At 35.0% G+C, this 144,179-nt stretch overlaps 13 protein-coding genes and 1 long non-coding RNA gene across 15 annotated transcripts; 2 read left to right on the forward strand and 12 right to left on the reverse strand.

Moving 5' to 3' along the window:
* The first annotated feature begins 7,681 nt into the window (after positions 1-7,681).
* Positions 7,682-62,703, forward strand: rst (roughest). The gene is made up of 9 exons (XM_036371648.2): positions 7,682-8,801; positions 18,813-18,862; positions 45,484-46,372; positions 47,472-47,672; positions 49,960-50,136; positions 53,082-53,184; positions 53,395-53,522; positions 53,765-54,185; positions 55,515-62,703. The coding sequence occupies exons 3-9, from the start codon at positions 45,644-45,646 to the stop codon at positions 56,213-56,215; spliced, it is 2,460 nt and encodes an 819-aa protein (XP_036227541.2). The 5' UTR covers positions 7,682-8,801; positions 18,813-18,862; positions 45,484-45,643; the 3' UTR covers positions 56,216-62,703.
* Positions 62,704-65,202: 2,499 nt separating this feature from the next.
* On the reverse strand, positions 65,203-65,824 carry LOC118682574 (uncharacterized). The gene is made up of 2 exons (XR_004978384.2): positions 65,733-65,824; positions 65,203-65,666 (listed from the first exon to the last, which is right to left on the reverse strand). It is a non-coding gene; the product is annotated as an uncharacterized lncRNA (long non-coding RNA).
* Positions 65,825-69,830: 4,006 nt separating this feature from the next.
* LOC106615742 ((3R)-3-hydroxyacyl-CoA dehydrogenase) lies at positions 69,831-71,499 on the reverse strand. The gene is made up of 3 exons (XM_014232072.3): positions 71,056-71,499; positions 70,705-70,824; positions 69,831-70,642 (listed from the first exon to the last, which is right to left on the reverse strand). The coding sequence occupies exons 1-3, from the start codon at positions 71,087-71,089 to the stop codon at positions 70,056-70,058; spliced, it is 741 nt and encodes a 246-aa protein (XP_014087547.1). The 5' UTR covers positions 71,090-71,499; the 3' UTR covers positions 69,831-70,055.
* Positions 71,500-73,349: 1,850 nt separating this feature from the next.
* Positions 73,350-74,029, reverse strand: LOC106615743 (uncharacterized). The gene is made up of 2 exons (XM_014232073.3): positions 73,907-74,029; positions 73,350-73,848 (listed from the first exon to the last, which is right to left on the reverse strand). Exons 1-2 carry the CDS (start codon positions 73,968-73,970, stop codon positions 73,370-73,372), a joined length of 543 nt encoding a protein of 180 aa, XP_014087548.3. The 5' UTR covers positions 73,971-74,029; the 3' UTR covers positions 73,350-73,369.
* A 3,353-nt stretch (positions 74,030-77,382) lies between these two features.
* LOC106615737 (uncharacterized) lies at positions 77,383-78,539 on the reverse strand. Its single transcript, XM_014232066.3, has 2 exons — positions 78,373-78,539; positions 77,383-78,315 (listed from the first exon to the last, which is right to left on the reverse strand). Exons 1-2 carry the CDS (start codon positions 78,473-78,475, stop codon positions 77,579-77,581), a joined length of 840 nt encoding a protein of 279 aa, XP_014087541.1. The 5' UTR covers positions 78,476-78,539; the 3' UTR covers positions 77,383-77,578.
* A 3,949-nt stretch (positions 78,540-82,488) lies between these two features.
* LOC118682573 (origin recognition complex subunit 5) lies at positions 82,489-83,290 on the reverse strand. The gene is made up of 2 exons (XM_036371647.2): positions 83,104-83,290; positions 82,489-83,034 (listed from the first exon to the last, which is right to left on the reverse strand). Exons 1-2 carry the CDS (start codon positions 83,159-83,161, stop codon positions 82,646-82,648), a joined length of 447 nt encoding a protein of 148 aa, XP_036227540.1. The 5' UTR covers positions 83,162-83,290; the 3' UTR covers positions 82,489-82,645.
* Positions 83,291-90,685: 7,395 nt separating this feature from the next.
* On the reverse strand, positions 90,686-91,732 carry LOC118682639 (uncharacterized). Its single transcript, XM_036371985.2, has 2 exons — positions 91,634-91,732; positions 90,686-91,572 (listed from the first exon to the last, which is right to left on the reverse strand). Exons 1-2 carry the CDS (start codon positions 91,701-91,703, stop codon positions 90,686-90,688), a joined length of 957 nt encoding a protein of 318 aa, XP_036227878.1. The 5' UTR covers positions 91,704-91,732.
* Positions 91,733-93,565: 1,833 nt separating this feature from the next.
* On the reverse strand, positions 93,566-94,767 carry LOC118682572 (coiled-coil domain-containing protein 80). Its single transcript, XM_036371646.2, has 2 exons — positions 94,551-94,767; positions 93,566-94,463 (listed from the first exon to the last, which is right to left on the reverse strand). The coding sequence occupies exons 1-2, from the start codon at positions 94,612-94,614 to the stop codon at positions 93,634-93,636; spliced, it is 894 nt and encodes a 297-aa protein (XP_036227539.2). The 5' UTR covers positions 94,615-94,767; the 3' UTR covers positions 93,566-93,633.
* Positions 94,768-101,887: 7,120 nt separating this feature from the next.
* LOC118682571 (micronuclear linker histone polyprotein) lies at positions 101,888-103,182 on the reverse strand. Its single transcript, XM_036371645.2, has 3 exons — positions 103,014-103,182; positions 102,642-102,940; positions 101,888-102,570 (listed from the first exon to the last, which is right to left on the reverse strand). The coding sequence occupies exons 1-3, from the start codon at positions 103,084-103,086 to the stop codon at positions 101,983-101,985; spliced, it is 960 nt and encodes a 319-aa protein (XP_036227538.2). The 5' UTR covers positions 103,087-103,182; the 3' UTR covers positions 101,888-101,982.
* Positions 103,183-103,899: 717 nt separating this feature from the next.
* LOC106615738 (uncharacterized protein DDB_G0287625) lies at positions 103,900-105,822 on the reverse strand. The gene is made up of 2 exons (XM_036371643.2): positions 105,540-105,822; positions 103,900-104,999 (listed from the first exon to the last, which is right to left on the reverse strand). Exons 1-2 carry the CDS (start codon positions 105,598-105,600, stop codon positions 104,038-104,040), a joined length of 1,023 nt encoding a protein of 340 aa, XP_036227536.2. The 5' UTR covers positions 105,601-105,822; the 3' UTR covers positions 103,900-104,037.
* Positions 105,823-113,858: 8,036 nt separating this feature from the next.
* On the reverse strand, positions 113,859-116,656 carry LOC106615739 (uncharacterized). Of its 2 annotated transcripts, XM_036371642.2 has the most exons (3): positions 116,571-116,655; positions 116,309-116,513; positions 113,859-116,245 (listed from the first exon to the last, which is right to left on the reverse strand). In XM_036371642.2, exons 2-3 carry the CDS (start codon positions 116,439-116,441, stop codon positions 113,985-113,987), a joined length of 2,394 nt encoding a protein of 797 aa, XP_036227535.2. In that variant the 5' UTR covers positions 116,442-116,513; positions 116,571-116,655; the 3' UTR covers positions 113,859-113,984. The 2 variants fall into 2 exon arrangements, with proteins under 2 accessions (XP_036227535.2, XP_036227534.2); XM_036371641.2 differs by having other exon boundaries at positions 116,309-116,656.
* Positions 116,657-122,328: 5,672 nt separating this feature from the next.
* Positions 122,329-124,626, forward strand: LOC106615752 (uncharacterized). The gene is made up of 2 exons (XM_014232083.3): positions 122,329-122,473; positions 123,737-124,626. Exons 1-2 carry the CDS (start codon positions 122,410-122,412, stop codon positions 124,519-124,521), a joined length of 849 nt encoding a protein of 282 aa, XP_014087558.2. The 5' UTR covers positions 122,329-122,409; the 3' UTR covers positions 124,522-124,626.
* Positions 124,627-126,098: 1,472 nt separating this feature from the next.
* Positions 126,099-127,181, reverse strand: LOC118682569 (formin-B). The gene has a single exon (XM_036371639.2). It carries the CDS (start codon positions 127,141-127,143, stop codon positions 126,250-126,252), a length of 894 nt encoding a protein of 297 aa, XP_036227532.1. The 5' UTR covers positions 127,144-127,181; the 3' UTR covers positions 126,099-126,249.
* A 3,093-nt stretch (positions 127,182-130,274) lies between these two features.
* Positions 130,275-136,122, reverse strand: LOC106615745 (uncharacterized transmembrane protein DDB_G0289901). The gene is made up of 2 exons (XM_014232077.3): positions 135,748-136,122; positions 130,275-132,028 (listed from the first exon to the last, which is right to left on the reverse strand). Exons 1-2 carry the CDS (start codon positions 135,818-135,820, stop codon positions 130,392-130,394), a joined length of 1,710 nt encoding a protein of 569 aa, XP_014087552.2. The 5' UTR covers positions 135,821-136,122; the 3' UTR covers positions 130,275-130,391.
* Between the last annotated feature and the right edge of the window lie 8,057 nt (positions 136,123-144,179).

Consider the following 144,179-nt stretch of genomic DNA (forward strand, 5'->3'; position numbering starts at 1 on the left):
AGACCGTCATGTAACATACCTTCAGATAGAGGCATGCCTATGCGTTTCTCCCACCAGCATACATTCGATATTGCATGAACACCTGGCCGTAAAAAAGGTTTGTTCTCGTTGGATCCCGCACAATTTGACAATCGCTCCTGTGGATTGGTGTATAGAAATTCTGAAAAAATACGATCGCGGTGCTTCAAAAGACGTTTATAAGATCGTCACAGGTGACGAATGATGGATCTATGCGTATGAAAAAAAGGAAGCAAAAAAAAACATTTTCGTTGATAAATATTCGTATTTTCATTATTAGGCCAGAAATATATATAGCAGCCCTCGTATAGGTGATAGTATGTGAGGTACCTTAAAGAAATTCAAAGAGGATATTTTTCTCTTAAAATTTTCATATATCTGCTCGCCTTTATACCGTATGTATTGGTAAATACGTGTACGTAAGGTACGTTACAGTTTAATGCCGAAAATATGTGAAGTTTTGCATACACCTGAAGGTATTTCCCTTGCTTGGATCCGCTTTGATCGCAAGTTACAAGAGTGTGAAATGTTCAGAACCGAACATAGCCCTTCCTTAATTGTTTAATTTAAAATGTGTGTCAAGAATGTACCACACATTAAAGGGTTTATACCGATGGGGGATTTTTACCGAGAAACTGATCTATTAGTATTGTAAACAGCTTATGTAAAAGCTAAGGATAAATTTAATAAATTAAAAATACCTGGATATAAACAGTCAATTTGTCTTTTGTGACGCTGCTTTGATTAGATCTATTAACATCACATATAGAGAATTGAATAATCAATATTATACATTTGATTCTGCACCTTTATTGGATCAAATTATCCTCTGGGATATATATAACTGAAAACGTCTTTTAGTAGTCACATTTAATAGTGTTCAAGTAAAATGATAGAGAGATAGTCTAAATACTAATATAATATGTCATAAGATCAATGACGAGTAGAAATTGATCCGTCTGAAGCTCCTTCTCCAAATTATGACACCAATGATAGTTGATATTAAAACTAATGAAACTTATTTAGTACATTCAAAAGTTGAGAAAGCTTAAAGCCCTCTTGAAAGTCTATTTCAGACAATTGATTCTGGAGTAAAGAAAAAATAATCCGGTTTATTCCCTGCTTGCTTTATTAAATTTGCATTTAAGGATATAAGAAAAAGGTTGTATTAACTTGTTGATAGAGAGTAGTGGCTACTGGACCAATGTTCGGAATCACGTTTTTCAGAAGTAACTCCACTATAGGTGGTGTACGTTTTTAGCGAGTACCAACCAACCAACATCGATTTCTTTAATCTCTTCCACTGTCCTAAATACTCCAATCAAATTGAATTATCACGTCTTCATCCGGGCTTTCTTATAATTTTAAATAAATAATTTGTAAGAATAATAATTGTAAATATTGTAATTTCCAAACATCGACATATATAAATTTCTGGCTACTAAAGCTTTTTCGCGTTATAACATCTTGTGTAAACTCATATTATATGTTGGTACTATTATCCTCACATATGACTAGCAGATATCTTAAGGAGCATAACAAACTGTGTTTTGAATTATATATTGCAGTGCTTTTGGGTAGTAAATATTATCATATTAATTCAGAGAAATTTCAGTGAGATGTTATAGATGAAGATGTATATGAGTATTCACTCTTGTGTTATATTTGATTTGTGTGCAAGCATTTAAATTTTCCTATCAGCGTGCTGCCTAATGCTAGATTAGAGTGTACAGAATTAGTTATTGTTCTTTATTTCTACTCTTTAGCTTTTCATATTACTCCTTATAGAAAACTTGAGGCAAAACAACACACGCCTGTCGGTAAAACTGATAATATTTAATTTATTTATGGCGTTTATAGTCATAGGTGGAGCAGGCAAATAGTATTTTACTTTTTATACTCTGAACAGGGCACGAGTATATTAAGTTTACCACGAAGTTTGTAACACCCAGAAGTAAACGTCAGACACCCTATAAAATATATACATAAATGATAAGCATGAGGACCTGAGTTGATTTAGCCATGTCCGTCTGTTTGTCCGTCTGTCTGTTTGTATATAAGTGAACTAGTCCCTTAGCTTTTAAGCTATCGATCTGAAATTTTGCACACGTCCTTTTTTCACCAAGAAACTGGGCATTTGTCAAACGGCCGATATCGGCCCACTATAGCATATAGCTACCTTACACAGTGTCCGATCAACGTTTTCGTAAAGAATCTTTTGTATTTTTAAAGGGTATTATAGCTTCAGTGCAACCGAAGTTTACATTTTTTCTCGTTATAATTTATCGTATACTATTTCAAAAATTCCAATTCCTCTTAAATTTCAACAGAAATTTTTTAGTTTTTTAATACAATCTTTTCACGTATTTTAAATACACTATGTGCCCTATTAGCACTTATACGGTATGTCATTGATTTGGCTTGGCATTTGAACAACAGTCAGTCAAGAGCAATGAGAGGTTTCAGCCAATTCAATACAAAATGTAAATATTTGCAAAGCATGTTGAAGATTCCGCATTTACATTTGGCTGTGAAATGAAAAAAAAAATTCATTAAAGCCGATAAGCCGCCATATTTTTCTACGCCTCTTTACAACACCACCCTCGCCCCACAAAAATAACAAATTCTTAAACAACAACAATAATTTGCCTAGCAAGCTCACACACTTACCGCTTACCCTCTTAATCGCCTACATGCAAGTAAGTATATAACATACATATGTATCTCTCACTGCTATCATTAACGCCCGCGTGTTTATCCTTTTGCTCTGTTTATCCGCGTAGATTTAAATGTTGAAGTGTTGAAGTGCAGGCGCGCAATCGCATTGGAAATTTACATTCACAAACTGTTGCATTGGCACTTATCAAACAGTTGATGATTTACCTTCTAATCATATACATACATTCATACATTTGCCTTTGTGTGTGTGTGTGCAAATGTTTGTGCAGTAAATGAGAAGTGAGAAAATTATGAAAATGTTTTGTGGTTTGGGGAATCTCTATTTCTGCTTTTGTTTACAGCCATATTCTGTGTTGCTAAATAAATATTTTCAATGAAAATGTGAGTACATGTGGCATGCCCCAACACATATTGAGCAAATACCAGTGCAGATGCGCTTATAAATGTGCTTGTGTATACCATATATGCATGTGTATTCACTCAGTTGAACTTGCACGCTGATTGCTGCGCGTCGAAATGTTGAAATGCCTGATAAACAAATGACACGCTTCGAGTCGTTGCCACTTTAAGTGCATACTCTCAATTCATTGGGGTCATGAACTATTTTTACTATTTACATATATACATATATATGTATTTATGTATAATAATATCAGTAGTTGTGTGTATAGCACTACATAGTCAAATATTTATTTAAGTATTTTTTCAAAACATTCGAAAATTGCTCTTGTTTCGAATTTATCCTTCTAATTAAAATTTTTTTTTTGAAATCCCGAAACAAATATAAATGTTTATGTAAAAAAATCATAAAATGAATAGTATATGTTCCATTGATTTTTAATTATATCAGCATTATTTCGGCATAGCAATCCCTTTAAGGGGTTATAACCACTTCCAAACTTGAAAAAACGCGTTTTTTAGTAAATATTTTTTTAAAGCATTTTATTTGATAACTAAAAAAAGCGCATTTAAAGAATTAAATGTTATTTTATAATCGGCGATTCCATTTGAAAAATTTGGGATCCTCTTGATCTCGTAACTGGTCTCCGGAAGGCCCCCAAAACAAGGTGTTTGCCAGTGAGAAAAATTTCTCTGCTTAAAATTATCTCAAATCCAAAAACAAAAACAAAAAGTTATTACAACAGACGAATTCAGATAAGGATCGAGGGCTAGTAACGTGCATGCAGAAAGTCGTGTGATAATTTCGAGCCGTTCGATTTAGTCGTATCGGAGAAATTTTGCTATCCGAATATAAATATCATAATAATTTTCTATTAGCGGATTTATAAAAATATGTCTTAAAATAATTAAACTTTAACTTTTAATAACTATTGCATGGTGAGGATAAGGAAAAAGTAGGGGACTGAAAAGCGGAAGACTTTCCTAATTTATAGAAACCTCGTAACTGGTTTTCCAACCAATTTTTCAGAGCATAAGTGAAAGTTTATACCCCCCTTCCATAAAGATTTCAAAATAGTTCTTAACATATTCAAGTAATTCAAGTAATGCCCCCATTATATACGATAATGGTATAAGTATATGTATGTATGGTCCTGCTGTGACTGATGGATGCTTTGACAGCTAGCCGGCTACAAAAACACAAAAAATAAAATAAAATAAATTCGCATGCTATAAATGCTGAAATGGCGAGTGCCAACACAGTGAACACCATAGCAATCCGGCAAGCCGAGGGTGGTGCGGGCAGCAATGCGCTTGAAAAAACAAAACTCTAAAAAATGTACTACCCTCTGCTACTTCAAAAAAAAAAACGCTCGAACTTTGATTTCGTACCATTTGGGATGACATTTGGTGCAATGCGCGAGGCATTGGTTAGCTGGGCACAGACCAACGAAGAAATGCGGCCGAAAAAAGTTGTCAAGCAAAAGAGACGACAGCTGTTGTTGTTGTGGTACTTGCAAATGCAGCAAATTGGGCTTCGCCAACTTTGCGGTTGCTCCGGGCGCATGCTTTGTGTCTGCCAAAATGATCTCAGGCTGAGCTCAATTTCATCACAGTACACACTGACAATGTTGCTGTTTGGCCATTTTTTTGTTGTAATTTTTGATAAATACACATTATCTTTTGGATGCTGCAAGCAACTGTTGCTGAAATTATATGCTCACAGCACAGAGGCCAACAGATGCCAAAACAAAAAAAAAAAAATACATCATAGGCGGACTTAAGTACATGTTACGAGAATTTTTGTGAAATACAGTTAAATGAAACCCTTATATTCGAAGTCTATAGAGAATAAGCATATACATAATTGTACGTTGGTGGTCGTTTTACCGATGCTAATAATAATCATTGTTGCTGCTAATATGGCAAGTGTTTCAATCAAATAAAGTGTGAAGGAAAGAGGGAAGATGCGTTAATAATTTGATCGAGAATAAAAATTCAAACAAACACTCTTACAATTAAGCCCACATATGAATTTTAAGCGTCGAGCCACTGCATAGGCTCTCAACGTCTTCATTAGTGGTGACAGCAAGCAAACAAGTGCAACAACTTAGTGCCGCACAGTGTGTCATGTTCACAAAAAAATGTACATATAATATAAAATATAAATTTTGGTATTTTTATCGCATTTTACTTTATATTTCAGAATTGGGAAATTAGTTCAACTAGGTATGTTTCGATAGAGTTCGATTATATAATCACCTAATAATGATCAATTTCGAGTGATAGAAATTTTAAAAACAAACGCTTATTTTCACTTGGAAGACTTTTTACCCAAATATTAAATACTATTTTTTACAGCACAGTAGTATCTTAAAGACAAATTTCGAAAAACAGATACTTTTTAATTTATGACAAGGACAAATAATGCGTTAAAAAAAATTTAATTAACGTTTGGTTTTTTCTTTATTTTGTAATCCGAAATACTGGATTAAAAAAGAAATCCCAAATACCGGATTGAAAAAAAATTGTATCTCAAATACTGGATTAAAAATAAAAAAGAAATAATTTTATTTCCAAGTTCAGGTATAATTAAGAATTAAAAAAAAAAAAATTGTTTTAGGATTAACATTTTTTTTCGTTGTTCTACCATTATGAAGTGGAGGTCGCCCAAAGCCAACATCTTTAATATTCTAGAGCTCTTGTCGACAACCTTACACATTCAAATGATGTATATTTTATTAATTTTTAATTCTTATTCTGCGTTTAACAATAAAAGTTTCAATTTTTATCCCGAACATATTAAGCTAAAAATAAAATCGGATTTAAAAAACTAAAGTATAATTTTTTAATCCCAACAACACGGATTCCGATGCTGGGATTAAAAAGTAATTTTTTCATTTTGTTTCGAAATTTTTGAATAAAAAAATATTAAACCCTGCTTATATCAGATGATTAATTTTGAGTAAGTGACTTCGAGTGCTATATTGTATATACTATATGTTATCTGGTCTCAATAAATTTATGCATGAATAGAACTCATATTGAATTGGGTCTAGAAATATTGTTTTTTTCGTAATATCCATCAATCCATCAATTGTTTAGTCGACGTGAAAAATCGTCTTACCAAAATCCATTAGCCATTCAAGAGTGACTTGAAGAATATAGGATCCTCGATTTTTTGGAAAATATACACCATAAGTAATGGAATATACAAAGCAGTCTTGTTGTAAATGACAAACTTTTGATAGAAATCGTGATAACCTTTCCGGAACAATTTCCTTAAGTTTCAATTTTATTTCTTTGAAGCTGAACATTAGTTCTTACCACAGTGGTCAACGCAGCAGTCGCAGCAAATTTACCATAAGGTCGCCTAGCGAGTCACATTAATAGCATTCGTCGCGCTCATCAAAAATCCAAGAGACCACAAACAAACAACCTAAAGTAAAGTAAAGGATACAAGAAGTAAAGAAGTTAGAAATGTATAATATATTGGAAGCTTAACTAAAAATTTAAATCCACTAGTGTAGAAACTCAACAAACCCAGAGGAAGAAATTAACAAAGAGTAGCCAAAAGAACACCAACGCGCAATATGACGTAGTCTTGCAGGCAACCACCAACACAAGCATACCAAAACCAACAAGTTCTCGTAATTCACTGCAACAAAGCATATGGTGCGGCATATAGCAGTTGTTTTCGATGGTTTTTAATATTTTCTTGTTGTTTTTGTTTGGTACTATAAACAGAGAACACATGAGAGCGAGTCAAATGCATTTGGTGGTGAAAAGGCAAAACCAGTTTCAAAAAGGCAAAAAAATTATCAAACAACCGCTGTTTGAATTAAATGTGAGCGCTCTCTTTCATGCAATATGTTCTCTTAGCTCCAGCGCTTGGCGCTCTTTACATATTGGCCTTGCGCTCTTTTGAAATTTCATACCTTGAAAAATCTTAAAAAATCCAAACAAGTATTATTGACGCAATATATGAGCATATGTGTGTGATATTCGATTGTGAGCCTGGTCTATGACTCGCTGGCATGGCTTTGGAGCTTACTCAGTGACTCGCTTGCATGCCATTGTATTATGTTTGTTGTTTGTTTTTGATGCCAACCATTTGTATGCACTCTCGCATTGTTATGGCTTATTTTGTATTGACGCTGAGCTGTCGTTGGATTGAAGGCGGCTCACGTGAGCGCGTGTGTGGTGTATTTTTTCATATATTTACCATATTTGGGTGAATTTCCAACTGCCAACATACGACATTAGCCTGTTTGGTTGGCCTCTGGCGCCTCATCGGTGGGCTGTATTGCTACCACACCGCATCTACCATCACACCTATACATTCGTACATGTGGGTTTATTTCGTCGTGTGTGTGTTGGCGGCGTCTTGTTTGCTCGTGCGCTCGTTGTTTTCGTTTGTTGGGTGGATTAATATTGTTCGTATGCTATGCTAGCGGCTGTTGTTGTGGCTTCTTCGATTGCCTTCTGCCTGTGCGGCACTGTTGTGGTGTTGCTGCTGTTGCTGCTGCTCATATATGCTTTGGCTCCAGTTATATCCATCGTTTGGGTTGTTGTGCTCGCACGTCTGGAGTGAGCGCTCATTACGTGTTTGACTCTGGTGGTGTACGTTTCGTTTTTACACGTTCAGGCGCGCGTCAGTAGCGGTTCGACTCGATTCGTTTATTCGTCAATTAATAAACCAATGCACAAGAAAATTTGGTGCGGCTTTGCATTTTCGTTCATTGCGTTTATTTGTGTGAAACTTTAATTGAAAGTTTAGAAAAGCTTTTTCTGTGTACCTTATGGGAAAAAAATGTTACATATGAAATGCGAAGTGGAATTTGTGTTTTGAAGAAAAACATATTAAAAGTGATATTTGGTAAGCTGGCTTTTAGGGTTGAAGGAATAGTAGACAAATAGAATTCAGTATCCCAACAATGAAAGTGGAAAACTACATTTGTATGGCCGATTGTAATGTTTGAAGAAATTTTAACACAAATAAACAATAAATTAAAAATTAGCAACATTACAACAAATACCAAACATATAAAACGTGCATTTTCTGTTGCTGATTTATCAATAAATTCGTTGAGAACTGCAGTAAACAGCTGACAAAATAGTCGTATTAGTGAAAAATGCTGACGATACAGCTGTGGCATTGAGCAGTGACGACAATTTACTCAAAACGAAAATAAAACAAAAAGTGATTTTTTCGTAAAATACAAAAACATAAAACAATTGCCATCACGTCTGGATTTATTCAAAAAAATATACTTGGTGGCAAGAAATTTTTAAAATTTTAGAGAAAATAGAAAGATAATAAAAACATATTGTAAAATATTTTTTAAATAATAAAAGTGAGTGAAGTTCAAACTAAAAATATAACACTATAAAATTATTTTTAAAAATTTAACCAAATGTGTTAGTCAAATTGGGCGTCTAATTCAATAAAATATAAAATTTAATAACAAAGTGCATACAAAATTGAGTGCTTACTTAAGGGGCAGTGAGAATAAAGTTGCTAACAGTTATCAGCAAAACAATTAGCGCTTTTATTTCTTTTGTAACGCCCATAAACTAATAAGTAATAAATATTGTGGCAAGTGAGAAAATTTTACAAAGGATATTTTACACAATGGAGTATGTGGCACATACATAAGAATCGATATGCTTCCTGCTTACGGATAGCCTAGCATTAAGTGTCAGTAAGTAGAACTCAAATGAAAACATTAACAAGAAAGAAAATTTTTCAAACTACAATAGTTAGACAAAAAGAACAAAAAATAACTTTTTTAAAAAGTGAAAGGCACCAAAAACATAATTTTTTTCGAGAGAAGGAAAAAGGTATACAAACACTTCAAACTCTGCAACACTAAAAAGTTTTAAGTGGGCGCCGGCCCTCGTCCAATATCAGTGCATGAGTTTTAGGGTGCCTAAAACAGCGTTTTAGAGCAGAACATATTTTTAGTAGCAAGCACTTACGCGTCTTGCAACATGAGTACATACTTCAAAAAACTCCATGTCATAAGTATGCAATAAGAGCCGCTGAAAGAGGCGAGTGCAACACAACAACACAATAATTTATGTACATACCCACACAGCAACAAGCACTTGTAATTAAATATGAGCATATGCACATGTCCACAATGTTGCTGATAAATACGCCGGGTCAGCGTGCATATCTGACCTGCATTAAGGCGAGTGCGAGCAATGTGGCAACAACAAACATAAATGCCATATATGCACATGCGTACATATGTATGCATACATGCTGTTGCAGGTTGTACGTCAGTATAATAGATGAATATAATATTCTACAAAAACAATAATAATACGAAAGTAATCGAATTTTCTCATGCTGCGTTTAATAACAAAACGCCTCAGATTTTTGTTTGCGAGCAAAATGTGTTCAACTGCAATACAAAGAAATTCGAACTCGAAATTAATTTCAAAGCATTAAAAATCAATGCTTTATAGTAACCGTAAACACAAGCATATACATGCAGTCATTAAAATGTCTGCAACACTTTGCTCATCTGCTGTCAGACAAGCAGACAAAGAGCTGCCAACGCTTGTGGCAGCAAACAGCTTCTTGCCACGTTTATAACGGGCTGTTTGAAAAACAGTTTTGTGCCAAATATTGCATGCCACAAATTGGCCCTTACCGTTGTCAATTTACAAAATACACTAAACACTTTGCTTTTTTTTCTTTTTTGCGATTATGCTAACACAGCAACATATGTTAGCCCTATCTTGCCCAAAAGAGAAAATTGAAAGTACAATTGTATGCAATTATATTGGCATGTTGTTGTTGTCGCCACTGCTGTCAATGACCATCATTTAAGCCTTTACCGCCCATTCCATTATACATTATTGTTTTCTATGCTTTTTTTGTCAGTTTATTTGAGTCAACACTATTGCGTCCTTTCATCAATTTTTGCTGTGTTTTTGGCTTTGCATTTTAGCACGTCTAGATTCTCCGTTCATCTTTTAACTATATTTTCGCACTTTTTCTTTGCATCATTGTTATTGCTGTTATTGACAGCAATCAGCAGCATCCAAAATGTGTCGCATTGCTTGTTGTAATTTGTTTTTTTCTTTGCTCCTCTCACAGTTATTATGTTTTTTGGCTTACATTCTGTTTTATTTCAAGTAGTGCCTCCTTAACTCGTGCTTCTAACTTTCAATATTTGCGTGCTTTCAACATTCATCACTTATCTTTGTTTCGCTACATCCAGTTTATAAAAGATTGAGTAAAATGTTCAAAATAATTGCTTTAATTTATTAATAATTTCTATATAAAAATATATTTTAATATCATTATTTTACGGTAAAATTAATAGCAGCTATTATATATCTTTGTTTTTTTTTGATATATAATAGATTTGTTTTTTAAACACATTCATCAATCATATTTTTCGTAAAATTTAAAATTTTAGGTTTTTGAATACCACTTTAAAAAGTTTGAGCAACTCGGTTCTTATAATACTAATGCTGTTTTTATATTAACAACTCAATATCGTTATCTCCTATGATTCGAAATCAAAATCTATGATTAGGAGCTCACAAGATGCTTGTAACGAAAATTGTAAGTCGAAACCTCTGTCTAGAGTTTTGCTGCCATACACGTTTATTTTTAAACTCCAATAGATCGTAATATATAACATGCTTTCTTTAAGAAAGTTGAAGGCTACGAAGAAGGTTGGAATGTAAACTTAAACTATTTTCAAATATTAAAATTTAATTTTACAAGATAGAACGATTACTTTGGCTGCACCGAAGCTTTTATTCTCACAGGTGAAATTCTTAAAGCATAAAAGGTTAAAAAAAATCTTTATCTTGATTTCGGTCAGTCAGTTGGTATAGTAGCTATATGCTGTAGTGGTCTGATATGGGCGATTCCCACAAATAACCAAGTTCTTGTTTAAAAAAGTAGATGTGATAAATTGCATGTCGATGAGGATTATGGCATCTGTCATAGATTAACTGCTTGGTTAAGTTGAAAAATATTCCGACTTTTGCTACTAATTTTTACCAGCAAGCTTTATTTATTTAAGTAGATTACCGAAAATTCAAACAAAGATCGATAAAAATTATTAAAAATAATAGACAGATATTATAGTTTGAAAGGAAAATATTAAAATACATAAAAAAAGGCCAAGAAATAGTCAGTATTATTTATATATGATATAAATTTTAATTTTTATCGATATAAGATCTTCGAGCAGTCATAAAATACATACCATACATTAAAATATACATAAATTTTTCAAATAATCGCAATTATGCTTTGTATACCTCTCATTCGTACACTTTCAAAAAAGCATACTGTAAAGTGTGAATCCCTTACAATCGCCGTAGTGCTTACTTTTAATGCTTAGTTATTAAATTTTATATCAGAAAAGGTATCAGAAATCTATAAAAATTTTACACTTCACACTGCATGAGCTACTGTTGCAACATACTTACCACATATTATTATTTGAGCACATACTACAAATACTTTTATATTCATGATAACAATATTAAATTTACTTACTTGTGTCTATATGTACACATTGGCTCAAGGATTGATGGTCACATGCCAGCTATTGAACACTGGACAATCATTATTTAAGCCTCTGCAAATGTTGGTCTGCAAGTATCTTAAATTGGCACAAGTCACTGGCATAATTAATTTTTATCTTGCTGGCAAATGAAAGAAACGCAGACACACTGGGACAGGCGCGTAAATAGTTTGTAGTCACAGCAAATCGGCCGAACGCCAACGACAATTAATTAATATGCGTGGCAATGGGCTGTGAGTGAAATGGGCCAACTGCCACAATAAATTCAAATGAATTGGAATGATGCTATACAAATACCAAATTGGAATTGTGAATTAACGGTACTACTTTTCAGAATATTTTTCTTCTTTTTAATTTTTTTTTATTGAGTTTTGTGTCTTTTGATACTGTTATAGCGGAGGGGTGAATGTGTGTGTGTTTCGTTTCTAAATACAAAGAAAAAATGTAAATGAAAATGGATTGTATTGGATCACTTAATAAAATGGAATGGTGGGGAGTAAACATTATGTATATACAAAAATGCTAATGTCTTTAAGGCAATCGCTGTACCATTTGTGTTCGATTGCTATAATGATATTGTTGTTGTTGCGATTTTTAATGATTTTGACTTTCAACAACAGCGAGCGTTGCGTTAAAAAGTCAAATTTGATGACTTCTATATGGTATTTGTATTTGTATGAAAGTATTGTGTACATTAACTACATTGTATTTGTTGCTTTAGTTTTATTTGTTGCTGTCACTGCTGACAGTTGATCAAGCACATTGAATATCATCAATAAGACATAATATATGTATTTCACTTTATAAACATATAATATTTTTGTTTCAGATAAACACACACTCACAATTTTACGCGTTTGTGCCACAATATCGTCAGCATTGCCAGTTAAAGCTGAGCTTTACATTGCCCTTGCATGAAAATTGAAATATTCCTCCTCCTCATTATAGATATTTTCCGAACGTGTAATAAGCACTTAACCAGTTACTCACACAAACACACGATTGGCTTGTGCTGTTATCCTTTGCTTTCACTCCTTTATGCCCTACCACCGCATTTACAAGCCATCAGCTGTCATAATCAGTTGTGATCTGCTCATTTCCACTTTTGATTACTTTGTTTACGCTCACTAAAATTAATGCGGAAAAAGTTTATGACTGCGCAAACACACTTTTACATATACATACATAAGGCAGTGTATACACATGCATATGTACAGGCGGGATGCCAAGTTTCATAGCCTGTCATTCGGCGCTGTTTTTGTCACATTTTATAATCCTCTAGCACAAACTCTCGCGAAGTTACTGCTCTTCATCAGTTAATATATGGTATGTTTTTACATTGCATAAACTTAATTTTTAACATATGTATGTATGGACGTATTATATGCATATATGTACGTATATATATTGTATGTGTTTATAAGTACTTGATAAGTTGGCTGTGTCGCCAATGCGGTTGGCCTGTGGACAGCGGTGGTATTATGGTGCTAGTTTTGCAAAATGTCACTTCATGGCATTTTAGCACTTGCTTTCCAACAACTACAACAACAATAACTATTATTTACTACCTCAAAGCTGGCCTTCGTGTATCATTTGCCACTTTTAATGCGCCCAACATTATTACAAAATTACTTGGGTAGTGCAATATACTGTGTCCTTTATGAATCAATATGAGATTGTGTGTGGGTGTGCGTGCATCAATTTTTCAACACTATTCTTGTATATCAGTGACTTAGGGAATTATGAGACAAAAGTTTAGAAATGATGTGAGGATTGCTAAAAATTGCATAACTATATTATGCAATATCCAAAATATATTAATCTTTTTTTAAATCGATATATTCCTGTAGATATTTGCAAATTTTAAAGACGATATAAACATTTTATAAATAAAATTAGGTATACTTAAATATAGCTTTCCACTTTAGTGTAGATATAATATGTTTTATATTTGAAAAATTTATACGTTTAATATTTTTTAAATATTTATAATGCCTAGAAGCTGAACTTTCTAAATAACTTTTAGTGGAGTAGACTTTGGTAGGGTTTTGAAAATATTTTTATAAAATATAAACACAAATTGTATATTTGGTTAGTTTATTGTGCCAATACTAGAAGACCCCAGCCACGCCTTCCTGTGACTAAGGTATAACTAAATTATATTTGAGTAAGCTGTTTTACAGAGCCAGTTTTGATTTAATTAATTATTTTGTTTGTCTGTGAAAATGCTTCCAATTAATTATTATTTTCCGTACACAATAGTGCTGAAATTATCTGGCAATTAGCCTTATCCGATTGTAAATAGAATTTTGTTCATCTGTTAGTAATGGCTCACTCTTTGCAATAATTTTAGTTAAATTACATGGTCTTATTGCTTATACTTAAATATCATTTATTATACTTTAATTTACTTCAATATGTTTAATTAAATGACATAAATATGAATGAGGATAGCATAATCGTCTTCTTCATGAAAAAATACATATACATACCAATTTTCATAATGATCGGTCAAATGGTTTCTTTGTCTATCGATTTCACATCCTTCTTTATACATATATATACAGATTAGGAAGAAAATTCGTCTGCTGAACAAAGATGTTTCACGGAATTTGATGAAATCGACGCGAACGATCTCAATTTCCAACAAGACGGTACGCCGCCTCTTGATTCACGTCCAAACAGGGACACATTGCGTGCAAAGTATTTTCGAAAAATTGCCCATAATTCCAGCCAAAAAGCTGCATCGGGTCATCAAAATTTGGCATAAATGGATAATTTTGTTCTAATCATAAACAGTTCTCTACTCTCTGCAGTTTATAGGGTCCCGCCGCTTCCTTTTGAGTGTTACAAACATAGTGGTAACTTAATATACCCTGTTCAGGATATAAAGATAATAATAAGATAATTGGCCATATGAAGTGGAAACTACAAATATACAAACATTTTTATATACAGCAACGCAGCTTTCATACCAACACCAACTCATAAAAATATCCAGACTTGAAGAAATTCAAAATATTGTATCGAAATTTACTTCCGACTACATGTCCGTTACATTGTGGCGAATCACTTTATGAATACAAGTGCATACTAATATATATTTACATACACACACACACACACATAAACATATGTGCGTATGTGTTTTCATATGCCGGTCGTTGAAGCGCAAAATTTGTTATGTAAGCTGACAACTCGCTCAAGACCGGATGTAATATGCTGCCTGGCATCAGTGTTTATCTTGACTTTCTTAAGACTGCTCAGCTATTGATGGTGCTGGTGGTGGTCTTTTGCAGATTGCTGTTGACACTTCGTCTTGCACACTTGTGTTGTCGCCCAACGCTTGCTCAAAGACATTTAGCCACAAAGCATCTTTCGCGGTGACTCTCTCACACCGCTGCTGCCTCGGCCGAAAAGCTGACAATGTTCAGCAGACCTGAAGGGTTGGTCGCGCTAAGACTCGCTTTGTGGGGTAACTGTAAGTTTGCCTTCATCAGTGGCGCGTGCAATTGTGTCATGGCAACAACAATAACAACACCAACACTAACTACAATTATACATCAGGCTGCTGGGTCCATGCTGCAGTATCTTTGTAAAAAGCTCAGTGTCGCCTCGTCTGCTTGTCGCTCAGACTTCTTTTGACAAAGCTGGCGACAAGCGTGGCTGTTGACGACCAGCCGAAGAAAGTCGTCAACACCACCACAGTCTTGTATCCGCTCGAGTAATAACATAATAAGGATATTGTAGAACATTTTCCATAAGCAAGTGGTTGGCCGTCATGTAGAGTCGTCGCGTTGGAGGGTGCGAAATCGCTGCCATGTATTTTATCCGGAAGATGCATGCATATATTATTTACAGTATGTACTGCATATATAAGAGCATGTGTGTGTGTACAGTTAATATGAATACTTGAACACACATTCGCCTCTGCTAGTTGATTGCCAATTCGTTTTATCTCTTACAAAAAGTTTGAAATAGTTTAACATATATAATTTTTCGTTGGGGTTGTTCTATTCTATCAGCAAGACGGGAAATGTTAGGAGTTAAGTCAATTTAGAACTTTTCAAAATCGAGTATTTTTAACTGAAAGTACACCTTGGGGTCCTAAAAATATTATTTAATATAGAGTAGTGTAACAAATTAATAATTTTAATACACTATACTGTCGGATCGCTTGGGTCATTTAGCTTCAACAAGTAAAAATATAAACTAATTTTTCTCAAAACTGGGGAAATTTTAATGGTTAGTTGACTAGTATACTATTTATGATTTTTTGTTGTTATTGCAATTTTATTTGTAAACAATTTTCTGCTTAGTTTAAGTAAACAGTTTAACTGTTTCACAAATCCGCCATTTTGCAAAAACAGATATAAAGCCGAAAACACATAATTTACCAGCAAATCTTATGCAGACTAGGAGACAGTTTTATATTTAGTTTCAGTTAGCACCAGTTTCTAGAAACACAGCTCGCTGCATAGGCCTGCTAGAAAAAGAAGATTCCAAAGGTTGGACAAGTAGTCGTCATGTTGTAAAAAAATTTTTGAATAAATTTTTGTTTAAACCCAAATATATGTCTAATAAAGCATGATAGAGAAAAATTACAATCTTTTTTCTATACAAGTGTCTCAGAATTGTCAAAGTTACGCCGTAAATAGGCCTATCTTATAGTAGTTTTTATGTGGTTTACCTTTGAAGATCTAAAAAATATTAATAATACGATACGTATTTCAATATGAGATGAATTTGTTTAAAGCTGAAATTTAATAAGCATTTCTTGATTTTAGTATATTTTTCGAATTTTTTATTGAGAAAATCTAAAAAAAATATTTAAGACTAAATATAATATATTGGCGTACTTTTTTGTACATTAATATATGCCAGCGAGTAATAGCTTTTATTATAGCAATTCTTATTTATTCTATGAAGATGTAATTTTATTATTTTATTTTACAAGTTTTTTGAGCTGATGGCTAAAGGTCTGAAGCATAAAAATTGCACAGAAAAATATCAAAGACTATTTCATATTATCTCTTACATAAAATATTGCAAAACAACAAACTTGTTTAAAACTTCAATTGTTTCTGTCATCCGTTCCCCAATTTTTTTTTTTTTTTCTTGGCAGCTTACTGGCTTTGAGTATTGAACGCGCATGTGCTGCATTGTATTGCTCAACCAACAGCTTACTAATCCGCTCTATATTTTGTTATATCACTTTGCTTATTTAATTTCCATTGTATTTGTTTTGAAGACAGTACAGCACACATATTTACTCAATCAACTTTATTTTTAATTTACCTAAAATGGTTTTAATATTACAAATTGAACGCAGCTGACAACCGAGTGCGCCACTTCCGGCATTCAAACATCCCCCCAACCATAATCTAATTCCTAAAACATTTACCATCACTCCATAGCATTACATATTTTTAAGGCTGTATGTACAACAGCTACAACGCAACACCACCCACCACATTTTGGATTTAAAAGAATATGCAACCCTCATCACAGCGCCTGCTAAACTTTGTAACATTTTGAACACTTCTGTTAAACCCACACTCTTTTTCCATTTTGCTAGTTCGGTATGCTGAATTATTTTCGTATTTTTAGTTTATCCATTTTCTCGGCGACCACTTAAGCAATGTCCTTGCAGCCCTTTCCCTGTGTATTTATGTACATACATTGTGTGCATTTATCCAGCCATCTTTGTATTGTGCTTTGTTTCACTTTTCACCACCCCCCTCACACTCAGAACTACCCTCACCCATACGCACTCATTTGCCCGTTTGTCCGTGCACTTGTATTTTATATCCACAAAATGAGTCATGCAAAGTATCGAAACAATGTTGCCGGCGCTTAGCTTTACACTTGCAACACACACATAGTATATATTATATATTTACATACATACATACATAATATATCTACTCAATTTATACCCTCATACGGTCATGTACACTTGTAATTCGGTCTGTACTTGTTGTTGTCGGCATTTTTGTTTATTCTCTTTTAGTTTATTTGTTTTGTTATTTCGTGTTATTCGAAAGCTTAGCGTGTAAACACACAGCGCAGAGCGTTTTTTCTTCACCTTCTCCAGCTGCTAACACCCCAAGCACCTTATGAGGGTTGGGGAGCGTTTTGCGGACTTCGTAGCTGTTCTGCGTTATTTGTGCACCATTTTGTGGCAAGTTAGTTGGCAAGAAAGTAATTTCACATTTTTTACTACTTTTCCATGCACTTTCGTTGGCGTTCGTTCGGTGTTTCTTTATTCAATAAAATACGAAATCAATAAAGTAAGGCGAGCACTGTTGTTTATTTTAATTTGTAAATACTCCTCACTTACATTAACTTGCGTATATTTTACTTTATGTGAGCAAGTAAGGAGGAGTATAAATCATTAGAAAGCTTTGCTTACTTTTTATTGCTATGTGTGAAGATGGTAGTTGAGCGTGCAGCTATTCCTGATGTACAAACCATAGATTGCAATTAAGTCACAAAACTTAATAGATGCACTACACTTAAGTAAATAGTAACCATTTTAGACTTCATCTTCGTTTTGTATAATTTTCCAAAGTTAAAACGCAAGCGCTTGAAGTTTGCTTAGAGCTAAGCTAAGTGCGAAAGTTTGCGGGACGAAAGAGCCGAAAATGTTATTGATTTTTTTTTCAAGAAATTATGTAAAATTTGCTAAGCTAAGTCCTGTATAAATAAACCGCCGTAAGATTTCTTCGATTCGCCATTCACTATCTCTGGTCGCTGATCTCTTGGCAAAAAATTTACATGTAAAAGCAACATCAAAGTTAGCGAGCTCGGCCTAGAGCCAAGTGTTTTTTTTTTATTTAAGGCGGAATTAAGAGTGCTACAAAATTGCTTAAATACATATTAGTGGACATATAAGCTTGCAACATAAGTAAACAGCTGGTATAGTTCATTCGATATGCTACTCCCTAGCGTTTGACGAATCACAAAGCCATAATCATTTTTTTAATGCGATGAGTTCACTATAAAAGATATCTAAAAATATAGAGTGTATTTCTATAATTAAGAAGTTTCTCGTAAATCTTCAATTTTCAATGTCTATCAATCATCTATCTATCAATATTCAATATCTAACATTATTTTATTTATTTTATTTTTATTTCTTCGCAGTACTTCCATCTTGCATAACATTATGTGGCAGTTAAGTTGTTTTTAACAAGGTGAGTTTTGAAAGGAAATATTACTATAACTTTTCTCTTTAAACTTAAAAAAAAAAAAACGATATACCATATACCGTATTCTAAACAATATCTGGAAAATGTTTGTAGTAATGAAGAGCCGAAGAACATAAGTCAAATACAGATAGAAATTTTACACTGTCCTTTCTCAGAACACCAATTCGCTTATACCATATAAGGTCCATTTTAAAATAATATTTTTATACAGTCTCTCAGTTATTGAGATATCAATCTCATTTGTCGGATCTGCCGATATCGGACCGCCATAGCATATAGCTGCCATACAAATTAATCAATAAAAATTAAGGTATTGTCCTAGACTACGGTACAATCTACGAACAAATAAATTCTGATCAGACTATTATCGTAGGAGTATCGCTGGCATACAAACTGACTGACTCCGTTCTTGTATGGTATAGAAAAGTTTTTAATTTGACAATATATCTTTCCATAATTTGGCATGTATTATTACCCAAGGCATCGCATGTGCATATGCATGTATGTGCAATTTAAAGTTCATGTCTAACAGTATTACGTAACTGTATTAAATATTGCGTAATATGTGATGCTCTTCTTTTTATTCCTTGCTTAGAGACCTTTAAGTCCTGTTATACCTTTATTGAATATTTCGTGCCGAGTGAGTTACAATTACTCTAATTGCATTTTCTCTCATCCTTGAGGTAATACTGCTTTGTCGCATATGTGTATATGTGTATGTCTGTATGTTTAAATTGTCTGCGAAGCCATAATAATTAGTTATAATCGGCTTACGAATACTCCAATTCCCTTTCAACCATAGAGATACTTATGTAATCGAATCACTTAACAAACTATAAATTACATTCGAGAAATGCCCTCTATTGCATATGTATGTATATACTATATATTATGAATATTTAAAAACCACTCTGGCAGCTTATGTGCAGCGCACACCACATTTTGACTACTTAACTTCAATTGTTACAGTGGCAAGTTTAAATGTATTTTGTTGCACATAAGTGCAGCATAAATACAAATTTATGGTAAGTGCATGCGAAGTTAGTCACATATTCATCTGTATATATAGGTGCATTACAGGTTATATATAATACAAACAGTTTTAAACTCCTTACTTATACGTAACAATGTAAAGAGGTGTCAGTGGGTGCCAATTTTTTATATATACGTAGCTAGGAACTAACGCATATAGTTATATTCTTTATGTAATGATATTTCACATTTATGTATTTTCATATAGTGCCACAAAATGTGGCATACAATTGTCATGTGTGGTTTACTAGTGTACATGAGTAGAAGTGTCGACCCATCATCGAGACCAACGCCACCCAACGTAGGCGTACTCCTGACTCTACCGTACTGCATTGTCAATGGTGAAATTCCCGGTTGATCTCCAACCGAATATTTGTGTATTTGACTGTCACTTTGTCAGACAGACAAAAGTACAAAATTGTCATATGTTCGTTCTTTCGTATTTTTGTTGCAACTGCCATGCTACTGTTGCGGCTGTTAGCGTTGCAGCCGCCACTGCTACCACTATTGTTGTCACAGCTGATGTTGACAGTTATAAGGCAATGGTAGCAATATTGGTTTTGTGTCAACTCGAATACAGTCTATTTGAATGTTTTGCATTCCCCAGCCGCTTGGCTGCCTTGCGCGTGCCGCCCTGTTGCCTCGCCACTTCCGCTGCTGACTCTTGTCTGTTTTGTATGACTTGTGTTTTGCTCTACAGCGTTTATGCCATATGTCTCCCTAATCGGATCACACTGGCTCAGAAAATTGTTGTAGTAGATTTTATGGCACAACCAGTGAACTGCCAGCATTTGGCTCTGGCAAAGAGTTGAACAACCCACATTGAGGTTGGTAACAGCACAACACAACAAAAAAAAGGTAACAAAAACAATAGAAGAAGACGCTAAAAATGGCTTATATTGTCCCATACAAAAGCACTTGGAGCAGCAAATTGACAAGTGTTTGCATATGCGACTGCATGTACTTCCATATTTGCGTATATGTGTGTGTGTGTGTTTGCAGGGGAAATGCTCGTAAATAAATTAGTAAAGTTGTGGAATATAACTTTTGTAAAATTCCACACAAGCATTCTTTTTCTGATTTGTTGGATCATTTGTTTCGGAAATTGAAGAGTGTTTTGTCAAAATTTTTAGAAAAGTTGGTAACAATATATGCAAATTACTTAAAGCAATAATATGAGTAAATACCATTATTAAAATTTTATTGTGAATTTATGAAAGTTTATAAAAATGTTCTGCATAATATTCAAATTCAGTAATACAAATTTGTATTAATAACCAACTAATGCTTTACATTTATAAAACACAATAGATATTATACTTCATTAACTAATATCGATTACGGCTCTTATATAGTTTATCACCTTGACTCTCAATATAGTCAATAGTTTCAACAATTTGGACTTGGGCGCACAAAAATTTTAATGCTGTCTTAAATGTGGCCGATTGGCGTCAGATGTTCAACCAAGTTGCCCTAGTTTCGACAATAAAAGCGACGGGATTACTGATTTCGAGTTGAACTTCGACTTTGTTTTCATTTTTGCATTTTGCATTTATATGCTCTCTCCTAAGCTGTTATCTTGCCCATGATTTTGATTTTGGTTTAAACGTTCACTATGACAGTGACTTCATTGCGCCCCAATATTTATACAGATTTCAACCAAAAGAAGGTAAGGTTAATTTGCGCAAAAACAGACATCTTTCTATGAATTTTTTGTGACGACACAGTCTCACAGGTCACAGGTCTCTTTGTTACAACCAATGTTACAGTTAAGTATTTTTACTAACGGCAATTGCAGCAGTTATTCGGACATGTCTCGGAAAAAAGGAGAATTGCGGGGACCTCTTAGCTTGTTGCTGAATCATTTGACATCAAAGAATCAAGATTCATTCGTTTGATCGGAGTTAGGTAAAGCCAAGTGAGTTTGTAGACATTTTAATTTTTTTTTTTTTTGTACACTTTGAAGGAAAAAACTAGTTTTTCGGTTAATATTTTTTTGTTACACATAAATTCTAACAAATTTGCAAATAAAGGTACTCATAAAATATCTACAGCAATAGTGTTCAAAGGCTTTTCAATTACATAAATACGCTGGACTTCGTAGGAAAATTGAAACAAAACAAAAAAGTAGAAAAAATCGGTTAATACTTCGATTTTCTTTATGGATAGTGCAAATAGTAGCAGGGAATTAAAGTAAAAGTAATGAAATTTGCATTCGCATCTTAGAACATTTTAACAGACTTAGAAAAAAAGTGGGATGCACTAATAACTAAAATAATTTTTTGGCAATATATTTCAAAATGCCAAAAAAAAATTAATATTTGACACAGTTATTCTAGCAACAAATCATTCCCTTGACCCACATTCGGCAAACAGTTTATTACAATATATTTCGAAAAGTTCAGCCTTCATATAATATTTATTACTTATACCACTACGAACCAAATATACTTGTATTTGTGCAGCAATAAATTTGTTACAATCAATTTGCCAACAGTTGCCAACTAATGTCCGCTTTTCTATTTTCACACAGAACACTAACAAAATTCAAATAATACAGAGAATCAGCTGCAAATCGCTGACGCCACATGCTGTGACGAATTGAATTGAACTACTTTAGAAACAAACAAACAAACACATAAATAAGAGTTCAACTCATAAAGTGACGTCAGCTTTGGCCGCTTGGCGTTGCTATCTTGTATGATTGCTTTGCTGCCCATGGCTTAGGCGTAGTAAGATTTGTTTTCAGCCAGTTAGGCGCCCCCCATCGGCTCTTGGCTGCCAGCAGCAGCATCAGCGACAGAAGCCAGAGGAGGCACTAACACTGCCACTTATATGCTTGCTTCTAACTACTGCTGCCTTGTTGTCCTATCGTCCACCCTTAGCATCAGCTTATTGCTGATTAAATGTCAAAATGTGATAAGCGACAGCGTGGCGCTGATTTTACAGCCTCAATTGTCGTTAACTCGGCTGTTTGCTCCGCACCCCCTGTTAGCTGTGACGAAAGCACTTGGCCTCAACATCCTTTCGTGCCATGTCGTTGGTGTCATATTCTTGCGCTAGTGGCTTGTTCTATTTGAACGGCGTAGTCTTATGCTGCCTCTTCTTCATCTCCTTCGCCTGACATTTGCCTTTTCAATTTGTGCCGCCTTAAGTTTTATTGTGCATTCTTTCGCTTTTATATGACAATTGTATCGTGTTTCAAAAGCAAGTTGAAATTTATGTTAAACAAATTTAAAGTTGAACTCTCAGAAAATTTACTGCTTCCACCTTGTCTGTACCAAAAAAATAATGCTGTACTCAAATAGGGATATGTTTCTCATATTCTACTCATGTATCGACGAAGCGCTGTAAATCACTCAAACATTTGTTGAGGCGTCTGGTATTGATTCTAGTCTATTAACCCGATTTTTCAAAGGCTTATCTATTAAGAAGTTGCCAATCTAGTAAAAGCTTAAGAGCGTGGTGAAAGTAACTAGATATTTTCACCTTAGTTTCCTCAGTACGAGATTGTCAATCTTCCCTCTAGTATTTACTTTTCGAAGATCGAAAAAGTTGAGTAATATAACACAGCAAAGTCTCGGCTGACTCTTAAATAATAAAACAAATTTACTTGGAGAACTGTAGGCGGTTAAATCAATGAAAAAAAGTTTAAAAATAATATAGAAGCATATATCTTTAGTTAGTTATCAATTTAGATCAACATAGCGCCAATAAATGCTGATGCTAGATATACTTATATCAAAATTGTTAAAGAGCATTGAACTATTCCACTCAAACAAGCTTCTTAATCCATCCATAACAATTCATTCATTGCGTCATATGTATAAATATTATATATGTCTTTCTTTACGTAATAATACTTTCCAATAACGGCCTAGAGTTCACTGTTCGATTAGAATACTCAGATCGCTTAAAATTAATAACCTACACCTACTTCCTTTTTTACTAAAAATAATTCCACTTTTTCTCTTAGATATATATACAAGTACTGTACTTGTTGTGCTTGTTCAACACCAGAAGATTATTTCAGCTAATAATAGCTATTATAGGTTCTAACGCTCATGAATCGCCAAAGCAGCTTAAAAATCACCCACATATGCTTGCACATGTGTGGCACTTCCAAGTGGCCACACATTGTTGTCTTTACAATATAAATGCATAAGTCAAAATAAGTACCTACAAAAGCAGACACTGCTTTTTCAGGTTAGTTAGCATTTCCTGCTGCCACACAGGCGCGCTGAAGCATGTGTGGCAAGTAATGTTATTTCAGCGGCTTAAGTTGCCTACATATTGGTACATATTTACATAAGTATGCGATTGTGATTTCCCAACCAATAATTAAGAGTTAGACACATAACAAATATATACTTCTCGTTGGTTACTTTGCAGGTATCAATTCAAGCCTGCGAGAAAGTAGCAAAATCGGAATAAAATAAATACATATATAAAGAACACAGGAGGGCAGCTTGTTGAGTGGAGACTCACTCGGCTTAGGCCACAGAATATATAAAGACCTACATAGATACTTATTTGTATTGCATTGTATTGTATGTGTGTGTATGTGGCGCTGTATTTGACTAATTAAAACGTTACCTATTATCATAATTCAACGATTTATTGTTGCTACCTTCCTGTTTTCCTCTGGGTTTCGCTTTTTGTTTCTTCCTTCTCAAGCCGATCACTTCCTTCTCTGGTGATTGTCGCCGTATTAGCATTTTGGAGTTGGAATGTCGTTGGATATTTGTACATATGTATGTATGTGAAAAGTTGGCTTTATATATAAGCATTTGCATGCGTCGCTTTGTTCGTACCATCGAGACTTGTTAACTCGTTATTGGTTATCAAGTAGGCCGTTTCCCTTACAACATCGCGTTTTTCTACTGTTTCTTTCATAATTTCTCATTCATTGCTTTAGCTTGTGCATGAATTAATTTGTTTACTTTCCTCTTTAAATGACATCCACTACAGCACTGTCTTGTGTCGTCGCAGAGAAACAAAGGTGAAAAAAGAAAAGCTAGCGGTTGCGAGTGAGCGCTAAAAACACTATTAAGTCTCGACTCGCTTCATTGCTTACAAAATCTTGCACAGCGAATCGCACACCTGAGTGTGTACACGCACTAAAAATGCGCATTTTAAAAATAGTATTTTCAATTTTGCCTGCATTTTTTGTTTAGTTTTTTTCTGAGTTACCTCTGTGGCGATCTCCCTGACAAGTACGTCGAAACTTTTTCGATTTGTGCAAGGGAGAAAATCACCATAAAGCGTAATGACTAAAACAGATTTAAACGTATGATCTGAGCGATCCGATCATCAGCTTGAGCCGCCTCTTTTAGGCAGCAGTCCTGCGCCAATGCCACATACATACATATATACAATGTATGTACCCATTATTTGGGAAGCACAGAGCGCATCGAACGCCAACCCTTTGATGACAGCTTTTGTTTTGCAAGCAGGCGGCAACTTGCTACTTCACTTGATTGCTTACAAATTACAGTCAAATGCCGAATATCTAAAATTCCGTGTAAGTATTGGCCGTTTGCTCCCTTTTGTCATTGTTGGCTCGCCGTCGAAACCTTAATTAAGGAGTCCTGTTAAAGCGGCGCTTTTACTCAGCCGTCATACGAGTATATACGTACAAGAGTAAAGGCGTGCGAACGGTCTGTGTTTAACTGCTGCTATTCTGTGATTGTTAATGGCTCGGCTTAGTTAGGTTGATCCTGCAGCGGCCAGTGTTTCACAGTCACGCAAGTCAGCTTATGTAAGCAAGTCCCTGTTGGAGCACATATAAAGGCACAAACTTATCTGTGTTAATATATGCCTGACTGCTTTATTATCCCCCGATATTTTCTCGCATTTCATTAAGTCCAATGCAGCGGACACTTTATATATTATACATACTCGTATGTATGTATGGGCTTAGCCTTTTGTTGTAGGGTTCACGGTTTTTAATAATAGTCCTTGCAGCTGTGCCTCATTTATGGAGATTTCTCCGGTTATTGGACAGCAAACAATTCCTCTTTTTAGCCATGCCACTCCTTATGATTAAGCGCCAGTTTCGGCCGAACGTTTAATATTTACAGTTCAGCAGAGGTGTGTATGTATGTATGTGTTGTTTGAAATTCGTACGGTTTTATGTATTTTTGGCTAGCATCCAAAGGATTTCATATTCTTCTCTGATTTAAAATGGAATGATTTCTCTTAAAGTATTTAATTTAAAAAATTGTTGCGGTAAGTTCCAAATATTATATTTCATACAAATACTTCGAAGACTTAAAAAGTATCATTTCACTCTAAAACCATATAAGCGGATAGTAGGTTTTTTAATGTATACAAAACATATAACTTCTCTCAATTTATAGTCGCCTCTAAATATCTTTATTTATCATTTTTGAAACTTAATAATCTACAGGTAAACTCTGTCGCCATACTACATTATTGTGTTTTTCGTACGATAAGTAAAATCTTCGTTTTTATTGAGCTTTTTGTAAAAGCAGAGATCTCATAAATATTCTGACAGTAAAGCTTTTTGTTTTCATTCAATTACCGACTTTTAAAGAGGCTTATAAAAGTTTGTGAGAACTACAAAACTAAGTATCTTATCTGTTTTAGATAATTTAAAAATAAACTTAATTATAATTAATCGGTATACTGCCCCTGTACACCTTCTTTTTATGTTACCTATAGGGTAATGTTTTCTTTTACTTAAATCTAATTATTAAAACAGCTATTTGAGCTTTTCTGAAGCACTTTGACATTATTACTTTTGTTATTTAATTTGGTTTTCTATTAGTAGTATTTAAAACTATAGTATAATATTTATTTATGGAAATGTAATGAATTTTGCTTGACCACACACAACTTTAACTCAAACATCATTTCTTTACACTTTGTTTATGATAACTTCTCTGTTATTTTTTGTTTTTAAACGAATATTTAGAAATCTTTACGTTCAGATTATTCAATTTCTATCGACAAACAACAGGTTGGCTTTTTTATCAAAATAATTCTTCAGGCAAACTCAAATATTTTTTGTCTCACATACCATAGAAGAAGGCTTCATCCGTATGTATGTATGTATGTTTGTATTTTAAATTTTTTCTGGTTATGATAATGTTCCGTTGCACTATTAGCCAATTTTCGGTTTTTCCAGATTCTATCATTTCCTAACCAACTTTCATATTTTTTATGGAATACCGAAAGCTCAACTATCGGCGTGTCGATTAAATGAATAATTTGACATGATTAACACCTTCTAATTTCGATATCTATTCAGTAATTAATCAAACCGTTATCGAAAACTGCGGATTTTAAAGCAATCTATGTGTACGTTGAAAAATATACATACATGTTGCACTATCATACCTTTTTTATTTCCAAGAAACGAAGGTGACAGTTTTTTTTTGTACTATTGTTTTTTGTTTTTCATAATCTTGATTTCTCTCTGCGCGTGCTTTGTGCCAACATATTAACATATAAAATGCGTTCAACACAACAAAACTATTCAGTAAAAAAAGAGAAGAAAGAGACTAACTAAAAGCAGATATTTATGCAGAGTTTAAATAAAACATTAAATTACTCATAAATTAAGGTGGATCCGACAACTAACTGGTTCGCTGGCACATCATCGTCGACATTCTTGACAGCAGCATTAACAATTTGGCGCCCACACACGCCTCAAAACAACCTTTGGCTATTTGACAACGAAATATTTACACAAAAACCAAAAAAAAAAAAAACAAAGAAGTAATAATAGCAACAAAAGAAAACAAAAGCAACAGCATGGCCTAAAAGTTGAGCTTTGGCTGCTACTTGAGGCACGGCAGTGACGATGTGTAGCTTCGGCTTACAAGCACCATATGTGGGGAGTTTGCGCACTCACTTTACAAGCTCAGCACTACCAAAAACAACCATAACAAATAAAACACCAAGATTAACATAAATAAACACAATTATAAATTACATGAAGCAATAATAGCAACATCGTTAGGAGAGTATATATGTTAGTATAAAGGAGTATTTTAAATAAAAACAAGAAAAAACGTTAACTTCGCCGGCACCGAAGCTATAATACCCCACACAGGAGCATTTATTATAGAATAACTGGGTATAAAAAGATCTTTATCTTGAAGAATTTGTTCGAAAACTATAGCATTCTCTTGGACAATAATCAATGCCGAGTTTCGTGAAGATATCTTGTAAATAAAAAAAAATTTACATACAAGAGCTTAATTTTGGTCGATAAGTTTGTATAGCAGATATACGTTATAGCGGTTCGATATCGGTGGTTCCGGCAAAGGTGCAGCTTCTTAAGGAAGAAAGAACGTGTCCGAAAAGATCGATATATAATAAATTGAGGGGTATACAGGCGAAAAGACAGACGGGTAGACAGACATGACTACATCGACTCAGCTGATCGTTTATATATATACTTTAGAGGGTCTCTGAGATTTCCTTCTGGGTATTACAAACTTCGTGGCAAACTTAATGTACAGGGTATAAAAATAAAGAATGTCATTTTTCGTTTCTCATATATTTATGCATATTTATATATTTATAAGCGTAAGTTAGCGTAAGTTAGTATTTATGTAGTTGTGCAACAATAAACTTTATGCTTTTCTACACAAAACCACTGCAATGCTAACAAATCATTAAACTTGTCAAAGACACGCAGCCCACCTTAAAATGGCAGTGCCACAAAAATAAGCCAAACAAAAACAAAACCAAATTCATAAACATTTGTGCCACTGAAAAGAGAAGCAAAACAGCACAAGAACATAATACAACAACAAATATGATGTAGTTTCTTCCTAAAATTTTTAAAATAAATTTAGATTCATTTTTGCCAAATTTGGTTGTAAACCAAAAGTATTTCGGACTTGCTGACGCCTAAAATGCAATTACAAAAACAACGAAAACTAAAAAATCATAAAAACCATAAAAATGTATCAGCTGCCACTCTGTGAGCAACAATATTTGTATTTGTCTTAGATTTTATTTGGCAGCCGAGTTGATTTCGAGGCGCTTTAGGCAGCTGAGCAAGAAGCTGTCGCGTTGTTAACAACTTCATTATATGCCGTTCGGTGATAAATCAGCAGCGAACTGGCCTCAAACACAAAATAAATAAAACAAAAACAATAACAAAAGCTCTTAAATCCAAAAAGCACATTCCAGCGGCACATTTCGGCCATAACACACCCTACTGGAAAATGCCAAACGAAGTAAAAATACAATAATAAAATTTAATGAATTTTAACCAAGTGAAATACTGATGTGTGTGGGCAGTAATTTGCATGAAATGTGATGTGTATGTTTGCTGGCGTAAGCTATTAACTTTTAATTAAAACAAAAAACACAACGAATGAAGTGACTAATATCGCAGCTAATATATGCATTTATACCTTTTTTGATTTTTTTCTATAATTATGGTATTTCATTAAGCTTTAATACTTAGTTGAACAAAGCAGAGTTTCATGAAAGCGATACTAAAATTGGGCTGATCACAAAACACCAAATAATCAAAACTGATATGATTATAATAAACGCTCACACTTTTGGGTCGAAACATAAACTGTTGAAACTATTACTGCATAATTGAATAAAAAAAACTGAGAAACAAAGCATAATGCGGTGATATGAAATAATATAAAGTAGACAATAAATATTTTAATATCCGACAAAAAAACCAATAATTTTTTCTCGAATAATGCTATAGTTTTGCGCTTAACTCATAATTACACTGGTAAACACTGTTTTTGTCACACGACGTTTGTGGTGATATTTGTTTATTTTGATGTATCCTTTTTAACAATATATAAAAATTTTGTTTTAATCACGTCCAGTTTTTTGTGACAGCTACATAAGAGCTTGAAGGAAAACTGGAAATGTTTTTTGAGCGTTGTCCAAAATTTTCTAGGAAATCATAAATCGGAGAATTACAAAGACTTAATAAACGAACTTATCATGTCATATAAAGCTTTGGGGTGTAATATGTCCGTAAAAGTGCATACGCTGGACTTTCATCGGGATTTCTTTTCCTGCACATTTGGGTGTTGTAAGTGACGAACAAGGCGAAACGTTCCATCGGGCCATTTCCTTAATAGAAAATGGAATGCAGCGATGTTGGCAGATTATTGTTGTAGACTTAAAAAGAACCTTCCAGAAGCAAAATATTCACGAAAATCATAAGTTTGTTTTCTATATTAAGCAATAATTTCTTAAAATGCATCTGAGGTTTGTACTTTTTAGGAAAATAAATATTTTGATGTTACAAGAAATCCTGACGTGCAAATTTTTTTTTATACACATGTTATTGCTTAGTGGCCCTAGTACATTCAAAATTTGACATGAGCCTTCATGTGACAAAATTTTAAAATTCGTTAACCAACAACAATTGTTTTAAATAACTTTAAAATTGATTAGAAGTACAACTTCTTACGATTTGTCGAGCAGAATCACACTCAGATGAGTGATAAATGATTATGTAGACCTATTAGTATTGAAATGTCTCCAAAATCGACTGATTGTGTTATGGGTTTTATGTAGGGAGCACAAAGTAGCATAAAGTTGTGCGTAAGGATACACTTGCATATACGACAACTTGGTAAATAAAACAATTTTTTTGGGATATCGATCTAATTTAGTAACTTATAAACCTTGATCATTTAAATATTTATAATATAATTGTGTTTAAATGTGTAAATTTGTTGCTTTATTTTTGCTAAAACTGCGATAGTTACGGGCTTGTCTAGACTTCCTTGAGTTACATCAGACTACAGTTGGAACAATTACGTGTACCGTTACCCGTCCTTAAGTTGCTTTTCAACTTCAACTTCCAGGCACATTCATTCATTGGTAGGTCGTTTATTCTCAAATAATTTTAGGCTCTTTGTGTATGACATTGATTATTGTGCAAAGCAAGGGTAAAATGTCCGAATACTTTGTTCAGATTGGATCTTTATAGCATCCAGCTGCCATACCGCAGATCAAAACCCATTATAACCATTGAAGCTATAAAAAATGCACCTGTGAATTTTATTATTTGTTCTTGTTTTGCTATAAACTCTAAAGTGGTACAGGAGCATAAGAAAATCTAACGGCAAGTGTTATTTCCAGCTGTCAACCTGAAAAAGCGTATGAAGTCAAGCTTATTTTCAATTACCTTTTTTAACAGCACACTTTACAGTTAGTACAGTTATTTAAAAAAATCCCCGGTTGCGTTTTTACTTTTGTGGCAGCAACTTGAAAACAAATCTGCTCGGCGATGGATCATTCTGTGCATGCGTACACACGCTATCTCTATACGTAAAAATAGTGTGCGTGCTACAGCCACCAACCGAGTATTAACAAGAATCTCGGCTTCTAAAAGTTGCACCTGTTCGTGCATTTGCCAATCAGCGTCTTGCGCATTGCCACAGCGCCCCACGGTGCGTGCGCAGGACACGCACACAATGCGGCTAAGAAGTGGAGAAGAAATATGAGAAAAAACAGTAGAAGCAAAATCTTGCTTGCCTACACGTTCAAATTATGCGAGATATTCCCGATTGACTGGCTGTTGCATGTTGCCATGTTGCATGTTGTTTGTACATATTTACCAACACTATAAACATGTTATTTCCTATGTATGTATGCATGACTATGTGTACAAATACGCGTTGCAACAGCACTATCGCCTTCATCATCAAAATCAATGCAAAGGCGGCATCCTCATAATCTCCCTCATGAGCCGACGACTATTTGCCCGTAAGGCTTGTTGCAACTCATAGCTCCTTAACTGATAAATGTGTGTTGCGGTTTGCTGCGCGTTTCTACCTTTCTTATATGTTGGTTTTTTCCCTTTTTTCTTCAAGTTTTGGTATCTACATTTCTACTGCTGGTACACTTGTTCGGTCTTCAATACCCCCATACACACTTATTTACAAAACAATGAATAATTCGTCCCCGTGCGAGACAACAACATGTCGATTAAGTGGATGCAAAGGCATCTCTCAAACCAGGCACGCACTGAGAAGGGTTTTATGCGCAGCCACTTGACTATTTACCTTGTTCGATGCGACTTTTCAATAAGTGTCGTCTAGGAAAAGAAGAAAAAAAAATGCAAGCTGAGGAACTCATACTTGTGGAGCAGCGAAGAGAAGAAGCCATTACGTCTCAGGTAATCGCGCATAATATGGCTGACATGTGGAAAAGTAGTTGGGGATAAGAGCAATGTACGCATAAAAAGGAGCATGTGTTGCTTAGTAGGGGATCCAGTTGCTACTGCGGAGTGTAGATATGTATTTAGGTACAATAGTATATGTTGTTGTTGCGGCATTTCAATAAGAAATGTCCACACGGCATATTTTACACATGATGTTAGGCCTAACCAGTCTGGACGAGTTGACAGACTAGATCAATTTTTATTTCTGACGATAAATAGTAGTTGTGCCTATACAAATATATATGTGCGTACAAAAATTGGTGACAGTTGCAGAAGATTAAAATTTTGGTATTGAAAAATGTCAAGATTTTATTTTTTTCACTTATCAGAAAACTTCAAATGTTTATTGGATAACAGTTTTTAAGCATTATGCCGGATCATCCATCTCTGAGGCCTATCTCTCTTGTCAAGGTATTTAAGCATTTGGGATTTGGTATTTGGTTTCTGGTTTTGTGAGCTTCTGGCTTTCACTTCCTGAGGTTGTAAACAAATCAGATTTATTGTACTTCACACTAGTGCATAGAAGTCAAAATTGATTTATAGATTAGCAAGAATGACAAAATCATTTTACAGACATTGACAACTATTATACACAAATGCCTCCCGTAAGCTGTATTTTATGATAGCTAAAGGTTCCAAAAGCCAACTTTTTAGAAGCGTTCAATTACGAATTAAATTTTTTATAATCCTCCAATAACCGTGATAAAGTTCTATTAAGCAAGCCTAGAGATGTAAGAGATATACGCGTGTATATGCATATTTCCTTATAGTAAGCATATAGTATATGAACTATAGTATTTCAGTGCAAATTTGCCAAAAAAATCTCGATTGCAATGTTCAGTTCGAATATATTTTCACAACTCAAAGAAAAGATGTGTCAACAGGCTTGTTGCTTTCAACTCATCTTCTAAGCGCAATACATACAAAATTCAGACTTCTTGCTACGCCTAAAAACCAGTTTTAAGATAGGTACATGCAAAAGACTCACCACAGCTCAAAAACCTGTTGCTGTCTGCTCCAACAATTTCAGCGCCTTCCGCAATCACCAGAACACACATACTGCTGCTGCTTCGGTAGATTTTAGTGATAAGGCACAAATAATTATTTTTATATATTCCTTTTGAATATGTACATAAGTATGCCTGTGAGAAGACACCAATTTCCAAACAAGCATTTTACTGGCGCTGCTGGTCGAGCATAATAAAAAACGGTGTATGGGATGCAAATCGCCGGTGGCACCTAACTAATGACTATCAGTCACATATGTTGACTAACACGACAGCGCTTTAAGATTAATGCGAGTGTGAAGATGTATCGGTACTGCTTGTAAGTTGCAACCATGGCGACATGCATGTTGAATTGCATGCATATATACATTTTTGTTGCTATACAAGCAGAGATTCTTTTATATCTGTAGTATTAACAAATATCCGAACATGCGAGACCGTAACACCAACAGATGCCAGTAGCGGGTTGATTGTGAAAAAATGCTAATCAAATCGACAAGGGTTTGCATTGAATAAGCGATCGCAGTGATAGCACTCACAACACATCCATACACACCGACATTCTTACGGAAAATTGTATGCACATCCAACTAGTTAGATTCAGTACTTAGATACTTTTAGAAATACTTAACTAATAGCGTTTTCTTTTCTCACAAAAATGTTGCATTTATTCTGCTCTATGTCCGGGCAGTCAAAGTTTTGTGTTCTTTCCTCAGAATTTTGCTTTCTAACCTGAAAAATAATACCAGATTTTCTGTCCGTCTCAAACTGAACTAAGGGTGAGAGATTGCCCAAGCGATGTTTATTTTTTGTTTTTTAATTATGTTTTTCTACTAATTAAATTGATAAGTTTTGTTAAGCTCAATAATAGATATTTAGATATATAGGTAATGAGTAGTATTTTATGTTCGTAGTTCGGAATTCTCATTGTATCTTTATGCGGCCCAAAAAAGCTAATTTTCATATTTTCAAATCTTTTTATAAATTGTACATATTTTTTTGTTTGCGATATTTTAAATTCATTTTCCACCCTGCAATTTATGACCCAAGGTTAAAGGTAGATCCTCTACGGCTGAAAAATAAAGCGAAGACTTTTTTGATTCAAAAAACTTCTGAAGTATGGCGTTATGTATAGATACAACGTCAAGAAATTATTACACAACTGCTGAAGCAATTTATTTAGACTCAAACTAGATCATTTGGATAGCTGATGGTGTGAGTACCAATCCGACAAAGGTGGGCGGTGTTAGGAAGGAATTGTTTTATGATTATAACCGGTGATCCGGTAACATCTTACCACAGGGACACTGGTTCGATAATGACCGAACTACAACTAAGTAAAAGCAATACTAAGGGAGGAGCTTACAATATGTTAGTCAATATTTTTTTCTAGATCTTAGTAATAATAGTTTGATAAAGAAAGCTCCACCTGAGGACTTTTCCAACCAAATATTATTCTGAGCGATGTTATTGGTTCTATTTACTACTCGAAACTTCCAAATTGAAGATTCATTTATAGATCAGTAAATAAACGAGATATTTTTTCAAGTAGTTGGAAGCATGATATGATTTTTTCTATCAGACAATGAGAAAAAAAAACTGTAACATGGCAAACCTTCCCGTTACAAGCTCATACTTGAAGAGATTTTCGTAGACGTGTCTAAGTATTAATTTTCAGAGTACCAAGCGAAAAAAATTTTCGTTTCTTCTACCCACCGATATAATAAAAATATAAAAATGAGGTAAGTCCGTAATGAGTCCATCATTATTCGCAAAAGCTATTTTTGGTCGTTCTATGCCGAACGTATTTTTACTTTTGTCTGAGAATGTCCTATGAAAAGACTAATTGTAAACTTTTGTAACCGAAAGAGACTAATCGGAAAAAACAGCACAGAAGGATAACTTCGTCTTTGTGGTAGCATTGAATAGAAATGTAACAAAGATTGAACCAACCTATCTGTAATTATACCCTATATTCGGGACTAATTATTACTTTATTGTGTTCCAATGATATGTGTGGATGACTATTTCATTCTCAATTATACCATATACGTAATATTATATTTTATATTGTAAACTATATCTTATTAAATATTTATTTTTTTTAATTATGCTTCATTTGCCGAGGCTTAAAAGTATTATCGCACATACTTAACTTGAAACAAATTAAACTAAATTGGCAGTGTTACTAAGGCCACTGATTGACATGCCAAACGCCTCTGCATACGAATTTGACGCAGCAACAAGTACAATCCGTTGCAAGATGACAACAACAAACACAGCTGTGTAGGAGAACAGTAAACTGCAAGAAATCTGCAACACTATGCCAATCAAGCTGCCACAAGTTGCTGATGATGACAGAGTTGCTGACGGGCCGAACGGATGCCGCAACGGATGTGGTTTTCCTTTGGAGCCTGTGCGTTGGCTGCATTTGAGACATTGCCTGCTGCTAAGAGACAGCGACAGAGACAGCGCCAGCCCCAGCGCTTTGTTTTAAGATTCTAGTTGATATGTGCGCGGCTTCTTTCTTGCCACCACATCTTATTGCTATTTTGTTTGTTTGTGTTGCTTTTCTTTGTTTTTGTTTTCGAACAGGCAACCAACAAAGGCTTTGACTTTGCCTTATCCCTTTTCGCTTTGGCAAATTGTTTGCTGCTTACCGCAGACAAGTTCATCTTTACTTAGCGTCTGAACATGTGCAACTACTTGGCGCAAGATGAACAACTCTCCCTAGCAAATTTTCATTTGCTGCCAACGTGTTTTTTTCCCGCCCCTCTTTCACTGCCTCTGCACTAACTTCTATGTGCGCGTGCAATAGCCAACGCTATAAATCAATAAAACCCACCTGGTGCGAATAATTTCGTGATTTTTTTCTCTCCTCCGCTTTTGTGGCACACACAGTTGCACACAGTTTGCTGTAAAAACATATTGTTAAATGTGTGTTTTTGTTTTGCTATTTTGGTTGCCTTCACGACTCTAAAGCGTATCGTATCGGGGACTTATTATTGAACGTCGCTTCGACAGCTTTAAGTTGCTGGACAGATTGCTGGCTAAGCGTAGAGGAAGAGGGGGCAGCGCCGTGCAGGCCGTAGCGAAGCTGTTAGTTTGCCAAGCGCCTTGGGGCGACATGCAATAAACTATCAACATATTGCAGTAAATCCTGCAAGTGGCAGTAAGAAGTTGTGGCAACTTTACTCCAACTGAGTTAGTGTCATTTAACAACAAACTTCTGCCGAAGTCAGCGCGCTGGCAGCAAGAGGGAAGCGACGTGTATGTTTGTTAGCAGGAAAAAGAAATATATAGTGTGGTTGGTATATTAGTTTATATATACATATGTGCTTGTATATGCATGAGTATATGTGTGGCAGGCAGCTTTGAAAGTTGTGAGCGCGAAAAATTGATTTATAATCGATGTAGGGATTTCTGGTGGCATTTGCGGCAGCAAATTATGTGTGGCATGGATGTGGCGCGAAAAAACACGCAAGGTAAAAAGTAATTTCTTATGTAGACTTTTATCGTTCGGTATTTATTAGAAATGTTTTAGACGGTTGAAATATGCAGAGAAAATTATATAATATTTGTTATGAGGAAGACGAAGAGTGTTGAATTTCACTTCCACTTCGAATTTCTATTGAAGCTTGTTTCTGCTAAAGAAATGTTTATCAAAATTAAATAAATAATGTATTTCAGCCTTAAATCTTCTTTTCTTATTTCCACTAAGTGAAGCAAGATCGTGCAATATGTGCCTGACCGAGAGCGGTGGCTATTCATGAATTATATTCACTTGTAAATTTCAAAAAGTCGAAATTAAAATGTACTATACATGTACATTTATATTATTATTTCATATTTAAAAATTTTTGCTGGCAGGTCCGATCGACTTGAAATATTCACGCGAAATTTTTAGATATATTTGCATAGTGTTAATGGAACGAATACGAATTTTTTCCTACTCTGAAGTGTTTTTATAAAAATCTGTTTTTGGAAAAAGTTTTTTCTGGAATTTTTTCGAAATATTGACTAGTCGACTTTGATCAATGCCTGTTGTTACCTAGCTTTATAATATTTCTTTTTTTTGGTTTTTGGATTAAGGTAATTAAAAAACAGCAAAAAACCCTTTCTCAACGCCAGACACCTTTTTTCGACGGTTCTCCTGGAGGTCGGCTATTTTTTGTATTTCTTTTGTAACTAAATTGAAAAAATAATTTCAAATAACTTCATTCAACTGAAATAGTAAAAAAAACCATACTTACAATTCTAACAGTTATTGCGCTCGAATAACTAAAAAAAACATACAATATTCAGTCGAATATAAAGAATTAAATAAATAAATAAAACAATCAAATCATCACAAATCAACTAAAAATCAAAATTTGTGTCAGAGTAAATTCACATATATTTAAAAAATAGTACACTAGTAGCTGAAGCAAAAAATTGTCAGAAAACATGAACCCGCAAAAAGACAGGGCAACACAAGTGAAATATCAACAGATTACGCATTTCCGTTCAATTTGCTTTATTACTGCAAATTCGTCCGAATTAAGATTAACATAAAATTATAATTGCTTTTTATTGCTCAGGGCACGCAAAGGAAAAACTCTATATTTGACCGCAAACACATGCATACATATATATATATATATATCCAAAAGCGTAAATGTGTGTAAAGTAAAACCTTCCAAACAACAACAACAAAACAACAAACTAAAATGTGAGTAGACCATCATTAGTAGGCTGGCAAATTACAATAGTTACGCAACTCTCGAGTAAAACCCAAAAAACCAAAAAATCAAAAAAAAAAAGGCTAAAAAATCTACAATGAAATGTTAAAAAATCTCCACACAAATACAAAACAAACGAACGTTAAAACAAACAGTGGGTAATACTGTAAATTAAATGCAATTAAATTTAAGTGTACGAGCAATAAACTAAACAAAAACCAAACAAATTACCAAATGAAGTGCCAAGAGACGGCAAACACAAAAGCAAACCCATTATGTAATTTGTTGTAAATAGAGGTGACCAAGGAAACAAGAAAAAAATTGTAGAAAAAAATAGTGTGGCATCCACAAAAATACACAAATAAAATAATTTAATAAAAAATAAATAAAATTCAGAAAAAATTGACAACCTACTAAATAATAGCAGCATTGAAGGTCAATGTCATTTCGTAGCAGCAGTGTGGGCATTCGTTTTTTAGATTCTGCTTTGTAAATTACTCAATTTAGCTATTAGGAACAATAAGATTGCAAGTAAAGAAATGTACAAATATAGCAATAAACATGGTTACTCTTTCAACTCGTTGAAGAAATTTTTTTTTTACTTTATATGTGTTTCTTCGCTTGAATGCCGGATACATGGATTGGTAATATTTGTTTTAAACTTTTTTTAACAAATTTGAACTTCCGAAAAAAACTTTCTAAGCAAATAGAGAGTTAGAATTCGCTGCATTGCCATTCATGCAAGTTGTTGCACCGGATGCAGTTGCTGGCAAGTGGCTTGAACTTCATTAAGAAACACTTTACCTGACGGCTTTCTACGAAGACTTGTGTGGAAATAGATAGATTTCCATGTAAGAGCAACAAATATGTAATAAATCTGCTTGGCGAAGGTCATTAAAAGTAGATTTTTTCTGTTATTAGTCCATTGCCTTACTATTCACAACAACGCTATGCACGCATATGTGCTTATGGAGCTGTGCGCGTAAGAATGCCGGGCGGCTTAGCGTGAGAAAAATACCAAAGGAAACACACCTGCCCGGCTAAATTACTCAGCAAAGGGCTCACTTATCTATCTGCATGCATTTGTATTTTAGTATGTAATATATAAGTATGTATATGTAATCTGTGTTGTACTCATACGCATTTGTGGCCCATTTGCTGCACACAACTATCGGCTGAGCTTTTTCATCTATGTATATGATACTGCTGTGGCATTCGGATTGCGGTATGCTGAGCTTGAATGCCCTGTAAACCACAGAATTTGTACCTTGAGGGTTGCAATGCGGCGTTAAAATAGTTACTTTGCTACACTACAATACAATTATTAATTATATGCCATTGAATATTTTGCTCGAAAAGCTAAAAAAATGTTTGCAAAAATATAAAATATAAATTGAAAAATAAAAAACTTTATGTCAATACAAAATTTACCTAATTTGTATGAAAAAATTTTTAATAACTTTATAAATATTAAAAAGTGTATTCGGCAAAGTGGCACATCTGAACTAATTAAATTAAGTTACAAAAAAAATTAATTAATAAAAATGAATTTTCTCTTTGTCCACTTACCAACTATACTCGCTGCGCAATAATTTCCGTTTACTTCCAACTAATTGCATACCAATTAATTAATAACACACACTGAAATACAATGACATAGTTTTCCGCATTTACCCTGATTTTCTTTGTAGATATACCTTAAATTTGTCACGAGGCTTATAACACCCAGAAGGAAATACCGTATAAAGTATATTTATAAATTGTCAGCTTGACGAGCTGAGTCGATTTAGACATATCTGTCTGTATAACATACATGCGATTTAAGTTTTTGAGATATCGATCTGAAATTTCGCACACGGACTTTCTTCACCAAGATGCTGCTCAGTTGTCGGAACCGATATTGGACAACAATAGCATTCGAGCATATTGCTGCCATTTAATTCCGAACAAAACCAAGAGAAAGTATTTTCTATTAAAAATGCACCTGTGAAGGGTATTTTAACTTCGGCGCAATCGTAGTTATCGTTTTTTCTTGTTTCATTTGAATTTTTTCTTTTCACTGTAATCATTACTTTGCGCCTAAATGCATTTAATCTCTATTTTTTAAGTGTTTGTGGAATTTTATTGCACTTGTCATTTATTGTGGTTGATTTGCTTGTGGTTTCGTTGTTGGTTTGAAATATTATTGGATTCATTAACTAACATATAAGGCGATATTAATTAATTTCCTTGTTGTTTTAGCGGCAAACAAAAATTCACACATAAATTTGAGGAATGCTGCCGAATTGACATTCCTTAACCAGAAAAAACTTCGTCCGGTCTAGTTACGCAGACCCGATTTTTGTGTGAAATTTTAATAGATTATGTGATATTGTGTGGCATGTAAAAATATGTAGGTATTTTTTTGCATCACATTTTCGCATTATTTTCGCACTAGCTCAAGAGAATGAAGCTTTTATATTTAATACGCCTAAAGCCTAAGCGAATCCAGGCGACTTCAAAAGAATCTCCCCGATATAATTATGGAAGAAATAGAATATATTGTGTGCTTGGCAAAGTAGTTCTTCAATATTTTTGGGCATTTTACGGCATAATTTTTGTGGGATAGAAGACGCAAACCACTTGGGAGTGTTTTCTAAAATACTATGTCTACAAATTTGGCCTAGATTTTTCGTCTACCGTAGCTTTTCTATCAGAGCTAACCTTAGAATTCCACTAGAAGAATTCTATCATGATAGGATATTTTCTTCGGAAGAAATTGCTAGTATTTGTTAAGATTAACTGAAATATAAAGAGGAAACTTCACACAAATCTACAAAAAGGTGAGAGAGAAAGAGCTCATAGTCTATGGAAAACTTCACACAAAAACATTTAGATTTAAAATTTGATCAACTTTTGAAACACTTGCATAATCTATACATATGTATTTGCATAAGAATAGCCGATCTAAAAAAAATATCAATAAATGTAATCAAAATAATAATAAAGCCAAGCAAAATAATATTTCGATTTCGAGCGCAACGCGCTCAAATTATTGGCACAATGTGTGTCGCAACGCTCAAATTGCCAACTGCCAAACGCTGTCAACCGCCGGCAGCTGAAAATTGCCATACTCATCAGCGCAATGATTATGATTATGGCAGGATTATATGATGGAGGCGTTCCATTAACCAAACGACTATTGAATTTGGCGAAAAATGTGTTGTTGTGACAATATGCAATACGATAGGCAGCTGGATATTACCGGCAATGTTGTTATACCTAAATATGATTGAGTTAAATGCCATTGTAGAGGCTATTTTACACGCTTTGCTTACATAGAAATATACAAAATATAAAAGTACATTGCATATCGTAACATCATATTGTGGTAATTTGCTCTAACTGTTAAAAAGGGAAATGTTAACATCGGCTGCACTCAAGCTGTAATGCCCTTCACAAAAAACTGAATATTTTTTCCAGGAACTTGGTTTTGATCGGCCAATTTATATGGTAACTATATGATATAGTGACTCGATCTGAACAATTTCTTTTTACACCGTTGCTTTGGACAATAACCCATGCCAAATTTGGTGAATATGTCTCGAACAAGCACTTGATTCCGTTCCTTCAGTTTGTATGGCAGCTACATGATATATTATTCCGATATCGGCCGTTCCAACAAATAAGCAGCTTCTTGGTGAGAGAAGGACGTGTGCAAAATTTCAGATGGATATCTGAAAACTGAGGGACTAGTTCGCGTATATACAGAAATGCGAACAGACGGACAGACAGACGGACATGGCATATACATTTTGTGGGGTCCCCGACGTATCCTTCTGTGTGTTAAAAACTTCGTGATAAATTTAATGTACCCTATCCAGCGTATAAAAGAATATATGAAGACCACTTGCAGGAGACTCTAGCCACGTCTTTCAACGTTTCTTATAAATATGAACACCAATATATATACCAAAAAAGTAGGTCATGTGTTAGCTGTCAACAGCTATTAATTGTTATGCGGCTAACCACACACGAAGTTATCAATCGACACCGACCCACTCGCTCGTGTACAGTTATGCACACACCTATGGTATATATGTACATATTATATATTGGACGTACTACGTTTTCCAAGACGTTTGTGAATTTAATAATAACTTTTCCACCAGAAATTAGGTCAAAACTAGGGAAAATATTTCGAGTTTGCACAGCTGCATATTCCTTGCACGACTTACACATAAATACTTTTATGACCGTTTAAATACACTCTGTAACAACGCTTGGCATCGCTAAACGTAGGTATGTCTGTTTCTCTTTTTTTGTTAGAATTTGCTGATGATTTATGGTGTTTGCATTCGTTGAAGGCTCTTTGGGGTGTTGGGTTAAACCGAAAAGGTCGAAGGATGAGTTGTGCGTCCAAAAGTAATATAATTTTATAAGTTAAGTATATACTAGTATATGGTATTTATATGTGTAACAGAAAGCGTTAAGTGTATTTAGGTAGTGGCATGTAACATCAATAAATGGGTGTGTGTATAGAGGGCCGAATGAGTTGTTTAAATTTATTAGTTATTAAAAATGTGCATGAAATATGAAAGTAACGGCGTTTAGCTTTTGTATTAAGCCTAAGCCCATAAATAATTTAATACAGTGTCTTAAAATGGTTATTATTGATTTATAGGGTGGGAATTTTAGGTAAAACGAAGTGTTTGTGAGGGCTTTACGTGTTCAAGGTCACATTGTAGACACTTTGACGAAAATATTTTTAGATTTCAATGCATACTTCAAAAGTAAGTGGCTATTTTCAAGCCTATCAAACGAATCAATTTATTTGAGTGTCATTTTTAAATTAACATTTTTATACAAAATATATATGTACATTGTGAGAATCACATTCTTCAAGCGGACGTGTTCTGACGACAATTAAAATACAGTTTCGACGTTTAAAGTTTTAGGTGCTGAAGCTGATTTACCCGAATGCTTCAGCACTACAGCGGCTTGAAGAGGGAAAATACACGTTCACTATTTTTGCAATTGAATAATGGTTTAGGACAATAGAAGCATTTAAAAAAATTCAATAATTTTTCACGACTGAAATTTTGAGTAACATTCAACTTTTTTTTTAAAACGCCGTTATGTTGTAAATTTCTGACAATAGGTCATCGTAGGAACAATATCTTCTAGCCGAGATTTTTTTAGGTTTCTTCCACGGAAAAAGCAGGAGTTACTGCAACAGTTGAATTTCCTTATAATCTATTTTCATAATACACTCTTCATTATTTTTCATTTGACATCGAGTTAATGAGTTAAAAAAATAAAGGAGGGTTGCTTACTCTTCTTCTGACAAGAGTCAGTTCATAGTTTTTCCTTTCAACTCTAATTTTTTTATTGTATATACTCGTAAATATTTCACAACTTTTACTTAAAAATGTCATTAAAAATAAATTATTGATAAATCAGTTTTCTGCAATAAAAATCAAGTAATCCACATTTTCAAGACAAAATCAATGCAAGCATGTGCTGGATAATTTTTACAGTGCGTTCTTAATTTATACAATAATTTACCATTTTATACCAACTTAAACAAAATTATTACACGCTTATTAAATTATTAAAATTATGTCAACAGCGTTTACAGTTTACTGCAACATGAATGCACGCAGTGACACACACATATATGTATGGATGTATGTATATAAATATTGAGCGAAATACGAAAAACCCTATAATTTTATGTTGCAACAGTCGCACGGCGTGGCGGTAACCACAGCAAAGGTATCGCTTTACCGACACTGTAACTGCACATTTACACCTACATATATACAGCTTAAATTGCGTGTGTGTGTAAGTGTACAAGCACAATCGAGGCGCTGAAAGCCATCGCCGCAACGTCACGCCAACCCCTCATGCAACACAACACACACTCACAAACGGCAGCAGCAACATAGCCACGACAACTAGCTGGGTGGCCCCCAGCTCGGAAACGCGACAAATTTTAAATTTGCAACGTCAATAAAAGCAGCAACAGCGCGACGCAGCCACAACGCTGGCGGGGTGAAGCGTCACTTTTTGTGTAGTCTTTGATTTTCCACCTTTTTTCGGTTATTTGTTGGCAGCATCATGGCTGACGCCAGAAATTACTGGTAGTTTTGTTGTTGTCGCTAACTGCAACAGCCATGGGCCTTGCGTAATTCGAATTTAATGCGAGGTTTATTTATATGCAAAAAAGGCGCACGTCGGTGCATTCGCTCAGGCGGCTAGACTGTAGCCAAAAGTGCTATAAATATGCATGTAAACGTCTTTGTGTATGTTTTTGCACTTAACTGTGTTGGTGTGTGAGTGCGTTTTATATGCAGTTGCTTGTGTAACTACAATTTTAAATATTCATATTTGTCGCAACGCAGCGTCGTCGTGCTGCTGACCGACGCGCTTTCCGGCGCGCTTCCATTGCAGGACCACAATGGCGCTCGATACACCCTAAAGTATGTACACGAGTTGTAACGTAATCGCCATGCAATACTAAAAGTGTGTACGTTTTATACCCAGTAGACTTGTGCGCTGCCACTGCCTTTAGCAGCAGGCTTTCATTGGTTCTTTCAATCCTTCTGATTCGTCGGGTAAGGGAAGTAAAGGCGTAGAACGCGTTTAACATTTGATTTTACAGCATGTCGTGTTTCCTCTGTGTCCTCCGATTAAAGCAAATTTGCATGCAAATTTTTAAATTTTCAATGTGTCCACTGGCTGTAGTCTGCTTTCAGGCGTTCGTGTGCTGATTATGCTTGTAGGGTTGTATACAGTGCGACAGATTTTGGATTACGCTTAAATCGATAGATTTCCACACTTTGCGTTAGTATTCATGTTTACATTGGCCTCTTATAACGGTTGTAATGCAAATATACTTTTATAAAAATGAGTATGTGGATGGTTTGCCAAATTTATTCTCTCACTATAGCTCACTATCTAATAAGAACTTGTTTTGTGTTTTTTACATTTATGTATTATAGAAATCATTGGATAGTTTGTAAAATTTACATTTTTGTTGAATATTTCAACTAGTGCATGTATGGTAAGAGAAGGGTTGCGAATAAAAAATTTTTGTTTAGAAGTATAATTTCCAATTTTTAATTCCAATTTTAATATTTAACAAAAACCGAACTAACAACTGGATTGGAATGAAGAGTGATAAAAAAGAAGGATTTACATATTTCTAACTGAAACACTATATTAATATTTCTAAAAATGCTTTGTATTAAACAAGCGCTCCTTTTACGAAGATAACCAAAATGTTAGCACACGAAATACGCCAGAGCGAAATAATTTAAAATTAAAAACACATTTTTTTGTCTTTTTTGTGAGTAGGTCTGACTCTACAAAGAATCATACATCTTTTACACAGCAACAAGGAGTGAAAACTAAACAAAGCACAGTTATTAAAGACAGAATATTACCCCGTATAGCTACTTGCTAAGGATATATTTTTATATAATACAAGGATATTTTAAAGAATTTGTGTAATTAAAATAATAATAATAATAATAATAGTAGTAATAATAATAATAATAATAATAATAAATTGCTTCCCATAAATTCAGCATCCGCAAATTTAATTTCCGATTTTCTAATAATTTCCTTTCCTTTTATTTTCTTTTCACATTTTCATTGCAGCATTAAAAAATAATAAATTGGTACGAAACTCGTGCGATCAATCACATAATCTACGTTACGTCACGCAAACGCTTCGCAGCGACAACAACAGTGACAATAACAATAACAACTGTCTTTCCATTTCAAGCTACGACGCTAGACTAACACCGACACATCAGTCATGCCGTACGCATTTACTTCAACCACAGCAACCACCCACGCAGCACACTTACCTGTGGCGCCTGGCACGACGCGAATAGCGTTACTCAACCCGCTACGCAGCTTACAGCAATTGCTGCTGCCATTCAAAATCATCGCCATCATCAGCATCATGTCGTCATCGTCGCCGCTGTCGCTGATCACCGTGACGCAGGCTAAACACCTGTCAGCGGATTCTGGTGTTGGTAGCGCCGTAGCGGCGCTTGACGACGCCGCTTATTCCGCTTCTGTGCCGTCTGTCGCCTCCTCCTCATCCTATTATGGCGCTTATCAGTATCAACGTTTCGCTATGGAACCGCAAGATCAAACGGCTGTGGTGGGGGCTCGTGTAACGCTACCATGTCGCGTCATCAACAAACAGGGTGTGCTGCAGTGGACCAAAGATGATTTCGGTTTGGGCACGTCACGTGATTTGGGCGGTTTTGAACGTTACTCAATGATTGGTAGCGACGAGGAGGGCGATTACTCATTGGATATTTATCCAGTGATGCTAGACGACGATGCACGCTATCAGTGCCAAGTGAGTCCGGGACCTGAGGGTCAACCGGCTATACGGTCGACATTTGCAACGATAACGGTGTTGGTGCCACCCGAAGCACCAAAGATTACGCAAGGTGAACTGATTTACACGACCGAGGATCGTAAGGTGGATATTGAGTGCGTGTCGGTGGGTGGCAAACCGGCTTCAGAGGTAAGCTGTTATACTGTTAGGTATTATATATTTATGTTCTTGATTTCAAACATACGTAGTTATTACACCCCTACAAGACTTATAATAATATTATTTGTGAAACTTATGGCAATTAAATACCTACACTAACCTAAATTTTCGGAGTAATAATTATCCGCGTCATTTTAAGTAGATATGTTTAGTATTGTGGTTATTTTTTGGTTAACCCGCAAAGTTATATGCTAAACTATATAATTTAATTCAGCTATAAAACGGCGATTTAAAATTGCTGCTAAATTTTTACCAAAATTTATATTCAACCAATTTTCACCCGAACCATCGTTAAGTATTGAGTATGCCACTATTTTGTATGCGATACAATTTAACTCCCGCTAACTGTAATTCCTATATATGTAGTAGCTATGAGAGTATACGAAATCCATTTATCTCACTCCTGTTACACAGTCAACACATTTACTTTCAACAGCAACAACTAAAATGTATTGAAACACAAATTGAAATGTGCCTATAACGAGAGCAACGCTCGGCCACCACACCCACTTCAATGAAAAAAGCGTTTGCTTTCATTTGAAAACTGAGGGGTGCGCAAACAAAAGTCTGCCAAAAAATATAAAAAATTATAATCCACCGTATTTCAACGCTATCGATGTAAAAACGCCAACTCATCTCGCCCCTTTCTCTTTCCCTTTACAAATACCTTTGCAAATAAAAGTGAATATTTGCGTATCAGCAATGCACACACCTGCGCGTCGTTGTCAATGGTATCCAGCTATTTTGCACTTCAACGACATATTTGCGCAATTTATGTTTTAATTTGTTATCCTTTTTACCATTTGCTTGGATTCGTAAAAATGCACGTCAATCCCCGCCCACAATCCATACAGCTGTCATCAGCATAAAGCTAACCACACATCAACACGCTTTTACAATTTGATCCTCACACGCTTATCCCTTAGTCCTTGCTGCTGTTTTGTGTTTCCGTTCATTTATTCACTCGCTCACTTACTGTTTATTTATTTGTTTTACATATTTACATATTCGACTATATATGTTACCATACATTTATATATATATGTTTGGTGTGCACTTTTGTTTGCAGATAACGTGGATTGATGGACTCGGCAACGTTATAACGAGCGACATTGACTACACCACGCTACAGATGCCGGATGAGCGCCGCTTCACCGCCCAATCGACGTTGCGGTTGACACCGAAAAAGGAGCATCACAATACGACATTCACTTGTCAGGCGCAAAATACGGCGGATCGCACATATCGCTCGGCGAAAATACGTGTGGAGGTGAGTTGAGACGGACCTGTGACGGAAGTCGACTGCAGTTATGTTACATGCATATACATATATCGCTATATATTACATATATACATACAAGTATGTATATAGATATCTGCAAGTAGCTCTATTTCAGCGCATTACAGTTAACTCATCCACACTCTTGTCTGCATGTAGTTGTACAATAGTACACATACGGCATATTAGTTCTTTTAGGTTGAGTACTGGACCACAAGTTCATATTGTTGTGTATTTTATACCTTTCGTGTGTACGTAAAATTCTTTTAGGTAAGGATATTTGTATTAGATACATCTATCATAATATGGCTCTAATTTCACATGTACATATGTGTATATGTGTATTAATGAGGGAAAACTATAGAGAATTCACTGTAGTTATAATACCTTCTTCTCGTACTAGAAAAATTGTTAAAATTTGCCCACCAACATATCCTCGTACATATCTTCAGCTAAAATGCAAAACAACATATCACATTGAAAAAAAAATGGAAATTGCGTTTAGTAGTGAACTACAAATATACTCGTATTATCAAAAAAAATGTAAACTTCTGCTAACAGATATCACCAAGTTATAACCAAAGCTCAAATATTTTGCGCTATGAGTAATTTCTATTTTATATCGTTTTTTCCTTCTCCTGTAGACCTATGATAAGTCATGTTACGTTATTTTTAATTTTAGGTGATGATATGTAAATAAATATTTTACATTCATATCGGAATTCAGTACTTTGATACAGTCACAAGTCGCAAAATTTGAGCTTTTGAATTAGAGACAATTTTTGTGACTTAAGACGACTGTGGAATTCAGTACGTGACAGTCACAAAAATCTCTCAATCGAAAACGAACAGATCTAATCAGCTGTCACATTTCGTTATTTAGACATGTTTATAAAGCCTGAATAAAAATAAACGCGTCGATTACAAATGTTAAATTTCCTATAACGCAGTCAAAAAGCATAATTACCAATGAAAATATAAAAAAATGTTGACTTTGAATCGCAACAGTTACAAATTATTTGAAATTGATATTTTTCAACTTTAACGAGTTTGAATTGTTGACAAAATATAAAAATCGACAATCGATTAATATCTATAATGATCTCTATAAGTAAATTGTCAGTATATTCAAAAAGGAAAACAAGAATTCTATTAGTTTAATCACCTACTTACTATGGGATGACACATTTCAGACAATATTTTGTGACTAGAAGCTAGAGACAGTAGTGCGATTAGTAACTTATCGCAAATAAAGATTTTACTTTAGAATGTCACAAATAATGACTAGAGACTTCTTACTGAATTGCGATATGTATATTATTTCTTTTCAAACATATTTTTGAAATATTTTAAGGCACTAAAATATTTACCTGCTTTGAAATATTTTTTTTATTTCATTTATTATAACATTGAGCTTTTTCAGTGTAGTCTTTATCACTAAATCATACCAAGTATTTCTAGTCTTTCTAGACTCTCAGATTGAAAATCAGGGCTCAAGTAATGCATTTGGTTGCAAGTATGATAAGTAGAGTATGTCATATTCGTTTTATAAGCTTTGTGTAGTGGCTGCAATCTTTAGAATATCTGTATGTGCGCTACAATTTCGGCTCAGTGTTTTTAGAGTAGTAAAGAGACGTTGAAAGTAATTTTCGGCGAGCATTAAGGGTCCCAATCCAAGATTTCCAAAATGTCCTTTTCCGTTCAAGTACTGTGAACTCGGCAGCTTCGCTAAAAATTATTTGAGTAATTCGGTTTCAGAATAAATTCCAAAACCAAATTTCATGTAGTCGGAATGGGCTGGAAAAGTAAAAAATTAATAGTTGGCTGGCAGTAGAGTTACTTAAATAAATTAATAATGGAATATTGAACTAGCAGCAAGTAGATGGTAGACCGTAATAAGTTAGGGGTTTTTTACGGAGTAGATAATAGAAGTTATTAAAAGATGATTAACGTGTATATATGTAAAGGTCAGTGTTAATCGCAGTTGAGCCAAAAAATAGTTTTTACTTCTTCCTACTCATTCATGTGTAATAGAAATATTGTACAAGTATTTATACAACATACATATATGCTATATAGGCTTTTAGGTCCCAAATCACTAAGCAAACACATACATCTGGTATATAGTATAATAATAAGTTCCATGCTGCAACAAAACCGGTTCAAATTATAGCTTTGAAATACTGTCACAACAGCAGATCACAGTTCAGAGCAATTTTCTAAACGCCATTTTCATGCGATTTATTTTGATTTTTCTTTTTTCTCCTCAATATTTCAGGTAAAATACGCACCAAAAGTTAAAGTGAACATAATTGGCGGTGCGTTGGAGGATGGACGTATACCGGAGTTTGCACAGGTGCGATTAGAGTGCAAAGCGGATGCCAATCCCAGTGATCTGCGTTATCGCTGGTTCATCAACGATGAACCAATTGTTGGTGGACAAAAAACCGAGATGGTGAGTTACAACAAAAGCAATGCATATGAATGGATTTAAATTTTTTTTGTTATTGTTATAAAGAACTAGCGCATAGCGAATTCATTGGAGCGATTTATATTTGAGTGAACAGCGTCGCGCCAGTGGAGGGGTCGGAGGTACTTGCACGTAGATTGGGTGTGGAGTGAATTGAAGCATAGGTAGTTAGTTGCGGTGTAAGGCAGTGAATGGGAGTGCACTCGGTTGGGTTGAGGTTAATATGGAGTGGCAGTTGCTATTGCACGCCTCAAATGTTAGAATTGTTATTGTAGCTAGCTGTCACGCCTGCCACTACTGTGCCCGACAATTCACGTAACACAAGCCAATCATGTGGCCATGCAACAACAAGAAACGTTAGATATTTCCAGTTGCTAGTGATTGCGTTTGCCATACACCATAGTCAGTAGTGCATATGTATTTGTAGAGCAAATATTGCACATACATATTATTATTGTTTTTTTGCTGCCACAGCGATTACGCGATCGCAGATTGTTACGTGGGGCAAGCGAAATGTTGCAACGTAAATGTGTAGAATTAAAGACACCAACAAACGGTTAGAAAGTAGCAACCAGTTTGGCAGTTGCAGCTGCTTTTATTGCCCCAGGCAGGCGCGATGCCGCTATGTGGGTGCGGGTGGTGAAGAGCAAAGGCAAGAACAAGAGAGCCGTTACGATCATAATCATTGGATGCGATAACAAATGCAATCGCTGCAATATTGCGCCGTTAAAAGCTTGACGCTTAATATTGAATAGTTTTTATTGCAGAAATTCATTTTTTTGTTGTTGTTCTTAAAGCGCGCACACTCACTTAACTTATTGCAGTTAATACCACCAAACCACCAGCGTTCAAATGGTAATTAACTATGTACATTCAACGCGTCATCACACTCTGCCTCAGCCATATTAAATTGCATACAACAACATAACAAAAACTGGTTGATTGACAAGTATACTAGCGTCGCCACCAGCGTCTGTAGCTGCTGTAGCAATTTGAAGCGCTTGTTGCTGCGATATATTTGCTTTTATTTGGATGGAAAATTAACGCACATAAAGAACACACATATATATTACACATTAAGGTGGGCCAAAAAAAATTTTTTTTAATCAAATCTTAGATACGGTTAAAATATCGTCCGAAAGTCATCAATTGCATAATATAATAAAATGTGTAATACATATTCTAAATACTTCTAACTAAGTTATAATAAAATGTCTTTTTACTGTTTTTATTTTCGATCATGCTGAATGGCACACAAAAATTCTATGAATTTATCACATAAAAACAACAAGAGTCATACAAATTATTGCCTCTGACCTCGAATAACTTTTGAGTGGGTCGACTCAGCTAAAAATCAACTTAGTAGAACTCCTTTTGAGATCGTTAAATTCCCCGCAAAAATATTTTTTTAGTTTCTCTATACAATAATTTGTTCAAATGCATTAAACATCCAAACAAAATATGAAAACATTCCTGCTACATATATGTGAAATCGAAAATCTTAATGCGCCACCTGTTAATAGTAATATTATGAACTCTATTTTTACCAGAATTTTCGTTTCGTCATTTCGAACGATATTTTTACGATGTTTAAGGAAAAAATTTGAAAATTGTTTTTGGGCCACCTTAACATAATTCTACTTGCAACACAAACCAGTTCTTCGCCATTAAAAAAAAACACCTATGTAGACTACATTGCAGTTAGAACCACCCAAAACGTCTGCCCACCTCTGACTGCTGCGTCAGTATCGATAGTAGAACACAAATTATTTGCTAAACTCCTAACCAGTCACTATACGCTACTTGCCACTTGCAACCAGTTGATCAGCAGCTGCCAGTAAATGCAATTTTCACAACAATTACAGCCGTGCGCCACTTCCCCTTTGCATTGCTGCAATATATGTATATTCACATATTTATGTATACAAATGTGCGCGTGTGTGACCGAAACTGGCTGTCGGCTCTCATAATGTGTTATGGCTGAAAATATGTTGAATCGCAAGCGAATGCAGCAGTCTCTCGGCGCTAAATTATATGGCACGCTTAAAAGTGGCTTTGAAAAACGTTTTCATATCAATTGTAAACTGGTTAGATAACGTCTAAAGTCTGCATAACAATCTTTGGCAGTCGTAGAACGTTGTAGTGTTTAAGTTGACTGTGATTGGGGCTTCTTTCTTTCTATTGCACCGCTGTTCTTTAAAAATATTTACCAGCACTTATTTGCGTATTTTAATCACCCAAACAGACGTGCGACGCATGTATATATGTATCTATGTATGTATGTGGCGCATCTAACTGGACTCGACAACTAGTCAGCGGATTGTATGATTGTTATTAGCAGCCATTTGCATTATTATATTGCTCATGCAAGTGTTTGGCGACAGATAGCAGCCATTGCTAGTTAAGTGCTGATAAGCGTAATTAGAGGTTACTCATACGCCCAGTATAACAGAAAATGGATATGCTTAAGGAAAGTTTTAAACTCGATTTGCATTTATGCAATAATAATTATAATAAATGGTAAATTGTTAACGTTTTGAGATATTGCGCACTTCTGCAATTAACACGCTGTAATTTATTTAATTTTGATTAAAAGTATGAATCCTTACAATTCACACATTTATGTACATACATATGTATATATTATACAATATAATTTTTATTATATAGAAAAAGTATTTTTTTTTCATAATATAATATACCGTTTAAATATATTTAGTCGTTCTCCGATTTGTGCAGGTCATTCGAAATGTCACGATTTATTATTTATTTAATTTTGATTAAAAGTATGAATCCTTACAATTCACACATTTATGTACATACATATGTATATATTATACAATATAATTTTTATTATATAGAAAAAATATTTTTTTTTCATAATATAATATATCGTTTAAATATATTTGGTCGTTCTCCGATTTGTGCAGGTCATTCGAAATGTCACGAGAAAATTTCATGATGCCATTGTCAAGTGCGAAGTGCAAAACTCAGTGGGCAAGAGTGAAGATAGTGAGACACTCGATATCAGCTGTAAGTACAAAATAGAAAATTATATGAAAATATTAAATTAAAAATTATGTTAATAACTTAGCATAATATATAATACAATATTTTAAAAATATAAAATTAAAATAATAACACAAGGGTTCACAAATGGATCCTTGAGTTTAAAAAATTATCTGTCCTTTTATATTTAGCTATGTTTATTTAAATTTTATTATTTTTATTACTTGTTTCCAGACGCTCCCAGCTTTCGTCAACGCCCACAATCTATCGAAGCAGACATTGGCACTTTGGTGTCTCTAGGCTGTGAAGTGGACGGCAATCCAACTCCAGATGTTGTGTGGATTCAGCATCCAAGCGATAGGGTGAGTCAATTTATGAACACTAGACATACTTTGGTATAATATTAATTGTAAAATAAAAAATATATAATTTCTCAAAATTATCTATAACAAAAAATCTAAAAAAAAAATGGGCTTGATTATTATTAAAAAGCCTGTTGAATCAAAGTTTGCATTTCTTTATATTTCTACACACCACAACATGCTGTATTATTTATATAAAAAAATTAATAACTACTATCCGCTATTCTTTCCTCCACTTCCAGGTCGTTGGCATCAACTCCAATCTCAGCTTTACCGTTAGCAATGAAACAGCCGGTCGCTACTATTGCAAAGCCAATGTGCCCGGCTACAAAGAAATCAGCACCGATGCGTATGTTTACCTGAAAGGTTCGCCCACCATTTACTCGCCGCCATATCAATTCGGTTGGGTGGGTGATACGGCGCGCCTTGAATGTTCCGCAACATCGGTGCCACGTGCGCGTCACGTCTCTTGGACATTTAATGGACATGAAATCAGCGCTGAATACGGACACGACTACTCGATACTGGTGGATCCGGTGCCGGGTGGCGTCAAATCGACCCTGATCATCCGTGACAGTCAGGCGTATCATTACGGCAAATACAATTGCACAGTGGTGAACGATTATGGCAACGATGTGTTGGAAATCAATTTGCAGGCACAAAGTGAGTCTTTCACCCAGTTTTCAACAATATACCATAGTGCGAGTATGTGTGTGTAAGAACGCGGAGGTAATTGCTTGCATAAACGATGCATGTGGGTACAGCATTGCTGTTCGAGATGTACGTGTAAGAGTGGTTGAGGATTGCTTAGAATAGTATAGCAAGGGATTCATAACGGTCGCATGGTACATTTATATAAGTAATTTAATTAAATTGTTAACATATTTGTCTCAAATCAAAAATCCCTTACTTAGATATAAAATTAGGAGATTCAAGAATTTTAAAGGAATAAATAGACAAGTAAGGAAGAGCTAAATTTGGGTGTTGCACATGGATTTATGTGCACAAAATTGTGTATAAGCCAATATAATTAGGGTATCCCAAAAAAATTTAAAGTAATATTTTTTTGAGCGCATAACCTCTTAATTTGTTTGAATCAAGTTGAAAAAAATAGAAACTAAGCTTGGTGTAGATAGGATTATGGTAACCCGTGGTACAGCCGACAGGCTTCACCTATCGATATGATTGTTATAATTAATGTTTCTCATACATTAAACCTATAATTTTCGTTCGATCAGTGTGTCAACTTAAATTACGCAGTTTCAAGAAAAATATATTTTTAATAGGGGATGCAACACATCAAGTTAGGGATCAGAACTTCCTTCTGATAATCAAGTTTTAGTATTTAGTATTAACTAAACCGTAATGAACATGTAGGGTTTATAATATATTTATTTGACAAAACCCTCAAATAATAATTTATTTCGACAAATGGGATCCCATTTAAGTATGCAGATAATTTAAGCCTCGCAGATAGTATGTGTACATATATTTTAAATATAATAGTATGTCCTACATAAACCTATGTTATGTAGTACTTAGATGTATGTACATCGTTTACTCTTAATTACCGCAATACATATAACTATATCTCCTCTTTCCGAAGCTCTTTTTACTTACCGAAAATACGGGCTCTAGTGCTATTGACTAAGCCGTTCTCATATTTCTAGTAATTCCACTGTAGAATAACTTCTTTACACTGTCAAAAAAATGAGAACATCGTCCAATATTTCCCAGCCGGAAAAAATTATTTCCACCCTTCGGTTGAATTTATAGCGTACATTTATCAGGCGTGTCAATATCTGGGATAGCCTAACAAACATAAATGGGAACGTTTTGTTGTACGAAATGGAGATCAAAAATGGTGGTAAACAGATTCACAAGTTATAATTCTTCCAATAGATATGGACCCTTATATTCAGTATAGTCCCTATAAATACTTGATGTAAGGTTCTACGTTAAAATCTTTTATATTTTTTTTTTCATCTACAGAAACAATCTCGCCCATGATGATCATCATTGGTGGCACCTCCGTGGTCGGCTGTGCTATGGTACTAATCATTATCATTATCGTCTACTTCAAGTGTAAGAAGCGCACCAAATTACCACCGGCCGATGTGATAAGCGAGCATCAGATAAGTAAAAATGGCGGTGTAGCTTGTAAAATGGAGGCCGGAGATCGCACCTCCAATTACAGTGATCTAAAAGTGGACATATCAGGCGGATATGTACCCTATGGCGACTACTCAACACACTACAGCCCGCCACCACAATATCTCACCACATGCTCTACCAAGTCGAATGGCAGCTCGACAATATTACAAAACAATCATCATAATCATTTGCAACAGCAACATATGCAACAAACACTACAACATCATCACCAAACACCACCACCACAAACTGTGCCAATGACATTCCTCTCGAACGGTAGTGCGAGCGGTAGTCTGACAAGTAGTATTGTCGGTTCGCGCGAAATACGCCAGGACAATGGTCTACCGAGTTTGCAATCCACCACAGCGTCTGTGGTGAGCTCATCACCGAATGGCAGCTGCAGTAATCAGAGCACCGCGACACATGTCATTTCCAGTTCGGTGGCGATGAGTGTGGATCCACGTTATAGCGCCATTTACGGTAATCCCTATTTGAGATCGTCAAATTCATCGCTGCTGCCGCCACCAACTGCGGTTTAGAGCGTCTACATTAGCGCTGTAGAAAGTCAATGTAAGCTGTGTGTAGGCACATATTTGAAATGAGCATAATGTTTCATAAATAGTCGCATTAGAAATGAAAGACTGATCTCAAAATCATTGAAAAATCGTTTGAATGGCTTGCAAAGTGGACATAGGGTAAGTGAGGGCTTTGTTTCTACATAGTCTAGGCTGTTGTCCTATAATTTATTTAATTTTTGAAATTATTTTACACATTTTTGGGCTTCGATGTTAAAAATTTCAAAGTTCTCGAGTAATATCTTATTACACATTCATTTGCAGAAACCTTTTCAATGAATGCCAATAATAATATTGTTTCCTAACTGCTAACAAACACTAGTTTCTGCTGGAAAAGCGTTTCTTAACCCAAAAAAACTAACAGAAGATAGCATAAGTTGATAGTTGAGAGCGTATTGGCCAACTCACATAGAACTTTTGCTTCGCTTTGCGTCAAACATTTGTTTTGGCAGAAAAGTTCGATGTACGCTTTTGTATGCGAACGTTCACATAAAGGGTTTTTAACGTAAAGCCAAGCAAAATATTGGGTGAGAGTTGCCACGCAACAGTCGCCATTTTTATCAGAGAGAAATACTGAAAGCAAAGCGTTCATTGTGGCATACACTTTATTTTCTGCGCTTGGTGTTTCAATATGAGCTGTCACCAAAAGCGGGAAAAGTTATATGTGAATGGGATTTAGGAATCTAGGAGAGCTGCTAGTTTCTTCTAGAGAAATTGCAGCTAGTTAGAATCAGCTGGTTAAACACGTCTGCTCTCGATGTGTGCATTTCATCTCTTGTCTTTGCAAAATTTCGCACACAATTTCACAAATAAAAGTATTTTATGACATCTATGCCATTTTACAAATATATAATATAATACACTCACATATTTCCATCCAGATTAAAATATATGCTACCGAATTTTTATGCTGACATTAGCAGTGGTTGCTAAGCTTGCAATTTCATTGTGTGTAGCATAAATTATAAAGGTTGGAAGAGAGCGAAGAATTTACGTATTCATATGATTTACTGAGGAAATGGTAAATGTGAGAAAAATATGGCAAAATGGAATGTATTTTCAAGTTTAAGGTAAAGGTTACCAAAATTACCGTACGTAGTACGTAATTCAAAAATGGCTGATGTGTAAGATTTTGTAGCAAGAGAAAGGTCATAAGTAGGCTTTTATTCCAACAAAGTGAAACTTTTCCGCTTACGAAAGCAGTTAGAAAAGTACCGTGAAAGTAATAACGCAAGTTTTTGCAATGTTAGCAAATTGACTTAATTTTTCCCCGAGGCTTTAAGCAGAAATGTATGAAGGAAATATAATATTATATTATTAATTGGGAACATGTAAGTAAGCACGAAGTAAAGCTGAGACTAAACATGAAATATTTTCACAAATGCAAGAATGTTCAATATTCATTCAATAGCTGCCAAATTTTAAGATAACTTAATGAAAAAAGTAGAGTATGAATGCTCTACAGGCAAATCTGCACATTGTAAATTATGAACATAAGCTAAAAAAATCATTTGTCTCTTCAAATGCTAATAACGAAAAATAATTTTCTTTTAAGGCAAGCAAAAAATATACAAAAGCAGTAGCATATTCTCCAAGAAAGTACTATTATAAATTTAACGGGGTATTCTAGTTTAGGGTCTGAATTTCGAATGGTTTTGGCAACCGATGAAAAAATTAATTGATATTTTTACTGTCCGTTTGTTTTTTGTCATTCTTTTTCATCTAAATTACAAAGGTACAACAAATAAATTTATAATAAAAACATTCGTAATTCCGCGTCCCCGTCGTCATGATTTCTACTCATTTGGTCAACGGAAGATAAAACAATGACAGACTACCGATTTCTAATGGCAATATCGTATCAACAAATAAAACTGAAAAAAATACACAAAAATATTCATTTAAAGAACGTTTTTGAGAAAGTCGATTAGATGTTAAGTAATCGTAGCGACCGCATCAAAAGAGTAGTTTCGAGAAAAACACGCTAAAAGTTAAAGTTAAGGCTAAATAGGCCGAGTTGTGACGATACTAAATATCGCTATAATTTCAAAAAGTTATTTTATGGACTTGTTTTTGAATATCTAAACTGTCACAAAATCGTTTGTAGTTTTAATTTCTAGACTAGAATCTCCCCTTAAGGAACACCTCAATGAGGGTATGATTTTTGAGGTCCGAATCCAAAAAGCTTTTGAACATTCCTACCAGTCAGGCCTGATGTTGGCCTAACGTTGGTATCGAAATTTTTGGAGATACCTATTGGAGCAGTTTACGTCTTATGAGACAGGCTAGCAGTTTTCCACGGCGCCACCTAACCCATTGAGTATCTAAAACCACTGCAATAAAATAGAGTTTTGCTTATGTGGATCGCTGACGGCATCCTTCAATCTAGTAAGTGAATAAACCACTGACAATCCTCATACATACATGTATAGGTATATATTAATATGTGTGCAGCTGGCAGCAGAAGCGTTTGCAATTTTTATTACTTTCTTTTATATTTGTTCACAAGAAAACTCAAGTGGAAAAATCCACATATCTTTTTATTTTGCGCTCTTTCGACAAAATGTGTTATGAAATTTTGATGCTTTTCGACTTGGATGACTGCATTTAGCAGGTAAATGAATTTGAAATTAATTTCCTTTTAACACGAGAACTTTGCAATGTTTACAATAAAAAGAGAATAAGCAAACAGACTACTCACGAGTAAACACAGATTTTGTAATATTTAAAAAAAAAATTTATGAACTAAATGCTGCAACAGCTTAGCTATGTATGTAGGCACAAGTGAAACACATACACACGTGCATATGCATGTATTTAGATTAGATGATTAATATTTATTAAAATTCGTAAAATACCATACCAAATAGTCCGCAAGACCAACGCTAAAATATATTTACAAACATGCCTACATACATACAGAAATATGTAGGCATGCCATAGATAAAAAAAAAACAAATTATGAAAAAAAATTTCAAATATTCGCTTTACGTTATAAAAACTAGTAAGAAAGGAACTTACGCTCAGAAGCAGCATACATATGTATGTTTGTATATAAGCATGAAAAAAACAGAAAAAATAAAATAAAAACAAAATCTACAAAAAAGCCTAAACTTAGTACTGAATATTGCTATTTAATACAACAACAAACAGCTGGTAGTAAGAGTCCTAATAAATATTTCTAAACTACGTGCATATAAACATTGAGTATACCTAAAAGCCTACAAAACAGCATTTGTGAAAACAGTGGTTAGGAAATTGCAAAACAAAACAAAAAAAATTACTACTTGTTGAAAAAGAACAAAATATTGAAAGCATCCAAACATACACACACGTATGTATGATATGTTCTACTTCAAATTGGTCCAAATTTTTGCTGATAACTACAAAAGTACTCTTCAAAATATTTATACGAAATTAAAAAAAAAATCATAATAATAATAAAAACTTGGAAAAGAATTTAAATATATGTATATTCTATAACTATTTTTGCTTAAGTATGCACAGATTCATGCATACAAACACACAGGCGTACGAGCGCTAGCTGCTAAAGTTTATGTTAAGCATTTGCATTTCAATGCCAAAGTACCTGATAGTTTTAAGCTTAAGCTAAGTACTAAGTGTAGATGGATGTTCACGCATGCGTGCATAAGCTCGTACGTATGTTGTTGTAAGTATAAGCTTTGTTTAGGGAGCCGTTAAAATTCAAGCGTAGGAATTAAATATGGTTGCATTTTCTAGAATTTTACATATGTACATACATACATAGTGTTTCAAAAATGTTGAAAATCATAATATTTCTAGTTTTTTATACTGTGGCGCTTTTCAATACATCATACTTGCTTTTTCTATATTTTCACCAAAATTTTATTTGTTGATATTTTTAATTTTTAATATCTATTACTGCATATTTTTATACATGCAGTTTTACATATTGATTATATATTTATTATCATTATACATGCAGTTTTACATATTGCTTATATATTTATTATCATAACTCAAAACGCCAAAAAAGTTAATAAAATATGCATAAATCGGTTTTGAAAGCTTTAAGATGCAACAAAATTTAATACCCGTGAATTCGTATACATATATATACCAAATATATTCGAACTTTTAAATTATTTGGAAATATTTAGGCAAGTTTTTCTACTATTATATATATGTATATTCAAATATGACTTTCTTCTGAAAAACTGTGTTTATAGATATTCCAAACTATTTTTACAAAAAAAAAACCTAATTACAACTTCACGTATAACATAAATAATTACATTTTAGTTCATTTTGAAAAAAAAACTGAAAAAAAGATATTTTTAAGGGGCACACCTACTATGTTTGAGACGAATTTCGAGAATTAAAAAATAAATACTGTATCAGTTGTCTTAAAATTTAAGCGTATATTTATTCATATTTTTAGAACATTCATTGAAATTTACCATGAAAATTTAGATATTTTTCGAGTTACACGTACTGTTCTGGAACAGTCGAAAAAAATATCAGAAATTTACAAAATGATATCGTTTTAAAAAAGTTGAATTTTAGCCAAAGTTTTGGACGTTTGTGCCCCTCCAAGATTCTATTTTTTGATCAGATCAAAAACTGGTATGTCATTGTATGATATTGTACAGAACATGCAGAAAGCATTTAATAGTGATCGGATAATTTGTCTCAAGTAATCATTCGATCCAATTTGAAAAATTTAGTTTTGAGCAAAACGCATTTCAAGTTAAATTGATTAAGCTAATTGAACTGAGCGACTACACTTTAGAAAGCTATAACTGTACAATATTTTAAATATTCGTTTACAATTTTGGCCCGTTATTTTTGAAGGTATTGACTATCGTAATATCCAAAAAGTAAAAAAATTATTTTTCAATGTATTACATTAGGTGTGTGCCTTAAAATTTTTTTAAAATATCTAAACAAAATACTCTCAAGCATTTCGTGTGCAACATTTCCGCTTGTTTGTATGTAGATCTGCTTCTTGTGCTTGACATTCAAATGTGTCCAGCTTTTGTATGAAAAAACACATGGAGTCCAAATAACTGTATTTCATTCATTCTCTGCCACATAATGAATTACGCTATATTAATAAATCTCATAGTAAAACATATGCTCCAAATATTACCTAAACGAAAAACGCTACGTCTTATTAGTGTCTTAGAAAAATTATTTAAAAATTAAAAATTAAAAACACATTGAAAGAGCCAGCTACTGAAAATCTGTTAATGCCTTTTCATATATAAATATTTACTTAACTACGAAATATATGCATGTAAATTTCTTTTAGAAAACAAAGTACCAGTGCATAATTTAAAAGTTGATTGAATGCTTAAGCAGTCTGAAATCTTTGTCAATCAAAACTTATTCAAGCAAACTCAAGCAGATAAATATTGTACACAGCGCTTTAAATTGTCTTTAACGAATTTAGTTGTTAATGTTTCAATTAGTAAGTCATACCAGTATGTATTGTATAAAAGTAATTGTAAGATTTATGTAATTAAAAATAAATAAATATATTCTAATGAAATTTGAAATATTAAAGAATTATTCAGTTCAATTGACGCTTTAAATTAGATTATATTTATATAATACATGTACATATACACACATACACATACACACGTAACATATTCTAAGTAACCATTTAAGTAACTAAGTTGTAAATTTACCGTTTTTTCTTTTATATGTAATGCGTAAATAAACTTCGAGTGTTTGGTGAGTTTCCGCTTTATTTTCTCGAACTTTTCGAGCATTAAGTCATTCAAATTGCAAATCATTCATCAATATTATTGTGCATTCATTCATTCATGCAGATAATTTGTAAATTCATACAATATGCAATGTGCATACACACACACATAGAAATGCAGCTATGAAATAAGCCTGTATATTCCTAATTTGCATTGATCGATGATTATAGTATTATTACTTAGCATTAGGTTTTTATATGACCTTAATAAAATAAAATAAATTAAAATCGATTTTAAATTAAGTAATGAAATACGCATATGTTTGTAATTAGAGCGCTAATGCAGATAATTATGATATAAAGGTAATGTGTTAGTACATACTTACATATGTATTTTTATAGTATTTTAATAGCAATTTAAGTGTTTACGTGCAACAAAAAAGCCAATAGATTTTCTATGATTTGCGTGAACAATGTGTATAAATAAAAACTTATAGTTGAAATAATAATTTAAAAACTGTGCATAACAATGTAATGCGATGACATTTATATAAACACACCCACACACACATACACACATGTATACAAAACACGTCTAATTCTAAAAATACTCATGTATATTGAGCTACACACTCACATAAGTACACAATACACACATACATACATACATGTATACATACGTAACAAATGAGTTTACAGCTAAGCAAAAATTGTAAGAAAAGGTGAATTAATAAAATTGAGAAATTAAAAATCACTTCTTCTTCTCTGGTATATTTTTTTTACTAAAAGATAAAATCAAACAGAAAACCAAAAAACAGGTAAGCTTCCATGCATACATGCATAAATTTAAATTAAATTAAAAACTGCGAATATGTTACAATCGTCTCTTGGCTATAAAACTACAGCTCTCGGTGATCCAATAACCAAATAAATTTATTTTAATAGGTTACAATAGTATGTATTATGGGAGTACTGTGTGTGAGCAGAAAGTAGCGTTGTGAGAAAAAAGGACGAAAACATTGCCACATTGAAGGCCTGCTGATGGATTATAAACATTTGCATATTTCAAAAATTCGGTATTTGTTTTTGCATATACCAGTAAATTAAATGTATATATATTTGAGAATATTTTCCGAAAATGTGAAGGTGACCTGGGGTAATCGGCTGCCAAACATTTTTTTCAGAGTTTTTGCGAAAAATTTGTTCCGAAACGACTCGGACGGTTTGTTCCGATCGACAAGAAATTTTCACACGACCCTATATTTACGAGTATAACGTAGAAATATTAGTTAGATAATGATCATAGGAATAAGATTTCAGATAATAATTTAAATTTTTTAGGCACTCTGAAATGGAAGTTACAAAATGTCGCGTGCAGTACAGCACACGCGATAGAAGTGAATACTTCTTTACCGATTCATTGAGAGTAATAGTGAGAGTAAGGGAAAGAGAGAGAGAGAGAGAGAGTAATATTGTGCATATTACAGGGGTAATCGAAATAATTAGATGTGGTATACAAATTTAATATTTAATTTATTTCTTCAATTTGTACATTATCTTCAGTCGAAGCAGATATAGGTATAGCGGATATTATGACTTTTTGGTAACTAAAGTATGAAACATATGTTGGTGATTTTAAATACTGTAGATTTCTGGAGAATAGAGCTTCAATCGTTGTTCCTGCTTTAGTCGTGGCTATTTTCCGGTTGTTATTCATATCTTAACCGAATTTTTCAGGAAGATAGTGAAGTAGTGAGAGAGACGCATCCTCCGCAAAATTTACATTAAAGTCACCACCGAGAATCAATGGTATGTGATCATCACCCCTGCCAAGGAGAGCAGCACCACCATGAGTGTACATAACTATGTATGAAATACATGATATCCTAAAGCTTTTTTAACTTCCCGCTAAGAAAATGGAAAATTTTCTAAAAATCGGGAAGATATTGGTTTCACCCCATTTTGCAAAAATCGAGTTCTCAACAGATCTCGACGTTCTGAGGGTCGAGGAAGCTTCCCCGAACATTTCCACGATGATGTCCGTATGTCTGTATGTATATGTGTGTGTGTGGATGTATGTGACCCTCTTATAACTATTAAACTGCTCAACCAATTTGAATAAACTAAACGGCATTCCAAAGGGTTTCATTGCACTTGAATTTCGTGTAAGTTTGGACCCAATCGGACCAGTAGATTTTGAGAAATCTCAAAAATAAAAATTTTGAAAAATGGTTTTTTGGAATTTTTTCCAAACGACTTGACCGATCGACACCAAAAACTAATCAGTTTTAAACCTTGAAGAAACACATCGTTTGCCGCAAACCGGGTCAAAATCGGTTGATTTACTTGCGAGATATCGAAAACGAAAAATTTCGAAGAGCTCAAAAGCAGTGAAAAAAGCGAAATTTGAACGTTAGCGTATGAAATTAGAGGGAAGTTGCAGGGATGGCCCTTGAGACCAACCGTTTTCCACATTTTTTTTGGCTAGGAGATACGTAGATCGCTGCGATGGAAATTTCTTTTCCATTTGATATTTTACATTTACTTAAGGAAGTATTCTAGTGAAGAATTGCAACTACTAACTATTTAAGAATATGTCTACGAGTGGATTTTTGAAAATTGAAATTATAGACATTTTACTAACACGGAATCCAAACTGGTTCGGCTGGATCTAATCGAACAAAAGGGCTTACACGAAACTTTAAATGCGTTTTTCTCAGACCAAGCTTTTTCAATACGATACCCACGATTTCTCGAATTCTACTGGACCGATTTACTTGAAATTCAGAGAATCTTCTTTCTAGACCTCTTTCGAGTATGAACTAGCATCATCCCCAAATTTCAATTTTTACAATTTTTTAAGTAGAAAATAAAAAAAATTTGTAAAAAAAAAACTTTTTTTTTTAAACAATCGCCATTTTGTAAAAAAATATTTATTTTTACTTATCGCTAGTTCACACAATTGCGACATCATTGCAGATTGATAATCCTTTATTTTATTTCAGGAGACTAAGAGGGATGAAATCATAGGCTCCTGTGCCAATTCTTTGAGACCCCCGTTTTCATCAGCTGCCAGTTTTTTAAATTTTTAACTTTTTTTTGTAAATTTTTTTCTGTACTCTTGTAACATTAATAAATAACTGATAAAAAATCGATAGTAAAAATATTGATTGCCTTACTTTTACGACACTTTAAAAATTACTTATAATTCATGTTTCTAGACTGGAATACCCTTTTAAGCTAATATCGTCAATTTCAGTCAAACTCACTGTATGTGCAGTGGTATTTATTGCACTCGTATGAAAATTTGTAATGTCAATGTTTAATGTTTTACATTCATTATAATAAATCGCAAACTTCTTGCTCAAATGTTCGGTCTTTAATATTATATATGGCGACACAAGTGAAGTTTGATATGCGGGCGTTCTCATCATTGTCTAACCTAGTTTCGGTAAACAGCACAATGTTTGTTTTTCGTATCATTGCATCTGTGAGATCCTGAGAATGAGCTCGAAAACTATGGCAATTATTGGCGTATATTAATAATGCTTTCCTTTGACGAATAAAGTGAAGGATCAGTTTCCAAACAATTCAACAAAAGTCTGCGGAATTCATCTTGCAAATATGTCATTACTGTTGTAGCTCTCCGACCATGACAAAAACTTAAATCGTCATTTGTTGTAATTATACATAATCCTTCGATACTAGTTTTAATCCCTTTTAATAATTCACTTAATTAGCAATTTTGTAGTCAACAGATAAAAGTATTTCTTAAAAAATTACCAAAATATTTTCGCGTAACATTATTCTATTAATTTCAATAAAACTTTTGGCGTAATCTTGTATTCTATCATTCTTGGTGCGATGACGTATGATGTTGTCGTAACCTTATGTACCCTAATGCTTCAGTTAGTAACCGACTCAAAACCGTAGACTGTATCAGCTGATACGACGTATCTTATGTGAGCGCAATGTAAATGACCACACGCCACCGCTTCAACCGTCCACTTCTACCGTATGCGAAACCGAGGATATACGGGAAAATTGGTTTTTTTCCCCCATAGAAACGAGTCAGCTCATTGTTCTCTTGTAACGCAAGGTTGTCAGTCTCGATATTTTGTGGTAATTAAAAAATAAACTTTAATATATTTGATATCTTAAACTTAACTCAACATCAGCGTCAAATGCAGATATTTATAAATAGGTAGGCTATTTTAATAGTTGGATTTTTGTTTTGATTAAGAAAAATTATAACTGAAAAGCTAAATAATTAAATAATTGTGCCCATAAGAGCGTGAGTATGTTTATATTTAACAGATGCTGCCTGTCGCTTGTCGTCGGCTTTGTGCAAAACAAAAGCGAGCCGGAAATTTGAAAAAATGGCGTGACGAGACTTGATAAATTACTTTAATGCGGCCCAAGGCGTATTCACTTCAAAAACAACGACATTTTTTAAAAAGTCGCCAGTTTTTCGAAAATCAAAATTTTGACTTGTCCTTCGATCTACATACATATACATAAGTATATCTGTATTCATGTACTGTAATAATCTTTATTTTTTGGTTTTTGAATTTGAGGTAATTTCAAGCACACAATTTTTTCTCAGCGGCAGACACCTTCTTTCGGAGGTCCTCCTGGAGTTCGGCTACGGAATCAAGGGAATCCAAATCAGATTATTCATTATTATCATAAATTATTGTCACAAAAGTAAAGAAGGAAAATAACGAATGAATCTGGAAACTAAATCACATTCGCTTAATTGCGAATCAAATCTATTATTAGAAACAGCTATGACAACTTCTATTTAAGAGATAAAACTGGAAATGGCAAACTTCGAATTAATTTTTATAATATTTTATGAACATAATTAGTTTTAACTATTTATAAAAATGGCAAAATAGGTGGTGCAGCTATTGCAGATTCTATTTTATTAGAGTTATAGGCAGAAAGTGGGAAAAGATAAAATGAAAAATTTTACGGGGCAATTAAAATCCGATTGATACCCAAGAAGAAAAGAAACATATTAACAAAATAAAATCAATTAATTTTACAGATTTGTAGCTCATTAAAATCCCTATTATGTTAGGCATCTGGTACATAGCACAGCTTACTCGAAAACAGAAACAACATCCTCGACTACATTCATCAGAAAAATTGATTAAAATAAATGACTGATTGATTAAAATTTTCAGTGCTTTATTCGCAGTTGATCTTAAATTTGCCACTTCTGTCTACTACTGTAGCGGTTTTATATTGGCGCCAAGCTGATGATATGAAATAAAATTAGATATTAAAAAATAATTAATTATGGATAGTTGCGCTAGCTAAAAGATTTCGTTAAGTACAGCCTGGGACGAGCAATTCAACAATATCAGAATACACGAAACCTAATAATATGTTTGTGATTCGGCAAACTATCAGATTCCATCACAAACCCTGGTTATGTTACAATATCTAAAATATTAAAAAGTTGATTTAAAGCAAATATTGTATATGCGTATAAGCAGAAAAATATTCAAAAAATCAAAACATATATTAATCATATCAGTAACCCACAAATTGTTAACAGCTCCGCCCGTAATTATTGTTGCCAAACAGACTGGCCGACACGCACCAGCAATCAACCGCCAACTATGGTACTAAGCTAGTTTTTAAGTGTCAATCACTTTTATGTGACGTAGCATAAAGTTCATTGATAAGTGCCTAGAGTATACTTTTTAACCCCATTACAACGCCTTGTACCACCTACTACTACCTCCCTTTGGTGCTAAGCGCTCATACATATGTATGTGTACTATATTTTGTATTAATATTAGCCACGTCATCTGGTGACACTGACAAATATTTAACGAAAACAACTAACAAAAACAACAACAGCAATAAGGAGCATGGCAACATGCTGCACTTTCACTCGTCGGGTTTAGAAAAGCGATTTAGTAAATAAATAAACAGCCAGCAGCAAGTAACAGACGGCTGGCAGTGCGCAACAAACTAGCAAAAAGTTCGGAGCACTGAAACCACCCGCTAAATCCACAAATAAACAAAAATTCACTTAGTCAGCAGTAAGCACCCTCGCACGCAGTTAAGCACCCGAGCACAGTGGGCAGTGAACAAAAGTGTAAACTTCCGGTTATGCGTCACCAGTCACCAGATGCAAGCAAATAAAGCTGATTGCCAGCTGTTTAGCTCTTCTGGCTGGCGGCAAATTTCAAGTTCGCGTGTTGCTTGTTATTAGAAGTTTTTAGTTGCATTCAACAAACATTTTAGCGGCAACCGCAGGGGGTGAAAAACTCCCCGCTTGGTAACTTCTAATCAGTGGCAAAGAGTCAATGCTCTCGTGTCGTTTGCGTTTTTATCAATCGTTGAAATTCGTGCTCTGCTGTCCCAGTCAGCTGTCAATCCAATTGCCTGCCACTTTGTTTATTCTGCTCTGTTTTCTTGGCTTTTGTTTGGTTACTGAGTAATTACTCACTTTGCGTTCAAATGTTCAATTTATTAAAAAGGTATGAAGTAAATAAAAATAATAAATACTCGCTTAATGAATCATAAACCACCAATACAACGCGAAACCGCTGTTTCAATTGTTCCTAGGTGTTCAAATAGTGAGGTACCTCTTACCTTGTAGGAAAAGCTATCCACTTTTTAAGTAATTTCAAGAAAATGTTATACACTTGAGTCAACGCTTCTTTCATCTTTATACACAGTTGATAAGCTGTCCTCCTTGGTTTCACAAACAGCTAGATTAGCTTGGAAAGTTGGAGTTGGTTCGTATTTCATACTTAAAATAACCTAACAAAGAAAGGGTGCGTGCAGCTCCCTGCGCGGATAAGTAAAACTTAAAGTTGGCAAATGGGAAACATGAAAGTATTAAAATTAATGTTATCATAACGCAACATGTTTAGCAAATACAAACTTTTATTTTATTTTCGACAAATAAATTTTTTCAATTTAATGTTCACTTTCAGTGGTCTCTGTATTCATATTAATAATATTGTCAAGGGGAATATGATAGCTAAAATAAGATATGGAATGTTTAATTTCATCTGCATCAATAGTGGTCCCCACTTTTTTTTCGTTATACTTGTAATACAACACTAAATTAAGATATAAAACTGTAATTTGATACAGAAGATTGTAGTAGCAAAAGGCAAATTTGCTTAGAAAAAACCCCTTAGAACTTCTATCGACAGTGTGAAAATGGATCGGATTATAATCACACCCTCTCTCCATATTATGAAACGAAAAAACCTACTAAAGCTCCTAGAAGCCGGTGTCAAAAAATCAGGATAGTTTGCGAATCTTGAAGCTTGTATACATTGAAAATCTTTAAAGAAGATATGTATACCTATTTTTTAAATTTTTTTTAAGATTTCTAGCATTTACCCAAATAGATTTTCAAAAACAATGTTGCTCTTTAAACACCTTATGAAGTTTTCAATTATTATTTACTTTCGCGATATTTTTGTTACGAAATATTTTTTAAGAATTTATATTAGCTATAGATGCATAATTTTACTAAGCTATTATTAATAATTGTAATTTATAATAAATAATAAGAATTTTAGTAAATCACTTTTTAGATTTTTTAAAATTGGTAATATGGATTAACTTGAAAAACTCAGAACTCAGACTCAGAACACAGAAATTTAGTAATTTTAGGACGAGAGTAAAAATTAATTTAATTCTTCTAAATATAACTATTTTAAATTTTAATTATCGTCATTGTTCTCGATTTATGTCAAAATTGAAAATGCTGTCGAATTCTTTTAACAGTGCTACCTAAAAATATAAAGTAAGTTGGTGACAAATTAGGTATTTAATATTATGCCTTCGTACTTTATGCACCTATATCTATATTTATAAATTTGAATATAAAAACAATTATATTAATAACACATCAACGGATAATTTATTTAAAATTTTGATACTAAAAATTAAGAACAATAAATGCACGATTCTTACATGTACAAGTATATCAATTTAGAATATCTCTTTAACAGAAAATTTTCTGCATTTTAGACACTTTACTGAGGAACGCTTCATAACTGGAAAGTTTTATAATTTCGAAATGTTTCAATAAGCATTGAAAGCTCTATCACATTTTGTTTACTTTAATCCACCGGTTACCTCAATCGCTGAGCCATTCACATACGATGACTTTTCAGACGCTAGGAATGCAATGACTTCTGCGATTTCCTCCGGCCGACCCAGACGACCCATTGGACAACGGCGCAAAACATCTTCCTTAACCTTATCCGGTACCACTTCAACCATGGGCGTATTAATGAAGCCAGGCAATATCGCGTTTACGCGTATGCCAAACTTTCCGAACTCCTTGGCCGCAATTTCAGTAAGTGAAATGACACCAGCTTTTGTCGCAGCATAATTAGCTTGGCCAGGATTACTAATGCGTGCCACAATACTCGATATATTTATAATGCTTCCGTTACGTATATGATGCTCAATCATGGCGCGCGCAAATTGTTGAGCCATCATAAAAGTGCCTTTCAAATTCACCTTGTACACATCATCATAGTCCTTCTCGGTCAACTTGAGCAGGTAGCCATCACGTGTAATACCTGCCGAATTGACGACAATCGAAGGTGGTTGCTTGAATTGCGCAATGGAAGCAGCAACCGCCTTAGTCACACTCTCCATTGAAGCCACATCCACCTCCAATGCAACAACATGATCTGTACACATTGGAAAAAGTTTATAATATATTGCATACATGTAGGCGGACGTAAATACTTACCGATTCCAATATCTCTGGCTGTTTGCGTAGCGGCTTTAAAATTATGATCAGCTGCGATCACTCGAGCACCCTCTCTTGCTAGCACTCGACAGGTAGCGCGCCCAATGCCAGAACCAGCGCCTACAGAAAATTACACGGCGTGTGCATGTGTGTGTGAGTTTGTTTGGTATTTGGTATATGGCAATAAAGCGGAATGTAACACATGTGCCGGCAAATTGTATCGTGAATTGTATTAAAAGTAATGAAACAATACAAAGGAAACAACAATATATTGCATACAAATGCGGCTAATTACGTAAAAGAACTCGATAAGAAAAATAATTACTTTTCTTATTCATTTGCTATGCTCACCTGTAACAATTGCTAATTTTCCCAGCAGTACCATGTTGGAGTCTAAAAACTATTCACAGCTGATCGCACTCGTAAACAAATATAAGAAGATCAAACAGGTTCAGTTCTTACTTGTTTCTTTGCAGATGTGTGCACACTCCCCCTTAACCGCCACGAATATTCTATTATAAAATGTAAATAAATGCCAAAATATTTGCCAAAAACGAAGCGATAAAAATTATGGGCTGACGCACAGCAACAAAAATATTCAAAGGCAGATATTGTTTTAAAATGTAATCACACAAACAAATGGTCTTGACGCGGCTATGGCGGTACAAAGCTCAAAATTTGGCGACAAGAACTCAAACAAAATACGCGACGAACAAATCAACAAACAAACGATCGATCCGGTACGCACGAGTGCTGAGTAAATTAGTAAGTGGTTTATTCGCAACTGAGTGATCGCAGATTTTGCTAACTAACCTCAGCCAGAGAACTTAAAACAATTTTGTTTTAACAATTTTAAGTTCTCTGCCTCAGCCCCAGAGATAAGAAGTACAAAATAAACGTTTGCGTGGTTCTCACTCACTCAGTCTAGCTTATTACTCAACATACTGATAAATTTGAGTTTTTTGAGAGTATCTTGAATTAATACTCAAATGCCCAAAGGTATGCAATGAAAAACAGTAATTGTATAAGCTAATTCCAAGAGCTGTAATTTAGATGGAAGTTTTCCATGCGATTGCAACAACCAGTTTATTATCCCGATAGATATCTGTATCAATGGCCGATCATTGTAAGAATGATATGTGGTCATATAACAGTAATGTTCGGAACTACTAAAATTCTGATCACTTTGTAAAGACTATTAGTCAATTTTAGTTAGTAGATAATTTTATGCCACTTAGGATTCGAACATAATATCGGCCAAATGACTACAACGGCTGTATTTCGGCTAGAGTTTCAGCTATAGTGCGCTGAATGTTGTCCACGAGCTCCTCAAGCATTGCAGGTTGATTGGCGTAAGCCTTTGATTTAATACAACCCTAGAAAAGATAATCTAGAGTCGTTAAATCGCATGATCTTGGTGGCCATTTGACTGGGCTATTTCTCGAATTTAACGAGTCGGCAAACTTTGCACGCAAGGTGTCCATGTTTAGACGTGAAACATGAGATCGCGTACCGTCTTGTTGGAAATAGAGAACCTCCGCGTTGAATGTAACGGCGTTTCCTGCCTCATTCCGAAAGAAATAAGGCTCGATGATGCCAGTATACCATAGTCCGTACTAAACGGTACATTTTTGGGGATGCAATTGCGTTTATCGAACCATACGAAGATTTGACTCATCCCAATAGCGACAACTTTTTTGTTAATGACGAAGCCGTTAAGACTAAAATAGGCCTAAACTGAGAAGATGATTTTTTCGAAGAACGTGAATTTGCGTAATAAGCTTAGACAATTTCCAAGCGGCAAACCTTACTGACACAAATCCGTAAGCAAACATGACCTCCACGAGCTGTCCAAATCATGTCATTCCTATTGGTATACGCTGTATGTTTACAATTTGCGCAACGGTCGTGACATCGCCCACTATTGGGATCCGACATCTTACAATACACTTGAGTGATTTGAGTCAACTTCGCCTTCTTTGCCCTCGAATAGCTAATGTAAACAATTTCGCAACCTCAGCAATCGAAATACTACTAAGATGCAACAGTTAGTTTTTAATTATGATCATGTCCTACGGGTAGAGTGGTTGCGACAGAAACAGCAGAGTGGGTCGAGAGAGATAAACTTTTGCTGAGATAATTTACTATTGTAACGTATGAATTCTGTCAGAGGGTAGAGGTTTCAACAAACATAAGGACTACTGACTCTTTAAAATAATTTGATATTTTGGCGTGAGGAATTTTGATTGAAAATTAGGTTTTTTTCGACTGTAAGTAGAAATAATATATATATTTATATAATAATATATATATTTATACATGTATATGTAATATTTTAAATAAAAAGTACGGTGTGGTCGGGTCGTATATTTAAATTTTTTTACTTCAATTTTGAGGTTATTTGAGAAAGGTGTTAACACTAAAGACTTAGATCTTTTTTTTACTTACAACTTCACCCCTTTCTTTCTTCTCCCCGGTCTCAGATCGGCCGTAAATTGTTTTTCCTTTAATATTTGTTATTTTATCTAACGTTTCCAATGGGTTTCATCCTACCCTGATCCAGTAAACGAGTTTAAACGAGTAAAAATAGAAAATACAATCGGAATTGTTGAGAAAGTCATTCATCATTTTATTTCATCCAAATATTCACTTGCTTTCTTATGATTTAACCAATTTGATGAGCAATTTTTTTGAAATATCGCTTCGGTTTCTTTATAAGCTGCCGACGTATAATACGTTGAATTTTACGCCAGGGACGTTTTTTCGAGCGTTCATCGTCATCCCAATCGTCCGCATCCTCATTGTGCACCTGTATCATTCCTATGTATGAGCTTGTATCCGGCTTCTCCACTAACTGTAGTTTGTTGCTGGTGATGAGTTTTTGCAACTGCGCTTTGTTGAGCTCAACAAGTGTGTAACCATTTGGATGAGGCTCTTCTTCAATTTCATCTTCGTTTTCTTCGTCCACATCCATATCCGCTTCTTTCTCCGCTAATTCCCCATTTGTAGAGTCCAATGAGGATTGTGACAAACGCAGTAATACCAGGGGCTTTTGTAACGGATCTGTTTCCACAGCTAAAGGACACTTCGGCTTGAAATTGGCATCTTTCATGAAGGCAATGTGCGATACAGCAGCGGCATTTACTGTAAAAGTCGGTATTTTTGATTTTGTTAGATAACTATTTTTTTCATAATTTCTTACCATCTAACAGGGAATTTAGCACACTAATCACTAATAAAAGTGATGCACAATGTCTTTTGAACATTTTGTTTTTAAAATTTTGTATTAAATTTTTTTAATTGATTGCCACTGTTTCTGGCTCCATTCACCTTTAGTAATCGTTTTCAATTGAGAATCGAACAGAAAGGTTACAGAAATTTATAGAACTTCAATAAATGATTTTCTATAAATTTTTTTGCAAATCATGTTCTATGCCAGTAGTTTAAGTACTCAATCAGCCACTTGTCTCGATCTTTTTACATACAAATTTCGTACTCGTAGATGTAACAAGGCATGTACCTATTTCACTTGTGTAAATAAGCTGTCAAAAATTGGCCACTGTTTGATGGTTATTCAACGTTCTTATAAAGATTGTGTATATGAATGCGTGGATGTATGCAATCTTATTCATTTCAATCACTTATGAAACAATATATTTTAAGCATATGTAATGGTGGCTGTTGACCTATATTTAATGTGAACGTACTTTTCTGATGGACTTAAGTAGCAATCGACTCAATTAAGTAGTCGAAAAATTTACCAAATTGCTCTATTATAACCATATTTTTGATAAAGTTCTAGAAGTATTCTGAGAGATACGCTTATACAATACATATAAAAAAATATCACTATAGGCCGGTTAAGGGCAAGTATGATAATGAGCAAAAGCTTGCAGAATACTTTAGTTAGGAAATTTAAATGTTAACAAATTTGTTATTTTGTGAAAGCTTCATTTTATTTATTTACTAATTACCAGGCGCATTGATCGGGTAGAGGTGGAGAAAAACAGCAACAAGATTCAATGTTATGTTTGCTTTCCTTCTATAGGTGCTGAAAACTTTAAAACAATATAACACTTTAACATTTATTTCCGTAGTACTAGCCATGGCTTAGTATTTTATATTGCGTATGGTTAGTGATCGCAGTTTGCTTTAAAAAGGTAGATGGCATCCCTGATTTTAGATTTTTTAGAAGTACAGTATACAGGAATTGGCTTCGTTACTCGTATTTGTGTAATAATAAATAAAATGAAATGGAAAAAATTATGTTCATTGAAATTTAAAATCGCTATGTTTACTAGATCTTAAATTAGTACGCAATGTTTGTGTTTAAATAAAAATATTACGGTTCATGATCAGATAATGATTTTGATGGGAGAAATGAAGAACGTGGAAGACCACCAAAAAAGTTTGAAGACGCCGAACTGCAAGCACTATTGAATGGAGATGAGACTTTGAGTCAAAAGCAAATGGCAGCCATGTTGCACAACAAACAATTTCACATCGTTTGAAAGCTAGGGAAGGATCCAAAGTGTGGAAAATGAGTGACTCATGAATTGAATGAAACACCCTTGTGAAATTTTTTCAAAGACAAGAAAGAAAATTAGTTTTACATCGAACAGTCACTGGTGATTAAAAATGGATTTATTTTAAGGATCGTAAATTGAGAAAATCATGGGTTAATCCGGGACAACCATCAACGTCGACTGCAAAAACAAATCGATTCGGTAAGAAGGCAATGCTCTGTGTAGCATACAGCTGTCATACAAACTGAACGATCGGAGTCCAGCACTTGCATGGACCACTATAACATTTAGCTGTCACACATATTGACCGATCAAAATCTAGATAAATGTATTTTTATACTCCTTTATGCTCTAAAAAATGCAGCTGTGAAGGGTATTATATTCTCGGTGCAGGCGAAGTTAACGTTTTTTGTGTTTTGTTTAATATCATTTAATTCTTTAGAAGGAAAGTGAATTAGAAAACTTTCATATCCAACCTGTTGCTGCATTCAGTTACTCCTTATGCTTTTCACACATATTGCACAGACTTTTGTCAACCAACTGGTTCTTTGTAGTTTATAAAATAATGAATGCAAATAAAATGAAAGTAAATATAAATCTAAATATATTTCTCGAACTTGGCAATCATGTTCTTCCCATTTATTGACAATATTGTTATAGGCGGAATATTATTGTTGTCGCGCCCTTCAAATGTTTACAGTGAATATGAATTTAATGAAATAAATGAATGAACTTATATTACGTTGAATGAAATACAGAGGGACATAAACCGCAGGGGTATACAGATGCCATTTAAAAAGGTCAATTCGCACCATCTTATAAAATATTCAATGCAAGTATAAAGCCAGCTGTAGACTATCTTAACAAAATTTGGTAGAAAAAGACTACTTAAAGTGCGATAATTTGCTAAAGAACAACAATGTTTTATACAGAGGCTAATATACATATTAGGTTTACCACTTAATTTTCAATTGATAATGTTTCCAAGCCTGCCAGTCTTTCTTGAGTTATTGAAGAGTGCAGGTGGGGTTTGATAACATTCAATTTAGAGAAACTGCCCTCTTTACTAACCACCGGCACAGTGCATGAACAAATATAGTTTAAAACGTTCAGTGATGTACTGTTATGAGCAATTTTTATGACAATTATTATATTTGTCAGTTCACCGTTAATCACATTTCCACTTTTTTACAATGTTCAAAAATGGCTGTGTGTGTAAAAGTTTGCAGTTGATTAATATTAAATAAAAATCCCAATTGTTGAAACTGATCGTATATTTCAATAATGGCAAAATAGAAATTTATTTTAAAATGGCTTAGCATAACGAATTGGCTCATCTTCCCTCTCGTAGTTGAACTGTCTTTTCTGTTTCCTCAAGCGAACTGGTGTGGTTTCCGATTGCAATGTTAATGGTACGTTTATTGCTTCTGATAATTCACTTGCCTCTACTAATATTTGTTTATAATCTATGTTGTTTCTACAATTTTGATGAAAATTATACAATATTTTTTTTTGCATTTCTAACAACTAAATAACATACGTAAAGAAAATTGGCCAAAATGTCACCCTAAAATTCTTGCACCCGGCCTTGACTGCCGTTGATACCAACCGAAAATTATTGAAAGTCAAGGCAAGAAAACAATGACGATTTATATCATTTCACGCTTTACAGGTCAAGAGTTGAATTGTTACAACTTTCTAGTACGGTTGTCAATAACATTAAAATCTGACAACAATTGGGTAAATAAATAACTTGAAATGTCATCTATTTTAAGGTGGCCATATCAGTACAATTTCAACTAAAATTAGTTGTAAGTTGTAAAACACAAAAAAATTTTAGTTGTTTTAATTTTGCGTTGTTTGAGACTGAAACATTTAACTAACCGTAATCTTAATATCAATCTAATTATATCCAAGAAAAATATTCCAGGTAAGCAATACAAATTACACTTCATAAAATAATAACATATTTGATGCGGACTTAATCAGGTCAAGTAGAAAGCATAAAAACAAAAATTTAAAAAGAGCTATAAGTCATATTTTAGGAAACGCCTTTCTCGGTGGTTGGAATTTACAAAAAAAAGTTTCAGAAAAAAAAAGCGAAACACTTCCGTTATGCCTTTGATAAGATTTATACATAACGACATAACGAAAATATTAATCACAATGAACTTAGACTCCGCTTTTACTCTAAAAATGTTATTTTATTTAAGTTTCAATGCAAAATAATAAATAAGTTAATCGCAACATTTCAAGAGCGTTTCATAATAAACTACGATGCAAGCTTTTGTTTCCTTTCTATAGCATTAAACATATGTATGTATGTAGAATACATTGATTGCCTCAAATTAATTCTGGACGCGACGTCTTTTGCCGCCCTTCCGCCTGCGCACACGATTGATGCGTTTCTTTTGCACCACACGTCGTTTACCGGGACGATTGCTGGTGTTCAACATTACTTTCTGACCATTCTTAAAATATTTACGATATTTTGGTGGTATGCGAACAGTCACCAATTGACCTTTCTTAGCACCAGGGCGACGTAAATTGACACGTGCCGGATTTCGGGTGGCCTTAGATTCGGATGTGCCACGAATCTCCTGATCTGTCACTACATATTCTTGGGCGCCGACAGCGAGCGCGGCCTGCAATTCTTGTTCGTCCACCGCGGCAGCAGCGTCTTCCAACGCCTGCTCCTCATGACGTTTGAGTGCATCGGCACGAGATAATGTTGTGGGTGAGGTGCTGACTGTACCGGTTGCTGTTGGTATGGAACCTGTGGAGGTGACTGTAGTGGAGGTGGGTGAAGTGCTAGCAGTTGGTGAAGTTCCTGAACCTCCACCGGCGATAACAATGGGAATGACGGGCTGTTGTTGTTGTTGACCGAACATGTTCTTGAAGAGTAAGAATTTCTTCAAAAACAAACGACCGCTTGATGCATTAGCACCCTTATTGGGTGTGGCGTTTTCATCAGCACTCGCATCGACTTCGGCTTCGACGTCACTTTCATCCTCAATATTTTCAGCATTGCGAGCTTCTTTCACATCAGCGACGGAACGGAAGCTTGGGAAAACAGCGCGTTGCCCTAGAAAATAATGATTTGTATTAATATATATATTAAACGTATTGCATTGGTACATACCTTTGGCGGGTTCTGGCTCTGGCTTGGGTTCCGGTTCGGGCTCAGCTTGTGCGCACAGCACCAAGGTAGCCAAAAGGACAAATATGAGTGCGTTATACTTCATTTGGAACTACTTTTCCTGTGCCGTACGGTAAAAGAACTTTCCAATGGGTGTGATCAGTAAGAAAGTTAATTGAACTTTGATAGATTATCTGGCCAAGGGAGCCGCTTTTATACGACAGCTTAGAAAAATCGATATGCCATTGAGCAAGTGATCACATGAGCAATGACCGAGCATTTACGGCGTCTAGTTACATGAAACGTAACAGTGGATCTTACATAGCACACATGAATGTTGCTAGGCTAGCACTTTAAGTGGGTAACGCCTGTATACACGCTTAGAAGAAAAAAATTTGCTTTATTGGAAAATAAAAAGCGTGCAACGAAAACAGTTAGATTGCCACCAGGTATTTGCTTAGTACGCAGCTACAATGTGTACAGCAACAACAACAATAAGGGCTTTGTATATTTTACCCCCTTAACAGCTCATCTAGCAATTATCAGCAATGACAGCGACGCACATGCGAGTAGCTTTCGAACGAAATTCATTACAAATGTGCCGAAATGCGTGCAAAATATTCAAATGCGAACCATTCATTGCTGTTTACCTTTTCTCCACGTTCAGCATTAAAAGGCAAAATGAAGCAATAACAACAAGTCACCAGCCCCTTGTTTGTAAATCTAACAAACCTTTACATGCCCATACGTACGTTTGAAGATATATATGTAGTTCAACAAAGTAACGCCTGAATGCATAAACCACTTGAGGTAATTGAAGAAACCTCGCACAGAAATTATAAAAGTGCAGAAATGAAAAAGTGAAATTCACGCATGCGCACAAGTACAAGAAAAAGCGGAGAAATTCAAAAGAAAGAAGGAAATATTACATATGGTGCAAATGCCTACTCATATCATTCGAAATTTCACTGGTCTACCATTTTTCATTTTAAGAGAGTATTCGTCGGCAATAAAAAGAAGAAACAACGTTAAGCTCGACTGCTCCGAAGCTATAATACCCTTAACAGTTGCATTTTATACGAGAATATAAAAGAGTATACAAAAGTTCTTTGTCTGGATTTTGATCGGTCTATTTGCATGGCAGCTATATGTTATGTTCGTCCGATATGAGATATAAAATACCAAATTTGATAGTAATTTATTCACGATTTCTTTGAATAATAAATGTTTAATTCTTTCGTAACATTTTTTTTAAATATAAAGTTTTGCCAGCACCTGTAGACCTTTGATTCCTGCAAGTTGCAGAGTATAAAATGTTCGGATACAAACGAACTTAGCCCTTGCTTACATGTTTCTAATGAATCTTATAACATATATTGTATAAGGAAATATCATCAGGCGATGGTAATATTAAAAAAATGTAGAAATGAAGAAGCTAAACTTAATATAATGAGTTGATGTGAAAACGTCAACCAGAGGATACATGATAAGGTTGAGTCAAAGTCTAGACCAATTTCATTCATATTCCCACACAATTTTTAAAAAAACTGGTTCATTTAATTTTATTAAAGTATCACACATTTTGTCAGGTGGAAAGTCGGAAATTATTATACGGGCTGTATTGAGGACAGAAAGAGGGATGGGTACACTTAAGATCATATTTTCAAGCAATTTTATAAATATATAACTCACACATTGAACAACATGTTTGGCACAAGGTTGTTAGAATAATGAAAATCAATATAGTAGTATTTGGGAATTGGGGTAATTCGTATACTAAATTTACATATTTTTGGCATTAAACTATAATAAAAATATTTTTTTTTTTTAATTTTTTTTTCTTTTTACTATGTACCTATGATATCTGACAATCTTTTTCAATAACCGTACAGTCATTGAGCAAAATGCAAAAGAAGGTTTAAACGGTTCAGGGATAATGATTTTGATGTGAGAAATGAAGAACGAGATAGACCACCACCAAAAAAGTTTGAAGACGCCGAAGCTTGCAGCATTATTGAATGGAGATGATACTTTGAGTCAAAAGCAAATGGCAGCCATGTTGCGCAACTAACAATTTCACACCGTTGAAAAGCTATGGGAATGATCCAAAAGTATAGAAAATGGGTACCACATGAATTGAATTAAAGATAAATGGAGAAACGAAAAAAACGTGTGAAATTTTTCTTCAAATACATGAAAGAAAATCAGTTTTGCATCGAATTGTCACTGGCGATGAAAAATGGATTTGTTTTAAGAATACTAAACATCTTTGCAGATCGATAAAAAGGCAATGCTCTGTGTTTGGTGGGATCAGAAACTTCGGTCATGAAACTGTTAATGCTAATCGCTATAGACAACAAATGATCAATTTGAAACATGCATTGATCGAAATACAACCAGAATGGGCCAGGAGACACGGGAAAGTTTTTTTGTCACACGGCAATGCACCTACACACAAAGCAAAATCGGTTCAGGATACAATCAAAGTACTTTAATAGTAGCTGCTACCTCACCCGCCGTATTAACCAGGCTTGGCACCTTCCGATTACCATTTGTTTTCATCGGTGGTACGCGCATTGGCTGAGCAGCACTTCGATTCCTACGCAGAAGTCGAAAATTTAGTGTCTGTTTGGTTTGCTTTAAAAGACGAACATTTCTATTGGCATGATATCCACAAATTACCAGAAAGGAGGTCAAAATGTGTAAAAAGCAATGGTCAATACTTTGAATACATTTTTTTTACTTTTACTTTTTGACACCTTGTTTATGGTATAAGAGCAGAGGTTTGAAAACTTTATATTACATATGTGAAAGATATGGGTGGTATTGACCCGATTTAATTTATTGTTGGCAACCATACTACAACCAACATATATGGAGAAAAATCAACCGGATGTTGGTAAATTCTGTGTTCAGTTATACGGGGGCTAGGGCAAGTTTTAACCCGATTTTACTCATTTTAAGGAAAATACATCCACTTAATTTTATTTGCATGCATACTATTATCAGAAAAATACTCTCTCCCAATTGAAATCATGTATCTCAAATATTAACCGTTATTTACGGTAATAAATTAGCACCAAGCTTGACCAGTCATGGTTCGATTTTGATAATTTTTAGACTTTGTATACCTCAAAGGTATTATTTGTACAAAGTTTTGTCCTGATATAATCATTAGTGCTTGATTTATATACTGGAAATTATAAGAATAATATGGATTTTAAAATTGTGCTGTATGGGAAGTAGGCCAATTTCACCCAGTGTCGCACTGTAACATGGCACTGTTAAAATAGTTCTATGTACTAAATTTGGTTGAAATTGTTAAAGTAGTTCCGGAGATATGTGATTTCATCTACATGTGTGGGTGCCACGCCCATCGTATAATTTTGACATCGGATGCTAAATGACACCCTTTTTCCCTCCCAGATGTAAAATTTAATATTCTGACGCAATTATATATTGATTTATCGCACTTTAAATAGTTTTTAGCAAAACCGTTATATGAAGAGTGGAAGGGGTTATCATCCAATTTCATCGCAGAAGGAGTCCAAAGTATTTATTTTGTGCAAATCTTGATAATCTAGCTCGAATGACTTAGAAGATAAATACATTAAACTTAATAGCTGGCAGGACCAGGCCCATTTTGAAATTTTGTTTTAATCATAGATGCCCCTTCCCAATGCAACTTTCTGTACTAAATTACAGGTTTATATTACAAGTATAATTTAGTGCTTATTTATGTCATTTTATAGGTTTTCGATTAATGGCATTTTGTGGGCGTAGCAGGGGTCCATTTAAGTTCATCTATAATACCAAACTTCTTATGGTGTCAAGGAACATGTGTACCAAATTTCCCTAAGATATCTTAATTTTTACTCAAGTTACAGTGGCACGGACAAACGGGCGGACAGTCAACCCGGATCTCAACTCGTCTTGTCATCCTCATCATTTATATATGTGTATGTATAACCCTTTATCTGTCTGGATTAGTTTTAAGTGGCACATACAACCGTTAGGTGAACAAAACTAGCAACATAATGCAAGAGTATAAAAAAAATGTAATTGTTCTGTATATAAAAAATTGGTATTATGTATGCAAATTCCAAAGAATGCAAAATGTTTGCAAATGTTTGATTTTAATTCTAATATTAAACCTTTATACATACAAACATTTCAACCATACGTAAAGTTTATTACAACTAACTTAAGAAAATAAATAATTTCTGTTATTTCAGTGCATTCACTACTCATGAAGAATACATAGTCTTCATATAATTTAATTGTAATACTCCAACGGACTTGTCAAAGCTACATCAGGTCGGTAACCAGGTATCCGATCTATGTCCTCATTTGAAGAATGGTCCTCGACATCATTCCCCTTAATAACTTCATTGTGATGATCATCATCACTATCGTTAAATACTTCATCGTCATTTTCATCGTTAACATTATCGCCTAAATCGTTTGCGTCGTCGTAGTCCTCATAAAAGTCATCATTATTCCTCATATTGTCATTGAGCAAGTGATCGGCTCTATCATGGCTATCATCAGCACGTGATTCACTATCAACTTCATCATCGAGCTCATAATCATCAAATTCACTATCTTGAAGCGATTCGTGTTGTTTGACCAGTGGAGCGATGCGTATGCCGAGTGGATGGCTTACTATGGAAAAATAATATAAAACAGAGTTGCATTAAAAAATACAAGAAATACATATAAAATGAAACTTACCACACGAATGAAGTTCTGTTATCAAAAATAAAACCACACTCCACTTAAAGCACTGCATTGCTCTCTTTCAATATACACTTTTTTAGTGAAGAATTAGAAAAGGCTTAATGCGTTTGCTTATGAAAATCCCTACTCCGATCAATGGTCGCAATCAACTGAGCGGCGCGAATGGCTAAGTCACGGTTTATATAAGTATGATAGTCATAAATATTCAGCCATTTTGGTCGCTAGTTTAGTAACTAAAATAATTATATATATACTTAAAGGAAACAGCCAAAATAGCAGACGAAAGATTTAAAAATTATGAAATCACTGAAACTTGGAGTTCAATTGATAACTATACATATATATACATACACACATTAAAAGATTATTGGAATATACTAGTAAGTATCATAAAAAAGTAATGATGTAAAAAAACGAAAAGAAACACAAAAACAAAAAAGTATGATTAGAACTTTTTATCGAAACCAAAACCAACCAAAAAGAATGTGGCATAAAGAACCCGAAATAAAATGCAAAAACAATTAAGGCAAATAAGAACGAGATAAAATAGTAAATAATAGCAAACACTATGTTCTAAAAGAAAATATACAGACCGTTGTGTTATAGTCAATAAACTTTAATTTAATATGCATATTCGTATAAATCGACTTTTATTTGTGACATTTTCTTTGTTCAAAGAACAAATTACTATAAGCACTGAACGTTTCAGAAACAAATTTCTCCTATTTTGGTAAATCAAAAAAGAAAAGCCTACCCCTCCTCCTTTTGCCATTAGAATGAAGTTTGTGGTTTAAGTCTCTCGCAACATGTTGCTACAGAGTATATAATCTAACATGCCAACAAAACTCTATTAATCGAAAACTTATAAATTACGATAACTAAGCCGGAAGTTAAGATAAAAAACTGTAATGTGGTACAATGAATTGCAATAATAATATTTTAAAAAGTGTTCATGGCTCCGCGCCCTAATAGGTTTAATGTATATAAGTTACGTCCCTTTAAGTTATAGGGACTAAAAAAAAGGTATTTTGTTTTTATTCGGACAGTATAGAACTTAAATTAACATTTTTAATTGATTGACTTTTATACTACTTACAACTATGATAAATTGCTTACTAAAGTATTCTTAATAAATTTAGCAAAAATAATAGGAATTCGATTTCCCGTTTACAAGTTTATTTAATGCAGTAGACGCTGATTTTACAAAAGTAAGTTATGAAAGTGTAATTTCCTGTTTAGAAGTTATTTTATTATTTGCTGTTGACACAGCCAGTAGCGATTTTTGGTATTGATCAAAAGTCGGCCCAAATGTCAAGTCAGCATTTATTGGTCAGAAATTAACAAAGCGCGTGTTAACTTATATCTCACAAACCATTCAAGCTATATCACCCAAATTTGCACATGACAAAATTTTCCAGACCTTCTTCTGATAGTGTAAACATAGATGAAATCGGATGATAACCACGCCCACTCCCCATGTAACGGTTTGATTTAAAACTACTAAAAGTGCAATAAATCAATAACTGAATGCGTCAGGATCATTAAATTTTGCAGCAAGTATGGCACAGGAGGAATCTATAGGATCAGACATCAAAACTGGACGATGGGCGTGGCACCGCCCGCATTTAAGCGAAATCACATATCACTGGACCTGCTCGACCACATTTGGTACATAACATTATTTTAATATATCTATGTTACAGTATGAAAATGGAGGAAATGGGATTAAATCATGCCTGCTTTCCATATAACACACCTTTAAATTCCATCTGATTCTTTCACATTCGAGTATACATATAAAGTACCAATTAATATAACGGGGCAAAACTTTGCACGAATAATTCTTTTAAATTATGTAATTTAATGACCGAAAATTGTTCAAATCGAACCAAAATTGTTCAAGCCCTTAGGCACCATTAATATTGGTTACTGTGGAACTTATATAATTGGAGTTCGGAAAGAATTCTTTCCTGAAAAATATACATTTAATTGTCAAAAATGGATTGAATGATGTAAAGTATTTTCATTCAAATATAAAGATTTTCGAACTTTCAGGTGACTTATCGGCCAATATGTGAGTTATCTCAATGAAAATGAGAGATGTTAATTCGTGCTTTTCTAATAACAGTGTATCTTTTTGGCTAAAATGGATAAAATCGGGTGAAAACTTGACCTAGCCCCAATATAATTAATATCAGAATTTTCGAACATCCGGCTGACTTTACTTCATATAGATTGGTGATGGTATGTGAGGTACCTTAATCAAACCCAGGGAGAATTTTATTAGTATGTGGCATGTTACTAGAATGTGGTATTGGCTAAAATACTTCCAACTCCCATATACTACATATAATAACTTTCGTTTTTCTAACAACGTTTATGCCGAATATTCTCTTCGTTCAGTGTGTGTTATAGGTATAATATATTTAAAAATTGCTTGATATACATTGTCAAGTATGGCTGAGCAATTTCCAAATTAATTCAATCAGCTCGTTCAGGTCAGTCAAAATAAAATATTTTATGGAAATTAAATGGATAAGTTTTCTAAATAATTATGAGGTTTAGCTGTGAATTAGCATGGAATCGGTCTGTACCTTGATCTTAACTTAAATATCCTTAATATTATATAATATAAAGAATACCGATCCTCTTGTTGACGTTTTCCACATTAACTCAATAAATATTAAATTTAGCCTCTTTGGTCGAGTTTATAGCAATAAAACTAAGTTTAAGTTAATGGCCTTCAATATAAGGCATAAAGATACCAAATTTTATTATTATTTATTCACGATTTCTTTGAATAATAAATTTTGAATTCTTTCGCAACATTTTATTATAAAAAAACTTGCTAGCACCTACGTGAATTTCCCGGGCTTTGATTGATGCAAGTTACTGTTCGGTTACACCCGAACTTAGCACTTCCTTACTTGTTTCTCTTACTATGCTTTATTTTTAGCAATATCGGCTTTGGTGAGTTTTTTTATCTTTGCGATATGTAATATAAACATAAAAATCACAAAAGTAAAACCCCACTTTCTTCCGTCACATCAAAAAACACTAAGCGAGACATATTAATACCAACAATAAACCAAACGATGCATTGGTCCCATAAACGAAAATGTGCTGAAACAACCGAATAGCAAACTATGCAGCACTGTCACTTTCAGAAGAAAAATTAATGGCTTAGGTGTACTTTTTCTGCTCAAAAGTTACTTTTACCCGTTATTTGAATTACGTAATATCAGATTGAACATATTTAAAATAATTACAGTGAGTAGTCTCAATTTATTGTGAGAAAACTTCAAGACGAATGTATATGTCCCAATACGACTCAAATATATTGTTTTTATAAGTTTTGGCACTATTCTGACTAATCTATAAAAGAATTTCGAAATCTGTAAATTGTTTTTGGTTCCCAAAACATCTCACTATGAAAGGTAGACGACCCCATTAATAACATAGAACTTCTATCGATGCTACAAATAGAAATGGTAACAACTATGAATACTAAATTAGTCGCAAGATATCGCTAAAATTCTGTAAAATTAGCCTCGCAACGTTCTCGAAAAGGTCTTGGAACGTTCAGGTCCGTCCGAAAAACAGGCAGAAAGATATTTACAGATTAGGAAAAATATTCGAGAACTTGTCATCATATAATAATAGTATAATAATACAGCTCTAAAAAAACAAATATATTAACAAATTTTGATGCATTCAGTTGCCAGATCACGAATTTTTAATGAAGATATTGAACGTGCTTTTGTTTTCATGATCATTGCATATCTTATATTTTGATCAATTATCGACTTCTGTTATAACATATATTTTTCCAGTCATGATAAGGATTCTGCGCACCTTTTTCGTGCATAAAAACATCATGTGTTCCCCTCCCGCATACCCCAGCAGAGCACCTCGGAACTCAGTTATTTGACAATATCTTCAATATTACTTACACATCTGTGCAAATTGCCATGTGTTAATACTTTGTTTTATGTACTGAATGTTAACTGTTAACATATGTAGCAGGTCTAGAAAAACGAAATCCATTTCTTTCGCAAGAAAGTAAGTTAATGCAATTTTTTAGTGCGAATAGGGAACAGATGTACACACGAAGTGCCCTTGCTTCATTTGAATGTGAGACAGTGGACCTAAGTAGCTTATTAAAAGCAAGATTTTTGACCTATAGGCAATTCTTTAAATGCCGGTTAAACCAAAATAGAGTAAAAATCACACTTCGACCATGACATATCAAGGTAAGAATGATGAAGCAATTTTTCAAAGCGTTGGACAAGGAAGGATATTGTTTTAAATATATTTGTAGAAAATGTCCACAGCTTATTAAGAAAACGTCAAAGGGTGGAGTATTTAATGACCCTCAAACACGGCAATTAATGAAAGATGCAGATTTTATCAAAGTTATACTGATTCGGAAAGTGAGTTTCATTGGGCACTGTAAAGCATCAAATTATAAAGAAATTGTGCAAAATATGCTAACAACCTTCAGATTCTAGAAGCAAATACGAGTAACAAGTTTAACTATATCCGCATTTATTTGGATAAATTTAAGTATAATTTAGGAAATTATAGTGAGTAACAAGAAGGCGGTTCCACCGGCGAATTAAAGGGATGGGAAAATGGAACCATGGTCGCCGAGATCGTCACATGATGGCAGATGACTGCTGAGAAATTATAAAGATAAGAGCTCATATAATGAGCGTTATAGAAATGAAGAAAATATATAGTGTCCTTGTTTGTCATATTAAACTAACATTATGAAGATATTAATGATTTTGTTTCATGTTTTCCGACTTTTGTGATATAAAATGAAAAAATAAATTAAAATTAATATAAACGAGAGCAAAATCAATAATAGTTTCACGAATTGCTCGCTAAAATGTACTTAAATCGAGCTTATGTCTAAAGCAACAAAACCAGAGTAGCCCAGTGTAATTATTAACTAAATTTAACTTATTTTCTAAAGTAATGCACTTATTTATTCAGCCTTATCTTAACTCTTGATCTTTCACTTTTTGTTTGAGGAGCCTCTGTTGGCTCTTAACAAGCTTATTTTTGTCTCGCCGACTTTGTGTGCTCTGTATTTTCCCGAACGCTGCAAAGTCAGCAGCGTTTTTAGCCGTATAAGGTATAAAATCGTTTTCGTCCTACACACTTTTACGTATATGTTTAATTTCATAGACCATTTCATCATTATTTTTGCGACGACCGAGAGCTGGTCGTATTCGCTTTCTAAAGCCACGAAAGAGTTGATATTTATCCTTTTACTGATAGGTGACTGGAAATATAGTTTTGTATCAATATTAATTATTAAAAAGCGACTTACCAACAACTTCGACAAACTGTAGAGACTGAGGATGTTCGGTCACTGGTTGGTAAACTCAGATATGAGCAAAAATATTAGTATTTCGATGGAAAGCCACTTGTTTGTATTAGCAAAGTAGCTCTTTCCACTTTTATACTTTGCTTCTAATATATTTCTTTTTAAATGCATTGACAATACCGTTTAATCAAGCACCATTGGTAATTAGTCATACCAGATTTGTGTTATTTTGTCTAAATTAGAAGATAAGTTGTGAGAAGCCAACAAGAAGACGAGATGCCTTCCAATAGTTCTGATAATAGTTTAATAAAGTTAATTTTAATTAATAAACTCAAATGATAAATTTTTTTTGGTACTGACAACGCTGCGCGAACTAATTATTTTTATTTTGAGACCTTCCAAATTTCTGTGGGGTCTTCGACAGGCCATGTTTTTCACTTCTGACCACAAACCGTAGTCCAATGTACTGGACTTCCAGACGGCCAATCATCTGCAGAATATGCAGCTATGAAACTAAAAATACGAGTTTTGGTGTTTTCGGTTGCGGCTCATTTTTGGAGCACTTTCTATAACTATAATCAAAATCATGAATGAAAACATAATAGATGATGGCCACACCACAATTTTCAAGCGCTGTTTCTCTAACTTTTTCGATTTTATCGTCATAAACAGAGCCAGATGGACGACCGGTATGAATCAATTCACTTCGACTTCACACCCTTCACTAAATGATTTGTGCCAAAATACTTCTGCAATATTTTCAATGTTCCGTTGTCGTGTTCGCATTGAAAATGCAAACTTTTAAGCAGCAATAGCAAAATGATGAACAGGATGACGAAACAAGTTGAATTCCATACTTATGTCTGTACATGCAGGTGATAACCAGAACTACTAAAATTATATCAAACAACCTTGTGCGTGAAATCGGATAATAACAACGTATATTTCTCTTAAAAAAATACTTTAAGTGCTATAAATCCCGTTCGAAAAGCTTAAGGTTTCATATTAATCGATGTAAGACCAAGATAAGGGCGTTGCACTGACCCCACTTTGGTGAAATATTATGTCTTAACACACGATTTGAATCAAATTAAATGCTAACCACTCCCACTTTATATATATATTATATGCCACCATTTTAAATTCATCGGGTTAAGATACTTGGCAACAGATAAAGAATGCACAGATAAAGCTATTGAAATAGAACTTAGCAAAAATAAATGTTTAGCATGATAAGGTCTGTCAGTCCGTCTGTACGTTGTATATACGTGAACTAGTCTCTCAGTTTTTCAGATATCGGCCTGAAATTTCGCACACTTCCTTTTCTCACCAAGAAGTTCATTGTTTGTCGGAACTGCCGATATCGGACCATTATGGCATATAGCTGTCATACAAACTGAACGATGGCATTTTGGGGTTTGACGAGATATATTCATGAAATTTGGCAAGGGTTGTTGTCTAAGGCTATAATGCAACCTTCAAAAAAATCGGTTCACTATAGTATATAGCTGCTATACAAACTGAACGATCGGCTTTACGTTCCTGTAAGGAATCATTCGTATTTGTGAAGAGTGTTATAGTTTCGGTACAACTGAAGTTAACGAATTTTCTTGTTATACTAATTCACTTGTTATACTAATAAATAAAATAGATCCAGACTATGAGTTAGCACTCATATATCTTTCCGCGAATATTTTGATACACTAATTATATAACAGAGTATAAAAGTTTTGTTCACCTAACGCTAGTTTCTAACACCTAAAAAGATATCGAGTTATATATACATATAACTAAATGATCCGGATGACAAGGCGTGTTGAATTCCAGGTGATTGTCTGACCGTACATCCGACTGTATGAGTGAAATCGGTCTAGACCTTGGTCTAAATTTCATATCTCTAATATAATGATTTCCGATTCTCTAGTTCACGTTTTCCTCATATACCCAATACATTAAATTTAATCGAGGCAAAATGTAGTGAATAAATTACTATGAGTGAGCCTATTGACTATAATACAAGTAAACATTAGTTATTATGACGACAAACAATAGTGTAATCGATTTACAATTTCTACGAGTAATGAATGTTGGAATCTTACTAAAAATTTTTTCAAGCTTTTCATAAAGCTCGTGAGAAGATAGTTGGTCAAAAGTGACAACAGTGAAAGATTTTGTTGTAAATAATATAGTTTATTTATTTTAAACGTTTTCCACATCTATCGATATTACATTTTATGTTCACTTATTCGTAGGTAATCGAATAAAGTTTGGTAGAGGTATACTTGGTGCACTTGTTGTTCGACGTCTACTGTTTCTGTTATAGCGCCTTCGTACAACAACTTGTTGACGAATTCGGCTTGGTCTACGTCGTCGACGTAAGCTTTGTGGACGGCGACGTTGATTTCTACGTCTACGCCTTCTGGCAGCTGCGCGCCTACGTTGTAAACGACGGCGTCGTTGACGATTTCGTCGTCGTTGATAATCCGTTTGTGATTGTTGTCGTGCTGCTTTGCCGACATTATAATCAATTGGCGTGGCATTGTCGGGTTCCTTTGAGAAAGACTCTGGCTGACTAACCGAATTTTCTAGACCGTTACCGAATTGCCTTTGGCTGAACCCACGTTGTTTAGCATTGATCGCTGTACGATCATCATCGTAATTTTCGTTGTCATCGTCATCGTCGTTGTCAACTTCGTTATCACTATAATTACTGTAAAGGTCGTTGGTACTGTCATAATCATCATCATCATATTCATAATCATCATGGAATTCAATATAAACTGGATTACGAGCCGGTGCGGGCGTAGTTGTTGTTGCTGGCGCAGGTGTAGTTGTAGTTTTAGATTCTGGCTCAGTGCTAGTTGCGGTTATAACTGGAGTTGTAGGGTAATCAAACGAATCATGAGAATAATAATCAGGTTCATTGAGATCAACATGAATTGGGATAGTTTCGACAGATGTTTCACATGGACTGCTTTGCGGTTGACCCTTCACTCTGTTAAAAAACTCGGGTGTTACAAATCGACCGGAAGGCAAAATGTCCTCGTCTTTAGCCACTGAGCGACGATGTTGGCGAAAAATTCTATATCTGCCGTTATTAGCTCCATAGTCGGTATCTCGCGAAGCTATAATGTATTAAAAAATATGTATCTAAGGAAAATTATGAACAAACTAGCGACCACTTACCGACTGTTTCCAGTGCCACTGCCGCGATCAGTAGCAACACTGGTAATGAACGTGACCAGGTGAGCTGCATCTGGAAAATTGCTCAATTGCTAAAATTACTTGTAACAACGCTCGAAGTATCCCTTTCGACTGTTGAATTCAACTAACTAAGGTGAACTGCATCTTTCGGTTTATATCGGAGGGACTTTTATATGTGCTGCTAGCAATACAGATCGCAGGGGTTCTCTAATAGTTTATAGTTAATTAAACCAAATGTTTATAGTCATATTTGTTGTTGCTCAGAACATAAGATGTTAATATACATGCAGAATAATTGTTTCACTCTTAACCGCTGGTATAGAGGCGTAAACAGAAAGGAGAGATTGTGCAAAGAAATTCGCAAAAATTTGCAAAAACAAGATACAAGATCCAATATACATATTAGTAGCAGTTTAGAAAAAACAATTTGCATCAAATTTGCATGACAGTCATTGTACCGATGAACACGAACAAAACATAATGCGAAATAACATGCTAGTGTATAAAATTATTTTTTTTTTTGATTATTTTACAAATGGCTTACAAAAAATATTAAAAACCGTTAGAATTCTTTCTCTTTCCTCTAACTGTGTTTAATGTTATGTCCAATAAATGAGCAGCTTGATAGCGAAATTCTTTAAGTCTCGAGTGAATATAATAAACCTTAATTTGTACATTTTACTCTCCTAAAGCTTTAGTCTCAATAGTGGCTCTCCAAAGCAATCATTGAATACTTGATATTCGATCTGTTCGCATGGATGCCAAACGTGGTTACACAGTTACATTCTAGTTAAGAGTTTGTTAACACTTTGAAGATAACATAATTACGAGAAGAAGTTAGAATCCAGCAACATGGTGTGAAATTAAAAATAAATTACACTAAAAAAATGTGGAAAGAGTTCTATCCGTTTTTCTACAATTCAGCTTCAAATCGCTTCAGCGAAGCTCTTTGGCCATATTCCCTTCTACAGGTAATTGCTGTAAGTCTTGTGAATCCCAGAAACCAGTGATCATGACCTTTCCGTCTGATGAGACAGTCTTCCCCTTTTTGAGAGAAGGTTCGTCGACTATTCTGTGGCAGTGACAGTGGTCACACGGTTGCACTTGTTATCTAGTGTGTGCAAATGTGGCACTCACAGAAAGCTTTCTGATTTCCAATATTCTGTAAAATTATACTTCGTGGCAGTCGCTTTCGTGGCACCGATTCTTGATTCATCACAAACGGAAGTATGCCCAAATTGAAGATGATTCAAAAACGTCAATCTTCCATAAACAAGAATCGAATCACCGACCCATATTACATTTTATAATACTTAACAAACAAAACAGGATTATCTCGCCGAAATAACATCATTATGGATACAGTAGCAGGTTAAACTCTTACTTATCCAAACCTATGCCCTGCATGCAATGAGTCCCCGTATGACTCTAACCACCTCTTTGCATGTCCCATGAAACCAACTCACCTAGCACCCCTTTAATACAACAATGACATTTTTTTTTAGATTTTTCCTTAAATTGCTCAGCATTCGCTTTCTCACGTGTCAAAACAAAACTGTGAGTTTGATTAAAACAATTACTCCTAAAATTCTTTACGAACGGGCGGTGAGACTAAGTACTTATGGCACAGCCCTCGTAAGTTTTAAAGCACATTTCTGTATAGAAAACAGTTAAAATCAAAATCATAAGTCTATTATTTGACTTTCTATCTATAGAGCTTATCTCTGGAAATCTACAAAATTGGAATAGGGAGTAGTTAATGTTATCGATTTCCCCATTCTAACAAATCATTTATTAAATGATGCTAAATAACAAAAAGATATCTCTGAAACTGTGAGGATGTTCTCAGTTCAACCAGAGCTTGACCCGATCTATGCAACGCTGTGTTTGTTATAAAAGATTAACTTCCACATGCACTATTCAAATTTTGTTTCTTTATTTCACTGGCATTGTCCTTTGAGTTACATATCGTGCGCTATTATTTAAACCTTTACCCGTACAATGCGTCTACGTTTGTTGGAACGACGCGACTTTTTGCCACCGCGACGATGACGACGCTGCTTCTTCTTACTGAATCGACGCCTTTTCTTTTGGCTGCGGCGATGCTGTTGACGGCGGCGACGTTGACGACGTGCCTTAATTTGCGACTGGCGACGACGTCTGTTTAGACGACGCTGGCGTTGACGTTGACGCTGTAGGCGTCGTTGCGCCTGACGACGACGCCAATTCGAAGGGCGAGCACGTGCTGCGCGACCAATATTCTCAACTGAGTCATTCAAATCTTCAATGCCGACTACATTGACTTCATCGCTGTCGTCTCCTTCCACTTGTTCGTAATTATCAATTGGATTCCTATTCGGATGGTACAATGGTAAGAGGAAATCATCATCTTCATTATCCAAGTCGTCATTGAAATTTGCTTGGTTTCGCACGATCATTCGGCTTGTAGAATTCGCTGTTGTGGTAGTTGGGCTAGTTATTGTTGATGGGGTGGGCGATGTTGGTGTTGTAGGGAATGTCGTTGTTGGGGTTATTGGTGATGTTGGTGTTGTTGGTGATAATGACGTTGGTGTGGCGGGCGAAAGGGTAATAGTTGAGGTTGTGGGTGATGATGGTACAAGTGTTGAGGTCGTCGCAATGACAGTAGTGGTGGTTGTGCTGGGGTTCTTTAATGAGGTGAATCTATTAATTAAGTCCTGTGAGATAACTCGTCCACTAGCGACTTCTTCATGGAGAGGTTTTCTCGCATGCACCCGCTGTCTATTAAACAACTGATATTTTTGTTCTGCGCCAGATTTGGGAATCTGCTTACCTATGTAACACGAAACAAAAACACCAAAAAATTAAAGTTTGGATTACAATGTTAAAATGCGCAATGTTGTGTAGAGTTATTCCTTACCCGATGCTGATAATGTCACGGCAGCTAAGCCGAGCATCAGAATGGCAACTTTATAGAAATGCATGACGGCGGTGTACTTTGAAGTGTACAGCGTTACTCCTCTCTACAAGGACACCTCGATTCGTTTTTTTTTTACACTAACTTTTTACCAATTGTAGGAATAGACTTTTATCAATAAACCTTTTCCTTTTTCTTGTAATATTATGTTACTCCAAGTGTTTGGAGCTCACTGATCGTTAAGCCTTACAAACGCAATATTTATATGATGAACCATGGCAAAAAGCCTATCGAAATAGGCCTAAATTCTTTATTGCCCATATGTTTTACATGTAAACAACAACAACAATATAAAATATCATCAATAGGCTGTTTATAAATTTACAACATACAACAACCACAATAGGCGTAGCCAGCGTTCGTTTAGCTACACTTGCCTTTCCAGAACGTTGTAAATTAATTTACATAAATCGCATAAAAATTGCAAATTAAAATATTTGAATAATCGTCGCTGGCATAGGCCTAAAAGAAACCAACCAACTGAGGTAGCATCAATTTTTCCCGTTATTTTACACAGCGATAGAATTTACAGGCATACCACGAATATATAAATACCTCTTACCATATACTTTACGTAGTTTACAGTATGTTGACATATACACAATATATATTACAATGTATTGTACATACATATATACATTTAGCAACACATAACCGACATTGGACTAATCTTTAGTTTTCTTAAATATCTTTTTGACTCACCTATTCAGAGCCGCATTCTCATGCACATAACCTTTAATGACTTTCAACTTTTTAGCACCTTAATGAACATATATTAGTAATACCATCTGATCAAATTTGACCCGTACTGGTACATTTAAACTCCTCGCGTGAGCCGTATCGACAAAAAATATTCTTTGTATATATTTTTTATGTGTGTTTACGAGGCGAAAACTTTGTGTGGTGATTTTTGACATGGAAAAGAAATTTTAAGAACGAGTTTGCTTGAAATTTTGTGTTCCCAATGGAATTATGGCCACGTAATCGTTTGAAACGTTACGGAAGTGTTTTCAGAAGTCTACTTTGTCACGAACAGCAGAATTTAAGTGGCACAAAGCGTTCGTTTCCCCGCCTCTGTTAATGACGATAAAATCGAAAAAGTTAAAAAAAAAACAGTGCTTGAAAGTCCTCGTTGGTTGGTATCAGAGGATCTCAACATCTCTTACGGATCGACTCAAAACATTTTGGGTAATGTTTCAATGCTAGACTGGTGCCAAAATTTTTTGCAAGAGGGACGTCGAGTAGAGGGCTCAAAGAGATGCTTGACAACGAAGCTGAGAACCCTGCATACATCAAATGCATCATTACTGTGAGACGTGGATTTATAAAAATCACCGTGAAACTCTCCAATCTAGGGTATGGTGCTCCAAAAATGAGTGAATGTTGTGTCTCAGGAGGTTATTCTGAAGGCAATAATAAAGGTTTTTATTAAAATACACCCATAACACTTCCCTTAGCGTAGAGAACTTAAGAGCGAATAATGGCAATATCCCGTTATGATCATTGCTAGAATGTGAAATTTCAGCTTAATATATACGAATCAACGAGCAGATTCTAAATGACAAATATAAAGTTCAGAGTCAGATAATTAAAGCCAGGTTAGCTGAGTAATTTTCCACAGAAAATTTACACACATTTTCGCAAAGAAACGGAAATGATCCCTGTTCGACGGAACTTGGCTGCGACTTAAGCGCTTAAAATAACTCGAATAATTCAGTTATATAATGTACACATTGGACATAATGCGGTCGTTATTTGTACCAAACATTCGCTGAAAAGTTATTCATAACCCCATAAAAAGATTTCCGAATTACCGTAGCAGTGATTCCCTATTTGTGGAGTATCACATGCTAGTGATCGAAATAGTTTGGGAGCACAACAAAGTGAGAGTTTCTTAACCCTTCCATTTCAATAGTCCAGCTTATGCGAGACTAATTTTGAAAAATCTAACGTGTAATATCTTTGGCTTTTTTAAAACTGGCTGGAATAGAAATAAAACGAACAGGTAGAACGTAATCCAACTAAACCTAATACACACCCTATAAATCCATAGCCAAATTAGCTTTAAATATAAAAAAATAACAATTTTGAACTGAATAATGTTTTGTTCCATTTCATTAGTCCTGATCAGGGGTTTCAATATTTCAGAAAACTAAATATTGTAGTATTGGCGCATTTCACATTTGTGTTCCTAAATATATACTATGTATGTATATGAAACATTTATATCCGAGTATTCACATCAAACCTGATGGTAGAAAATTTACTCATTATCATTCTTTACAAATCCACTGCGGACGAAGAGCGAGAACGAAGTAGGTTTTAAATGCGTTAACGCAGTCAATCATATTTCATTTACTGAGGATTTTTATAGGATTTTGTATTTACCAGGCAAAACTTGTTGAATTCAATCGTTACTTACTTGCTTATTTCAACAAGGGTGTAAATACATTTTTCTCTAAAGGGCTCTTTCTATAGGCTAATAGATTGACAACCCGTATTTTATGGTAAATAGCATTAAAATTTTCCTTTCAAGTACCACACTAGTATTTAAATTTTTCTAAGTGCTCTATGCAATCAATTTATCGCGATTATGCTCACATTTTCGTCCCAAGACTAGTTTGAATTAAAAATAATCACAGTTTTAAATAATTAAATTTTGTTAAAGGCGGATACAAAGTTTTTAAACACACAAAATTTTCTCTCCAAAGTCGGTAGTCTGACACGTACACACATCCCGCAACAAAATCACTCAAAAACTCTTTCCATTCTTTCGGGACATCGCAACGCTCGTTCAATTTGTTTGATAGTATCAAAGATCAACACCACCTAGAAGTAGTCCGACGAAAAATGTGGCAAAGGTGAGATACTCAAATGTACATATATGTCGTATGTATCCGAGGATAATCTGTGAATCGCTCTAAAACAATCTATATTTTTTCACGTTTGAAACGATTTAAACAGTCCTTAAAGATCCATAAAATATTGAAAGTAAAACAAAAAAGAAATGTTGAGAGAGAGAGTAATAAAGTAGCTTACAACAATTGGTAATATTTTGTACATACATAGTTAGGTTAAAGTCTGCCTCGGTAAATTTTTGTGTTCCTAGAATAAGTCTTGGCAAATTCTTAACGTTACGTTATAGTATCAGTAGGAGGAACTGCAGTGGTTGTTGTTGTAACACCCTTTAACGTATTTAAAAATTTGCTGATGATACGACCTTGAGGCTTCCCACTGACGCAGTGGATTGGCGTCGATTTTGGAATAGCTTGGATTCACAGCATCCAGTCAAGCGATACGGTAAGTTATATGTAAGTAGCTTACACATGAATTAAAGAGTCAGGAAAAAAAGTAGCACGAGAGCAAAACCATATCTAAAGAATTCATAAAGCAAATATTGAATTTTACCAAACTTGACGCCTAATTTTACTGGCCGTAATGCTTGATTTTTAGAAAAATAAAATTACGCAGATTAATGGGTTATCCCGAGGCTAAATAAATTAATTTAATTTCTTCATACTTTAAAACCAGTAAGAGTCGAATGCCAAAATAATAGGGGCAATTAGTAAAAATATAGGTCATGAACTTCGGTAATGCAAAAGTAATAAATCATCTCATCATCTGGATTCTTGTGAAGTTTTGAGATCAATAGTATTATGCTTCACGTTTCTGTGTGGATATGTAAACAGTTGTTCATCTGCTGCTGCCCCAAAATAAAACTAGCGTTAATCAAGAACTTCGTTTACGGTTATCGAGCCAATATGCACACGAATAGTTGCTAACAATTTGTTTTATTTACAGCGAGATCGACCCATTCGAGAGTTAAAAGCCGCAGTAATCAAATAGTTCAAGAAGAAACAGATAATTTGCCAAAATTAACCTTGCCAAGCATGTGGTAGATCTTTTTGCTATCTATGTATATTATCTTGATCGAGTACAATGCGCTAAATGTAGAGCGCTGCAAATTTCAGGCCACCTGGGGTTAGAAATGGAAACATTTTTTTTCAATGTTTAATTTGTTGATTAACTCGCTCAAGAATTGAACATGCGATTTAAAGGGTGATAATCACGCATTAATGCACTTGCTAACGCCAGCATAAAAAAGTAATTCTAACTGGTAAGGAAGGTCCAAGTTCGGGTGTAAATGAACATTTTGTACTTTCGTAAGAATCAAAGTCGGGAAAATACTTTAAGTTGTTGGCAAATCTTTATAATAAAAAATTTTGCGAAAGAATGTAACATTAATATTTAGTATCTTATTAAGATATAATATATTATAGGTCGTAGACTTACTTAGTATCATTACTATCGAGATAATAACCTAGTTAACTCAAAAGAGATATATATTATAAAAGAGGTTAAATTGGGAATATGAGAAGAACATTAACTAGAGAAACGGAAAACATTATATTAAGAAATGAAAAAGAAAAAGGGTTTATACCACGGTCTAGACATAAAACATATTCATCACTAACTCTCATTATGTTTATGAAAATATTGAAATATCACACCAAATATATTGGACAACATAACCGGTTTAAAGTCATATAGAAAATCGGAAATCATTATATCGGGTGTATTTGGGCTGGGGTAAGTATTTATCCGATATTATCGATTTTTGGCATTACAGCATACCAATACTAGGAAAAGATGCTCTCTACGTTTCATTCGCGGATGTTTGAAAATCTTTATATTAGGTACGAAGAAGATACAAAAAACGATGGTCTATGACTAAGGTACCTCACAAATTACCGATATTTTCGATAAAAAGTCAGTCCTAATCACTGACACATTTTCGGTGTTTGGGAACGTAAAAAATTATGGTCCAATTTCCACTATTTTTTGACGTTAGATTACATACTTGTATTTCAAATACATCCTGTATGAAAAGTTCTATTTCGATAACACTATTCTCTTTCAATTAATATACTGTAAAGTGAAATAATCATATGGAATTTGAAATTGTGGTATATGAGAAGTAGCTGGGGTGATGGCCGATTTCGCCTATTTTGATAAAAAATTTTATGCCTCTGACGCATTTACCTATTGAGTTATTGCACTTTTGCTAATTTTTCTTTTTTTAAAATTGTTGTATTATTTTTTTTATTATTAATTAGTTAATTAGCCTCTTAGAGAGCGGGGCCGCGCCCACTTTTTGAACATTTTCAGCACCACAGCTTAGTTATATATGTTTTCGCTTCAAGTAACTTAGTGAGCGTGGTAATGGGTCGATTCCGTCCTTTTGTAATACCAACCCTCCTTGGTTGGCATTGAAGTTTCAGCAAGATATCTTAATTTTTACTCAAGTTATCGCTTGCACGGGCGGGCAGACGGACGTACGAAATACAACACGTCTTTTCATCCTAATCATTTATATGTACATACTATATAACTCTACATCTCTGTCGATTAGTTTTAGGTGCTGAACAAAACTATAATACTCTATAGCAACATATTGCGAGAGTATAAACATTTCTTAAAACCGCTTAAAATAATTTTTGAAATTAAAAATTAGTCTGGATAGTATCACTTCAGACATTCGCAATATGTTGCGTAGTTAGTTATGGAACTCATATGACAGAAAGAGGCAAATGGCAAATGGGAACGGCATGTGTGAGTTAAAAATTGTAAACAGCAATCATGGAGTCGCTGTGTAAAATATTTAATATAACATTAACTGTGTCATCATATAACGGTGTAGTTAAAAATTTGATTTGCTAGACCAATTGATCACATGACCAATCTCAACGATCAGATAACGATCACGTGTTCCTCTCATTCGACGGTGGCTTTCTATATTTCGGGATTAGAAAACAAAAACAGATATTAATCATCGAAAATTGCTTTATTGTTTTTCAAATTTTCTCCATTAAGACCTATACACTTTTGCATGCGTTTTAACCAATTGTCGAAGGACTTTTGTCACTATGTTTGAGGTATCTCCGAAGCATGCGTTCTAAACGCCTCTTCAGGTATCAAAAACGTTGACCTCTTAGTTTAGTTTTTGCGTACGGGAATAAAAAGAAGTCATTCGGTGCCACGTTAGGACTATACGGTGGATGACTCATCAAACTGATGTTTTGATGCAATTGTTTCAGTCGATGTGTGAGAGCGGCGGTTGGCTTTCCTGATTTCTGGAAAGATAACTGGCAAACAAATGGTTGTGCACCACTCTCACTGTTTTGCGTTTTTTTTATTTTTTTTTTGTTGGATTCGGCTCCTCTTGAAACACCCACACAGCCGACTGCTGTTTACTTTCGGGATCACTCGCGTTAATTCTCGATTCCTCATCTGTCACGATGTCATACCGATACCTTAAAAACACTGCAATAGTCAGGAACTCTAGAGCTGAAGTTTGTAGAGCGTTCCAGACAAAAAATCCTTCACAAACTTTCTCCCCAAGCTTTGACATATAAGCTCACTGCCCCGCTCCTCCAATGGCTTCTATCATATCCCTCTCGCAAGTATGTTGGCAGAGAAAAAGCCGACAGAGTTTAGTTTGGCCACTCTATGGCCCAAAAGATCGGGTATACGGTCAAAGGGTACGAGCATTTTCTAATGATCAGACACGTGTTCATTTAGAAACCCCGATTATCTGAGTATGATAACCACTTTTGCGGTCATACACCTTCCGGCGATATCTATGAATCCTATGTCCAGAATGACATTAAGTACCATGCTTGGAGTGGACCTTAGTGCACCACACATGTTGATGAGCACCGGCTGTCCGTTGAAAGTTCACGATCTTCATTACAATTGTGGTCTTTTCTAAAGCCCTCCACTACACAAAGACACCATAGAACATAATAGGCTTGACTATGATGCAGTGGAGCATGAGGACTACTTTCGGCGACCCCACCTTTTGCTAATGGCTCCTCTGCAGCAGTATGAGGCATTCAATGCCTTTCTCTTCTCGATATGAGGCTTCCGTGAGAGCTTCCTACCTAGGAATCTAAGGTTGGCGCAACTCCCGGCATACACACATAAACTGGATACTGGGTTCAACTTGAGTTCTTTGTAGATCTACGTACCAGCTTTTTAAATAAAGGCGGTGAAACCAGAAATTGATGTTGTAGAAAATATTCCTAAACTGATTTGTATTATACAGATATAACAGAGTTTTTTTTTCCTATAAATATGTATATATTTATTAGTTGAACTAAATAAAAATCTATGATTTCCGAAAAAAGTTAAGTAGGAGTTGTAATGCCTGTATCATATTAAAGTAATGGTTATTTCTGTCATTGAAAGCGTTTTGTTATAAATGACAAAATTTGGTATTATTACTTAAACATATTTTATTAAATCGAAAATAAATAGTATACATTAAAAAAGCCTTTAATACTTAAAATATAAATTTTAAAACCAATCAGCTTTAGGCAGTTTGGCCGACGATTGCAGTTTCTGCCTTATCACCGTCCAGAATTACGATCATCTGGGGTACATTGTTCCCCAGCGAATGAACGGGATAAACAACCTGCTCTTCCTCGAAATGCGGACTACCGTTATTGAAGTTCTTTTGGGTTCGTTTCTTCAGTGATGATTTTCGTTTGGTTTTACGTAAACCGTTTTGTGATGAGCGACGCTTGTTGCTAGTGCTTGACTTTCTCTGCTTTTTGTTGCTGCTACTACGACGCTTATTGCCACCATTGCTGACGCGACGACGACTTATTGCTCCATTCTTCTTATTTCGCCTGCGTACAGAGTTGACGCGTTGATTTTGACGATTGGCACTGTTTAGACGATTAGCGACATTCTTCCTGTGATGCGTACGACGCACGTTGTTGTTGGCCTTACGCTTATATATGCGCTTACGACGACGTACGGCACGTTCTTCGGGCACTATGCCATCATCTTCTTCCATGTCGTCAATGTCGTTGGCAGCGCGTTGTTTTCCGGCAGCTTTCTGTGCACGATATACCTGATAGTTGTGGAAGCTGTTGAGATGACGGGCTAAGCGGGCCTGAGGTATAACGATACGGAATATTAAAAATATGTTTTATAAAAAATTAAATCATATGTATATCATATCACCATTTCTGGTTGTTTCAATATGTCGGCATTCACCGCGAGCTCAAGATTTTCCGTTTTATTATCAGCGCCGATGACAGCGCCTTCAGTCTCAGCAACTTCTCCTTCACCCACCGGCTTACCTTGCTCTTCATTTGTCTTATCTTCCACCTCTACAGGCACAATGGCGGAATTTGCAGGCAACTTGGACTTAGCTGGCAATGACTCACTAGGGATCTTGTCAGCTTCCCGCTGAGGCAATTCGGGTGCGACTTCGTCATTTCTTGCCTCAACAATCGCATCAGCAGAAGATATCGATTTCTCTAAAAGGTCGTTTATGATAGTATAAAAAAATACTGTAGTTCTGTTGCTTTCAATTAAGAATCGTGTACGTACCAGCTGTGACGTTGCCTAGCAAAGCTGCGGCACATATAAGCGCCAAGAAAAGACAAAACTTGGACTTGGCCATTGCGTGTTGAATATTTAAGAGTTAACGATACGTGTCGTATTTGCTATTCTGACTTCAGCACACGTTTAGTTGCTAAGACGTTATGCGAACAACAGACGCGCTGCTTACGCTCTTATATCGCCATTTTATGTATATTAAAATAACAGCGATGAGTTATAAGCCACATAAATTTCAGTTCGAAGATCACTTTTTATATGACCAATCATGTTGGTGGGTTGCTGTATGCCGCGTTATTACCATATTCCGCTAGCTGCAAAATCCGAGACTTTCTTTGTGTCTCGCTGCCATAAACACTTATCGTTTTCTCTATATAACATACATATTTAGTTATTACCATTAGTTGGATGGGGAGAAAAGTATGGTTTTGACAGTTGAATGAAAAATTTACGATCGCAAGCGGTGAAATTTAGCCAAAAAGAAAAAAGGTTATAACAAAATATATTATTCAAAGGTAAAGCTGGGCTCAAAAAGATGATACATGTAAAAGACGACGCGTAGTGATGCGATCTTAATTAATAGCTGAACTCTTTGAGCAATCTGAGCTTATTATTGGTGGTTTGGCTTTCGCCGAAAATATGATTGTAGAATGATTGAAAGAGTGAAGAAAAAAATGTGTGAGCGTGTGCACTTTTTTTTAAGAAAATAGAGATTAATATTATCTATAAATTTGTCTAGTAAGTTCTATTATACTTATTAAACTTAATGTCTCTTCATTACTCCTTTTCTTACGCCTATACATTTTTCTAAATATTTCCACAATCATCTTTTATTTCTCCCTTTATATTCATTCACAATAAGGAAAACTGGGTATACTATATTTTCCAAAACATTTTATTTATCCGTTTATTTTTCTCCGTCAATTACATAATTCAAATAACATCGTATAGCCGTCGATTGTTAGTTAACCTATAATACTAAAATAGTTCACGTGTTGTCCATCAGAGGTATGAATCAACCCTGTAAAACTACAGGACGTGCGACACGACGATTACCGCGTCGCCGTTTAGCGCCACCTCCCACTTGATAGACGCGGACGTTATTGCGTTTGTTGCTAACACGGCGACGACGATTGCCTCCACGGCGACGACGCTTACCGCCACCACGACGCACCACATTGCGCCGCGAACCCTTGCGACGACGCCGCACTACGACACGATTGGCACGTGCCTCTTCGTTATCGGTCGTCGATCCTTCCATTAGTGCGACAACGCTGCCATTTGGTATGGCTTCGAGTGCAGCACGCGGCACCAGTAGTGCAGTCTTGCCAGTCTTCTCGTCCACCACACTTTGTCCTTCGATTTCAATAATGCCATCGGGTACCATAATAGCACCGGCATGTTCGCGCGATACCATCATATTCGTTGGTTTAGCATTCTTCAATACGAGTTGTGCATTCAATTGACTGACACGTTTGTCATCGGTGCTGATAACGGCACCTTGATTTTTCAATTGACTACGCAGGCGTGGTGTGTGTGGTGCACGTGAACGCAGGTATACCAAATTATTATTGATATCGTTTTCATCGTTCAAATTATCCGCATCATCATCATCTGCGTTGTACTCGAAATCGTCGTCATCATCATCGTTAACTTCTACATTATTGTTGCGTACAATATCATCATCTTCGTCGTCTTCATCATTTGCTGCATTTGCATTGTTGGACTCGTCCTCCTCAAAATCGTCTTCATCATCATTACTGTCAGCGTCGTTTTCGAATTTGGTTGTTTTATGTGCAGCTTCTTCTTCATCATCGTCATCCTCGATCTCTACAACTTTAAATCCTTGAACCTCATGTCCATTACCGTTAGCACGTGGCACGGTGAGAAAGAGATACGGATGATTTGGCGCGGCGACGGCAGCGCCCGAACGTAATTGTTTCTGTACAACTTGCTGTTGTAGTCCTTTGCGGGGTTCTGTGGATGTGTAAAATTGTGTTGTAGTAAGTTCTAAAATATATTTTCTGAAAATTATTAGGCGTCCCTACGTTATCCTACTATACGTTTCAATAGAATGACGGAATTAGAAAACACATCAACTTCAACATCAAAAAGCTCTATCTATCAATTCGTCTAAAATCCGTCTATATAGGTTTTAAAATCTTGGAACTGAGATATTTTGTCCGTTTTTCCGTGAAGGTTTCTTAGAAGTCTGACTAACTATCTTCAATAAGAAATATCTAGCTGAAAAAAATATTTCATAACCTCAAATTTCTGTTACTATTTTTTATTGTTAATTTTCTTATACTTTTAGATCAGAAGCACTGTTTTGATATATACAAGCTTGTATTCTTATTTATCTCATTTCGCACAAAATTTGTTACCTTCACTAAATTTTTTCAAATATGAAAGGCTATGACAGTTCCTAATTACTTCTAAATTTCTCGTTATGACTTAAGTCGGGTAATTAATTTCACAAATAAAGAAAATTCGGGTTTCCCCGCCTCTGATACGCACCTGCACACACCAATGCCACAAAGAGCAGCACTGCTGCAACACTTGCTGCTGCCTTCAACATGCTGATGTACTATCGACTTATGCGATCAATCAATCAATCGGTTTAATTTATGATAAATATCAGACAACAATCGCGAAACCAACAAAAAGTGTCCTAATTGTAAGCAATGTCCAGCAGAACTGTAGAGAACACATTGATCGCTTTACGTTTTTATGCAAAACCCAGCTGTGAGCTAGCGGTGCTGAAAGAATACACAGGTAATGGCCAAGAATGGTCAAAGAACCAAATTGATCCGCAGAGCTTGAAGCGCAGTAAGAATAAAAAAGGAAATAAATAGGTAAAGAAGTATAGATATGAAGAATAGCAGGAAAAAACTTTAAAGTCAGCAAATAACCGCTGAAGAGTTTGAAAACAAATATGGTATATAATAAGTGTAGAATTCTTGTTTACTCATTTGTTGGGCCACATTTTAACGATGTGGCTGCCCTCTAGAAAGCTTAGACAGCTGCTTGACATGACTTGTTGTGACTTTCGCACGCGTTCCCATGCGCCTACATGGCTTTCTTTGTTGCTTGCGATGCGTTAATGTTGACAAAGCAATGTTGTGGACCCGACGTGCTTTGTCTTCTCACCTCATTAGCGGCATATAGAGGAGAAGAACATATAAATTTCTAATTAATAACATGCTTGCGTGTATGCATGTCTATACGTGTGTTTGGTGTTGGGTAAGCACTTCAAACACTCATCACCAGTAGCACAATCGTCTAGGGGATATTAAAATAAGAATTCTTTTCTGAATTTTTTTGCAATTTTAATTTGCTACGCCAGTGTACGGGGCATTGGTTTCTGAGCCGCTCGTAAGAGATTGCTGCTGGCATCACAATGATCACAAACTAGTACGCATTATTGCTTATAATCCCGCCAGCTATTGACTATAAGTTCAGCGACCTCCATATGTGTATATAGAAACCAGGCATATAATTATTATAAATCATTTTTTATTCAATAAATTATTTATTTAGATTAAAGTGCGGCGCTTCATTCAAATCCAGATTTTTATCCATAATTTAGGTAAGGTTAGTTTATTTTGATTTGAGAAGGTTGATTTCAATAGATTGTTTTCCTGATCCAAAATATTAGTTTTCATTGAGTCTTAAAAAAAGAAATTTCTACGTTTTTCTCAAAGTTAGCCTCCATATTCGAAATAATTGCCTTATTATAAAGGGTGTTTTTTATGTATTTTAATTTTATGGCTAAGAATCAAGCTTGATTATAAAGATAAGGATTTGCCAATAGGTTTAAAAAATGAGATGATGGTGAAAAGTATGGAGCGATTACATTCAGTTTTGAAACCAAATCACATTTTATAATTAATTCAATTTGTTTACTCCACATATTGACCGAGATAACTACAGCCAAGTTTTCGTTCTACCTCTGCCTTCATAAATGCTTGAGTTATATATTTGAAAGTAAAAGAAGAAGCTTGATTGTAGCACAATTTCATAAATTTTGAAACATTGCAAAGAATACGAATTAAAAGCTCTATGAGCCGAGTTTGGTTAAAAATGGCCAAGTACTATCTGATTGTGACTTTACTCCTAGAATAGATCGGTACCACTACCATTATTCGTTTTTTTACTAGATTTACATTAGGTTATTTTTTTAAAAAATTATCACACATTACCGAACATAACAGTTATATAGGAGGCGGACATAGTTATCGCCCAAATTTCTTGTATTTCCACATAAGAACATCAAAACAAAATGTTTTCACCGAGCATAATTACACTTTATATATTTGTAATAATGCCAATTTGTAGGTGCGGCAGTGACCCAATACTACGAACAGAGAATCAAGTGACTCGTCTGCTAAATTTATAAAGATACAATATACATTCCAGCATCTATCGCGATAATGTAATGGTTTACCAAGGCGAACAAAACTATTATACTCTATGTAAAATGGTGTCAGCATCCTGTTTAAAAATCCGACAGCGTCGTTGACATTATCCAGGCAATACACTGCATATCAGCATATTCAAGCCCTAAGCTGACAGTTTGTTGACCGTTCTAGCAAGTATAATGATATGTGCCGAAGTGCTTAAAGAGCTTTGATTGATTACATAATTAAGAAATTTTATGTGAATAATTGAAGAGTTAAAAATATTACAAAAGGCTAGGAAGTGATTACTTATTCTTTTAAGGAATAATTGAATATATTTGCTAAAAAAAATTACTTTTAGATAATTACGTAGTATTTAAATTCTTTCCACAAACTAAACACTCTCTACGAAACAGTTTATGTATGTAAAAAATTTCCCTTTGTTTGGAGTTTTTAAAAAATTTTCTTCTAAAACTGGTTAAAATGTGTCAACGTGCCAGTCTTCGCGGTTAACAAAGTTTCTAAAATTTCGATGAATCAAAATTACATACAAACCTCAGCAAATTTGGAAGAAGAAGTCTAGGAACTAGGCACGTACATATATGCTTATGATACAAACTATTGTAGTCTACTAAGCAAAAGAGCAATGAAAGTTAATTTCTTCTTAGAAATCGCTCACTCACTATTTTTATTGTATTGGTATATACTCGTTAAAATGTGTTTTTTATAACTTTGCTTTCCGGCGAATATAAATTAGCAATTTCTAGTCATTTCGTATGCAAATATTTTTGAAAAGTTATTATACCGCACTCACGAGCACTAAGTGTTATTTAGTTGTGATGGACCCAGTAGGAAAATTTAGGACTTTCGCACCGCTAGAAGTTGTGATTTTGCACCCGTGGCGTTTTAATTAGAAAAATGGATAACAGTTTATATCAAAATTTTAATTTTTTTAGATTACTTACTTTGGAACCAGACAAATATTCTCGATTTTAATATTTAAAATATATCCATATTAGATTGTAGTCACAAACAAAGTGACGGTATATAGTAAGTAAGCGGTGCTTAAAATTGTACAAACCGTTTGGAATAGTCTGCACTAGATTTGGTGGATAATAGTAAAATTTTTTTAATTTTTAAGTGGGTTTTCTAGTCTAGAAATTTTAGAAAGTATAGCCTTTTAGCAAAAAAATTATAAAAGCTAACAATTGAATTTTTTTTAAATTTATTATGTGTACTCTTGAAATATGAATATAGAAATAGTAAAAATTGTGTACTAACAATGTCAATTGACTTTTTTATCACGCTCGACATTCGGACTTCTAAACTAGACCCTTAATACCAACATATGATAACTTAGGTGTGGAAAAATTAGTTAACAATAGTTCAACATACATACATATCGTAAAATTTACTCAAGGTAATCCAATAAATCAAACAAATTTTGGTACAAATTTTATTTTCTAGGAAACTAGACACACCCTTACTTAACGTTATAGAAGGATTTCTGGTAGAGCCCAAACATATTTTCTCTACAGGGCTACCGCTTTGCATGAATTTGTCTTATTAGTCTCTTTTTAATCATGCTGCTCCTAGTATTGGAATTAACTAACGATAAGCTTTTTTGCTAAAATTGATTTTTTAATTTCTATTTGCTTTAAAAGTTGAAAGTTCATTGAACCACTTTGGTTGTGGTTTTTGGTGAAACACATATTTCTTATACATATAGATATGTATATTTGTATATCCGTACACAAACCTAATACGTATTTATAAATATGTCGGTCTGCAATAAATACGCAATTCATTCATTAGACTTCAATATTTCCAGATTGTTGCAATTGACTCGCACACGTTGTTGAAACCATTTTTAAAGTTTATCAAAGCTGTTGAAATTTATTAGAATAAATAAATATGTTGATGACAAAGGTTTGTGAATCAGCAGTTTCTGTTTAAAGAGGGTATTTATTTCAAAATTTAGCTTGATGGCAAACACTGATTTAAAACAAGTAAGGAAAAGCTAACCGAACATTCAAAACTTTTACAACTCGGCTTTAAGTGTTGACAAAACTTGATTTTAAAAATATTACGAAAGAATTCAATATTCATTGTTCGTAAAAATTGTGATTGGATTACAATTAAATTTGTATCTTATTAACCTATATTATGGGCCATTGATTAATTTTTGACATTACTCATATTAACATATTTATATTGTACAATATAACTCATACACTGACCGACTTATTCGGCATAAAGGTTGTTAGATTAAGATAATCATTATATGTATTATATTGGTCCTCGAATTACCCAATTTCACATAGTCTCGACATTAAACTATAGTATATTCAATATTATACGTTCAGTTTATTTTGCTAAGATACTTTATTTATTGCCTAATATATACGGTAAAAAGTCAACCGGAAGTTTGAAAATCTTATATTAGGCATATGGAAGATAGGGATAGTATTGACCCGGTTTTATTTATTTTTAGTAATACCACATACTATTAACAGAATAAAATGCTCCCTGAGTTTTATTAAGGTAACTCACATACCATCGCCAATATATAAAGAGTAGAATCATGTATATGAGGTCTAGAGCAAGTTTTCAAGATTTTATCCATTTTCGGCACAGAGATGCACCATCAGTAGAAAACACGCTTCCACAATTTAAGGCCCACATATTGGCCGATATATAAAGCCACAATTGCGTAAATCTTTCTATTAGGTATATGAGAGCTAAGGGAATTATTGATCCGATTCAACCCATTTTTCAGATGTAGGCATATTATTATCCGAAAATAATACTCTCTCAGAATTTCTATATTATATCTCATAGATTGACCGATATTTTCGATAAAAGGTACGCAATAGAAACTGGGGTGAACATATCAGGGGGCTTGAATAGTTTTGGTCTGACTTGGATATTTTTTGATGATGAGATGACACACCTCATAAGTACTATTCGTGCAAAGTTTAATCCAGATATATTGATTGCTTCTTGATTTGCCTACTGGAAAGTGAAAGAATCAGTTGGAATATTAAAAGTTCTTCAATGGGAAGTAAGCGTGGCTTTTGTCTGATTTTGCCTATCTTCGCACTGTAACATAAGAATATCAGATTAATGTTACCTACCGAATTTGGTTAAAATTGGTCAAGTAGGACCCAAAATATGGGTTTTCACTTAAATGTAATCGGTACCATGTCCATCGTCTAAATTTGACTTGGGCTCTTATGAATCTCTTGAACCATCCCAGGTGAAAAATTCAACGTCTCCGACTGCTTTATTTAATGAGTTAAGGACTTTTAGTAGCCGAGTTATCACCCGATTGCAAACAGTCGATAGGGGTGCTAAAAAGATTTGTCTTGAGTGAGAATTTGGTAACTCTAGCTTTAATGGTTTAGGAGATATGCACATAAACTTATTATAGGGCGAGGCCACCTCTACTTTTTAAAATTTTTTTAACCATAAATATCCCTCCTTAATGCTGTTCGTTGTACTAAATACCAGTTTTGTACCTTATTGTGGAACTTAGTTAAGGCACTTTATGTGTTTTTGATTAATGGGCTGATTCCGTCCATCTGCAATACTAAACCTCTTTGGAAGCAGAAGAGCATGTGTACCAAGTTCATCAAGTTATCGCTTGTACAGTCGGACAAACGCAGGGACGGATGGACAGACAGTTACTCGAAATTCAACTCGTCTTGTCATCCTGATCATGTATATATATTGTACATAACTGCATATCTATCTCGATTAATTTTAGACGATACAAACAAACGCTAGGTAAACAAAACTATTATACTCTTTAGCAACATGTTGCAAGAATATAGCTTGCGATTCCCGAAAAAAGGCTATTGTATCAATACATGTTGGTTGGATTCTCTTTTGGGTCGATCGGCGAAGGAAAGTTGATACAGAGTTTAAATTAGTGTGTAGCATACAAATTTGGATATATTTTTACTTAAATATACAAATGCTTTGTGAAGACTGTCCACTGTAAACGTAGTATTTAAAACAAATATAAAATGGATCCAAGTAAAAAAAATTTAATGGGAAAGACAGATTCTTTTTTGAAGACAAGCGAATTTATCACACGGACAATTAAATTTTAATACTCATTTTTAAGACTATGCTCATTGTATCTAAAATATGAGCAATAACATATCTAACAATCCCTCCCGAACACAATCGTAACTTCGCTGTAGAAAAGCAATCAATGATGGCTTATAAGGGCAATGAATGACCGCGCACAGGGTGAGAATCGCGGTGATTGTAATTGTTTAATTGTAAAGGAATCGCCACCTTATCGCAATTAAGTTCTGGAATAAAATTATTACAAAAGCGACAACACCTATGACATTTTTGATGTTACATTTTTAGCATTACCTCGTAGCCTACGACAGGATATACATTCCACTTGTTTTTTACTTTGTTTTATGGAATTTACTCTAATGTTATATTAAGATTTACTTATTGAAAATTCATTTAAATTTTAAACAAATGACCATTGACATGACAATGTTATCTTGGACTTTGCAAAACTAGCATAGACTTAACGGTTTGCTGATCAAGTAAAACATATGTACAGCCACACTTCCCATGTTCTTTTCAAAGATAAGTGTATTTATACTTATACAGCTAAAAAAGCTAACGCTAAGCTCTGTTAATACTAAAAACTGTGTAAATTTAGTTTTTAATCAAGTACAGTTTCGAGCTATGAATTGGTCAGGCTTAGAACCTAAAATTTAAAAAATAGAATATGTTCAAATCGATCGTTAGAATTTAGAAATAATTGAAATTTTCTTATCCCTTAAGGTTTAAGCAAATATTTAGTAAAAGCAACTACATAATATTTGAACAAATATTTGCTGAAAAATATGCGTTAGCAGAGATAGACAAAAAATCTTAATTTCTTCTGACCCTAGAATATAATATTATTGAGACAACCCATAAGTAACACAAAATGTCGTTAACCTTTATTTTTTGCTTTTAGTACAGTAACAGTTTTTTGGGTTAATTGCTCAGCAGATAGCTCGAGTCTAAAATTTTGACAAAAATGTTAAATGAGTTGTCCAGTGGTTGAAGGAATTTATTCGCTCTAAGATTGTTATAAATGTAGAAAGCTACTATCTTATGTTAATTTGAATGCTTAAACATAGCATATTTTATAAAAACCAAAAACAAATTTTAGAGTAACCAATCAGCTTGTGCCTTTTTACTCAATATCACTTGTGTGTAAAGAAGAGCCTCAGAAAAGTATAAGTTAAAGGAAGAGCTAAAATTTCGCCAATATTTCACTCGTTATTCTTCGGCTAATTTACATAAATATGCATTTGGAAACGCCGCCATTGAGCTCTCTTCAAAACACGCGCGTCTGCTCCAAATACTTTTTAGCGATTAATACCTATCGGAGATAACGGTAATTTGCGGCTTGTTTCGTTAACGAACAGGTTATGTTGAAGCGTGTCAAATTCAAAATAAAGCCTGCTACCATCAAAACAACTAGCCACTTGAACTCAGTTAACCTGCACAAAATTAGTAAAATATTTACATACCTAAGTAGGAAACTATAGTATAGTATAGTAATCAGATAAACGGCGATACATATGGTAGATATGTAGCCAACAATAGAAGCGCTTAGTGGGCGCCGCTGGCAAGCTGGTTCATGATGTTCTGATGATTGCCGCTCGAGCATGGCTGACCGGCGAATATGCATTAATTAATTATTCGAAATCATGGCGAGATGGACCGCCAAAAGAAGGCAGAAGACGACGGAGTATAAGATTGTAAGATTTGTTCGAAAATGTTGGCATAAAATTTAACGATTTTTTTGCATTCTTAATCATTTGATGGCAATAAACTTGAATGAGGTTAGTAGGTGAATCAAAAAGATTTTTTTGATTTTATCTAACTAAAGTAAAAAAAAAAACTACAAAAGAGTAGCGGAAATATGTAAGCTAAAGATCTGAACAAGAGTTTGACTATAGCACACATTTAAAAGATTAATTTTGCGTTTAAAATATGTATATGGAAGATTTGAGAGGATATAATCCAATATATTTTATTAATCATATTGAAATCAACTATTATATAATATATACAATATATGGTAGCAACTGAAGCTTCCACGGAAATTACTGTTTCTAAAACGTAAATTTTAAGTGGTTCAACTTTATTATTCTTATATAATATATATATGTATATATAAGAAGAAGAGAAATAATTTCATGTTTTTTAATTTGAATATTTCCGTGGAAGCTTTAGTTGCTTAAAAATTGACTAGTTCTTCGACTTTCGATAAGTTGTTAACCATCTTTCAAAAAACTACTTAAAAAATTAACAAACAGAGCCGTTAATCATATATAATATATATGTATATATATATTTCTCAGTTCCACCAAAGAAAACAACAGCATAATATTTGCGCTGTAATTCAATTGTGTTTTATTAAATAAATATTTTGTCGTTATTATTGTCGCAATAAATTAAAATCTATCAATTAAACTTATAATTATAAAATCTCTTAGCTAATTTAGTCTTTTGACCGCCCAATCCTTTACGCAGCCTCCGCAGGTCCGTTATCCTTATTCTTCAACACTGGCAAATTTGCCGGCAAAACATCCCCGACCGACTGCTGTTGGACTTCAACGAGCGGTTCAGCCTGTACGCTTTCAAATTCAGATTTCGGTAGTGCTTCCACAAGTGGCTGCGCTGCCACCTCCTCCTGTTGCGGTTGTGCAGTCACCTCTGGTTCGCTAATAATTTCCACTGGTATCAATTGTTCAACATTTTCGGGCTGCACTTTGTTGTTGGCATTCGATTCGCCAACTTCTGGCAACTCGAGTTCACGTCCATCTCTGCGTAAAGCGTAGCGTCCATGTTGTTTCAACAACTCCAGGTAGGGTGAAGCGTTAGAGCCGTAGGCATAACGCGCCTCGCCAAAAACGGGTTTCACGTGACGTTTCAGAGCCGGTTCACTATCTTTGCCGACGAGTATATATTCATTTTCCACATTATGCACAGATTCTGGTGCAGCTTCTTCTTCGGAAGCTTCTTGGGGACTCTCGACGCTGCTGGGTGCCTTCTCGATGACAGTGCCAGGGCGTATGCGTTGTGGCAGGATGGCATGTGTGGCAGTGTTGTCAGCGCTTGGCTTTACTTGAGTCGCAATGATGATGGGCCTGCCAGCAGTACTGGATATTTGAGTTGCTGAGTCAGTTGTGTGACGATCATGTGGTATTTTTGGTGGTTTGAAAACATCCATTATAGAAGCCTCAGCTAGGAGGGGCACAGCTTCCGCGGTGATAACAGGTTGCTTCTTACGTTTCAAGCTTTGATTCTGCATTGTTTGCACGGCGCTGGCTGGTATATTGAGAATAAGTGGTTGGGCTTGTACACCTTCGGTTACCGAATGCAATTTATCGGGTGGTGGTCCCAATTGTGACCAAGGGATAGTTATGTATTGTGTTGGTGCATTTTTGCGTTTGACTGGCACACTCAAAGGTGGTTGTGGAAATTTCGTAGCACTTTGTTTAAGGTGTTGCACTTGAGGGTTGACCAGTTGGAAATCATCAGCATTCAGAAGTTCAGGTGCCAAGTAGATAGTTTGTCCATTGCGATTAACCAAGAGGGTGGTTTGTTGCTTATTGCCCGACTGCTTTGCGGACTTACGTACTAAGGCGCCAACTTCAGTGGGTGTACGACCGCCTGTCAGCTGACGTAGCTGGTTTATTATGTTTTCCTGGCCACGTTGAAAAAAAGTTGCTTCATTTTGAGAACGTTTGGTTGAGGGGCGTCCACTCTGGCTGCGGTAGTAGAACTTCTGGTCAACATCATCTTCTTCGACCTCTTCACTTTCTATGGGTTTTGGTATACGACGTACAATGAAACGTTGGTTGCCAACATTTAGGCGATGTCGTTGTTGTTGCTGAAAACGGCGTTTGTTGTTGTTTTGCCTACGACGTACGTTTGATTGTTGCACATTGTCGTCTTCTTCTTCAACCTCTATATTTACATCATCTTCTAATTCTTCGTCATCGTCCTGTTCAGCGGATTCTGCATCGTCATCATCATCTTCCTCTTCTGAGAAATCATCAATTACGACTGGACGGCGACGACGGTTTTGCTGTGGCCGACGCACTGGACGAATGTCTTCCTCTTCTTCATCATCGATATCTTCTTGGTCACGAATTGGTTTCCGTTTATTTTGCTGATTTTTATTGTTTCTACGTTTGTTCTTCTTTTTGTTAATTTGCTCTAATTCATCATCTTCGAAATCGTCATCATCATCTTCGTCCGATTCGAAGTTCACATTGTTGTTATTATGAAAACGTTGTGGGCGATTGTCATTTGTGATTGCAATAAGGGGCCGACGAGTCGAACCTCTATGTTGTACACGGACCACCACATCAGGTCGTTGTGTTGTGGTCGTTGAAGTAGTCGTGCTGGTTGTGGTGGACTCCCGTACAGGCGAATCTACCAAACCAGGCAATTGTATGCGATCGGTTAACCAACCGCTAACGGAGCCAGCCAGATTCGATACTGAAGATGAGACCTGTGAGCCTAAGCCTTGACCAGCATTGAAGCCGAACAGTGTCCAGGGTGAAGGTGTCGTTGTCGAAGCGCCATCAGCTTGCTTACCAGCCACAACTTCTTCTGGGGCACGAGGTTTGAAAGCAATCAATGGATGAATAATAAAGTCCGCGACGGTATGAGGCTGCACATTTTGTGACTGCTCACTTTTCAAGGCCATCGTTACCTTTTCACCTGTTGTGGCTGCGACTGGTGGACGTTCAGTTGAGGTTTTGTGTTCAGTGTCTGCGAATAAATATTCTCTTTTGAATGTCCGTCATTTCTAATTGAACAGCATAAATTACTCACCAATAACCGCAAGATCGGCAACAGGCGACTCTGTGGAATCTTCCATCCGAACTTCCATTTTCATTTCGGCTGCCATAACGCTCATAAATAGCGCCGAAGCCATTAAGGCGAAAATTTTGTACTTAGAGTACATGTTTTCTTCGTTAGAGGCTCTTTCAGGCCTATCCTCTAAGCTTGTGGGTCACCAACAAATAAACACTTTCTACTACGTTTAAAGTCAATAAAGTCAAACTATTTTACTTTTTTCGCAAAGAACACTTACTCTATTCTTCTTCTTTTCAACGTTAACACTTGAAATCTAAGTCTCAACTTCGTTATAATGCCAAACACTTCTTTTGACAATCGCAACTTTTCACCAACTGGTCGAACGCTCGCATCAACATGAGCTTTTTATGTGACGCTCAACAGTGTTGTTGTTGGACGCACTGTCAGCTCAATTTTGCTGTTGGCGTGAATTAACAGCTTTCGGTGTGTGTCCGAGTTTGCCGACTTGTTTACAACGCTTTACCATAATTATGTTACATAGCGGAGAATTTGCGAGTAGGTACATTGCTTTGTTCCACATTGTAACCTTGCCTTGAGTGTTCTGTGCTTCATTTTTCTGTTAATTATTTAAAATAAAGTGGCCTTAACCCTGAGGGGGACATTTATTAACATAGTATTTGGTAAATAGAAGATATAAAACGAAGTAGAGAAATACTATATTGTCACTGTAACAAAATACTCGAGGCAAGTTATAGCTGAAAAACTTGTAAAGCCTTTTTGGAATGGGTAACGAAAAAATTAGACACATAAGAACGAGGTAAAAACTAAAATAGGATTTTGGAATCTAGTTTTATCTTATCCTTAAGGTATTCGGTAAACTTATCTGCAGATTCTATGAGTATTCAAAGGAATAGTAAAAGTAGCAAAATCTAAGCACCAATAGGAGTGAAATTCTGTAAAAATGTCTTAATAGTCGAACATTGAGCAACTCCCTGGGGAAAATGACTCAAGATCAGTTGAAAGTGGTAGACTGCTAAATACGCTCTTCGTGAAACTGAATGGTGCGAGCTGGCTGAATGGACTCAAAATCTTTACTGTTATGGGCAAAGGAAGTGGTTGAAAAGCTTCATGTCCTGTAGGAGGGGGCCGTTATAGTGGAGCGTAGCTGCATTCCAAACTCGAAGGTGATCATACCTCGCACGGTAAAACCAGAGGATGCACTGTGGCTCCTCAAAAGACATGCTGACAGAAGACTGAAGGGTGCTGAAGGTCTCCAACTTCGACGAAGAGAATGGCAGCCACAACTGCTGAGATAGATCAATTATAACTTGATAGTCGATCGAAAATTAAGGCAATATTCTCGCACCGGGAAACGAAAAAGCTGATAACCGATCTCTCTTAAAGTTCGTAAAAAGCGTTGACGTCCTGTATGACGAATACGTTGGAAACGAGCTGAGCCCCCATCTTGCATTACTAAGGAGCAGTGGGTCTATGTATGGCGTGACAACCGGCTAGTATAGCCTAACCTAACTTAACTTAACTTTCGATATCAGAAATTTTCTTGTCTTTTTATACCCTGAACAGGGGCAGGGGCAGGCGAAAACTCAAGGACTAGCTGCCATACAAACTGATCGATCAAAATCAACACAAAGATATTTGTATACCCTTTTGTGCTACACGTAATGCACCTGTATACCATACTAGCTAAAATAAAAGTAACAAAACGAAGTCCTCGAGAACCATGCCGCACACAAGAGGGTTAAGATTTTTCATATAATATTTTGTATTAAATCCAAAAGTTAGAAACTTTTTTTGTGTATTGCCGGGTCGCTCCATTTTTCAAATAAGTCAACAACGCAGACTTTAAAAAAACATATAATTTGTTTTCTAAGCGCTTCTTAATTTACATAATATCATTTCTAGAAAACAGAAATTGGTCAGCAGGCTAATTAATTGGACCAATAAAATACTCATATACATATAAAATACATTGCTTTACTTTAGATATCATTAATTATACAATTGCCCAAACTTAGCTGCAAAAATGATGGATGGTGGGCGGCCAGTTTTCACACTTTGGCGAACTTTGTTGACATGGAGATGACCGATGGTCGAAAAAATAAAACATCATTCGAAGCTTTGCTGCCAGCCCAACATCACAGTTCTTCCACAGCTATGTACTTAACATATACATCAAATACAAGTATATTAGTTATTCACTAACTTCTAGTAGCAATTTCTCCTTCTTCATAAGCTTAACTTTCTTTCATTTGAACTTCCTCTGTAATTTAAACGAGTTGGAAAGTGTTCACTGCTAATTTTAACGAAAGGGAGAGTGCTTGGAGGTGAATAAGTTTTCTGCTATATATATCGTATGTGTGTACCTTGTGCATGTGTGTAAGTGTATATTATAGATTAGTAGGCCCTTCTTTAATCTGCATTACAAATAAAAAATAAATAGTTTGACGAAAGTTAATCTGATCTGATGCTTTGAATCTATTTCCTGTTATATCGTTTACTTTCACTCATGAGAAGAATAATTTCATACATATATGTATACGTTTGTATGCCATAACACTGTGCGACGAAGTACTCGATATTACGAAATTGGAAGACCTGCAAATCTTTAACCAGCAGTGACTTGAGTTTGGCGTTGAAATTAAGGAATAAACCGTGGAAGCTTAAAACTCTGGAGAGCTACAACTTAACCCTGCCAAATTAAGTAGTTCAGTTTGTAAGTAAAACAAGATCCGAAAAACTTAATGTTTAGAATATCAGGTCAACTTGAAATTAATATCTCGAAAAGGAATTATTATGACCGTTGTGAAAATAATATATATTTAAATTTAAATATCGTAAATTAAAAATAATTAAAATAAAAAATAAAATTTTCTCCCAAATACCGGATTAAAAAAAAACAAATATTAATTCAAATTTTAAAATAAAAAATTAAAAAAAAAATTTTTCGAGCTTGAGTATTTCGTGTTTTATCATTTTGAACTAGAGCTCGCACAGAACCATCATACTCAATACCATAGAGTAGTGGTAGGCGAACTTATACATTTAAACTATTTATATTTTAACAACTTTTATGCTCTCCTAATACTCTGCTACACAGAGTATTATAGTTTCCCAGATATAGAGTTATATAGCCAATGTGGGCCGGAAGCGAACACATATAATATAAAGGGCTATAACTAAGCTCAAAATTACGATACAAAACGAGATACTGAATACGTCAACCTCAGTGCCTATGGCTGTATTTTAGCCGAAAATATCGGACAATCTGTGAGGTACCTTAATGAAAGTCAGAGAGCATCGTTTTCACCAAATAATATGGCGTGTTGTCAAAGATGGAAATCATAGGTTACATAATTCCCCTACCCCTTATATTAGTAATATGAGGATATTCGAACATCCGCTTGTCTTTATTTTTGGTCTTGGCTCATCTGGCAGCTTCCAATTGGATGATTCGGCCTTGGTTTCGACGTCATGACCATATACCCACGTTTTGTCACCAGTTATGAGCCGTTTGAGCAAACCCGGATCGTTGTTGACGTCATTCAACAACTCCTATGCGATATTAAGGCAAACAAAGCACAAAAACGTGACTAACCATTTCTGTCGTCAAAAATGAACTACTAATCGAAATTGGCCCTTAATGCAATCACATGATAAACATGTGTCCGATTATAACAAAAAAAATACATATATCGAAAATCGAATGTACAAAGCCCACGAAAAATCAAAATTCACCTTTTTATTTGAATACACCGTATAAAGTGACGTAACAAAACTCCACAATAAAATAAAAGACAGTAATTTAGTGCAATGAATCGCTGTTGGAATTTGCATCTGTGGTAAAAAGTTCTTGAAAAATAGCCGTGGCCCCGCCCTATAATGTTTTTAATGTTAATAGATATCTTTCAAACCACTTAAGTCAAATCAAACACATTTTTTGAGAAGAAGTGTTTTTAATATCTCCTCCGACAGTGTGAAAATGAATGAAAACAGAAAACAATGCCGCCCACTCTCCATATAACGGTTTTGTTAACAACTACTAAAAGTATGATAAATCAGTGAATAAATGAGTCAGAATATACATACATACATACAGAATATACCATAAGAATACAATGCAAAAATTGGAGAAATCAGGCTACAACCACGCCTGATTTCCATATAACTCCATCTGATTCTTTGATTGTCCAGTATACGCATCAAGCACCAATGAATATGTTGGCACAAAACTTTGCATGAATAGAGCGTTTAAGGTGTGTCACCTTATTTACAAAAATGGTCAGAATCGGTCAGTCATATTGTTGAAATTGGGAGAAAATTTTCTACGTCTTTAATCTTAGCAAGTTGCAGGAATATAAAATGTTCGGTTACACCCGAACTTAGTCTTTTCTTACTTGTTTTATTTTATAATTTTCTGAGCATTCACGTGTTTTTTGACTCACAAAATTTCTTTCCGTTCAATGTAAATAATATGCAACAGCATTGGGTGCTAATTAAAAAATTCGCCCAACAGCGCAATCAAAAAAAAACATTTGCCAAAATAATAACTGTTTTTTGATGTGTTAATGACTTAATAATAGACTTCACCGGGGGGTGACGATCTCCAACGAGGCACCTAAGTGTGAAAGTGGCGCTCTACTACGCACCCACGAGGTGCTTGGAGCTGAGCTAGCTGGCTGAGAAAGTCTCTTAGTGATGTGAACTTGTGACATTAAAGAATTGTTGATTTGTTCACCCCTGCAGCTGATTTATGGGCAGGCATCACTAGACTGAATACTGCTTGCTATGAAGAACGTAGCGGTAAAATCAAGCAATCTTAATTTGGAGTTTTGTATAATTAATTACATGTATATATGTATGTTTGCTAATGGGAGGCTGTACATCGATATAAATGCTTCCCTTCAGAAACAAAAAAGATACGAAAATCATCCAAAATTTAATTGCTTAACTAATTTTAATGCGAATTTCTCTTGGTTTGGGTTAATAATTTATTTTCATAGCAGATTTTTTAATTATGTGGTATTTTCCATGCTTCTCCTGTGAAAATTTAATTTTATGATTTTTATGTATTTGAGTCAACGCTTGACCCAATTGCGAATCACGTATAATCACGTGTACATATATTTATATGTTCATACATATGTGCTTTTATAATATTTATTAGCGACAATATGTTTACTTTCACAACTGCTCCTGTAATGCCAAGCTACCTAATAATAGTAGTAGCCATTTTTGCCAATTGTTCCTATACGAAAAATATATGTGGTGTCATCTCGCGATAACGGTCACTTTTACGCAGCTGAACCCAAAATACGCGTCTCCGCTAGATTCGTGTGCGGTTGAATGGCCTGTCGTCTCAAGACACCTGGTCAACGGCTCAAGCTAGAGCGCCAGCCAAGACCTAGATTTGGCAAGTTTCATTCGTTACTGAGAACGGTGCAAGGTATTTTGTTTCACAGCATTGTTTTTGTCAGTTTATACCCGCATTTTGAAATTTTAATTCACCAGACACATAAATCAGCGCAATTTTGCTTATACAAATTAGCATTTTCCTAATTTCTTTCGGCATTTTCGCATTTGATTGTGCCACTTGTTGGTAAGAACACACATATGTAGATATATATGCATATATAGATATTTAAAATTTAATTATTAAAATTTCGCTGTTATTGTGTCGGGGCTCTTTTGCTACTTTGCAACTGAAACTATGAACCAGCAGATCGGCGCAGATCCAATAGCTGACTAGCTTCAATGGCAAATAAATGCTTTCTTCTGCATTTTGTTATTTTATTTTATTTTCTTCATATACATATATGACGTCTTTATAGCTATTTGTATTATTAGTTAATGTTTTAAATGGCCATTTCGTTTGTCCTTAATACATTTCAGAACAATTTGCAAGCCAGTAACAAATATCTCTTTGCTTTATATTTATTTTATTTTTACGCTTTGTTTCCGATTTGTTCATATAAAAAGTCTATGGGTATTGGTGCCTTTAAGCATTTAGTAATCGCGCTTTAAAGAAGACACATAAGAAACAGAGCTTTCTTTGTAAGTTTTAAAAGTAGTGGCTGAAAGAAATCTAGTATCGCAAAATGAGTCCGAAATCAGTTTTGAGCATTGCTTTTCTTGTATTGGCATTGGTCTGTCTTGTGCAAGGTAAGTCGTAAATACATTGGAGAAGAATACAAGTAGTACACTAGGAGAAAGTTCAGTTTACTAAATTTGTAATCTTTATCACGCGCCTATTTATGAAAAATCGGTTTATTCAATACTGTTACTTTTGTGTATTATGAACTGAAATGTAACTATCATGCAAATTTTAATTCACAATCGACAGAAAGCCTAAATAGAGCCTACAGTTTTCACAGCTTTCTTGATGTTCTATTTTAAAAAATCTCATTTGAATAAGCATCAAGAAATTGACAGCCTAAAACTTGTTGAAAATAGCAGACATCTGTACTGTTCTTATTTTAAGCAAGAGAAAACAAGAAGAACATAAACTTCGGATATTCTTTTTTATTTTTCAATCCGGCATTAAAAATGAAAAAAATAAAAAATAAAAGGTATGTGGGATTAAATTTTTTAAATTTTTTTTAATCCCATATGTGGGATTTTAAACAAAAAACAGTTTTAACGCAAATGTTAATTCAATTTTTTTTTAATGCATTATTTACAACCCTGAACTAAACTAAATAAATCTGAAAACATAACCGGCCAAAGAAATCTACAGGTCCAATTAAGGTTTAATTAAATTTTAAAATTAAAATCTGTCGTTTACAATTTTCATTGTTATGAGTACTTAAGCTCCGTTGTTTAGAGATAATGCGACCATCGTTTTAGTTCTAGCTTTGCAAGCCTCAAATATGTACCGGCAAGCTTTAATATATATTATTCTAGTCTAGTCTATAATAGCAATAGTCTATAACATTCTAGTCTATTTTTTTGTTGGAACGCGTTACAACCAATGACTGACTGACTGTGGCTTGGTCGGAGTGAAAAAAAAACTGTTTACCTTAAAACTATAGCAGGGGAATCAAATAGAAACAGAAAAAACTTCAATTACGTTAGTTCTGAATTCGACGATCCGGATGGACTATTGAGTATCAAGCCGGTTCCGAACGGCTGCTGCAATTTGTCATTGCTTGCCAAGAGGCAGATAGTTATTACAAGAAAGTTATAGTTATAAAAAAGAAAAAATGTGATACGTATGTAGAAACTAAAGTCGAACTCAGAGCCCGTTGAGTGGTATAACGAACCTCGAATCCTTGTAACACTGTAGCTCTGATTACATCAGGAGCAAATATGAACTCCTCAGAAACATAAAAAAAACACTCTGATATTCTACATAAACCATATCAGCATTGTTAAATTTCTCAAGCACTCAATATTTTAAATACCACATTTTCTCCTCTTTTATAGCCCGTCATGTTCCGCGCCACCAAAACCGGTACGTGCAAGTGCACGGTGACGAGAATGATGATTACTCGTCTGTTGAAAGCAACGTTGCCGGCCGTCAACCACATCCAAATACACAACGCGCACTTTCGCACAAACAGGCACGTGTCTTCCCTGGAGCCGTGGCCATCAAGAAGTTGGTGTTGTTGAAATTCAAGAAGATCGTACCGATCTCTTTGATTTTGTTGAAATCAAGTGACGAAAACGAAGGCGAATTAGTGCCCGTGTATCCAACTTCTGAAATTCCAGCCAACGTACAATTCATTCCCACGCCAAATGGCATCTCGGGGCATCGTGATGTACAGGCCATTGCTATACCCAACGAATTGCATCAACAACTTGAACTGAGCGGCCTAGCCAATTTGGAGAGTATCGAGGGCCTTCTCAATCAAGCACAAGAGGGTGATGTTGAAGCCGAGAGTGAGGATAACCCAGTTGCTGTTGTTAATGAAGAGCCCAACCCAGAAGATGAATCTTTGAATGTGGCCGAAGAGGATGTGGATCAATTGTTGGAAAATCTGTCGGTGGATAAGACCAAACTTGCGACAGCGGACGTACAGTCAGTGCGTCGTTTGGCATCCGATGACCTCGCACGCCCAAGCCTTGTGCGTGCCTCGCAATTACAAACGGGTGTAGAAGAGATTCCCTTGTTCCTCTACGCAGCCAAGGACACACCGCAAGTATTCCATTCCGCCCGCAAGGGAGGACGTAAAAATGTGAAGCAATCAGCACGTCGCTACCACAACTGAACGGTATTCGAGAATTTTAAGAGCCTATGGTTTATATTAGACGATTAGACTGAACTTATGTGCACGATGTATGTATGTCAAACAATATAAATAAATAAAAATATATCTGAGAATTTTTTGGTATTTATTTTTTAACGGGATTTCCTTATTTACAAGAATTCCTATTATTTAAATTGTTGGATATTTTGCACGTTTCCTTGCCAAAACAAACGTGTTTGTATGCGTGGACACAACGACTTAATGGGTCTTTCGTGGGACACGACTTATCAGCAACATAGTGACACAGTTTCTGCAATTCTTTTTCTTTCCTTGTCCTTGGTTTGCTATTGTTCTGCTCTGTGCTGTTGAGCTTATGTAGCAGGAAAGAGTAGCTTTTTGTTTCATTTCGCCTTTTTCACTCATTGTTACTTCAGTTTTACTTGCTGTACTTGCAGTAATCTGTTCAATCCGTACACAACAATGGCGCTTAAACGACTCATATTGCGCACTTTGCATGCATTCCACGCACTCGGAGCATTTTCCCGCTTCTTTAGTGGCCTTGGCTATGGCTTGGCTTGACGTCAACTCGATGATAAGAAGTTTGTACACATTTTCGTCCCTGTTCCCGATTTTCTGTCGGAGTGTAAACATTTCGATGGAAAGCAACTATGTGGCTTATGCAGTTCGAGTTTTTTCGAATTCGAGTTTTTACTATTGCGCTACATTTCGAGTTTGCTCTTCTTTGCTTTACCTAGCTTACTGAACAATTGTTCTGTTTGTTTTAAGGAAAGTGGTTAATAGAAACTGAGACGATATGGGACCTGATAGCTAATCCCAATCAAGGATATGCCATACGCGGTCTTTTGGGATGTCTACTATGGGATTCGTAGATCGTAGATTTTACCCCTTGGTCGTATCCGTTTTCGGAGCACACCAACGTGGTTCATCAGGTGCGACCAGATAAAAACTAGTTAAATCATATTTTAATGGTCACCATCAAAGGAGAAGAGTCATCGTATGCAGTACCTGAGCGCAATTTTATTTCATGTGCACTCTTCCTTCCAACAAGAATAACTATATAATCGACGGAAATTGCTTTATGTTGCATAATTCCGAAATCTAAAAACGCACCAAAACAAAACACACGCGGTCAAAACAAAATTAAATGTCCGATTTGGCAGAAATCAAAAAAATCTCTTGCGATAATGGCGCCACAGGACGGTGAAACCAAGTACTTATTGGGCTCTGGCATAGTAACCGTAACATCATCCATTACGGCAATACTTGGTAAATGAATTACTGCTCAGTTGACAGTTTTTGACCCGATATCAGTCTGTATCCATTCCGGATCCGCAAACCTGACAGTCGGAAAAGGAGGAATCTGGTCATGTCTATTTGAGTTCAGATATCGTATTTATTGGATTTGGTATTTTCGGTAACTTTTAATTTTTTAAATAAGATCAACACTTTGTAAGATATAACAGGACAAATTGATAAGATGAGGGCCGGCCGCCAATAAATATAATATTTATCGCTAATATTAAAATTTCTTACTAACGACTTATGAACTATCACTTTCCTTGACCGCAAATACATAGTTAATAGCCTTAAACTCACAGTTTATATTTCAGTAATCAAAAAGGTTAAATAAAAGGGCATTACTCTTATACTAACATTTTATTAGTTAAGGACTTAATATATTAACTTAAAAGAACTAACTAACTAGAACATAGAAAACAAAAGTTGAAGTTAACCAAATATTGATGGTTGTGGTAAGGACAGGGAAAATTGTCCTCCACTATAAGCAAGATTACCGAAATTACCACCGATATATAAACCGCCTGGACTACCACCGATAAAACCACCGCTACCGAAAAGTCCACCGCCTCTTCTTATGACACCACTCCCACCATAATAGCCACAAGGTGGTGGACCAAAGTAACCGTAGCTGCAGGCGCTGCAACAGCTGATGGGCGGTCTGGGTAAGTACATCGGTGGCGGTGGCGGTGGTGGTATGGGAATAGGTGGCATTACGGGAGGTTGTGGACGCGGCACCGGATATGGACAGCAACGAGGTGGCTCGGGGTTGACAACAGCTATACAACAACGATTCTGATTGTAAGCTTCAATAGTACAAGGATTGACGCAAGGTGACGATAGGCTCGTGATAAAGTCGCTGATGAATCCAAATGTGCGCGCATTTCGCTGAGAAAGATCGAATTTTTCGAACTGTTCAGTGCTTGAATTTTTAGCCGCAGTACCATACTGAGGATAAGAATAGTTACGTGGCAACTGGCCCGGCATTTGCCCTTGCATTAGCGGCACTCTATTGTTATTGTAATTGTAATCATTATAGTAGTAGGGGTACCTTTTCGATTGTCTGGTATTAAATTTCGTTGGCAACTGAGGCGGTTGTTGTTGTTGTGGTGCTGGTATGTTATTATAGTTAACATTATTGTTGTTGTTATTGTAGGAGCTCGGCATCCGCAAATCGGTGACTTCTGTAGCCAGACGTTGTTGTTGTATTTGCATTAGCTGTATTTGTTGCAGCTGCGGTGGTGTGTAAAGCGTTTGCTGCAATGGTTTTTGTTGTTCTCTTTGTTGTTGATATTGCTGTTGGCTTTGCCACTGCTCCAATGGCATTTGTTGGGTTTTATTCAGGTTGAAAGGCCAGCGTAGATGTACGTCTATAATAGGTAAAGAAAAAGTGAGTTCCTAAAAGCATGCTACAATTTGATGTGAGTTCAACGTTATTTGAGCGGAGCCTATGTGTAGACTACCAGTTGTGCATTTTAGCTTTACTTTGTTTTTCTCCAAAACGAGTATTCACAATAAATATGAAAAAGTCGAAATTTAACACGACTTGGCGACCTTATACCTACTTAATTTTTATTATAATAAAAAACTGAAGTCGAACTGACTTAAGTACGACTTAAAAAAAAGGGCAAACTCTATTGAGGAATTGTGAACTTATTAATGGACAATAAGATCGCCTAACTTAAATGTTTAAAATTACGGTTTGTAAAATCCAAAATAGGAAGCGTGTTTGTGATTGTTTCCATAGAAACGGCATTTCTAAATTTTATTTATTGAAGGCGTCACCGCATTATGGGAAAGCCAGTTTTAGGAGTGACAACGCGGATTCCAATAAAATTAGAGTAGACGCTACTAATGACAACGAAGTTCAAATTTATTTGTAGACCAATACAGAAGCTTTTGGAAACGATAAATAATAAAAGAAATTCATAGTATATTGAAACCCATCGGCAACGAATGATAAAATATATAAAAGATCTAAGGTCGCGAAAAGGAAGGGGAGGGACGTAGTTAAATTTATAAGGGTTAAGAATGGTTTACCTCGATTTCCAACAAAAATACCAATCCTATATAAAAAAGTTATATGGTCTATATTTTTGTATATAAATGTTTTTAAGATAACCTCAAAATTTATGTGAAACATTCAAATAACCAAGTTTTGGGGTTTTTTATTTTTAGCTTGTACCAACATTTTTTTTTCTCTTACGAAATTTGGTGGAAAGTAACCTTATGACCCAAGCACACTGTATATTCATACAATGGACATGGTATATTAAGTTTGCCACGAAGTTTGCCAAAAAGGAAATGTCAGAGACCCTACAAAGAATATATATAATTGATTAGCGTGACGAACTGTCCGTCCGCTTGTCCGTTCGTATATATGCAAACTGCACGTTCTTTTCCCCCCAAGACGCTGCTTATTTGTCGGAATCGCCGATATCGGACCACTATAGCATATAGCTCCCATAAAAAATTAACGATCGGAATCACGTACTTGTGTGGAAAGCTTTGTCATTTGACGAGATAATTTCAAGAAATTTGGCATGCATTATTGCCTAAGACAATGTTGCAATATCTGAAGAGCTTATTTATATCGGACCACTATGGCGTCATACAAACTCACCGATCAAAATTAAGATATTGATATTTTTATACTCCTTTATACTACAAAAAATGAGCCCGTGAAGGGTATTTTAGCTTCGAAGCTAAGGTTTTTTCCTGTTATTAATTTTTTTATTCAAACAATATAAATAAATAAAAATATATCTGAGAATTTTTTGGTATTTATTTTTTAACGGGATTTCCTTATTTACAAGAATTCCTATTATTTAAATTGTTGGATATTTTGCACGTTTCCTTGCCAAAACAAACGTGTTTGTATGCGTGGACACAACGACTTAATGGGTCTTTCGTGGGACACGACTTATCAGCAACATAGTGATATAGATATTTAATTTTTTTTTTCATATAAAAGTATTGACGTAATATCGAAAAAACTCCTAAGTTTCAATCAAAAAATCTCAAGTCAAAATATAAAACTTTTCTAAGAAGTCAGTAGGCTTTATGTTTGTTGAAATATCTACGTTATAAAGGTATGAAAGATATATACATTACTGTGGTAAATTTGCTCGGAAAACGCAAAAAAATACCCTACTAATTAGCTGAAATACGATTTAAAACTGGTTTCTTTTACTGCTGCGACTACGCAATAATAGGTAATAGGTTTATTATAAAATCAAAATATTAGGACCAGTTATCAGAAATCCATTATTTTTCCATTTTTTTCCAATAAATGTCTTTAGCTCGCTTTGCATAAGTGTAATTGGTTTACCAAGAAACTCTCAGGCTAAAGACAAAATAATGGAAATTGTCGAGCTCGACTGTAAGCACTGTTTTGATTGTCCAGAGGCTAAACATGCCACAAAAAGTCGTTTGGTACATTTAAATAAGGCTAAACATAAAACGGGTGTGTGCCACGAGAGTTAACGCAAAACAACCCCCTGGATCTATTTTCGAAATAAAAAATTCGATAAATTTCTAAAGAGGATGGTTACTGTTGATGAAAAGTGGGTCCCTTCAAATAATGTCAACTGAAAATGGTCGAAGCCGAATTGCGATACCCGTGGCCAAGCCGGGATTGACTGTCAGGAAAAGTTTACTTTATGTTTGGTGGGATTGGAAGGGAGCTATCAACTATGACCTGTACTGTAAAGAAATGGCCAATAGAAGAGGAATTGTTTTCATCAGGAACTTCGGTAGTGACTCACCAGACGCTCCAGTAGGTTGGTTGGGATGTTGTTGTTAAGCATCCACCTTATAGTATGACATCCACCTTATAGCTGGCGTAAAGTGATACTACCTGTTCCTGTTTATGACGAAAGATTTTGCTAGGGAAGCATTTTTGTTTTTGCCAATAGGGACGAGGGATTCTATGAGCTTGATATTATGAAACTATCTTATCGGCCAACAAGTTGTCAAACAAAACATTACATACTTCACCTAAGTCGGAATATTCGAACTACGCTAAATAAAGCCTTCAATTCAAAGAAACCCACACTGAACGGCTAGCCGCGGCTCAACTAATGTTCGACGTTATTTGAAATAGAAATCTGGGCATCGAGGGAAATGTATACCATTCGCATTATAGTTGGATCTTCATAACCGGAACGAAACCAAATTTTTATCCACCCCGGTCAAGTCGGCTACATTACGAAAAAATGTTAAAATTTAGCTGGAGTTACGAAAATATAACCGATTTAAATAAATCACTGGCAAAGTTACTTGTAACAATCTGTGCATCGAATCAGGGTGCTCCTTTTAATGTCATTGAAAGCCAAGACTACATAGGGTGTACTTAGTGCTTCAAGTGTATTCGATTATTTTAAGTGTTTTCAGGACTGTGACATTTAAAAGAGAACATCATAGAAAAACCCAAAACCACAACAAAAACACATTAATAAAACAAAAAAATATTATAAATTAATTTATTCGTAATCTAATAAAATTTCAGCAAAAATAAAATAGTATCCTGGATATTTATCATGCTTTTCTATTTCCTTTTCTCCCTTTCTCTTTCATCGACCCCAACCCCAACCACCAAAAGCATTGCTATTGGCTTGGGCTCCACCGAAGTTACCAAAGCCGTTGCCATTACCAAAGCCGTTACCACCGAAACCCCCGTAGTAGGGATTGTGACCACCAGCATTGGCATTTGAGTTGGTAGACGCACCACTGTTGCCGCCGCCAGCAGACGAAGATGATGAAGCCGATGCGGACGCATCGGCATTACCACCACCTTGACTAGTAGCCGTTGCACTACTCGATGCTGAATTACTTACAAATCCATTAGGTCCACGCTCAGACTTAACATTCGAGTTTGTAGATGCGCCAGCATTTTGGCCTCTCGTGCCTTGGAAGATAGACTGACCGCTCGAATCGGCTGTGACACTTTCAGAGTTACCATTGCGCATAACATCCGTTTTAGTATTGGTTGTACTGCTGGATGTGCCATATGGATTGTTGTTTGTCGATTGCGATGTACCATGTGAACTTATGTCTTCGCCATCTTTGTCACGCGTGTGTGTGGTACCAGCATTCGCTGAGGACGCCTGCTGTTGGTTATTATCAAAATTGAGCGACTGACTCTGTGCACCATTCGTGCTCGAACTGCCATCCTTGGTTTGTGTATTCATATTATTAGAATTAGCCGAACTAACTTGACCGCTTGAACCATCATTAGCCAAATTCGATCCAATACTGGAGGCACCGTTATCCTGGAATAAACCGCCATCAGTTACGCGATTGTTTGAGTGCGTGTTGGAGCCGGCTTGCTGACCGAAGCGGTCACCTTTATTTTCAGCCATACCCTGTGACTGTGCGTTGCTTTCACTGGGGAAAAAGAAGCCTCCTTCACGTGAGTGAGATCGTCTGGCATAGCGTTTAGTACGCACCACAATGGGTCGCACATAGCGGGTACCACGTCTGCGACGGAAGAAACCTCTTCCAAAGCTATTGGCATTTGTGAAAGCATCACCAGCAAAGCCTCTAGTATTAGCTGAAGTCTGTCCATTGCGGACACGGCCGAAGGCATTCGAGCGTGAACTTGTGTCGGTAATTTGCAAACCGCCGAATTGACGAGATTGTGTGTTCGAGTTGCTGTTAGCGCGAGTACGCGCCCCACGTCCTTGTGCGTTCACTTGAGCCTGGGTCAAGGCTTGTTGATTATTTTGACGAGCATAGGGGTCTAAATTAAAGCTGAGCAATCCCAAATTTAGATCGGTGCCACCGTTGGGATCGCGCGACAAACCCAAACCTTTGCCCAAATTATCACGTGAGAGTGAACCACCAAATTCAAGATTGCCCACATTAAATTCTTGTGCAATGCCCCGAGATACGGCGCCATTTGTGCGTGACTGTGTGCGTGTAAGTGTGCTACCAACGTCCAGTGGACCCAAGTTCAGTTCACGCGTAATAGCATTACTCCTGGCGACACTTGTTGTTCCGCCATTACGTAGACCACCATTTTGTTTTGTTACAGCGCGCGAATTGGAAACACCCTCGGTTAGGCCGATCGGTCCGAAGTCGATTTCGCGTTCAAAGGCATTGCTATTGGCGCGCGACACCGAGCCTTGGCGAGTAAAGCGACGTGGTTGCTGATAGTACTGTGGCTGATAGTACTGTTGCTGGGGATAGAAGAACTGTGCACTTGCGACTGGAAAAAGTGTGTTTAACAAAGGTGTAAATTAGTGCTGTGCTCTTTTGTGCGCAGTGAGGAATAAATAAATAATTATTTACAATTGAGTGGTGGTAAATTAATTGTTGTTAACGTAGTACTGTGTGAAGATGCATGTTGTTTTGAAATTTTATTATAATAGTTTATTATAAGGAAACGTCGGATGTAAATGATCAAGGTGACGAGCTTAGTCGATTTAACCATGTCAATCTGTCTGTCTGTCTATATATACTCGAATTAGTCCCTCAGTTTTTAAAATATCGTTGCTGATTATATTTATCACTATAAAAACTTTTTAATTTGGCATTATATCTTCGTGAACGGTTTACTGTCTCAGGCACCTCGAAATTCGAGCATCCAGACTAGAATATCGCCTTATCTTAAGTCAACTAAAAACTTCGTTCGGTTTTTGTCTAAGACATGGCGTTATTGTCCATATCACTAGTGTTACGTGTCGCATCATGTCATACTACACGGCGCTGCAAACAGGTTTATTCACGTTTGTGTTTGAACGTTTTTCGATTGATTGACTCAGTTCGTTGTGAGCGCTCGTCAAAGATAGACACCAGAAAAGAGAAAATTCGCTATATTTTACAATTTTTCTTCGATCAAGGCGAAAAAGCAGCCAAAGCGGCTGAAAAAATTTATTTAGTTTATGGGCCCGATACTGTAAACAAACGTGTAGCACAAAAGTGGTTCGCTAGGTTCCGTTCCGGTAATTTCGATGTCAAAGATGCACCACGCGTCGGAAGGCCTGTCGTCGAAAATTGCGATAAAATCATGGAAATAGAGACACAGACCCTCACGTGAGCACTTAACGCAAAAAAACATGATGAACCGAATTTCCATCTGCGAGTCGCTGCTGAATCGCAACAAAATCGACCCGTTTCTGAAGCAGTTTGTGACTGGCGATGAAAAATGGGTCACTTGCGACAACATCGAGCGCAAACGGTCGTGGTCAAAGCTCGGGGAAGCGGCCCAAACGGTGGCCAAGACCGGATTGACGGCCAGGAAGGTTTTGCTGTGTGTTTGGTGGGATTGGCAAGGAATCATCTACTACGAGCTGCTCCCCTATGGCCAAACGCTTAATTCGGCCCTCTACTGCCAACAACTGGACCTCTTGAAGGCAGCACTCATCCAGAAGAAGCCATCTTTGATCAACAGAGGCCGAATTGTGTTCCGCCAGAACAACGCCAGGCCACACACGTCTTTGGTGGCGCGCCAGAAGCTCCGGGAGCTCGGATGGGGGTCCTAATGCACCCACCTTATAGTCTGGACCTGGCACCAAGTGATTACCATCTTTTCCTGTCCATGGCGAACGCACTTAATGGTGAGAAGTTCGCCTCAAGAGAGGCCTGTGAAAATTGGCTCTCTGAGCTTTTTGTCAATAGGCACGTAGCCTTCTACGAGTGGGGTATAATGAAGTTGGCATCTCGTTGGCAGCAAGTTTACGAATAAAACGGCGCATATTAAACTTAAATCGGAGAAATTTACCCAAAGTTACAAAGTCAATAAAAAAACCGAACGAACTTTTTACTTGGCCTAATATAAAGAGATAACATTTTTTCAATTTTGTTTTTTTTTCTTTTTATTTGCCTTTTGCATTATTAATTTATTACTAGTTAGGTGTTTGTATTCACCCATACTGATACTGTTATATATAGGAATAAACACGCGCAACAAACCTGTCAAATTAAGCTTAGCTACTTGATTTCCAAATTATGCAAATTAGCAAAGAAATTTTGGCTAAATTTTGCCATTAATTACTTACACATGTACGCTTGACTGCCTTTTTTTTATTTGTTTTATATATCTGGACGTCAGCGATTAATGAATATATTAGCCAAGCGACAAATTAATTTGCAAGTTAAACTGTATATTCGTATTGATTCTATGGTAGGCTTAGGTACGTCCATCAAACATGAATTTACTTAAATAAATAGAAAGTTCGGTTTTGATCAATTCCTTAAAGAAAGTCCCTAAATATTATGATCTTGTATCAATATATACAATCACTTTCGCTAAACTTTTTTTACCAAAAATAATTATAACCTTAAGGGTGCTTTGATGTCGATGATATGAATTTCGATAGGTTTTCTCTTGAGATTTCTATAATTGATTGTAATGGACTTAGAGTTTACTAAGCTAAGTTAAGTTTCTACTACGTTAGCACCCTACTTTACTGCTGGAGAGTAACATATGTCATTTCTTATGATTTTCGCGTAGAAGAGAAGTAAGAAGATGGACATAATTCTCACGATCTTATGTTGAAGGTGTTACTTTTATTACAACAACCCAACCAAGCAACTTGAGAGGTACAATCATAGACCAGTTATCTATGATTGTACCTCTCAAGTTGCTTGGTTGGGTGTTTGAAAAGGTTTGCCGAACTATACTCGCACACGGCTGCCCTTTAGCTTATTGTGCTCTCCGGAGAGTCTACACACATCACTGGAGTTTCCTTCAACTTAGCAATCCAAAGTCTTTTAAGTTGGAAAGTTGAGTTATTTTAGATATATTCCGTTACTATTGTCTAAAAGCTCGGTATTCGAAATGCTCTCATACTTGTTCATACCCTACAGTCAGCCGATCTCATCTTTGTGTTTCATGTGGTGATGTCAGCGGCAATTTCTATTGCTTAAAAAGAATCGTTTTTTGGCCTGTCTATCATCTAACTACGCTTAAAAGTTATTTTATGATACGTCTTATGTTCTATTTAATATAACGGACAGTTGAAGGAGAGCCCAACATGACTGATATATATATACATGACTGTGGAATTGTAGACATTACAGATATTATATAGGCGTCGCCACAGAGGAAGTCTGCGAGAAATTGCCCGATAGATATAATTTCCCCAAATCACACATGTATGACAAGGAATTTAGGATGACGAGCGAGATATTTTATATTTAGGATAGGATAGGATTCAGATTTTCATTTAATTTAGGAACCCGGACCGTAGAAGTAAATAAACTCAATTCGACAATCAACTTTACCGGAACCCTGAGAACTCTAAGAAGCATAAAACTCTGCAAATATAATTTAATAGGACACTGCTTTTCAAGATTTGAAAATTCTGATTCCAAAATAAATATATTTTTTAGAATAAATTAATTCGACACAAACCCCAATTACTTCAATCGATAGGCAATAAAAGAGCTTCACCTCAAGTGTTTCGCTACAAATCGCCGGTATTAAACCGATATTAAAGGTCACTTTTTGTAAAAGCTTGATTTTTATAAAAATCACACTTAAACTAACTGTTATGCATGCCAACGAACATATTTTTTTTAGATTCCACTATTCTAAGTCTTTTTTGCACCATAAGCCGATCTGTATTTACATACCTACGTAAAATATAATATTTGAAGCAAAAATATTTGTGTGGATTTATGAAAGTGAAGCGATTTTCACGAAATATACGAAAATACGCAATAATAACTCAACGGTAAAACTATGCCAACCAAAACGTAAATTCCAAGCGTCAAATGAAATTTGGTGACCAAGAGCGTTGCCACAATTTAAGCCACCGGCTAACCCAATGTCCTAAGCGCGGCAACAGTAAATTGTTTAACACTTTTGCCCAGCACCCAACAACCCAACAACATTTTTACAAATGTGTGCAGCAATAACACAACAACAATTTAACGTCCACTAACATATAAAACAGCTGTGATTTGCACAAAAATATTTACCCTTCGTTTGACAAACAACCAGCAACAGCACAACTAATCCACAGCCCAGAGTGAATTGCCGAACGGCGGACATCCTGGCGACACTGTGAGTGCGATGTTCTACACAAGTAATGTATGTAATCCGATTGCTGTTTCGAGCCGCGCGTTGCACACACTCAGTGAATATTTGAATTTGTGACAATTTACGGTATATTTGGTCAGGTACAAAATTCGTTGCGGTCCACTTTTTTTTTACTTGTTCCTTTGCTTGTTTGTAACAAATTTTTTAGTTTTGAATTTGAAAACTTTGAGTTGTTGCGTTGCTATTTTTGATTTTATAGCTCGCAGTCGGAGTTGCGCTTACCACGGCTGATGCTCGGATTCTGAGTGTCGAGCCGCAGTTGCGTGCAAGTATAATTTGAAGCGCGCACAGCAAAGCCGCAAAAGCAGTAAAAAAATCTCACAGCCGCCACACACAAAAAAACCGGTCAAATGGCTTAGAGGGGAACTGAATTGATTTTGAGTTGAAAAAAATTATGAGTTGCGATGTTCGCTAGAAAGTAGATAAATATATTTAAAATTATACAAAAGTAGATATATAGATATACATATGTACACATGTTGTATTAGAGTGTTAAGTACGCTGTTTATTGATTCGACAACTCTTCGTATTGAGATATGTGATCTTGCTTTTGGCTGACAGATGTACATGTATACATACCTAGTTTGTATATATGTCGTACATACAAACGGTTTACAGCATTTTCATTTTTTTTCAAAGCCGCAAAATACTACTCAAAAAAAACTGTCTATCAGTCTTACGCTAATGCTAATTCTAGTTAAACGTGTTAGTCAGCGAAATTTGTGGGCAATAAAGACAAAAAAGCATTTACGTGAATTTAAAAAACATATTTTTTTTATAAACTCTCGTAATTTTTGCAAACATAAGTTATTTAAAAATCAAAAAAACAAGAAGCCGAAGCTAAAAAGAAGAACTTGTTTTTATCGGTCAATTTGTAGCAGCCATATGCTATAGTAGTCCGATCTGCACAATTTGTTCGAAGAATATAATGTTCCCTCTCTGACGTTTCCTTCTGGGTGTTACAAACTTCGTGACATATGTAATACTTGTATACCATGTCCAGGGAATAAATAATCAATATATGAATATGTGTATATATTCGTATAATTATAAATCTAATAAATTCTGTGCATACTTTGTTTACTATATATTTTTTATAAAGTATCTTTAATATATGCCATTTGATATAACATCCTAAACAAACGCCAGTTTATTATATACAGACATATAACATATTTTTTAATTTTACATTTTTAATCATGCATAATAAAAATTTACTGCAAAATTTTTCACAGTGTTATCATGCACATGTCTATTAAATGTTATTCGTCTTCGCTTGACCATGACTTGCCTTGACTTGGCACTGTGAACTCCCTTCGCTGTGTTTTTACCGCTAAGCCAGACAGCTAGTTTTCGTTGAAACTCGCTATGATTTCAACTTCCTTTATTTATGCACTGCGAAAAATCATTATATGCTTTAACTTAGTGAAATAGTAAAATTTATCACAACAACATGAACAAATAAACTGAAGAACATAAGTTTCATGGTCTTCAAAAACTAAAATAACTATCTCCAAACAGTTTCTTGAATTCACAAAAACTGAGAATCGGGCCTACCGAATCAATAACATAGTAACTTTAAAAATAACGAATAAAGATAAATTTCATTTTATTGGTAGACTACTAGTTGAGGCTTTATTCCTGTGTTGTAATCTCTAGAACGTTTTATCAACAAACCGATTGCCCATTGAAAAACATAGGGCAGTTCAGTTTGCTTGGAAAAAGCTCTCCGATTAGTCTGATACTAAACGCCTTTTCGTCAAGGCGACTCATTGTCCGAAGCAGTAATAATTTTTTTTTGGTTTTTTAATGTTGAAGAAAATATGTAAAGAATATGAGTACCTGATCTACTCTTGAGCTAGTGAGCGAAAGCAAGAACAGTTGTACACTCTTATTAAAGAAATCTATCAATCACAGTTGTAAAGTTTCTAATATTTGTTGTAGAACCGAAGAATGTATGGACCTTTACTCATTGGCAGAAGTGAATATAGTTAGAGTGAAGTAGAGCGGCATCATCTGCGTTCAAAAGACTAAGTAAAGAGTAGAGTTTGCATTACTTGGTTTTTCGTATTTTATTGCTTTTAGCGAACAGAACAACCGACACAAATTCGGTAAAAATTGCAGAAGAAAGACTTAATTTACATTTTTGCAATAAAATTAATTTATATTACAAACATGTTTTGTTTTTTGGAATTTCTACTCACAAATTTAAAAGTAATATATATATTTTTATTCTATGGTTAGTACTTCGAGTAGAAATTAATTCGTTCTTTCCTGAGTTTCGCTCAGTGTAATATGACAACTACTAATTGCTTTGAACAACATAGATGACGAACGTTGTAGTCACAAAAATACCAGTTTTCCCCGCAATATTTTCTATAGACTGGTACCTGTGCAAAAACGTTTATTATTATGTAGATATATTCGGCATTAAGTGTGAATTTTTCGTTGTTTTGTTTACACAAATAAATGATTAGACATCTTTCGGAGCAGTGACAAAAGCAAAGCAAATAAATAATTACACAGCTTAGCGGTGAAAACTAGAAGCAAACGGAAAAGAGATACAAAGGTATACATTTGTTTGCTTTTTTTTCATCCAAAGCGAATTTCTAATGCACAAATCGATGAAGAGTGATTACCGGGGATTCCCGCTGTCGCTTCTACAGACATAATACATATATTCAATAATTTTTGACAGCGAATATCGGCTTAACGAACTAACTAACTATGTTGATGTATTGTTGTGTCAGAATAATTATATATGGTATATAATATATATTTTGATTGGTATTGAAGTGTGAAAACATTAGCAGACACTTGACATCTTAATAAGAGTCGGTGTATTCGTGCGTATGCACACGTACATAAGTGTTGATCAGCGGTTATAACTGTAGTAGCGCTTAATGATGTCGCCAGAATTTTTTGAAGTTTATTTTGGGGATTTCTCAAACATCTTTCGATTGCCCCGCCAGAAGCATTTCACTCCACTTTTCAGTTTTTGAATTGGTTTCGGCGAATAGAAAAGCAGAAAAGCTTTCAACGAAGGGAAAAAAGTGGCGTTAATAGAAAAAGTGCGAAAATGGACAATTTGTCAGCAGCAAGTTTGGCAATTTTGATGCCATTCACGATGTCAATTTTAGTTGTAAAATCGTTTGAAAATCGGCTTTCGGCAGTGAAAATTGCACGGCTGACATGAAGGCTTATACATAGCTAACTGGCCTGCACGCCAGTAAATCCATAGATACAATACATACATACATATATCCATATTCAGGCTGAAGCAAGCCAAAGGCTTCTTAATCCAGACAAAAACAGCAAAAACATACCCATGAGAGTGCATGCAAACTTTTGGTACGTTGAAGGCAAAAAGCCATAATCGAAAAGAGAATGTTTTTGAAATTTTCTCGCTTTCTTACTGCTCTCAATTTGGCGGGATTTCCCATTTACACATATCAGAATCATCATCTTCACGCTGTCAGTTCGACTTTTTTTACCTCTCTTATTTCCACCCAAATTTTACGCTTCAATGCACTTTGGCGTGAACTGCTGTATAGTACGTTTGTATGCCGTTATTTGTTTGGTAGATGATAGAATAAGTCTGTAGATACGTATGGAATTGTTAATGCTGCCATGTGCGTTTAGCAGACGGAAAAAATGTTTTATTATCGATAAGTGCCGATATCTGAGCAATGAATCAGCCACGGTCCAATTTTGAACGAAGGTTCAAAATCCTAATTAAAAAATCGTAATTCAAACTTTCTACTGAAAATTCTCTGCAAAACAATATTCCTATATCAATTTTTTTATCTTTAATAAACTTAAACGACCGTTTTTTGCTCTTTGAGTCTACTAGAAGCAAATCGTAACAAAAAACAAGGTAACACAGGTTAACTTCTGTTGCACCGAAGCAATAATACCCTTCACAAATACAAAAGACTCTTTACAAAAACTTGATTTTGATCGGTAAGTTCGTATGACAGCTATATGCTATAGTGGTCCGATATCGGGTGTTCCGTCAAATGAGTAGTTTCTTGGTGAAAAAAGAACGGGTGCAAAATTTCAGACAAAGGACCGGCAGAGGGACATATGTAGCTAAACCGACTCAGCTAGTTTTACTGATCATTTATATATATACTGTAAAGGGTTTCCGGCGTTTTCTTTTTTGTATTACAAACTTTCACTAATTTAACTGAGAGGAGCACCACTGATCCACTATCTTAATTAACGACTTTAAGAACACATAGTAGCGCAAGATATGCAGGCAATTAACCTCTGAAAACCTGAATGAAACCGGTTTAATAATTTTGAACCTTAATTTGAACAAACTGACTATACGTAACATATGTATAAGTATGTATCCGCCAAGCGGAAAATATTTATATTGGAAATTGTGCCAACCGCGTTTCACTTCAATGCTTTCGAACCACAACCACTAAAAGAGACAAAAAGCAAATATCGTCATCCCATATACGAGAAACGATGACACATTCGCTTTGTGGAAACCTCAAATTGATTATATCTTATCATGTTCACACGATGTGTAACATATTTGTGCTGGGGTCTAATATAATATATGCATACTTATGTACTGGGAACGCTTTTCGCTTGGCCAGTTATGCCACCTGTCTTGGTTATCACTTTTTGAAAATCCTACAAGAACTTGTTGTGTGACAAGTTGACCCATCTTCTTGAAATCACTGGAATTGAATTCAACACTGGCCGTAGAACGCATAACAACAACAGGTCTCTTTTGATCTTTATAAAAGCGTAGGTCAAATATGTGACAAAACTTCATTTATGGTACATTGATCTTGTGCGAATGCATGTATTGATATTTCAATATAAGAATAGGCTTACTACAATATGTGCAATTTTTTTTACTGGGATGACCATCTATGTATGTATGTGGAATTGTGAATCGATTGAAGCGTTTCAGTAGCAAATAGATTTCCAAGAATAGAATCTTGAGTCTTTAATCCATGTTCCTTATATAAATACTTGTGCAGACTGTAGTTTATAGATATTCTGGGCCCACATAATTCTCTAGATCGTTCTTGAGAAAAGAATGCACGAACATACCTATATGTACATACTCTTATAAGCTTTATGATTTCGGATCCCTTGCAGTACTACCCGACACTAGATGGCCCGAAAGAATTATAAAATAGGTATTTTATTTATGGGTCGATTTCTCCCATATAAAAATTACAATCATAAAAAAAAAATTATTTCACAAGATGGCGCTATAGTTCGAAATTGTTCATAGCTTAGCTTTAATATATTTCAAAGAGTCTGAGTGTGAAGAAAGCTTACTTTAGAAAATAAATCGCTCAAATATGGGTAGACAATATATTTAGTGAACTCAGTAACTGACTTCAGATCACCGAATGCAACTTCAAATATATTCATTCACACTACAAAATATTAATAAAAAAAAAGATTATCGCTATCATTTTAATGACATTAGTTATTTAAACCACCAATTTTTATACACCACTCTTGACTTTGCCTGCCACGCGCGTTTGCGTGTTGACCTTAATTTAGTTGGTGCACTTTATGATTGATTCATACTTAATAGCAAAATATTGGCTCGACTGACGGTTTTGTTTTAATTTTTAAATTAACTAATGTATTCTGAGGTATAAAGCACATTCAATTAAATATTTTATTTCAATTTAAATTTCTATATAATTAGTGAATTAATACATATGGTAAAATTATTATTCTTAAATGGAACTAACCGATAATGAAGGCTGACATTTTAAGCACAAAAACTACTACATTTTAATAGCTATAAAATTAAACTTATTATAAATATTAGCTAACTTATATACAAGTATATGCAAATTCATTTATTACAATTACACAGATTATAGAAAATAACCAGATAAATTAAACCTAAAAATTCAAAGCGAAAATTCGAATCAAGCAAACTGACAAATACATATAGAATTTAAGGAAGTTATAGCACTTTGAAAAGGTATCATCATGATATTAAGACACTAGCTACACTAGAGTAAATTGAGCATACCAAATTCAACCCAGACTAACAAAAGAATTATATGTTCTTAATATGCTCCCGAACCAACAAAAGTACGGCAATGCTGAACCCAATTTTCCACACACTTGTTTCAAGCCTCTGCTGAGGTGGCCTTCAGTGCCTTTTAACGAAATTGTTTTTCATTCATGTAGGGCCCTCAGCCACGTTGACAAACATCTATTTTGCGTAGTTTTTGCAAAAGATTCAGCTCTTTTGGTGCAATCGAGCATTGACAGGCTTCATACCCAAAACATTAATGGAAATGTGTTGAGTCGATTCATAAGAAATTTTGAGATCCCCTACTATTTCTCTAATGGCAGCACGACAATTTTCTTTTAATTTTATTGATAATGACGAAAAATTGATGGACCACTCTCATGAGGCATGACTTTCACTGAATGCTTAGTGATACTAAAAGGCTTGTATTTATGATAAAGTAGACTCCCAAAAATACTTCTGAAATATTTTCAACAATTCCGTAGACGTGATTCCTTTGTAAACACACACGAAAAATCGTTGTAATTTTTTTCCATGGTAAAATTGCCAGGAATATTGGTCGCGTCCTAAACAAACATCAGCTAATTGACATATGGAAATCAAACATTACACGAACATAAATATAAAAAGGATGTAACAATTTCCGAAAGAATTTTAATGTTTTGGTTTGCACGCGCAGTTTAAATGGATCTGGTGAAATTTAATTAGACAGTATAGTGATGTTGGTATACCCATGAATTGTGCCATACAACTTGCCAGACCCTCAACGCACAGCATAATTTGAAGGCATACATACATCACAAATGAAAGTAATAAATCTAACACTCGCAGTCTTATTTACCATAATATTATAAAAATCCTTACACTTCACAGTTTTCATTCCAACTAGTTATCGGGTTTGGCACATGCTAAAAATGCTAAAGCGCATAAAATTTGCGTTCATTAAATTTCATCAATCCACACATAACAATTCATAATTCACACCTACGACTGATTACCACTGGCAAAGGAAATTTCGTTAGTCTAGAGCAAAAGAATGGGAATAATTCATTTTGACAAATTTCACCGCACTGTAAATTTACCTAGCACTACTTTCACCTTAACCGCATTCATCATGTTGCACGGTTGTGTGCGTGCTACAAAGTGTGTTGGTAGAAGACGTGCTCATAAAGTCACTTAAAACATTGTGCAACATGGTAATAATCATGTGAGTGAATAACTGTGGCACACATTCGTCTTTTGGTGGCATGGCAGCAATGGGTGAAAGTAGATAGAGAGACAAAATAACAGGTAACTGTATTTGGTGTAATTGTTTCAACTTACATGTTGCAGCATATGGTTTGGACTGGAAAGTGTACATAAATATGCATATTGCAAACACCGAGCTGCAAATTGTAAAAAGGTCCCAGTAGCAAGTACTTCGATATCTAGCTCGGTGGCATTGCCCACATAAAATATATGGTGCTTGTATGGAAACTCACTCAAATGAAATAGACTTTAAGTGTAGCTAGTCAGCAGACTTTGTTTTTTCTATAAAAGAAATGGATGGTGTTGCATCGCTAATCACTAAGCCTTCTGATCTGAACTGTTCAATTTCTCTCTGAAATACAACAACCTCATACTAAATAGTTCCAACAAACTCGAGTATAATTAAGAAAAAAAATCAATATCACAAAATAAAAATTATAAAATTAAAATCTGTATCACATATACACATCCCCATACAAATACAGTCCTTTAAGTACTAGTTCAAAGTACTAGAACTGAAGAGAGAAAAAATCTTTTATGAATATCTTGAATTTGATCTGTCAGTTTGTATGGCAGCTATATGCTTAAGTGGTCCGATATGAGCAATTTTTTCGGAGATTGTATGGTTGCTTTAGGCAATAATTTATCTGAAATTTCACGCCTTGGTTCCTTTACTTAATACTACACTATTTCATTTGAATTGAAGTTATTTTTACACTGAGCGCTATTCTGTACTCATTAATGACACTTTTATGTAATCAATATTTCTCAACTTTGTTTATAATTTCATTTCACAAAATTTACTAGTGGGTTTTTAATATGCATACATGTGTACACATTTATATCGCTACCAAGGATTGTAGTTCCTTAAAAGCACCTCCGAATATCATCCTTGCAAACATTTCTCCGCTTTATCGTGTGTGTGTGTTTGCACAGGGAAAATTTATTGTTTTATTTGCGTGTGCAGTGCAATTGTTTTCTTGTTGGTAATATTACAAATTTTACATGTCGTTTTGAGCAGGTGCT

Source organism: Bactrocera oleae, chromosome 5, assembly GCF_042242935.1.
Source record: "Bactrocera oleae isolate idBacOlea1 chromosome 5, idBacOlea1, whole genome shotgun sequence".
Taxonomy (NCBI): domain Eukaryota; kingdom Metazoa; phylum Arthropoda; class Insecta; order Diptera; family Tephritidae; genus Bactrocera; species Bactrocera oleae.

Excerpts from the sequence above, each read along its gene's own strand:
- LOC118682572 (XM_036371646.2), bottom strand. The coding sequence starts at position 94,614 with ATGCATTTCTATAAAGTTGCCATTCTGATGCTCGGCTTAGCTGCCGTG. Across the intron at positions 94,464-94,550 it reads CGTGACATTATCAGCATCGG|GTAAGCAGATTCCCAAATCT; the intron begins GTAAGGAATAAC and ends CGTGTTACATAG.
- LOC118682639 (XM_036371985.2), bottom strand. The coding sequence starts at position 91,703 with ATGCAGCTCACCTGGTCACGTTCATTACCAGTGTTGCTACTGATCGCG. Across the intron at positions 91,573-91,633 it reads AGTGGCACTGGAAACAGTCG|CTTCGCGAGATACCGACTAT; the intron begins GTAAGTGGTCGC and ends AATACATTATAG.
- LOC118682571 (XM_036371645.2), bottom strand. The coding sequence starts at position 103,086 with ATGGCCAAGTCCAAGTTTTGTCTTTTCTTGGCGCTTATATGTGCCGCA. Across the intron at positions 102,941-103,013 it reads GCTAGGCAACGTCACAGCTG|AGAAATCGATATCTTCTGCT; the intron begins GTACGTACACGA and ends ACGACCTTTTAG. Across the intron at positions 102,571-102,641 it reads TATTGAAACAACCAGAAATG|GCCCGCTTAGCCCGTCATCT; the intron begins GTGATATGATAT and ends GTTATACCTCAG.
- LOC106615745 (XM_014232077.3), bottom strand. The coding sequence starts at position 135,820 with ATGTCCGCCGTTCGGCAATTCACTCTGGGCTGTGGATTAGTTGTGCTG. Across the intron at positions 132,029-135,747 it reads GGTTGTTTGTCAAACGAAGG|TCGCAAGTGCACAGTTCTTC; the intron begins GTAAATATTTTT and ends CACTTTTTCCAG.
- LOC118682569 (XM_036371639.2), bottom strand. The coding sequence starts at position 127,143 with ATGCCATTGGAGCAGTGGCAAAGCCAACAGCAATATCAACAACAAAGA.
- LOC106615739 (XM_036371641.2), bottom strand. The coding sequence starts at position 116,441 with ATGTACTCTAAGTACAAAATTTTCGCCTTAATGGCTTCGGCGCTATTT. Across the intron at positions 116,246-116,308 it reads TGCCGATCTTGCGGTTATTG|ACACTGAACACAAAACCTCA; the intron begins GTGAGTAATTTA and ends ATTTATTCGCAG.
- LOC118682573 (XM_036371647.2), bottom strand. The coding sequence starts at position 83,161 with ATGCAGTGCTTTAAGTGGAGTGTGGTTTTATTTTTGATAACAGAACTT. Across the intron at positions 83,035-83,103 it reads AACAGAACTTCATTCGTGTG|TAAGCCATCCACTCGGCATA; the intron begins GTAAGTTTCATT and ends ATTTTTCCATAG.
- LOC106615743 (XM_014232073.3), bottom strand. The coding sequence starts at position 73,970 with ATGTTCAAAAGACATTGTGCATCACTTTTATTAGTGATTAGTGTGCTA. Across the intron at positions 73,849-73,906 it reads GCTAAATTCCCTGTTAGATG|TAAATGCCGCTGCTGTATCG; the intron begins GTAAGAAATTAT and ends CGACTTTTACAG.
- LOC106615742 (XM_014232072.3), bottom strand. The coding sequence starts at position 71,089 with ATGGTACTGCTGGGAAAATTAGCAATTGTTACAG. Across the intron at positions 70,825-71,055 it reads AAAATTAGCAATTGTTACAG|GCGCTGGTTCTGGCATTGGG; the intron begins GTGAGCATAGCA and ends AATTTTCTGTAG. Across the intron at positions 70,643-70,704 it reads AGCCAGAGATATTGGAATCG|ATCATGTTGTTGCATTGGAG; the intron begins GTAAGTATTTAC and ends CAATGTGTACAG.
- LOC106615752 (XM_014232083.3), top strand. The coding sequence starts at position 122,410 with ATGAGTCCGAAATCAGTTTTGAGCATTGCTTTTCTTGTATTGGCATTG. Across the intron at positions 122,474-123,736 it reads ATTGGTCTGTCTTGTGCAAG|CCCGTCATGTTCCGCGCCAC; the intron begins GTAAGTCGTAAA and ends CCTCTTTTATAG.
- LOC106615737 (XM_014232066.3), bottom strand. The coding sequence starts at position 78,475 with ATGAAGTATAACGCACTCATATTTGTCCTTTTGGCTACCTTGGTGCTG. Across the intron at positions 78,316-78,372 it reads AGAGCCAGAACCCGCCAAAG|GGCAACGCGCTGTTTTCCCA; the intron begins GTATGTACCAAT and ends ATTATTTTCTAG.
- rst (XM_036371648.2), top strand. The coding sequence starts at position 45,644 with ATGCCGTACGCATTTACTTCAACCACAGCAACCACCCACGCAGCACAC. Across the intron at positions 46,373-47,471 it reads GTGGCAAACCGGCTTCAGAG|ATAACGTGGATTGATGGACT; the intron begins GTAAGCTGTTAT and ends TTTTGTTTGCAG. Across the intron at positions 50,137-53,081 it reads GTGGACAAAAAACCGAGATG|GTCATTCGAAATGTCACGAG; the intron begins GTGAGTTACAAC and ends CGATTTGTGCAG.
- LOC106615738 (XM_036371643.2), bottom strand. The coding sequence starts at position 105,600 with ATGTTGAAGGCAGCAGCAAGTGTTGCAGCAGTGCTGCTCTTTGTGGCA. Across the intron at positions 105,000-105,539 it reads TGTGGCATTGGTGTGTGCAG|AACCCCGCAAAGGACTACAA; the intron begins GTGCGTATCAGA and ends ACACATCCACAG.